Source organism: Ahaetulla prasina, chromosome 1, assembly GCF_028640845.1.
Source record: "Ahaetulla prasina isolate Xishuangbanna chromosome 1, ASM2864084v1, whole genome shotgun sequence".
In the NCBI taxonomy this organism is placed as follows: domain Eukaryota; kingdom Metazoa; phylum Chordata; class Lepidosauria; order Squamata; family Colubridae; genus Ahaetulla; species Ahaetulla prasina.
The window spans coordinates 198,752,453-198,879,768 of NC_080539.1; the positions used below are offsets into that span (position 1 = coordinate 198,752,453).

Genomic DNA, 127,316 nt, shown 5'->3' on the forward strand with positions numbered 1-127,316 from the left:
CAATAAAGAGAAGGGAAAGGAAGGCTCCTTTTTTTTTAAAAAAAAAGCCCATATTTCACTGAGAGACAGCTAGCCCCTTGAAGTACAAGAACAAAGTTCATACCACGATGGATGGGAAGGAAAGGCCTATCCCACTCTGCTCCTTTCTTCCCACTGATTCTGGGCAGAATTGGGGAAGAAAGAAGAGTCTGACAGCTGTCAGAATGGCCAAAGTTGTAATGTATTTTGAACTTTGAGAGGGAATTTTGGGCGGGAAAATTGCACGTTGCTGATTGGTTGAAGCCTCAACCAAAAGAGTATTTAAAGAGGGGTTTTTGCCGGTTGTGTTCGCTGGGGTCACAATAAACTAAAGAGCTGTTGTCACTCACTGGTCTCCTGCCTCTTCATTGCCCGAACTTAACATTGGCGACGAAGGTGGGATATTGAGGCAGTGAGATTGAAAGAAAGAGCTGAAGGAACCAGGAATTCGAAAACCCAGCCAGTTCTCGAAGGCGGAAAATTGCACGTTGCTGATTGGTTGAAGCCTCAACCAAAAGAGTATTTAAAGAGGGGTTTTTGCCGGTTGTGTTCGCTGGGGTCACAATAAACTAAAGAGCTGTTGTCACTCACTGGTCTCCTGCCTCTTCATTGCCCGAACTTAACATTGGCGACGAAGGTGGGATATTGAGGCAGTGAGATTGAAAGAAAGAGCTGAAGGAACCAGGAATTCGAAAACCCAGCCAGTTCTCGAAGGCGGAAAATAGCGATGTCCAGCTACACGCCGCCAGCGCCATTCGACCCAGCAAAGGAGAAATGGGGGTCGTACATGGCTCGCTTCGAGTGTTTCCTCGAAGCAAACGAACTACAGGGAGTCTCGGACAATCAGAAGCGAGCATACTTCCTGAGCCACTGCGGTCCAGAGGTCTTCGATATGGCGGAGTCACTCTCAGAGCCAACGCCGGAACAATCGGTACCGTGGCAGACACTACAAACAACACTTCGAGCGCACTACGCACCGGTACCCTCAAAGTTCGTCCAACATTTCGAATTGAGGCAACGGGTACAGCGAGAAGGCGAATCAATAAGTGTGTACATGGCCACATTGAGGAAAGCCGCAAACCACTGTGAGTACAGAGATTTGGAGGATTCCTTACTCGAACAACTCATTTGTGGGGTCAGGGACATCAGACTACAAAGGCGGCTGCTGTCTAAAAGCAACCTGACTTTAGCGATAGCCCTGGACGAAGCCAGAGCTCATGAGATGTCCACCAAGGCGGCGGAGACCTTGCAAAAGCCAAACGCGCAGGGCGCCGGGACAAAGACTACACCGGTCCACAGTGAGGAAGTCCAGGCCGAATCGGAAGGTGAGGAAGAGGAAGAGGTGTTCCACACCGGGAGGCTGGAGAGAGGTGACCGGGACAAATGTGTGAGTTGTGGGGGGCAATACCAACGGCAAAACTGCAGATTCAAGGACGCGGTTTGTCGGTGGTGTGAAAAAAAAGGACACATAGCTTGGGCCTGCCAAGCCCCCCAACCTTCCCGCCAAAAATTCAAACCGACCAATCAGAGCGCGGGAGCAGCAAAGCGGCCCGGGATTGGTCCATTTAAAAAGGGCGCGAAGTTAAACCAGACCACTGTGAGAGTGGGCCACGCATCGACACGACTAGAGAAGAAAATATTTACCCAAGTCTACATTGAAGGGGTGCAATGCCCCATGGAAGTAGACACTGGGTCGTCAATCACAATTATGTCCTGGGACACCATCATGAGAGACTTGCCAGCGATCGCTAAACGTCAGCTACAAACCCAGAAGCTGAGAGTGCAGGACTACCAGGGGAATCGGATCCCTGTTCGAGGAGCCACATCCGTCCAAGTCAAATATGGACAATTCAAAAAGACCCTGCCGATCACCATAGTAAACGGAACTCTACCGAGTTTGCTAGGGCTGGACTGGTTCCGAGCTTTGGGCATGGGAGTGACCGGGGTCCACAGGAGCGACGTCATCCTCAGAGACGAACTACTGAAGGAGTTCGAGGACGTATTCAAGGATTGCCTGGGCAAGTACGTGGGGACCCCTATTTCTTTCAACCTTGACCCCCAAGTCGCCCCCATCCGGTTAAAGGCTAGGAGGGTTCCATTCGCCCTAAAGCTTAAAATTGACCGAGAATTGGACAAGCTAGTAAGCCAGGGAATACTAGTCCCCGTCGATCATGCAAAATGGGAGACACCCATAGTAACCCCAGTCAAACTGCACGGTTCGGTCCGGATTTGCGCTGACTACAAAGCAACGCTTAACAAAGCATTGCAGAAAAGTGCATACCCCGTTCCAGTGGTGCAACATTTGCTACACTCATTAGGGCAAGGGCAGGTCTTCGCCAAACTCGATTTGGCCCAAGCCTACCAGCAGCTACCTGTAATAGCAGCACAGCTGAGGCGCAGACAATTGTCACGCACCGCGGGGCTTTCAAATGTACGCGACTCCAGTTCGGAGTTAGCGTGGCCCCAGGGCTCTTCCAGAACCTAATGGAGCGATTATTACAGGGCCTGCCAGGAGTGGTACCATACTTCGACGATGTATTGGTATCAGCTGAAAACTTAGAGGAACTCGGGGTAAAACTAAGGAAGGTGTTGGGCATTTTTAGGTCTGCGGGGCTTAAAGTTAAGCTCAACAACTGCCACATTGGGGTGAAATCTGTAGAATTCCTAGGATACCGAATAGACAGGGAAGGGATCCACCCCATGGAGAGCAAGGTACGGGCCATTAGAAAGGCCCCAGCCCCCAAAAATAAAACAGAATTACAGGCATTCTTGGGGCTTGTTAATTTTTATGCGGTATTCTTGAAGAATAAAGCAACAGTAGCCGAGCCGCTACATAAGTTGCTAGCAAAGAAAGCTGTGTGGTCCTGGGGCAGAGAAGAGGCTAGGGCATTTGAGGGGGTAAAAAACCTTTTGTCCAGCGATAGCCTCCTCATCCAGTACAATGGCACGTTGCCACTAGTGCTAGTTTGCGATGCTTCACCATATGGGGTGGGGGCGGTGCTCAGCCATAGGTTACCGAATGGAACAGAAGCCCCTATAGCGTATTATTCCCGGACGATGTCCTCTGCGGAAAGGAACTACAGCCAGTTAGATAGGGAAGCATTGGCCATAGTCTCCGGGGTTAAGAAATTCCACAAATACTTGTTTGGGCGAGATTTCGAGATAGTCATGGACCACAGACCCCTTCTAGGGCTTTTAGCGGGTGACCGCCCAACACCCGTGGCACTTTCTCCCAGGCTGACTCGATGGACTATTTTCCTAGCGGCATACTCCTACAAATTGCTCCACCGCCCAGGAAAAGACTTAGGGCATGCGGATGCTCTGAGCAGATGCCCTTTACCAGAGACAATTGAAGATCCCACCCCGGGGACACCTGTCTTACTAATTGACTCTTTGGACTCTGGCCCAGTCACATCCAAGCAGGTGGCTAGGGCATCTTATAGAGACATTACAATACGGACTGTAATCGGTTGGGTGCAAAGGGGTTGGCCCGCTGCGCCGGGCGAGCGTTTCAAAGACTTTGTGAAAAAACAATCAGAACTGTCTGTTCAAGGGGGGTGTCTGTTATGGGGGGATAGGGAGTTATCCCAGAAAAATTACGCGAAAATGTGTTGGAACTGTTGCATGTGGGCCACCCAGGGATTGTGCGGATGAAGAGTTTAGCGAGGAGTTATGTATGGTGGCCCTTAATGGATAAGGACATCAGCGACAGGGTAGGGAAATGCCAATCCTGCCAAGAGTCGAGGTCGCTACCCCCTACAGCCCCAGTTAGAGAGTGGGAGAAACCCCAGGGGCCTTGGTCCAGGATTCACATAGATTTTGCGGGGCCGTTCCATGGGCAGACCTTTTTAATTGTAGTAGATGCCTACTCAAAATGGTTAGAAATAATCCTCATGAAAAGCACAACGGCCGAAGCAGTAATCACAGTCCTAAGGCATCTATTCGTAACACACAGCCTGCCCGACACCCTAGTCTCTGACAACGGCCCGCAATTCACGGCAAACCAGTTTGAGGGGTATTTAGCGGGAGAGGGCATCAGACATGTCCTCTCGGCGCCTTTCCACCCGGCGACGAACGGACTTGCAGAACATTTCGTTCGGAGCACCAAGGAAGCGCTATCTAGGATAAGTCCAGGCGACTGGCAAACGAAAATAGACACTTTCCTGGCCGTCAACATAGGACCCCTGGCCGCAGCCCAGCGGAACTCTTAATGGGCAGGAAACTCAGGTGCCTGCTAGACCGACTAAACCCAACTTATACCCCAGACGGGTACAAGGGTATTCAAGGAAAAACCAGGGAAATGAAGGTGGGTGACCCAGTATGGGCACACAACTATAGTGAGGGCCCAACATGGTTAAAGGGGGAAATTCTGGGCATAACCAGACCCAAATCATACGTAGTAGACATGGAGGACGGCCGGGTATGGAAACGCCACATAGACCAGTTAAGAAAACGTATACCAAACAACCTAGAAACCAAACAACCAGACCCTGACTACCAATTGTTTGAATCTGCAGCTGACTCAAACCCGAGGCGAGCGGAGGACTTATCTGATTCCGATGAAGTCCAGCGACGCCAACCGGTTCCTCCTGAAGGCAACAGGAACGACTCAGCCAATAATCCAGGGCCGGACGGCCTAGAGGAGGAGCTGGGAGGAACAAACAGTCCCTCCGACCAGCTCGACTCTCTCCCAGAGAATGAACTGCGCAGGTCAGAAAGAGTTAGGAGATGCCCTGTCTACCTGCGTGACTACGTAGAGAAATAGCATGTAAATATTATGTAAATAGAGGTACAAAGCGTTCTGGGAGGGAAGGAGTGTAATGTATTTTGAACTTTGAGAGGGAATTTTGGGCGGGAAAATTGCACGTTGCTGATTGGTTGAAGCCTCAACCAAAAGAGTATTTAAAGAGGGGTTTTTGCCGGTTGTGTTCGCTGGGGTCACAATAAACTAAAGAGCTGTTGTCACTCACTGGTCTCCTGCCTCTTCATTGCCTGAACTTAACAAAAGTAGTCTTCCAGAAATCAAGATTGCAATCTGATGCTACAGAGTGTCAGGATGAGAGAGATCCCACAACTTTGAGGTGAAAGAGAAAAAGCAGTAAGCAGATCTTCTGACAGGTGTTCAAAAATTTCATTTCACAGCAGAGGTGGGTTTCAGTAGGTTCTGACCAGTTCTGGAGAACCAGTAGTGGAAATTTTGAGTAGTTCAGAGAACCGGTAGTAAAAATTCTGACTGACCCCACCCCCCATCTATTCTCTGCCTCCCAAGTCCCAGCTGATCTGGAGGAAATGGGGATTTTGCAGTAACCTTCCCCTGGATTGGGGAGGGAATGGAGATTTTACAGTATTCTTCCCCTGCCACGTCCACTAAGCCACGCCCACAGAACTGGTAGTAAAAAAATTTGAAACCCACCACTGTTTCACAGCATTATTTGAGGGTTGTGTATCCTGATTGGAAGGCTGGAATCCACCTTAGGAGTCAGGACCCAAACCTTAAGTAAACAAATCCATGCCAGTCAAGATGAGATACCCCAAACCAAACATTTTGCTATGGTCTGAATTCATAAAGCAAACTATGTTCTTCTTTGTACGGGTGACTTTTAAAATTGCAGCTGATGTAGAGTGGGCGGCTTTTGTTTGTTTGTTTTAGAAAATATTCACAAAGCTGAATAAAATGAATTTAATTAAGATGTATTCAAACATCTTATTTTGAGTCAGGGACATTTCTAAACTGAAAACATAAATAAGTACATGAAACTTTTTTTGTCTTCTGTTGAATTTATTATATATAACTCTTAAGAAATTGAGAAGCCCTGAGAACTGCCCAATTCAAATAGGTTCAAGAATCAAGATTCAAACCAGCTGTGTGGTATATGCAAATTCCATTTGATAATGAATATGGATCAGGTCCTTCTCTGAACTGATTACAGATTTCCGAAAACATACTGTTGTATGGTCACTTACTGGCTTTTATTGATTTGCAGGTCATGTTCATGTTACATAAAGGATATTGATATGTCTTATTATACATAATTTTCCAGTTTTTAGCTACAACAAATTCACAGCAGAAGCTGGTGGAATTTCGTATTTATCAATATGAATAGACTGTAGTAAAATTATTTTAATTAAAGTTTTAGTCCCTAAAATCAAACAGAAGCAGAGAATGCTCCAATTAAGATATGAATATATCAGGGTACCTTCTACCTGAATAATTTTTAAAGTGAAGCATCCTATCTGTTTACCTCATGAAATGCTGAATATAAGCCCTGTCCATTAATAGATTTCCTTCCACTGTGTATGTAGAATTGGCCAGGGCCTTTTCTGCATGTGTGGCACTAGTGCTAGTTACTAGTAGAGAGAGGATATTATGCAAATATATAAATATAATATATAAATATAAATGTTCGTTGCTCTCAACTAACATCTCAATAAATAGTAAACAATGGGTTAGTTAAAAGGTTAGTTAAATAGCTAAAAGAAGACAGAGGCAGACATGTTTTCTGCTTTCTAAACTGCTTTCTGCAGGGGCTTTTGAATGTTTTATTGATATTGGAGGCAGTTTGATCATTTTCAACACTTATTTGTTTCGTCAAATAATTGTGTATTTATTATTGTTGATTTATAACATTGTGCTGCAAGCTGCTTTGGGGATCTTTGTCAGAACAGCAGTAACTGTATGAAGAGAACAATTGCAACAGGAAGGTCGAAGTATGACAGAAGAGAATGGAGGAGAAAACAACATTTTTATCTTCATTGTATGATTTTTTTTTCTTTTGATGATTCTTTCACCCGTTCTTCTTCATTGGAACTCAGTCATTTCACAGGCACAAAGTGTTTGAATCTTGTGGATTCAAAATCTCCATAATCCTTTTTTCTTGGTATCTGTAATAATCCTGGAACTCTGACTTCGGAGGCCTGGTATTAGCAGTGTCACCTGGAGTTGGGAAATTACCTCGAATATCAGATCTCATCCTTTACATGCTTTTCCCCATTTGCAGCAAATAATGGCACAAACACATGCCTGATCATTTCTATTATGTCCCGTTATCTTGCCTTCACCTTTTCACTGTCCCATAGTTGAGATAGCCTTAAATTGTACTTAGTTGATATTAACTGTACTAGATTACAAGTGACCTGTTGGGTCAATGTTTCAGAGACATTTCCTTACTCAAACAGAGAAACAGAATGATCAAAGACGGGCAAAAAAAGCAATGGAAGCAGGAACTATTTCTGACATCCTGACGACTTGGAGCTCTAGGCAGGATGAGTTTTAGTTTTCTACCCACTTAGGAAGGTGAGGAGCACTTAGTAGTGGAGAATGGAGCTCTCAATCTTTAGAATTCCATTTATTAGAATGAAAGAATTGATTTCTTTGTGTTCTTTTGATAGTTCACTGGACTGGAACTTAATTAAAAAGAAAGAATTGAACAAGATAGTACTGTAAAATCAAAGCTGTATTTTTTTAAAGTCACTTATGTGGACTTCTTTCTACCTGCTATCAGTTTAATTGGCTTAAAAGTTTTGATGAAACAAGCCAAGCATCAAAGGGAATCCCTGATTATTTTACTTTAGTATTTGTGGGATAATTATCAGATATATATTTATGTGCTGAATATAATTTTAAATTTAACACACTGGAATTCAATGTTAAAGTATTTCTTTTAAACAGAAATGCTCTATTTTGCTACATTCAGGAGAGAGTGAGGGAAAGAGACATATAAAGCTAATTATTTTTTTACATATTTTCTCAGATGAAGCTTTATACTCATCACCCAAAACCACTCCAAAAATTCAAAGGTATTACAAAAAATTGAAAACTGGCTGACTTGAAGTATCTCAAAGAGGCTCACTTGCCATCAAAACATGTGTTCATTGGTTTCAGAGAATGTCTATGGAGATTTCAGTCATCCAGATCATGATTGTCTCAAAGCTGCTTTTTCAAATGGCAATTGGACTATGTTTTTTCCTTGAGAAGTGAAATGCCTTCCTTTCAGAGAATGAGAGATTTTTACAAAATTCTGTTTACTTGTAAACCTTATTACTCTTATGTAGCATTACATGAAAGCATATATAGTACTGATACTGCTACAGTATTAAGTTGTTAATTCATAGTGTTCCTATGGTCAAAAGGAATGACTTAATCCAGCATCATGTATAAATTATAGCATGTCATCCTAGGATCAGACCATTTTGTTAAGCAAACATTTACATTTTCTGCTAAAAATAGGTATTGTCACACCTTACAACATTCACAAGGAATCCAGATATAGAAATAAAACTTTCTTTAGAAGAATAAGAGCATCTTGTATATTTTATATGCCATGCCAGGGAGGGCTACTCTCTGGTTCCTCAGCATTGGAACAGATGATCTCCTCCTCCTCCTCGATGTACTCTACTGGTTAATAGTTGTTGAGGGTTTTTTAAAGTGTAATGTTGCACTTTATCCAACAATGGCCCACCAAAACCAATGAATTAAGCCCAGTCCTAGAAGCTCATACTCCATTTAGCCCTGACATCTCCAGTGGGCGCCTTTTCAATTTCTGCCCAGGCTGAATGAAGCATTTTTTCCTTGATTTCCCAATCTTTCCAAAGCTTCCTTTCTTTCATCATCATCATCATCATTTTGCTTTTATGAAGCTGAACCATCAGTTGTTCTTTGTTACAAGTTTCCATGAATCTACAAAGGAATGCAGGAATGAAAGAACAGCCTGTTTGCTGTTGCTTGGACTAAAGTTAGCGTCAGAACAACAATGATGCTATAAGTGGAAAGTGGAAAAAGAAATGGTCTGCTTTAGGGTCAAAGGAGATCTGTGGGAAGTTGGTGGGGGAGTGAAGGCATCTACTGTATGTACGCATATATCAGGGAAAGCAATAGAATGACATAGAGACTAATGAGAAGGAAACAATTCATAAGTATGTTAAACTCCTGGCAACTGCCTGGACAAGTGCCTACAGTTTTCTTGGCAAGGTTATTTGGAAGTGGTCTTCTTCCAAGATCTAAGACAGAGCAAGCCTGACCCAAAGACTTCCAGCTGGCTTCATGACTGTGAGTTCTGGTGGGACCAGAGTTCACAATCTTCCAATTTCTAGCCTGCTGCCTTAACTCCTGGAGCAAGCTGACTTTATTAAAAGATAAAACAACTTCAAACTGATAAGCATAGCATTTTTAAAAAGGGCAATCAAAAGCCTGGAAATTCACTCATGATATAAACAGAACATCTCCCAAAACATTGGCCATGTTGCTTGATAATTGTCTCCTTCCAGATTTGTATATTCATTCTTTTAGCAAGGCCCATGCTCCAAAAGTCAGCAATTCTTGATAGATTCCAAATACAAGGATATTGCCAAGAAGAAAAGCTATGCCTTTAATATGTTGTAAATGACTCAGAGATATTCTAACAGTCCTGCTACTCTCAGTCATAAAAGCCAGCATTTTACTATACTGTACTGTACTGTACTGTCCACTGTATAAAACAGCAGTTAATCATTCTATAATCTAAAAGCTAGCTCCATAGCTCATCATTGGTGATGTTTCTATGATTACATTGCTTTTGCAATAATATTTCTAATGGCTCATCCATAGTTCTCAATCTGCACAGTATCAATGATGTGCCTCAAATGATTCAGATTTCCAAAGGTATAACTCCCCTCCACCACTGCATTGCATACAAAGGCTGGTGCCTTATGACAGCCTTTTCTGGAGGACAGATTTTATTTTATTTATTTATTTATATATTTTGTCACACATTATATATAAGCATAAGCATGAAATAATTATACAATATATAAGCATATATATGAGTATGAGTATGTAATAACTATATTAATTGGATATAACGAAACAATAGGACAGGAACGGTAGGCCCATTTGTGCTCTTATGCACGCCCCTTACGGACTTCTTAGGAATGGGGTGAGGTCAATAGTAGACAGTTTTTGGTTGAAGCTTTGGGGATTTCGGGAAGAGACCACAGAGTCAGGTAGTGTATTCCAAGCATTAACAACTCAGTTACTGAAGTCATATTTTCTGCAATCAAGATTGGAGCAGTTAACATTAAGCTTAAATCTATTGTGTGCTCGTGTATTGTTGCAATTGAAGCTGAAGTAGTCTTCGACAGGAAGGACATTGTAATAGATGATTCTATGAGTTAAACTCAGGTCATTTCGAAGGCGGCGTAGTTCTAAATTTTCTAAACCCAGGATTTCAAGTCTGGTGGGATAAGGTATTTTGTTGTATTCAGAGGAGTGGAGAACTCTTCTTGTAAAATATTTCTGGACACGTTCAATTGTATTGATGTCAGAAATGTGGTATGGGTTCCAAACAGTCGAGCTGTTTTTCCAATATGTAAGACTGAGCATTTGCTGGTTGAGATTTGGAGTTGCCAAATTGTAGACCATTCAGATAAAAAGTCTAGGTCTTTTTGGAGGATAGCTGTATTGCTGGTGGTGTTAAATAGCTTGACATCGTCAGCAAAGAGAACACAGTTACTTGTAATATGGTCACAAGAGATCATTAATGTATAATATGAAGAGTGTTGGTCCAAGAACGCTGCCTTGGGAACGCCACTTTTAACAGGAACAGGATTTGATAGAGCATTGCCAATTTTGACCACTTGTTGTCTGTTTGATAGAAAAGATGTTATCCAATTGTGGAGGGGTCCTGAGATGCCGATGTATGTTGGAATACCAAGAGAGAGTTGGGAACAGGTTCCAGACAATTAACAGTGAAGAACCAGAGAGAAAATGAGATATTGTACAACAAAGTTAGTGTTCTAAGAAGCCCATGCCATTCATCTTATCAATCTTCTCATCTATTTCTGAATATCTGTTATCTTTGAATAGGTAAGGTTTCTTTTGGGCTTGAAATTCTGTCCCAAACAATTAAATCAATCCCAAATATGCTATTATTCTTCAACAAATGTCATCTTATGAAAGCGATAGGAAAATTTTGAGAACTTTTGACACATAGCAAAAGTCATTCAGCAGTACAAACCACCCATGGGCGGAGCCAGAGCTTAAAATTAATGCATCCGCAATAAAACATGAGCTGAGTCAGAGACAAAAGTGGGAAAATATTAGGTATCAGAGAGTTATACATCTTTTAAAAGTATCCCATTCTATTTCTCTAGCATCCAAAGTACTATAGATAAATAATACATTTTAAAGATTAAGAGCAATTTAAGTCAGCTGATAGTTTGTGAAATAGAAGGTGTAACTACATTTATGAGTAAAACCTTATCTTCTGTGCTTTTTCTCTTTGAATTCATTTAAAATATCAAATATTGGCACAAAAATCCAGAAGGGACTACAACTGTTTATGTTCACCTCCTCTATTTGTGGGCTGTCAAAATACAAACATTTCTTAAGGATGAAATTGCAAGCTCCTGGGGAGGGGAGGAAATACAGTTTCTGTAAAATAAAACTGCTGCAGATTTTAGAACAGGATGAAAAATATCTTGCCAGAAGACTTCGATGTAGATGTTAATTTTCTCAATCCTGTATCAACAAATCTGTGGCCAAAACAGAAAAATGCATCAACCAATTTTATTTGAGCTAGGAAGTGGTTGGGAAGAAAAGCCATGGAAGCTGATGCTATTGTCATCATCACTGTCATGGCTTTATTTATCGTCATAGAGACCAAAAAAAAAAAAAAGGAAATCAAATACTGTAATATATATTTTTTTAAAGGCTGCCTATCAAAAAGGAGTTTCATAAAAGAAACAGAATGCCAAATTCAAATAAGTAGTTTTTTGAAAAATATTGCAACTGAAAAGAAAGTTGACTACTTTCAAAGGATGTTCCTCAAACATCTAATTGTGACCTCATGCCTTCCATTATGACAGCTATCCCAGCAACTGAACACTTCCAACACTTGTTTTCGAAAGAAAGAGGGAAACATGTAAGCAAATCTTCTCAGTAATTTCAGCATTTATTTAACAATGCTCACCTTTATCTCTCCCAAAATACTGCTTTCAATTAACAGAAATATTTCAGCAGGAATCTGTGGAACTCCCAATACAGCTTTGTAATAGCAAAGGAAGAATATATATATATATTAACAGAATTAACAGAAATATTTCAGCAGGAATCTGTGGAACTCCCAATACAGCTTTGTAATAGCAAAGGAAGAATATATATATATATATATATATACCCAGTGGTGGGATTCAAATAATTTAACAACCAGTTCTCTCCCCTAATTATTTCTTCCAATAACCAGTTCACCAAACTGCTCAGAAAATTAACAAGCGGTTCTCCCGAAGTGGTGCGAACTGGCTGAATCCCACCACTGTATATACCTTTATATTCTCTGGTTCAACGTGCAGAAGGAATTGAATGTTCAGAGGTTTTCCCAGGTCTGAGCAGACTCACACAGGGAAAAATATTTTTTTTCAATTTCTACCCTCAAAACATAAATGGAACATATATTTTATGTTCAAATTTATAAATTTGAGGGTAGAAGTTGAACATAAATTGTTTCAACTTCTACCCTCAAAACAATGCAATAGGGCACTGCATACCAGAACAACTAGACACAGGGAGTTTTTCCCAAATGCCATCACTCTGCTAAACAACTAATTCGCATAACACTGTCACATTATTTACTAAGACTGTTACTATTATTATTCTCATCCTTCCTATTACCTATCTCCTTCCACTTATGACTATAACCTTGTTGCCTGTAAATCTCTACGATTTATATTGTTTTATTTGTTTCCTAGTATGATTTGATTGCTTATTAGTAAACTATGTTTATCACTAAGTGTTGTACCTTATGATTCATGATGAATGTATTTTTTTTCCTCTTATGTACACTGAAAGCATATGCACCAAAGACTAATTCCTATCACACTTGGCCAATAAAGAATTCTATTCTATTGTATTCTAAAAAGGTTTAAAATAAAGGATACAATTTCTTTCCTTCTTATGCTGTTTTCCTCACTTAAATTATAATTATTTATGTTATACAAAGTATTTTATATAAACAATAAACAGTATCATAAAAATATCTGTAGGTCTTCAACATATAGACTAGAAGATTGAAAACTGTATTTTAATCTTCATCTTTTAATCACAAATTTCTGCAGGTTGTCGAACCTACGAAAAGTGTTGTTGAAGAGGCATTTCAAGGTGGAACCATGGGAAGAAAGAAGCAGCAAGGAAAAGAAAGATTCTACACCTTATCCAAAGATTTGCCAATTGGCAATCCTTGGCAAGAAGACTAACACCTACCCAGGAGAAGAGAGCAGCACCCTGTGTCTTCCTATCTGCATTGGGAAGAATGCTATCTTAGTATTGGATGGGTCTGTCCCTCCAGAAAGCAAATATCGCAAATAATTGGGTAGGTTTTAGATCATAGTTGAGAGCAATACATGGAGCTACTGAAGGAATGACATAGGGGGGAGAGAGAGATCTCTCTTCATGCTATACAGTCTTCGAGAGGGAAATGCATTGCCTCATTGATAATTCAGTTGGGAGGTAAGCAACAGACTCAGAGACACCTGAAATTTTATTAATGTTAAGATCCTTCAGAGGACTACACCCTAAAACAGGAGTCCCAAATCATTACAATATTGAAGAACAATGGAAGTCTGGATGAAGAACAAGAACAGAACAGCTGGACTTCTAAATGTCTTATGGCAATGCATTGTGAAAGATCAATGTATCACCTTTGAATGCAAATTTTGGAGACAAATGTCTACATGTTTAAGCAAAAAATGTAAATATTAACTGCTGCTAATCTCAGAGACAGAGTGTACTTTTGGAAATGAAATAAGGTATCCCACAAATTAGGTAACTTTTTACTTGTTGGGAAATCATTTACAAATTTGCAAATTAAATGAAAAAAAAAGTTAAAAAAGAAACAGGCTAACTCAAACTGAGGAAGTTCTATATTCACAGATGGGAAGCAGTGTTGAATATTAGTTTCAGTAAGAAAATAAAGGGAATTAAAATTCTTAAAGAGTAGGAATAGCTAGTTCAACTTGCATGTAATATTATTTAAGTTTTGCACATTTAGACCAAGTCACAACAAAAAATCAAATATTGTTTGACATAAGCATTTTTTTAAAAATCCTCAATTTCTCCAACTAAATATGCACAAACATATCAGGAAAGGATGTATACAATTGCTTATACTAGTGAAAATAATATATAAAAATATGTACTGTTTGTGACAAACGTACTGCAAAATGTATGTATAACAAAGTTGTAAACAATACAGTTATGTAGTTATATTAAAGAGGAATCTGTATGATTTTTGTATGGTTTTTTTAAACTTATCAAATTAATGTGAAAATGTGGTGCATCAAACTTGACACCGGACAAAATGGAAACTGAAATTTTTGAACTCCCCAATTTGTGTCTGAAAGGATTAAACATATTGCTCTAATAGTTGTGAATTAATACAATATTTTCTTTCTGTCCCACAAAAATGAAAAAGGTTTATGCTTCAAACTTTTTTTAAAAACACCATGCACTTATGGAACATACTGTACCAAGCGAATCTGGGAATCAAGAGATTTAGTTCCATGGCTTCTACAAACAATGGATCTCCTATGAAATTGGGTAAAATCATTTGAACCTTAAATATTACAATACGTCTTGTATTTGAAGGCTCTTCAGCCTTCAAATACTACTGAATCAAATCACCCCTGCAACTCTCTCCTTGCTTTCCAAGAATTGGCGAGTACGGTCTTGGAAATATAATGTGTGAGAGTCATGTTTGGGTGTCTGGAAAAGTATTTCCCTCTACAAAGATAAACCGGCACCTGCATAAGGCTAGGTTACTACTGAATTTTCTGCTACTGATGCTATGGGGCAGTAAGGTAGGAGTTATAGGACTATACCGTAGACAGAAGATTCATGAATGAGGCAATTTAGAAGCAAAGAATTCAGCTAAATGTTAAATCAGCTACCCACAATGCATATTTTAAAAGGCTCCATTAATGTGGAACTGTAAAGGAATAACTCCATTAACAATGGCAGAAGGTCAGCGTAGGATAGTAGTTCTAGACAATTACCCTGTTTCCCCCAAAATAAGACATCCCCTGATAATAAGCCCAATCGGGCTTTTGAGTGCATGGCAATAAGGCCAAAGGCTTATTTCAGGGTTAAAAAAAAATATAAGACAGGCTCTTATTTTCGGGGAAATGCGGTAGAGTCAAACTGATGAAAATAAAACATGCTATGGTACACTGTGTTCCACTCCGCATATTTGGAAAATTTGATATTAAGAGTTGCATTTCCTCTTGGAATTGCAGAAAGAAAAGTTTTGTTTTTGTACTATATCCACATCTCTTCCTCTGCCACCCATCGCTAATCCAATCACTGGGCATATAAGGATTCGTAAAATATGTACATAGTTTATCCCCATTTGTCTTAGCTAGTGATAATAAACAATATGGTTTTATTTGTCTGCCTCTTTTCTCTCTTGGAAAAAAAAGTCCTTCATTTCTTTCACCAAAACTTGCTTGAACTATTTTCCTGATGGCCCTTCTGAGACGAAAAAAAGAGATCACACATTTCTTGTTTGAGCATCACTCCAGGTACTGTGAAGATGGACTGTGCTATGAAGGAAGGAAAAAAAAAACAAAGGTAAGGATACACTGAGGCAAATTTACATGGGACAGTAGCCATCTGCTGCCTTGGAAGACAAGTGCTCTGCCCTTTGGCAGGGAAGAATTTCTTAGTGAGTGCCTTGCCTGCTGCTTGAAAAACCTTCAGTAAAAGCCACCAACATTTCCTCAAGACCTATTGGCTCAATAGTTTCTCAGGTAATATCACAAGAAATGATCGTGGTCTTACTCATTTGCCTTCTGGGAAGTGAATGCTTTATATCTGATTGCAAAATGCTTTAAAGCAGGAGTCTCCAACCTTGGCAACTTTAAGACTTGTGGACTTCAACTCCCAGAGTTCCTCAGCCAGCAAAATCCACAAGTCTTAAAGTTGTCAAGGTTGGAGACCCCTGCTTTAAACATTCCAGAATTACCCAGACCCTTAAAATATTGTCTATTCTTGATCTAATGGCTGAAGAATGTGGTTCTTATAGCCTTTCATGGTTTCTTTCACTGGAGTTTTCTGGCGTGTATTTTTAGTAAACAAGGCATGCCCAAGCTGCATATGCTTGTTTGTGCTTATCTATTTTGATGCTTTTTTTCTCTTTAAAATCTGTTTTATTTGCTGACTACAGGCTGTAATAAAGTTGACCTCACTTATGCATGACTGTGTTTACCTTCCACCAAAAGGTATTGGAATAAATACGATCGTTCTGATATCCTGAGAGTGGATAGGGAACAGGGATTGACATACTATTAGAAAGCTGGCTCAGTTCAGAGGGCAGGGGATTGAAGAACTGATGAAAAAGTGCCTGTTGTGCAGAAATCCTATTTTGTGGATGTACTTTTAGCATTCTTCCTGCCAAGTCTTCAGCCTCAGGCACCTTGATCAGCCTAGAAGACAAAAACAGAGGAAAACTAAATTCTACAAATTCAAACTCTGCTGTTAGCTTTCGAAAAATATTAATTTAATATGTAAGCCAGAATCAGAAGAATCCAAAGAATAAGATAGGAAAGAGAGAAAGAAAAAGAAAAGTTACCCTTACATTAGTAAGGTAAAAGGTAAAGGTTCCCCTCGCATATACGTGCTAGTCGTTGCCAACTCTAGGGGGCGGTGCTCATCTCCGTTTCAAAGCTGAAGAGCCAGCGCTGTCTGAAGACGTCTCCATGGTCATGTGGCCAGCATAACTCAATGCCAAAGGCGCATGGAATGCTGTTACCTTCCCACCAGAGGTGGTCCCTATTTTTTCTACTTGCATTTTTATGTGCTTTCGAAACTGCTAGGTTGGCAGAAGCTGGGACAAGTCACGGGAGCTCACCCCGTTACCCAGCAGCACTAGGGATTTGAACCGCCAAGCTGCCGACCTTTCGATCGACAAGCTCAACGTCCTAGCCCCTGAGCCACCGCATCCCATCTTACATTAGTATAAGTATTCAATTAAATATATATGGATAAATCAAGAAATTTCTAAATTCTTTTAAATTCAAAAGTAATAAATATAACTAGTATGTTAGATACATATCTAGATTTTGTCTCAGTTGAATTTATTTTCAAAATCATCAGTCTGGAAAAGAAATTTGTAAGACCAAAAGCAAAGTAGTGCAATCCATGTTGCTGTTTCATTTAAAATTTGCATGGTTGAATGAGATTAGTTTGACATATCTGGTTTTTTTAAAAAAATGAGTTAATAAAATGTTCAGTTTTATCCACAGAAATGCATACAGGTGGTTAAATAGCTTGGATAAAACTGAATTGATGGTTTTGGGATTTATTGATTTTAAAAGGTATGCTTATGAGAAGACGGAAACCATGATATGTAATTTAGGAGGATGCAGATTGTAATTACTATGTTTATAAATGCTACAAAGAAGATTGGAAACCTCTTCCTTAAATATATTTCTTTTTTCTCTTTATTTCTCTTTTTCTCAACTTTTTTCTTTTATTCTTTCACATCTCCTTTCTTCTACTTTTCCTTTTATGTTTCTGTAGTTTTCAAATCTTATGTTAAAGCTCATTTTAATAAAAAAACTGTATATTAAAATGGCACATCCCTTCAAATTCATCACAAAAGGTAAATCACAGAACCTTCATTGCACCATTAAAATAAAAAAGTAAAGTTTTTAAATCACTATGCCAATCATTGTTAATTAATCAGGAAGAAAGTTCTCCAGAAGTTCACTTGACCAGTAATTACAATGTCTCATTTTGTAAACATACCTGCACAGAAATTCTTATCATTTTAGTAGCCACTAAGAAATATTGTAGTTATTTATTGATTTAAAACAGTTCCTAGGTTCCTTTAAGAGTCAAGGTTTTTAAGGATATAGATATAGGTAATGTATCTATATGTGGCAAAGCCTAATGTCAAATATCTTGGCATCTAGGAAATGAACTAGAAGGAAGGGAGGAACAGTATAGTAAAAGGAATTTATATTTAATAGTACATGTGTTAACAGCGACCAGAATCATGTTTGCACAACACTGGAAGGGCAAGGAGATCCCTACAGAAGAAACTGTCATTTCATAATGTAACACAGCGGCTCAGTGGCTAAGACGCTGAGCTTGTTGATCAGAAAGGTTGGCAGTTCAGCGGTTCGAATCCCTAGTGCCGCCTAAAGGGATGAGCTCCTGTTACTTGCCCCAGCTTTTGCCAAGCTAATGTCAAATATCTTGGTATCTAAGAAGTGAACTAGAAGGAAGGGAGGAAAAATACAGTAAAAGGAATGTATATTTAATAGTATATGTGTTAACAGCAGCCAGAATCATGTTTGCACAACACTGGAAGGGCAAGGAGATCCCTAAAGAAGAAAAGATAATAACAAAAATCTTAGAACGTGCAGAAATGAATAAACTAACACTTGAAAGTAAAGAAAAGGAAGACACTGAATATTTTGAGATATGGGATCTGTTCTATTATGGTTAAATAAGAGAAACAGAAGTTAGAACTTCTAAAATTGCAAGAGAAATATTAATTTCACTATTAGGGTTCGTTATTGTAACTTATTAATTTTGATTAGTATTAATAATGATATGTATTAATATGATGAGGGAAAAGCACTATCATTACGAGATTACTACTAGAGTTTATTATTATTACTATGATGGTTATTACTCAAAAGAATTGTAACCAGATAACGCACTGTTTATACATATGGATATGTTGCTCTTTCTATTTATATTTAAAAAAAATAGAAGGGAGGGAGGAAGCAAGGAAACAAAACATTTGTCTTTTATAACTTTTAACGGGCTTCTTTCTTTCTTCAAAGAATCCAGTGGCTCATGGGAACTCAGCCTGCCAAATTTCTCCTCAATCCATCCCAGCAGGCATTTCACTTCGAAAGAGCTTCACCCTGCCTGGATTGGCTCCCTCTTCTTCTCTCACTACCTTTCCAACAAAAAAATGCATATGGCTCTAACTGCATTTGAAGTCTAAGTGGTGTGTGATTTTTTTTCTGTGTATATACAACTGAGACCAGAATTCAAACTGTAGCTCAATTGCAATTGGAGAGTTAAGTATATAAGTGACACCAAGATACTTTAATATTAGCTCAACCCAAAGAGAAGTGAGTCAATTGCAGTGACTGAGAAATAAAATAGGACAGAATTGGGACAGGAACAGCATATCTCATGCCAGTATATTTTTCTGCCCATCAAGAATAAATGGAGAGCTTGATAGCCCTTTCGCCAGACCTTGAAATTGTCATTTCGTAATGTAACGCGGTGGCTCAGTGGCTAAGACAATGAACTTGTTGATCAGAAAGGTCGGTGGTTCGAATCCCTAGTGCCGCATAACGGGATGAGCTCCCATTACTTGCCCCAGCTTCTGCCAACCTAGCAGTTCAAAAGCATGTAAAAATGCAAGTAGAAAAGTAGGGGCCACCTTGATGGGAAGGTAACTGTGTTCTTTGCGCCTTTGGCATTTAGTCATGTCGGTCACATGACCATGGAATTGTCATCAGACAGCGTTGGCTCTTTGGCTTAGAAACGGAGATGAGCACCACCCCCTAGAGTCAGAAACGACTAGCACGTATGTGCGAGGGGAACCTTTACCTTTACCTTTAATGTCAGAATAATGGAAAAAATATTTATTCTAACACTTGATACAATCGGGGACAACTTAAGCTGATATGCAAAAGGAAGGAAACACCATGTGATTACATTGGCAAGAAAGCGGTTGCCAGGGCATGCTTAATGCTGTGGTTAGGTGCAAGTTTATTTATTTATTTATTTATTTTTCGCATTTTTATACCGCCCTATCTCCCTAGGGACTCAGGGCGGTTTACAGCCGGATAAAACATACATATAAATACAGAATAAAACCACAGTTAAAAAACTTATTAAATAAGGCCGAATATTTAAAATAGAAATACAAATAATAAAACCCTATTAAAAACCAATTTAAAAATTTAAAAATTCTAGTCCAGTCCTGCGCAAATAAATAGATGTGTCTTAAGCTCGCGGCGGAAGGTTCGAAGGTCAGGAAGTTGGCGAAGTCCTGGGAGAAGTTCGTTCCAGAGGGTGGGAGCCCCCACAGAAAAGGCCCTTCCCCTGGGTGTCGCCGGTCGGCACTGCCTGGCCGACGGCACCCTGAGGAGTCCCTCTCTGTGAGAGCGCACGGGTCGGTGAGAGGCAATCGGTGGCAGTAGACAGTCCCGTAAGTAACCCGGCCCTATGCCATGGAGCGCTTTGAAGATAATTACCAAAACCTTGAAGCGCACCCGGAAGGCCACAGGTAGCCAGTGCAGTCTACGCAGGAGAGGTGTCACATGGGAGCCACGAGGGGCTCTCTCTATCACCCGCACAGCCGCATTCTGAACTAACTGGAGTCTCCGGGTGCTCCTCAAGGGGAGCCCCATGTAGAGAGCATTGCAGTAATCCAGACGAGATGTTACGAGAGCATGAGTGACCGTGCATAGGGCATCCCGGTCTAGAAAGGGGCGCAACTGGCGAACCAGGCGAACCTGGTAGAAAGCTCTCCTGGCGACGGCCGTCAAGTGGTCTTCAAAAGACAGCCGTCCATCCAGGAGGACGCCCAAGTTGCGCACCCTCTCCATTGGGGCCAATGACTCGCCCCCAACAGTCAGCCGCGGCTGCAGCTGACTGTACCGGGATGCCGGCATCCACAGCCACTCTGTCTTGGAGGGATTGAGCTTGAGCCTGTTTCTCCCCATCCAGACCAGACTCCCCATTGGGGCATAGCCTAAACTTCAGCTATGAAAAAAGGGCTTCAAAACAATATGGGATATTTTGAAGGAAAGGTATCTGGGATCTGTGTCTATTGCGGGATCTAGTTCCATCCCACAATATTTATCTTTATTCATCAAGCGCTGAGTTTGTTTGTCAAGGTCAAAACCAATGGTGATCTGAAGCCTAGAAGCATCTGTGGGGAATTTGTGTATGGGTATTTGTTTTAGTGGCAGTGCTTTAATCTGACAGAAGGAAGTATATAATCCAGGGATGTCAAACTCAAGGCCCCTGGGCCAGATCCAGCCCATGGGGTGCTTAAATCTGGCCCAGAGGGCCATCCTGAAAACAGCAAAGGACTGGCCTGCAGGCCCTCTGCCAGTGAAAACAAAGCTCGTAAGGGCTGTGTGCAGCCCTCCCAAGTCCCATCTTCACTGGTAGATGGTTGCAAGACGCCGTCGCAGCCAAAAACGGAGCTTGTGAGGAACCATGGGCAGCCTTCCCAAGCTCTGTTTATGCTGGCAGAGGGTTGCAGGAGGCTGTCCCAGTCGAAAACGGAACTCGGGAGCCCGTTTTTGCTGGCAGAATACTCAGGCCACCACAGGTGCCTCCGACACGAGTCACATCGAGCTGGCCATGCCCACCCTGGCCACGCCCACCCCAGCCCCCCAAAGTCAAACACAACCCTGATGTGGCCCTCAATGAAATTGAGTTTGACACCCCTGGTATAGTCAAAGCATTAAAGCATTCTCAGTCTAACTAGCAGGCTTTTCATTTTTAGCTGCCTTCTGACTAGCAGAAGTCTCTTAGAGACTCTAAACAGAGCCACTGTCTTCTCAAACTTGCCTGGAAGGTCCTAGAGGAAGAAAGGACCTCAAAAGAGAGAGGAGGGAGGGAGGGAGGGGGGAGAGAGAGAGAAGTGGGGGAGAGAGAGAATATGAATTCCCAAGAAAATGTATAAAGCATAAAAAGCCCAGCAAGAATTAGAACCAGGAAGTAAATCTGGCAGGGGATATTTGTTTAGTGAAGAGAGGGATCCTATTTTGCTTTCAAGTGTCACATTTGGTTGAATATACTCCAGTTCATCTCGTTTGATCATTGTTTACATATTATTATGCTAGCTTTGGTCTATAATTCTCACCCTCAGGTAACATGAAATTAGTCTCTCATATCCTCACTTTGTTGTTTTCATTAAAATAATATCCCTTTTAGGCAACTCATGGATGTTACCGAATGATAATGATAAGTATCAATGCCTTTCTTAGAAATTGCCACTTTTAATTTTTTTAGGTTGTTGTTGTTAGGTTTGAAGCTTACTACTATTATTTTGGATTTATCTTGGATTAAGCACAAAGAACAGACTGACTTTAACGGAGCATTTGATGATTGTAGATAGCTTACCTGTCACAGATCATCTTGAGCCCCTGAGGCCAACTGCCAAGGAATCTGTCTGGAAAATTAATATGCAATCACAGGGTTAAACACAACCAATTCAAGTCATATATACTTGGAGCTCCTGTTCCTGTCCTTACATTTATCATGGCAGAACTGTTAGCCTGCTTGGTAGAGAACACGCAAACTGGTTTTAACAGAGCAAACATACTGCAATCAAATAGATGAGTGCCTCCAGACAGGAGGCTCCTAGCACAGTTAATCACCAGACATTATGCAGTCTGTTTCTTCCTAACAAAGGTGTCTGCCTAAAGAAAAAGGAAGAAAACGGTGGGAAAACATAGGAGGGTAACAAGTGAAGAATGAGGATGTTTGGAAATCAATCCCCCCCCCCATAAATTTCCATGAAGGAGTCAGGGTAGGCATCTAATAAAAAAGTCCAGTTTGAAAGACTTGCAAATTCTACAAGGTCCCCTCCCACCTTCCCAGGGTCTTCAAGGCAAGAATTTCCAAGGTCAGGCATTCCAGATATTGGAACAATCCCCAAAGGGTGCAGGCGGCAGAGGTTGGGTGGGGCATGTGAAAAGAGATGCTCCTTGCTATGCCTGTAGCAAGCCTAGTAGATAGGACATTTTTAAAAATGCAAAAAATTACCCTCTGTACTCCTCCCAAGGATCCTTGAAAAGGCAGAAATAATGCCACTCTAGTTCATTTTACCCTGATGGTCTGTGGCTAGCAGGAAGTTTGAGATTTGGGTATATTGACCAAATACTAAAACTGTTCGTGTAGCCAATCATTTCGAGTTAATAAAAACGAACCTAAGTTTCTTTTTTATTTCAGAACCCATATCCCTATAACTCTGATTGTGGTGAATCCAAGCAAATGGATTAAACCAATTAAATTAAACCAATTTAGTATTTATTAAGTGAAATCCTCTTCCAGTCAGAAGAGCTGCTAAAACCCTTGCATATCCTCAAACGCAACAGGATTTCTGGCCCTATTGGAACAGTGAGATGAATTTTATATAGCTTGACCGACTCCTGGAATAAAGGAGGAAGTGCTACTTTAAAAGCAATAAAGCTAAAAAAGACTTAATTTTGTTTCATCCAGGGACTGGGGATTTTATTTATTGATTTGATTTGTATGGCCACCAATCTCACCTACTTGACACTGGACTCATGACAAAAACAACAATCCAATAAAAATAAGTTAAAATAGAATAGAATAGAATAGAATAGAATAGAATAGAATAGAATAGAATAGAATAGAATAGAATAGAATAGAATTTTTTATTGGCCAAGTGTGATTGGACACACAAGGAATTTGTCTTGGTGCATATGCTCTCAGTGTGCATAAAAGAAAAGATACGTTCATCAAGGTACAACATTTACAACACAATTGATGGTCAATATATCAATATAAATCATAAGGATTGCCAGCAACAAAGTTACAGTCATACAGTCATAAGTGGAAGGAGATTGGTGATGGGAACGATGAGAAGATTAATAGTAGTGCAGATTTAGTAAATAGTTTGACAGTGTTGAAGGAATTATTTGTTTAGCAGAGTGATGGCCTTTGGGAAAAAACTGTTCTTGTAAAATACCAAGATATAAACATAGTAAAGCATCAATGACCCATGGTCCAGCAAAATCAAACAACACAATCATGTAGAGACGAGATAAATGTGAGGTCAAGGGGTCATAGAGGACAGTACAGAAGGGCATGCTTGTACCCCAGTCATGTGTAAATGCCTTAGGCAAATCTTCTAGTTTGCTTTGTCTCTTCAGAAGACTTACAGTAACTGTTCTACTTTGTGAAAAGTGACATCTGAAATCAGTGAAATAGTTTATCTATAGAGATTGTAAGTTCTCAATCTCTGGAGGTTTTTCCATAAGAGGCTGGAGGGCCACCATCTCAAAAATATTTAATTGGTTTTCCTGTGTATTTCAGAAAGTTGATGATCCTTGGGTTCTCTTTCAATTCCACTGTTCTGAGATTGTTTCCTATGTGTTTTATTCCTCCAATCAAAGACTACATGCTCAACATTACATTAAACAGATATCAATAGATCAATAGGTTGTCCCTCTCTTTGTGACAGCCTGTCAAATATTGAAAGACTGCTATCATATCACCCCTACTCCTTCTTTTCATTATATGGGACATATCCAGTTGCTGCAACCATTCTTCGTGTGTTTCAGCATCCAGCCCCCCCAAAAGCAGATTGTCTTTAAAAATGGATTGTCGGTTTGTGCTATGAAAGATCCAGACATCTTCCATCAGAATTACGTTATTGCCTTTCCATAATGATCGAAATCATATTTTTAACCTGGCATGATAATATTTTAAGTTGATTTGTTTTATTGCTGCTTCAGTGCTATCTTACAATTTAACAGTACAAATTTACTCCCAATACTGTGAAAAATACATTTCAAATAATGGGTATCTACTGACTAGTACAAGTGATTATAATCCATTTCAGATGAAGCACTTTCTCAGTTAGAATTCAGAAAATGTTTTGTGGGCTTTGGGAGTCCAACCAATGTCTTTCATTTATAATGCTACTGTAGTTTTCTCTTTGATTTTCTTCATTGTTTAATTAGAAGCAACATTAAGAAAAAAAGGACAGAATAACTAATAAATGCCTTGAACCCATAGCTTTCAGAGTGCCATTTAAAAACATCAAAAATTAGCAAATAACAATACAATATTTTGCTAAGTTATAAAAAACAGTTGTTAATTAACTAGTATTCCCTTTAGAGTCACATTTTTTAAAAAAGCATATGAGGAGACTTTTTATTAGCATGTCATTGCTTCACTACTGTCCTTCCCACAGCAAGGATTTCTCTGGGGTTGTGATGTTTTTCCTTACAAAAACAGCAGGGAATTGATGAGTGGTTTGAGGCTTTGCCCTCCCCCTGCCCTTCTCCCACTCCCCAGGGAATCTCATTCAAAGCAGTCAACCTAATTCCCCAACCCCCAATTACTATGTCAGGGCAGGCGGGATGGGGCACAAACTGTAGTCTGCTGAGGAAGCCAGCACATTCCCATTTCATGCCACTATGATTAATGAATCTTGGCTAATGGTGTGAAAGTTTCCCTACCATTACAAAACCAGCTAGCCTGTGAAAATGAGGGATGTTTACTTTTCAAGCAGGGGAGGGAAACCAGGGCCTCTGAAGTTCATCTGAGCAACATCCTCCTCTTTGAAGAGACGTTACTATGCTCTGCTAGACCTGAAAAATTTAGATTGAAAGTGCTTCCCCCACTTGCTCTCCTGGCTTTCACACAGACTCTGTCCCTTCTCCCAGGATGCAGAGGCAGGAGTTTGTGTTTCAGGGTTTTTATATTTCTCATTTCTTTGCATTGGCGTTGATCACTGCTTCCCTATAACACAACACTTGGGTTATGCTGTTCTGAAAGACATCTCATGATAAAATATTAAATAGAAAGGAAAGGAAGGCTCCCTTTAAAAAAAAAATGCCCACATCCCACTAAAAGACAACTGGCCCTTTGAAGATCCCTTCTAGAGATAAAGTTTCTCACAGGATGGATGGGAAGGAAAGGCCCATCCCTCTCTGCTTCCTTTCTTCTCACTGATTCTGGGCAGAATTACAGGAAGGGAATGGGGAAGCAAGAAGACTCTCACGACTGAAGGCAAATATACGTATCCCAGGATAATGTTGCAGGATCCAATCAGGATCAGTGTACCCATTCTGGTGAAGAGAAGTTCCCTGAGAATGGGATCCAGAATGAGCCCAAAACCACAGGAGACTAAAACCTCTGGTCCCGGTGACCAACCCAGATTGGATCCTGCAAGAAAACTGTTTCCACAATACACCCAGCAACCTGTTTGCAGACTATTGCATTCCTCATGGAGAAAGACAGCCATTGTGAGCGTGTTCATTGCACATGGAAATGGAGAAAGTAGTCAAATGATAATGAACTTTCACAGCAGCAGCACCAGCAAATAGGCTGAAAATATATAACATTCTTATATACAGGTATGAAATCATACCTGGCTTGTAGTGGCAAAGTTTGGAAACTCCTGGCCACGTTTCTTCAGTTGGGATCCCAAATACCTTTCAAATGAGAAACAAAACTGAATATATTTTCTAAAAACCTTGATCCTGGTTTTCAGTGAGTCATCTGAAAAGAGGCCCAGCAAGCTTTGCTTTCCAAGAAAGGAGGAAATAAGTATTGTACAAAGCTCCCATATTTATCATTGGCTGCAGCTGTCAGAATGGTCAGCCAAAGTGCTCTTCCAGAAATCAAGATTGTGTCTCTACAAGGAAAGGTGTTCAGAAGCTGCAGACTGTCAGGATGAGAGAGATCTCACTGCTTTGAGGTAAAAGGGAAAAAGTCAGTAAGCATATCTTCTGACAGGTGTTCAAAATTTCATTTCTCAGCATTGCTTGAGGACATTGTGGGTCTTAGTACCACTGAAACTTAATTTGAAGGCTCAAGTCCTAGAACTTGTTCATAGAGCAAATAAATCCATGCCAATTAAGATAAAATACCTCAAAGCAAGCATTTAGCTATGGATTGAATTAAGAACCCAAAAGGAGTTCTCCTGCGTAATAGTGGTGTTTAAAATTGCAGTCAATATATGTCTGGTTTTTTACATGCTCAGAAAACAATACAATGAATTTATTTATTATGTATCAAGGCATCTCCTTTTAGCTTTTCGTATTTTGAAGATCAAACACACAAAAAGTGAAACTCATTTTTTCCTCTTTTGTTGAATTTCTTATATTATAACAAATTCATAAGGCAAAGGGAGAGACAGATACTTCTGAGCATCTAACAATGCTACACATCCAGATCTGTATTGATAAGGTAACACTTTGAAGTGCTGATGGTTTTACTATGAATTTCTCATAATATTATTGTACTCACTATCCAGATTTTCTCCAATTGGTCAAAGATATTGCTAACATCTGGAAACAGTGGTTGACCATGAAGCATCTCCACAAATATGCAGCCTGCACTCCTAGAGAAAAATAATATTAAGTCACTTAGCCATCTCGTGCTGTTTTTAAACATATTACAAATATGTCTAACCTAAATCAAAACATAACAATATAAAGTATAATTTTTCATCATGCTTTCTACTAGCAACATATTTTTGAAAATGCTTTCATTTTTCATGACAAAATTTACATATGGTAGCAGATACTTGAAATATTAATTCAAAAAAGAAAAATATTGGGGAATTTGTGTAAGAGACAATGTAAACTAGAATCAAACATAAAATTAAGGCAGTTGCATTAAAGAATATAATAGAGAAAACTAAATATAAAATTCTGCATATTAAAATAAATTGCATACAATTTAATATGGACTTTCCAGAAGGTTTATCTTTCTATCCTAAAAGAAAGAAAGAAGCTATGAGAAGGTATCACTCTGAAACTGGTTTGGATTTACATTGAATCCAACATTCCTAACTAAATGAGCAACATTTAATCTAAATACGTATGTTCATACACTAAAAAATGTATATATTTACGGGACCGCCTGCTGCCGCCAGTTACCTCCCATTGTCTGGTACGTCCAGTGCGCGCTCACAGGGAGGGCCTTCTTAGGGTGCCGTCGGCTAGCCAATGTCGGCTGGCGGCCCCCAGGGGAAGAGCATTCTCTGTGGGGGCCCCGGCTCTATGGAATGAGCTGCCAGTGGGACTCCGTCTCCTCCCTGATCTCCAGACCTTTAAACGCAAGCTCAAGACTTTCTTTTTTCACCAAGCGGGGCTGGCCTGATTGATTTTAATATGGGGGGTTTAGTGGGTTTTTAATAGGGTTTTAGCTTCTGAAAAATTTTAGCTAATATTTTAAGTATACAGCGGTTGAATCAGATTTTTAAACTTATTATAGTATTTTAATTTGTTTAGGATTTCTGTTGTTTTATTGGTTGTACACCGCCCTGAGTCTTCGGAGAAGGGCGGTATAAAAATATGAATGAATGAATGAATGAATAAATAAATAAATAAATAAATAAATAAATAAATAAATAAATAAGGCTAATCTAGCATGCTTGAGTCTGAGTATACGATAAATAACTAATATCAGATCAGGAGTTAAATGGAGCAGAGCTTCTGCAGTCCATCAGATTGTTTCCTTAATTTCTTCAGTTATGAGGTGGCTCTTAAGCTCAGCCTGCAGCTAATGCCCTAGGCTCCATTCTTGATATAACATACAAAAGGTAGCACAATATTGTCACAACTACTACAATATGAGAAACACTAAGATCTGAACTGCATATCAGACTGCCTAAATATCATGATCTCTGATAAAAGAGAAGGAGAAACCAAGTTTAGGAGGAAGAAGGAAGTAAAACTTGCAGTTTTAGCTTTTATTAGGAATAGGCAAAATTATATCTTTCAGATATTTTGCACTCTTGCTATTAACTTAATGACTGTGGCTGACTAGCACTGAAGTTCCTTACACCATAAACTCCTCCAGGCCATAATAAATTGCTCTGCTATAATAATTAGTTTTAATTCTTCCCACATACTTACTTTCCTAAACACATCAGAAGACTTAAGGGTTGTCATACACCATTCATTACATGTTTAACAATCTCTTAAGGGCTGTCATACACTATTCATTTCCCTTCCCTCTTGGCATAGCAACACTGGATTGATCAAATCTGGGTCAGTCACCAGGACCAGAGATTTAATCCGAGCTTCTAATGGGTAGTACTTGATTTCTATCAACATTAGAACACACACACACACACACATACAGTGTGCGAGATATTTGAATTGGGAACGACTCTGCATGTCAGTCATGATCATGATTTAGCTAGAGACATAGAATAGTGATCAGAATGGCTGCAGAACAGGATTTTTTAAACTGATGCTACTAATCTGGGGATTCTACAGGGAATAGTGCTTTTCACCCAGAGGTGGATTCTATTTACTTTTACTACCGATTCACAGCGGGATTGCATGTGCAGAGGCTTCCTGATGATGTGGGAGTCGGTGGGTGGAGCCTCCCCCTGGTTTTACTACCGGTTCACAAGAACCGGTCCGAACCGGGGGCAACCCACCATTGTTTTCACCCCATCAAATAATATGTTTCTTTTCAGTAAAGTTGTAATTTAATGAGATGAAATATTTCAAACTATGACATTTGACTTTATCACTTCATAAAAATCTAGTTCTCTGTCAAATCAATAAAGTTTCTAGGAATTCTGTAACCATTAGGAGATCAGAAGAGCTAATCATAACCAAACTGTATGAAGTAGGAATTATAGAATTGCTTATGGAAAAGGTTGGGTGACCAGAATAAAATCTTTGGATTTAGTTTCATTTTTTTCCTAAAGTGTAGTTACCACTTGGCAAGCAGTCTACTCTATAATTAAAACATGTCATTTCATTTGGGGGACGCAACTGATATTAAATATTTAAATCTTTTAGCAATTGAGGGTTCACAGGGGGGAAAAAGAAAATAAATTTAATTTCCAATTCAAGCCCATATAATTTTTAATAATCAGAGTATGCTGTTCTTCATGGCATTATTCCATATTTTAAAGTGCTCTTATCGTGTGGATGAGTGTGTTGAGCTTCATTTCCTTCCTCTTAATGGTCCATACTTGTTCTCACCAAATATCCACATCTGATGAATAATCAGTGGCTCCAAGCAGAACATCAGGAGGACGATAGGCAAGTGTCACAACCTCAGCAGAGTATGTTTGGTTGGGGAGAGATTTAGCACGAGCAAGACCTGTCAAGGCAGAGGAAAAAAAACTCAGGATTTTTAAATCAATCACTATTATCATGTTGACCCATTGTCTATACCAGGGGTATTAAATTCAAGGCCCAGGGGCCAGATTCAGGCCACGGGATGCTTAGATCTGGCCTGCGGGCCCGCCCTGGAAACAGAAAAGGACCAGCCCACAGAGTCTGCCAGCAAAAAGGGAGCTCGGGAGGGCCGTGTGCAGCCCTCGCGGACTCCATTTTGGGCTGTGACAGTCTCCTGCAACCATCTCTAGTGAAAAGAGCTTGGGGAGGCCACACACGGCCCTCCCAAGCTCTATTTTCACTGGCAGAGGGCTGCAGAAGGCTGTCGCGGCCCAAAATGGAGCCTCAATGAGTGACATCAAGCTGGCCATGCCCACCCCCCAGCCACACACCCCGTCCCACCGAGGTCGAACACAACTCTGATGTGGCCCTCAATAAAATCAAGTCTGACACCCATGGTCTATACAATAAACTACAGGGCACAAATCACAAGAGATATTGTATTACAGTTATCTTCCATCTTTTTGTTGTGAATAATCTAAAGTACTATCCAACTATAGACCAGTAATGCGGTTGATTTTTCATATATTTCTCGGTTTCTAACATAATTACCCCAAATTTCTAAATTGTCATCTTTTTAGCCTGAGCTGAATTAAAGGCAGAAGAGCTTGTTCTTTGGCTCTCAATTTATAGGCCCAAGAACTCATTTACTAAATAACTAACTATCTGATGGGGACCAGGTTATGATGACTCACCAAAATCAGCTAATTTAAGCTCTCCGTAGCAATTTAGGAGCAAATTCTGAGGTTTCAGATCTCGATGAAGGATACGGCACTTATGAATGTGAGCCAATCCTCTCAGAAGCTGGAACATGAAAAGCTGGAAACAAAAGGGAAAACAGAGCCATGGCAGTGTAAAATAGTGTCTTAAACTTGCAGAGCAAAGAAAGGGAATGAAAGAACGAATAAAATGACTCTCCTTATAAGTTGGTTACGTGTTTAAAACCCACAACACATGTTCCTAGCAATTCTTATGCTAGATAACTATTCTCTTGATGGTAGAAGTGCTGGGTGAAGAGATTTATTTGCTTCTATTTTTATTTTCCTCCATAGTCAAACAGAAACCAGAATTCCCCAAGAGAAGAGTCATAAAAGCAATTTAGGGGTGATGGGCAGAATAGAAAATTATGGAAAAACGATCTGGAATAGGATGGGGAGCATGGATAAATGTCAGAATGTCGCAATAAAGCTTTTTGAAAAGTGTGAAAAGTTAAAATGCAAAAAGAAATTGTAAAATTAATTAGTTCAACCTTACGGGAAAAAACTATTATGGACTGTTTTATTTTGTTTATTAGATTTATATCCATCTTTCACTCAAGAGCTAAAGAAAGGTGATGTAAGTTACAACAAACCAACAGAATAGCTTAACTTCGGGGTGTTTGGGGGAGTGATATTAGAAGTGGAAGCAGTTTGCCTAGCAGAGGTCTCTCATGCCTATTTTCATCCTTATATCCCAAGGCCTCAAATGGGGAAAAACAATTCAGAGAAATCTTTCCCAATGATGGCAAGCATCAGTAGATGCCCCAGAATTTGTCTGGAGGCTCCAAGTCCCACCAAAGGGATGCTAGAATAACATGAGGTTTGCTAAAATCATAGAAAGAATTTAGAAGGCTAGATAAGATAGCTAGGAACCATCTGATCAGTTTCCCTCCTGGTAAAGGGATTAGATTATGGTTGCTTATGGCTACTTTGGGAGTTGTTTCAAGATGTAGGACTCCTATATGGCAAATGGCAAAATTCATCCATTTGTGAGCATTCTTTTCATGGTTTAAAAATTCCACCCTCTTTCAAAAGATTTGGCTCTGTTCTTTTGTCTCTGTCTGGTAACTGAATAATGTCTTAGTTTCTTCTATTTCTATATTCAACTCCAAGATAATTTGGGTTGCTAATTACCTGACCACCACAGAATAAAACAAACACTACTTTCCTGATATTAATTCAAGCTATTGAATTCTGCAGGGCTTAAATATGTAGATTTTTGTAAAAAAAAAAAAGGTGAGGGATAGAAGAGAAATGTAAAAAGGGGTATTCTAATGAATGTCAGATGCTAAAGTATATTCATGCAAAACTACAGGATATATTACATGGATAAAATATTTCACAAATACTGTAACTGTTATAAAATAGGAATTGTGGGGATCTGATAACAAGGAGGAAAGAGTTAAAAAAGCCTTTCTCTTTATGAATTGAATTTTCATCCCAATTCAATCTCATGTGGGTTCTGTTTAAGAACAACTAAAGAAGCATATTAAAAGTGATATGAAGGGGTTATGATGCTTTGCTTTATAAGTATATTAGGAAGCCTGGGGATTTTCCCAAATAAATACGAAAGGAAAAAAAGTCTGAGAAATCAGATGCAAAAGAAAAAGCAGTGAGTATAGTTGTCTATTATTCCTGTGGTGGCATAAGGTTAGACAGTTTCTACTTAGGGAGTTCGTTCATCTGACTGATTAGAAACAATGCACTGGATAAAGTTTATAAGAGACTGGAAACCACTGCAGACTTTCTACATGTTAAATACAATAACAGATGGTTAATGGAGGAATTTGAAGATTAGTTTTACCTTTGGGGTTTTAGCTTTGGGGCTAGCTCCCTCCCTGAGAGGGAGAGGGAGAGGGAGGGAGAGAAAAGTTGGGTCAATCCAATTATTAGATAGATTTCAACATCAGGGATACCTTTTTATGTAATATAGTATTTTTGTCAGATATAGAAAAGTGCAATTTTTTGTTTTTTGACCTTTTTGATATATTTGTAAGCATTCAGCGGGTGTGGAATTTTTTTTAATGTTTAATGTTAGTTGTCAATAATGTATTTAATATTTGGGGGGGCGGGTTTATACATGTTTTTTGTTTTCCTTGTTGATATCAAATGTTCATTAGTTTGTTTTTTCTTTCTTTTTCTTTGCTTTGTATTTTATCCTTGAAGCTAAAGAATAAATAATAGAATAAGAAAAGGATGTTTTCCCACCTTTCCCACTATTTTGCCAATTCACCGAAATCAGTTGTGTTTGTACTTAGTAAGAAACATGTAAACATGGAGGTTGTGGAAAAGGCACAGATTACTTGCAGATGTTTGTAGACTCTCGTCTCGTTAGTCAAGTGGAGGGGTGCAGGTGGACTGATGACGAATACTTTGAGCACTGGTGAGGACATAAGTGGCCCCAGAATGTTCCTGATGGATGGGGGGTGAAAATGATGTTTGTACCAAAGTGCTCTATCAAAATGACTTCATGCACTGTAAGACCCTAGAGGACTTCAAATCCCCCCTTTCTGATGCTGTCACTGAAAAAGCCTCCAAAGGATCTTTGTACATGAGATGCAACAACTAACATCACAAAGGGGGGAAATCCACAGTTTCATCCACATACACACAACAGGTGCTTTAAATCAGAGGTCACCAACATTTTGGACCTCAGGGACCACTAAATTCATAACTTTAAATCCCTTGGACCACTAATACGATCTGCCTAATGACCGGCTGGGTGGGCATGGCTAGGTGGTCATGTGACTAGGTGGGTGTGGCCAACTCAATGTCACTCACATTGAGGGGCGCCTCGCCAGCCTCTACTCGCCCCTCCCCTCCTCACTTCCCCACCCGGCTCCTTAGGGCCCCAACAAGAAATAGTTGTTGGAGCTAAGCAGCCACCACAAGAAAGAGTTGGCAAAACAGCTCAGTTCAAATTGGATCTAACCGAGAAGGAGGCTCAGTAGAAGCACTGCATTGAGGACTATGAGCATAGGCTTTCCAAGCAGAGGGAAGACCTGCAGGAGTACAAGGCCAGGTACCGGCACCTGGAGGCTCAGCGGACTGAGATGGTCAGCCAGTTACAGGCCATGATGCAGTCCCACTGGAACAAGGTCCTCTGGCTCTTCACCACCAGCGGCACTTCCTTCCAGCCTTCGCCCAAAGCCCCGCACCAGGAAGCTGAAGCAGACCTCCAAGTCATAATTTCTGCTCCTCTCCGACTCACACAAAAAAACCCTGAAGTGGGAGACTCTGCAGCAACACAAATGCTCACTGCACGGATCCATCCCAGGGGCCGTAGTTTGAGGATCCCTGATTTAGTGCAATATAAAAAATACAAATAGTTTTTCTGCGGATCACCAAAATTTTCTTGCGGACTACCTGTTGGTGACTGCTGCTTTAAATAACTTGAGTTCTTTATAAACTGGATAAAATGTGTTTTCTTTTGAAAACAGATACTGAATTACTTCCTTCTTGAAAATAAAGCAACAACAACAAAGTAACCAGTTAAGCAGAACTTCAGTTGTTTGATCATGATTTAAATTTGGGGATACATTAGTGACTAAATAATAAATCAAAAGCCATCAGAATACAGGTAGTCCTTGACTTGCAAGAATTCATTTAGTGACCATTTGAAGTTATAATGCCATTGAAAAAAATGACCTTTAACCATTGCAGCAACCCCATGGTCATGTGATCAAAAAATCAAACATTTGGCAACTGACTCAGATTTATGATGGCTGCAGTGTCCTGGGGTCATATTTATTTATTTATTTTGTCACAACAGTATATATAAGCATAAGCATGAAAATAACCATATAATATATAAGCATGTATATAAGCATAAGTATGTAATAACTATATTAATTGGATATAATGAAAGGAAACAATAGGACAGGAACGGTAGGCATGTTTGTGCTCTTATGCATGCCCCTTACAGACCTCTTAGGAATGGGGTGAAGTCAATAGGTGAAGCTGTGGGGGCTCCTACCCTCTGGAGCGAACTTCCCCCTGGTTTGCGCCAAATACCTGATCTTCGGACCTTTCGCTGCAAATTGAAAATGTATTTATTTACTCGCGCAGGGCTGGCTTAAGTTTTTGTTAAATTTTTAAATTTTAAATTTTTAAATTTCTAAATTTTATATGAATTTTAGCGGGTTTTTAGATTTTAAATGTTTTAAAGTTTCGGCCAATTGTATAATAAGTTTTTTAATTTTGTTTTTTAATTGTATATTGATTGTGTTTTATTTTGGCTGTAAACTGCCCTGAGTCCTTCGGGAGAAGGGCGGTATAGAAATCTAATAAATAATAATAATAATAATAATAATAATAATAATAATCAGTAGACAGTTTTTGGTTAAAGCTTTGGGGATTTTGAGAAGAGACCACAGAGTCAGGTAGTGTGTTCCAAGTATTAATAACTCTGTTACAGAAGTCATATTTTCTGCAATCAAGACTGAAGTGGTTAACATTAAATTTAAATCTATTATTTGCTCTTGTATTGTTGTGATTGAAGCTGAAGTAGTCTTCAACAGAAAGGACATTGCAATAGATGATTCTATGAGTTAAACACAGGTCCTGTCGAAGGCGGCAGAGTTCTAAGTTTTCTAAACCTAAGATTTCAAGTCTGGTGGCATAAGATATTTTGTTGTTTTCAGAGGAGTGGAGAACTCCTCTTGTAAAGTATTTCTGGACACGTTCAATTGTATTGATGTCTGAAATGTGGTATGGGTTCCAGACAGGCGAGCTGTATTCAAGAATTGGTTTAGCAAATGTTTTATAAGCTCTGGTAAGTAGTGTAGTGTTTCTGAAGAAGAAGCTACGTAAGATTAGGTTTACAACTCTTAAAGCCTTTTTTGCGATGTAGTTGCAGTGGGCAGTCTTATCATTAATTACTGATTGGATTAATTTAACTGAGGAAAGAGTTTTGAATATAGAAGGTTATGGTTTGTTATATGGGTGGCATGCCTATTTATTATATGATAAGAAAGTTGATAAAATATTTTAAAATAATATAATTAGAAATGCATTATTGAGGGTCTGGAGGAAATATCAATATAAATTAGATGGAAAGATTCCAATATGGGCAATCTCGAGACACATGATAGAAAATATAAATATATATCAAAAGATGGAGGTAGTTACCTATAAAGAACTCCTTTGTATGGAAAAGGGGGAATTACAATTAAAATCCAGAGAAAAGATGGGGGAAGAAGGGAAAAATTATACATGGTTCCAATATGGACAATTACAAGCTAGATGGAAATTAGATCAAAAAATAGGTGTTAAGCAAACTGAGGATAATTTGTTAAAACAAATGAGAGATCAAGGTCAACAGCATATTAAGAGGTTGTATAATGTATTAGTAGAAATAGACTCAGAGACTGAATTGGTTAAGGATTGTATGATTAAGTGGGCACAAAATTTTCAGCAACCAATAATGTTGGAAACTTGGGAAAGAATTTGGGTGAGGAATGTTAAATTTACACAAGCGCAAAATATGAGAGAAAATTTTTATAAGATGTTTTATAGATGGCATTTAGACTCCCAAAAGTTGTCATGTATGTATCCTAATGTACAGGCTAAATGTTGGAGATGTGATTGTGAAGATGCCACTTATTACCATATATGGTGGACTTGTAAAAAAGTTAAAATATTTTGGATTAAAGTATGGTGGATCATGCAGAACATTCTGAAAAAGAAGATTAAGTTTACTCCACAGTTCTTTCTACTAGGAATAATTATGGATTGTACAGCTATAGAGACTAAATTGATTTTGAACTTAATAACAGCCGCAAGACTTTTGATTGCTCAATATTGGAAGAAAGAAGAATTACCTACAATTGAAGAATGGACACTCAAAGTATCAAATCTGGCAGAAATGGCAAAAATTTCTGCTTATTTGAAAGACTATACACAAGAAAAATATATTTTAGAATGGAAAATGTGGATTGATTATATTCAAAATAAGTATCAGATAAAAAAATATTGAATAGCATATGAGTAAATTTAGGAAATATTTTGTATTAGATATATTTTTGAAGGAGAGGAGAATTAAGAGTGTGATTATGTGTGGAGTGACTAGAGATTATAATTTAGGATTTATTTTGGATTATGATTGTTAGTTTTGATACCCTGCATATTGTTCTGGGAAGTCGGGGGGTAAGGGGAGGGAATGGGGGTTGAGGGTAGAGGATGGAGTGAGGGTTAATGTACAGGGATTATTGAAGATGTATAAATATAATTAATGTAGGGGCGGGTCTGCCCATCTACCATTTTAGAATGGTGGGGGGGGGGAAAAGAGGAGAGAGTAGGAGGTAGGAAAGAGGAAAGAGGGAGAAGAGGAGAAGTGGAAGGAAGAGGGGTAGAAGAGGGAGAAGGAAGGTATAGGGTGGAGGGAGGAGAGGATGTAGATAAGAGAAGGGGAGGAAGGTCTGGAAAGTAGAAGAAGGTAGAAGAGGGAAGAGAGTTAAAAGGAGGGGGTGGTGACTGGGCAAGCCTGACTAATTGTATATGACTGTACATTGGATGAGTTGTTGGATATGAATGTAAAAATAAAACTTTTTTATAAAAAAAAAAAAGAATTGGTCTAGCAAATGTTTTATAAGCTCTGGTTAATAGTGTAGTGTTTCTGAAGAAGAAGCTACGTAAGATTAGGTTTACAACTCTTAATGGCCGGCAACATAGTGTTAACTTTGTTTGGTGAGTGCTTGAGGAAGGATAAAAGTGTAATACACTTCACAAACATTTTATGCAATCATTTGACATCCTTGGGGCAGGAAGGAGAGAATATAGTCTTGAGAATCAATGGCTAAGGCTATAACATGCAGGGTGGAAGGCTGTATGCATAAAACAGGTTATCCATCCTTCATATTATGAAGGCATTCTGGAGATTAATACAGTCTTTCCTGCTTGCGTACAACTGCAGAAACATGTCTTGGCAACAGGTTTGTTCTGCCTTGTCCTCATCACATTTCCTTAATCTTGTCTGAAACCATAAAGAAAGCAGATTCCCACACCATCCAAAAGCAGCCCTAAGGTTTTTAAATCTGTGAGGCTTTGTCATCCATTTTTTGGAGTGAAATCACGTGATGCAGGATAGGGAACAACGATGGGGGTAGTTGCAATTTTCTGCTGACTGAAAAGAAAGAGCACTTCAATTTAGCAACATGGAAAGAAAATAAATCTTGGTTTCTGTTTCATACTTGTTAATACAAAATAATCACACAGTTGGAACTAGATGCAAGAAAGAGAAAAATATATATTTAAAATAAATATGTAAATCCTAATATGCTAAGCCTGTTAATAATGTTTATTCATAATACATGCCTTTAATATACATGTTTCTTCAAAAACATACCATAACATTATGAGGATGAAGGCCCCCAGGATGCTGAGACATGTACTGGGCCAGGTCTGTGTGCTAAATAGATGCAGAAGAAATAAAACTTAATTACCGAGTCCAGAAATCTTTTGCAGGTTCTTTATCAAAGTATAACTCAACTACATTTGAAAAAAAAATCACTGAATAGAAAGTGACCTCTTCTTAGTCAATCCCATGAAACCCTCTGCTGGGAAAAAACACCACAGACAATACATCTACCATTCAAAAAGACCTTGATCATCTAACCGCTTGGTCTAAAGCTTGGCAACTCCAAATCTCAACCAGCAAATGCTCAGTCTTACATATTGGAAAAAAGAACCCAAACACTAAGTACATACTTGATGGACATTACCTTACAGATGACCCCCACCTTGGAGTTTTCATAGCAAATGATCTAAGTGCCAAAGCCCACTGCAACTACATAGCAAAAAAGGCTCTAAGAGTTGTAAACCTAATCTTGCATAGCTTCTTTTCCAAAACACTACTGTTGTGTCTCGTCCAATCTCACCTCAGCCGGGGTCTTCTTATCTGCTTCCGAACACGGAAGAAGAAATACCTCCAGCCCCCAGCCCTGGCTCCATGCCCAGACAGGCTGAAGAAGAAGAAATACCTCCAGCCCCCAGCTCTGGCTCCATGCCCAGGCAAACAGAGCAACTAGACCCCTCCCCCTCCTCCACAGCATGTGAGTCTGAGGAAGGTTTATTACCAACAGCTGCCGACTGGAGTGACCCTCGTGTCAGAAGACTTGATAGGCGGAGGCAACAGAAGGAAGGGAGGGGCAGGCCTGGATAAGTGCTGAGTCATGGAGCCACACCCCATGGCCTATATAAAGGATCTGCTTTCTGGCATTCTCTGAGTCAGGCAAAGTCTAAACATATCTTGCTGAAGTCACTTTCTGGTCTCCTGCCTGCCTTGAGGACTTTGCTAGGACTTTGGCAGAGCTGCAGAGGCACACCTGATTCGGATTTCCCTGACCCGGCCGTCAGCGGAGGAGTGGGACACGACAACTACACTACTAACCAGAACATATAAAACATTTGCTAGACCAATTCTAGAATACAGCTCGCCTGTCTGGAACCCTCACCACATTTCTGACATCAATACAATTGAACGTGTCCAGAAATATTTTACAAAAAGAGTTCTCCATTCCTCTGAAAACAACAAAATACCTTATCCCACCAGACTTGAAATCCTAGGCTTAGAAAACTTGGAACTCTGTCGCCTTCGGCAAGACTTAAGTTTAACTCATAGAATCATCTATAGTAATGTCCTTCCTGTTAAAGACTACTTCAGCTTTAATTGCAATAATACAAGAGCAACCAATAGATTTAAACTTAATGTTAACCGCTTTAATCTAGATTGTAGAAAATATGACTTCTGTAACAGAATCATCAGTGCTTGGAACACTTTACCTGACTCTGTGTTCTCTTCCCATAATCCCAAAAGCTTTAACCAAAAACTTTCTAATATTGACCTCACCCCATTCCTAAGAGGACCATAAGGGGCGTGCATAAGAGCACAAACGTGCCTACCGTTCCTGTCCTATTTTTTTCCCCTTTTCTTCTTCTTATAGACTGTTGGTCATGGGGGATTTCAATCTGCCATCAACCGGCGCGGCGTCCTCGACGGCTCGGGAGTTCATGGCTTCCATGACAGCCATGGACCTGATTCAACTAATTGACGGCCCTACCCACGTTGGGGGAGGCACCCTAGATTTAATTTTTATCTCTGGCCAGTGGTTGAATGATCTGATTTTAAATGATTTAGTTGTTGAACCTTTGTCATGGTCAGATCATTTTCTCCTTCGCCTGGACTTTCTGACCGCTACCCACCACCGCAGGGAGACGGAACCAGGTGCCTGATGGACCCAGAGAGGTTCCTGACGGAGCTTGGGCGGTTTCCCGAGAATCTGGCCCACGACATGACTGAAGAACTAGTCGCGGCCTGGGAACAGGCTGGAGCTTTGGACCGTGTTGTGCCTTTGCAGCCTCTGACCCGGCGTTGGTCTCAACCAGCTCCTTGGTTCTCCGAGGAGCTGAGGGAGATGAAACGCCGGAGAAGACGCCTAGAGAGTGCCTGGAGATCCAGCCGCTCTGAGGCTGACCGGACACTAGTTAGGTCCTATAGCAGGACCTACCTAGTGGCATTGAGGGATGCGAAACGTTTTTACGTTTCCTCCCTCATTGCGTCGGCAGATAACCGCCTGGCCGCCCTGTTTCGGGTGACCCGCTCTCTCCTTCAACAGGAGGGGCGGGAGGACCCCTTACAAGGGCGTGCCGAGGAGTTTAACGGTTATCTATACGATAAAATCGTTCAGCTTCGGGACGGATTGGATCAAAATTGGGTAGATCCAGGCGAGAGTTCCGAGACCCGTCTTGTTGAGGTGGTTTGGGATAACTTTGACCCTGTGACTCCCGAGGACATGGACAGGTTGCTGGGTAGGTTGAATGCCACCACATGTTTACTGGATCCGTGCCCCTCCTGGTTGGTGCTGGCCACGCAGAAGATGACACGAGGCTGGCTCCGGGGGATTACTAATGCCTCTTTGCGGGAGGGGATCTTTCCCAATGCCTTGAAAGAGGCGGTGGTGAGACCTCTCCTCAAGAAGCCTTCCCTGGACCCAGCTGTTTTAGGGAATTACCGCCCAGTCTCCAATCTTCGCTTCACGGCGAAGGTTGTAGAGAGTGCGGTGGCATGTCAGCTACCCCAGTACCTGGATGAAACTGTCTATCTAGATCCATTCCAGTCCGGCTTTCGGCCCGGTTACAGTACAGAGATGGCTTTGGTCGCGTTGGTGGATGATCTCTGGAGGGCCAGGGACAAGGGTTACTCCTCTGCCCTGGTCCTATTAGACCTCTCAGCGGCTTTTGATACCAACGACCATAGTATCTTGCTGCGCCGGCTGGAGGGGTTGGGAGTGGGAGGCACCGTTTATTGGTGGTTCTCCTCCTACCTCTCTGACCGGATGCAGACGGTGTTGACAGGAGGGCAGAGATCGACTCCGAGGTGCCTCATGTGTGGGGTGCCGCAGGGATCGATTCTCTCACCCCTCCTGTTCAACATCTATATGAAGCCACTGGGTGAGATCATCAGTGGTTTTGGGGTGAGATACCAACTGTACGCTGATGACACTCAGCTGTACTTTTCCACCCCAGGCCACCCCAGCGAAGCTGTTGAAGTGCTGTCCCAGTGTTTGGAAGCCGTACGGGTCTGGATGGGGAGGAACAGGCTCAAACTTAATTTCTCCAAGACGGAGTGGCTGTGGATGCCGGCACCCCAGTACAGTCAGCTGCAGATACGGCTGTCTGTTGGGGGCGAATTGTTGGCCCCAATGGAGAAGGTGCGCAACTTGGGCGTGCTCCTGGATGGGCGGTTGTCCTTTGAAGAACACTTGACGACCGTCTCCAGGAGAGCTTTTTATCAGGTTCGCCTGATCCGCCAGTTGCGTCCCTTCCTGGACCGGGATGCCTTATGCATGGTCACTCATGCACAGTCGTTACCTCTTGCTTGGACTATTGCAATGCTCTCTACATGGGGCTCCCCTTGAAGAGCACTCGGAGACTCCAGCTAGTCCAGAATGCAGCTGCGCGGGTAATTGAGGGAGCGGGTCGGAGCTCCCATGTAACACCGATCCTGCGCAGACTGCACTGGCTACCTGTTGTCTTCCGGGTGCGCTTCAAGGTATTGGTTACCACCTTCAAAGCGTTCCATGGCTTAGGACCGGGTTACTTACAGGACCGTCTACTGCCGTCTTCTATCTCCCAGCGACCAGTGCGTTCCCATAGAGAGGGACTCCTTAGGGTGTTGTCAGCCAAACAATGTCGACTGGCGGCCCCCAGGGGGAGGGCCTTCTCTGTGGGGGCTCCTACCCTGTGGAACGAGCTTCCCCCTGGACTTCGACAATTACCTGACCTTAGGACCTTTCACCGCGAACTTAAAACCTATTTATTTCGTATGGCTGGACTGGCTTGATTTTTAAAATTTTAATTTAATTTAAATGGGTTTTAAATTTTTGTAATTTTATGGGTGTAATTTGTATTTTAAATTTTTTGACAAATTGAATAAGTTTTTTAAGGGTTGTTTTTTAATATTGTATGTGTCTGTGTTTGTATTTTATTTGGTTGTTCACCGCCCTGAGTCCTTTGGGAGAAGGGCGGTATACAAATTAAAATATTATTATTATTATTATTATTATTATTATTATTATTATTATTATTATTATTATTATTATTATTATTATTATTATTATTGATATTATTATTATTATTATTATTGTTATATATGCTTATACCTCCTAATATTTACTCATATATATGTTTATATACTATATAATCTTTTTGTATGATACTTATATATATTGTTGTGACAAAATAAATAAATAAATAAATCTCAAGAACAAAGGTTGAAAGCATGCAGAAAGCAACATTCACTGTGATTGATCCATTCCATACTGCTGTAAAATTCTGTGAAGCACTGAAAAACGACAGGGTTTGCTTCCTTCAATAAGCAAATGAACAAATCTGATGAAAAGCCACTCACCATGTACTCAAAGACTAAAGTCAGGCTCTCTTTGGTCTGGAAGATGTCATGAAAGAGCACAATATTGGCATGTTTCAGGCTCTTGAGGAGGGAAACTAGGACCACAGATAAAACAATCACACTGATGCAGGGACAAAGAAAACAGTTGAACAACCTAGATGATACCAAGGCAGTCATGGGAGGCTGGAATATTTCCTTTTTTTCCACTAGGTTTTAAAACATTTTATTTACATCTTCAAAAAAATGTGCATTCCAATAATTAAAACTGTTTGAACAAAAAATGATACTTGATTGAAATGCATTTTACAGGTCACAGGACCCTGGTACAGTTTTGCATACATATTCATCTGTTATTAGACTATTCCCTCCCAGAATCTTCTTTGAAGAAACATGCAAGCTTTTGTGCTATCAAACCAGAAGGTGGACAGGCAGGTGGAAAGGAAAGTCCCTTCATTCAGCGTTAATAGTTTGTGCTGTTATTTGTGTGTGTGTCTGTGTAAAAAGGGCAGTACAATCATTTAAACCTTATCCAACCAACTCTTTGCATTTTATATAGTTAAAGCAGTAAAAGAAGTAAAATAAGAAATCAATGCTTGTGGCATGTACAGTGCATAATTTAGAAAGGGCCATTTCATTACAATTCATTTGCTTGCTTCGCCTGCTCAGTTGTTTCTTCTGAGCACAGTGGGCTTTTTCTCTTGCATTCCTATCTTCCTAGCTTCTTCAACTTGTCAAATTTCTCAATCTCAGCATATTTGATTTGTCAGACATAGTTCTGATTGATCAGTGAGACTGTCCCAACCTTCCTGTAATCACTCTGAACAGTAATATCCCTGGGATGTTTCCACCCCTGGAATTTGGAACAAGAGATTATCAAATTGGGTCATCCTAATTATAGAACGAATGCTCCAGAATGGTTTAAATGATCATTTCACCCCATAGCCTTGGTGGTTTTCCTCACTGGTAGAACAAAAAGCAAGGTAGGGGTTCTTAACACATTATATCAATTTAGCCATCTGATAAAGTGAGCTACAGCTTATGAAAGTTTAAGCTTTTTCATAAAGTTGGTTAGGTAGAAATGGTGCTACCAGACTCTTGTTATTTTTTTGCCAAGACAAATTAACATGGTTCTTTTCCTACAGCTAACACACTCTTGGAAAAGTGTTGCTATTCTGTTGCTGAAATGCATTATTGTTAAATTAAAATTGCTTAAATGGTGGGGGGGGGGAGAAGGAGGTTTGTTAAATGAAATTTAAGTTTCTTAAAAGCTTCTCTTAGGTTAAATAAACTCTCAACACGCAGTTATGCCACGACAGAGGTCATGATCAGTGGACTTTCAGAAGCTCCTCCCCTTTTTGCACTGGCGAAAGGGTTTGTTGGATGTCTAAAGCTGCGTTTCAGCAATCAAAGGACAAACACAAGTTTACTTATTTGAACTTGCTCCCCCTTTGCCTGTGGATGCTTACAGATGATTAAACCCTCATTGCAACTCCTTTGCAGGTCTGTAGAGCCTTTTTTTGGTGGGGGGAGGGGGATGCTTGTAAATTACTTGGATTGCTTAGGCTGCAGCACAGGAATAAGCAGAATCATACCGGAATAATCACAATGAAATTACTGCATATGGTTAGCTTACTTCTCAGGAGGTTTTCCATCAGATCAGATGTCTCTAGCTTTTATCCTCACAACAGAAACAAACTTCTTCCCCTGTCTCAACCTCCTTCCCTGCTTTTGCCTTCCAGAATTAATCAGTGGTTTCAGGACCTATTTGCTAAAGATTGTCTAGAAGATAAACCTTGATTGAAGCATTGTGGTCTTTGGTTGAAGCAGGAAGTACCAGAATTTATTGTGGAATGTCTCCTGCCTCTTCTTAACCACCAGCTATGGTCTTCAGGACCAAGAAGCCAGAATGATGTTATGGTTAACTTATCCTTCTAGCATTTGTAAACAGAGAAGGAAAGAAAGAGTAATTGCAAAACAGGGGTTATGTAGATATGTACATTCCGTAAGTGACTGTTCACACAAGATGTATAGTGACTGGGCTACACCGTTGGGTTTTTTTTATTTCTTTGCTTGCTTTTAATTTCAATGTTAAAATTTTAAAAAGCAAATATTTAAGCTGCCTCATCCCTGTGTAGGTGGGTGGGACACCGGCCAAGGTTTTGTTTATTCCCAAGCAGGAGTTTGCCTCAGTTTGTAATGATGACTGGCATTAGATCAAATAATTCACCTACAGTTGGCACAAATCTTGGCTGAATATATCATATAAACATGCACTCAGAAGCCTTCCTTTCAACTCAGCAAAAATAAGTCTGTCTCTACCACTGAGTTATAGGGCTCTCTGCCAATTCTTGAATCACCCAAAAAAAAACAACCCCTAAAAGTAGCATTTTCATTAACTGCAATCATTTCAGTGACTTCCTTCCAATGCTAGGGATAACAAAACCTAGCAGATTTTGTGCATCTTGGGGCTGTCCTAGGATAGTGTCAAAATTGGGGTGTGTATGGCAAGGGCAGGGGGAATATTTTGATCTTAACACAATTAAGGACAACTAAAAGCCTGTTTCCTTAATGGGCTGAAATGTGATGAAAGCAACATCATGGGAACATGCCAGAAAAAAAGAAGTTGCCTGGCAGATTTGTTAGGTGCAAGTAGGGACATATAGCCTGGAGCATTTGCAGGTATTTTAGACAGCAGTAGCATAAACTTCTATTCTATCTGATTACAGTATATCTCAGGGGTAATAAACACTATATAAATATTTCTTGTTCACATATGCACACACAGCCCTATTAGCATCTGATTGTAAGTCTGGGATGGGAAGAGCAAAATATTCAGAAATGTAGACAACTTATTCTGTTTGAATCCCAATATAGCCTTCTATTGCTTCTAAGAATAATTAGTTCAATTAATACATTCAAATTCAAAGCCTAATACAAAAGAGACCCAGTTTGGTGTAGTGGTTAAGATAGCAGGTTAGAAACTATGAAACCATGAGTTCTAATCCAGCTAGGTGATCTTGGATCAATCAATGTCTCGTAGCCCCAAGAAAAAGGCAATGGCAAACCATTTCTGAAATCTTGCCTTGAGAGCTGCAGGGATTCATTCAGATTACCAGGAGTCACCACTGAGTCAAAGGCATCAAAATAATGATTCAACACTGCAATAATAATACTTAGTTGAACCTAACAGGTCACAATATTCAGGTCATGATTCATCACACAGACTCAATGCTATATTTATATTTCTTACCTTCTCTTATGGCTGTAAAAGGGATTCCCTCCTCTGTATTTAGGCTGATGACTTTCAAAGCTACCAGCTGATTGTATATTCTATTGGGACAGAATATAATATGTCTCTTCACTATACCTAATAATTGAATTCACAAATCAAATCTATAAATCTGCCACCATTGAAGTAATTCAGTACCATGCAATACACAAACTAAAACGGCTTACTGATATATATAATAATAGCTTCGTTTATGCAGTCAAACAGTCTACCAAATATGTGGAGAGAGGAGGCATGTCTCCAAATGGGGCCTTCAAGGATAAAACATGCTAATATTTGCTTTCTTCAAACTACAAAAGCAAAGTCTTCCTTCCCCTTTCTGCAGTGAAACATGGCCTGGCATATAATCTAGAAACCTACTTTGACTGAAGGTTAAATTCTCATTTCTTCAATCATGCGGATACGGAGTCAAAGCCTTTGAGAAGCATTAGTGTGAAGATCCATTTGAATTAAATACTTGTTGGATGCATTGTGCATCACCCGTGAAACTATTTATCTTCACTTAGTAGTATAACAACTTTCCAAGTAATATTTATGTATTTGCAATAAGTGCAAAGGATGCTCTAATTTTAACAAAGTTACTTTTTATAGCTGAGAAGATCTCATTGTACCTCAGTAATTAGCTTTTCAAATGTTTTCATTCTAGAATGCTTCCTATAAAGCTTTTTATTCATTGCAGAACACTCACCTGCTGATTCCTTTGCATACCACGGAGTGAGGACCTTCACTCAGCGTCTCAAGAGGCAAGTAGGAAGAGAGGTTCCCAAATGGGAGACTTTTTCTTGGCTTAAATATCAGTGGGAGAGAGATAAGAGAACACATACATTCAGTTGTAAGATTTCTTAAACGTTTTCTGACCCAACAGTTCACTATTAATGCAGGAAAGTTTATAATGATTGCAAGAAGTATCCCCTTTACATGTTTTCCAAGTCTGAAAACAGACTTTCAGACTCCCAAGCTCAAAAACAGCTCTCAGATTGAGGTTTCCTGTCTCACTTGAACCTGTGATTGCAGATTACAATTGCTCACTTATAAGACCTGTCATTGTCATTTCTGAGACATGTCTGCACAGATTATGCTTTGCTAATAGTGGAATACGGAATGTTTAATGTGCCAGAAGTATCCTCCCTGGTAGGCCCAGCAAGATTATTCAGTAGAAAAATTAATTAAAATTAATAGGTCTTTCATGAGGTAAGGAAGTTAAAAGCAAGAATCCAAAGGTGATAGATTATCTTTCTGAGCACGTAATTGAAGTTCAAATGAATTGTTTTTTGTTCTGCCTGACAAAGGATCATCTTTCATATACTAATTGAGAAGACCAAAGCTTTCTCCTTGTTTTCTAACTCCAAGATATACATACATACATGTGTGTGTACACACACACACACACCCTGTTTCCCCCAAAATAAGACATCCCCTGATAATAAGCCCAATCAGGCTTTTGAGCGCATGGCAATCAGGCTGAGCGCTTATTTCAGGGTTCAAAAAAATATAAGACAGGGTCTTATTTTCGGGGAAATACGGTGTATATATATATATATTTGTTTTCGTAGGTTTTCCCGGGTATAGGTATGTAGGTCTTGGTATATTCGGGTCTTTTCACATGTAAATTGAAGAAAATTGACATCGGACCCAGGATAACACACAATGCCACCATCAATCATCCTCACCAGACTCAAACCCAAATCCATCCCACAGACGAAACACAACCACCATCCAGAAGCCAGACCATGCTGGCACCACTGGTTGCTGCACCCCCCTTCGATCCCCACACAAAGCAAGCTGACACACGCCAGGAACACATGACAGGACCTTGGACTCGGAGCCAGGCCAGGCCCCAGGATGCTGCATCACAGCCATCTCTCAAGACATCACATCACAGAACTCCAGAGGCCACAACACCAAACCTCAGGAACAAAAGACTAGGACCACACCCACACAGGATGCTGCGAGACAGCCGACCAATCTGCAAAACCCACTCCATCTACCAGTCAAGATGCAACCACACAGCCAACCAACCTGCTCACAGCAACACTCCCCACCTTCCCACCAGTATTTATAGAGAGACGGCAGCTCCGACCACTCTGTGCTCGCGAAGTTCGAAGCCGAAGACACCAGCCTGAAGATGATGAGTGAGACCTCGTCGAAACATCGCCAAGATACTCTCAATTTTACACGGGAAAAGACCCGAAAATGCCAAGACCTACCTACCTACATATATATATATATATATATATATATATATATATATATATATATATATATATATATATATACATACACACACACACACACACACACATACATACACATACACATACACACATATATGTGTATCATGTTATTTGTGACTGAGAGTTAACTGAAATTACTATGGGTATTATCCATTATTTACATTTATTGTAATCCCATCAAACCTAGAATAAATTTAAGCTGCATATTCAAACACAGATTTGATGAACAATGTCTTCTACAGTTCATTTCATGTAAAGCATGACATTCTTTCCCACAAGAATTCATCACCAATATACTTGCTCCGGATGAAACAGAATCGATAGGCTCTTCCAGATTTGATTTCTGAAAATTATGGAGCTATGGTGGATGCAACGCATTCCTTGACTATTTCATTCTTCTTAGACCTCTAAATTGACTGGGTGAATTAGTAACATTTCAATAACAGAAATGTGCTTATTGATAAAATCGTCCCATATTTTTGTGCTATCAGTTCTGGTTTTTTAGCTGATTTGTGACAGAACTGTATTACAGTATGAGAATATAGTAGTTTATACTTCGATATGGTAAAAGTCCAGATGAATTAATTTTCTGTATGTTTTAGCTGCCACCTTATAGCCATTCAGAGTTCTGCAGGCCTGTCCTGCTATCCTACCCTTTAAATGGATAGGTCTTTAAGGATTCAGTACAGATATTCCTTGACTTACAACCACAATTGAGCCTAACATTTCTGATGCTAAGCAAGACAGCTTTTAAGTGGGTTTTGCCCCATTTTACAAACTTTCTTGCCACAGTTGTTAAGTGAACCACTGCAATTATTAAATTATCAATATGGTTGTTAAGTGAATCTGGCCTCCCCAGTGAGTTTGCTTGTCAGAAGGTTACAAAAAGTGATCACATGACCCTGGGACACTGCAATGGTCATAAATATGATTCAGTTGCCAAGCATCCAAATATTAATCATGTGACCACGGGAATGCTACAACGGTTGTAAGTGTGAAAAATGGTCATAAGTCACTTTTTTCAGTGTATTTTTTGAATGGTCACTAAACAAACTGGTGTAAGTCAAGGACTACCTGTATTGCATATGCAAAGACCATGCTCTATAAATGTGCATATGCATCCTGTGTGTTATAAAGACAAGCATCTGGCTAACTTTATATATTAGTCAGTCTAATAAGATATCACCTTATTTTCTCTAATGTTTCTTATTTTGTGAAGCTAACATGCAGCCAATCAAGAAATTTCCTTTACTTCATGAGATTTAGCCCATGCCTCTCCCTGTCATAAGTAAGAAACTGCTTACTTTCAGTTCTCCTTTTGGTTGTATGTTGTCTTGCTGTGATGAATCTTTCTCTTCATAATGGCAGCATAGGCACCTGCGGCTGGAAAAATTTCCACATAAAATGTCGCCCATTTTCTTCAGCCCTCAAACTGCTTGATTTTCTATCTCTCATATTCTTTTCTGTTTACCAAAGATTGGAAATGTATGAATGTTCATATGACTTGCATGAGGTCTCTCGTGACTCATAAAAACTCCCTTTCTTCTACAGTTTTAGCCCAACATTTCAAATGTATTCTTTGTGTAACTCTTTCAGTTTACCAAATATACAGATAATGTGTATATTTCCAAGTGTTCAACTTAATCATAAACTTGAATACAAAATAAAAAATCTAGATCCAAGTCTATATTATGTTAACTCCCAGCACAAATTATCAATGGGAAAAGTATGAATATATAGGAGAATGTAAGTTTCACAATTTGTGGGCTTCCTTTTCACAGCTGTGATACTTATGGAAGAGACTAACTTTGCTACTCCAGAACTTAGCCTGTATCCAGGGGCAGCCCTTCTTTTGCATTATTTGAACCTTTCAGTGGGAGCTGCACAAATCATTTGCCTAGTGACCAGTGGGGACAAGGGATAAGGCTATAATGAAAAGTCAGGGCATTAGGGACTGTCTTGAGGGGAGGTGTGGGAAGTGTTTAAAATGAACATTCAACTATTTGGGGGCTTATGGTAAAATAACAAGATCTGAAACTATGGCATCAGTTTTTTGCCTATTGGTGTACAATAATGGTTGAGACACCAGGCTAAAAACTGGGACACTATGAGTTCTAGTCCTGCTTTAGGCATGAAGTCAACTGGGTGACCCTGAGTCAGTCATTCTTTCTCTGTCTTGGGAAACAGCCAATGGGTGAGGCACTTATGAAACATCTTACCAAATAAATTTCAGGGACTTAGCCAGGTAATCACTGACTTGAAGGCACGCGTACACACACATTACAATTTTTACAATTTTCCCATGTTTTTGTTCTTGAAGTGTTACAGCATGGAACTTCTGTGTTTTATTAAAAAAAAAACCTGAGATATTCCATCCCTTCCAGTTGGTAAATCATGATTAAATGCAGACTGGTCCATGCATGCTGGTCTCATTTTACTGTTTTACTTCCCCTAACACAGCAATAGTTATAATTATGTGTACTTATGATTTACACAGCTGGTAGCACAGCTTGAGGGAGTGCAGACAGACAATTAAGGATTTATTCTGTGTCCTTGCTTTGTCTATCACAGTGCCTGCTTTGTTTTATGTACAAGACGATTAATCTCAAGTCAGTTCCTTCTGCTTTTCTTCCCAGCTTCACATGCTTTGACTCTTTGATTTTCCTTCTGTTAGATGTAGTTATCTAGGTGGTAAGCTTTACTCATGCCTATAACGTATTTCCTGTAACTAAATCTCTTTTCTGTTAGTTACATATCCTGCTTCACTAGTAATTACTCATATCAAATTCCTGCTTTCAGGAAGGCTCACAGCCCCTACAAAATGCTTCAATTCACATTATGAAAGCAAAGAAAACTAAAACTGTAAATTCACTGGGCTTCATTCAGAAATAAATGTATTGGAATGCACTGGCATTCCTGAACAGTGCAAAGCTGAATTTACTTTTTTTAAAAAAACAACAACAACCACCTCTATATTTTAGGTAGCATTGGTCACATGTTCAGGGTTTAAGCACAAATTAGCACCCTGGCACCTTTCCAACTTCCTGCCAATTACTCTTGCAATTATAATGTTCAGCATTGATAACAGTACTAAAGCATGCACAATGGTGTGTATTCATTAACTCCTGCCTACGGGGCATTGACGGTATTTTGAAAACAAACACAAGCTTCTCAAACAAAAAAGGCACCAGCGCTGAGCAGAGCCTACAAAAAAGCGACATTATAGCCAGAGGGCAACAACGAGGGAGAATTGTCTATTCTATTTGATGGCCACTAGAGGTCGCAGTTTCCCAAGCTAGACATGGTCGCTTTATTATTGATTTGGCTCATGATCTCTGAAATAGGGGCAAAAAAGGAGCGCATGCCATTCTAAGAAGATGCCAGTAACGGTCATTTCTTCAGATCATACGAGAATTGTTCTTTTGTTCGCTTCTTTTATGTGTGATTACCCCTTTCTAGCAGCGGTTTAGCTTACGCTTCTGCGTTAGTTTGTCCCATTCAAGATCCCGTCCTCATGTTCTATTCCTGCAAGCTTTCCCACCTAATTCGCTAGGTCAGCTCCGCCCCTTCGGCCCAGCAAAGCCCGCCTCTTTCTCTTTACGTGAATCAGCTGGTTCCAGCGTGCCTGAGAAGCCGCCGGTGATTTGGGCAATTAAAGCGCGGGCGCGAGACTTCAGGTGAGAGGCGCGGTGGGGGGGGGACTGCCGCTTGGTGTGTGAGAAGGCGGGGGGGGTGGAGCGTTCGGGTCGTTACGGCGCGGGAATCCCTTCGCTCCCCCCTTCCCGAAACCTTCGGAACGGGGAGAGAGAGCAAGAGAGAGAGAGCGAGCGCGAGGCGGCTCGCGGGGCAGAGTTTCCACCCGGCTGGACTGTAGAAACTTCAGTCGCGTGTTAGGAAGCGGGAGGGAGGAGCATCTGGAGACCCTTCTCGGCTGTACGGCCTCGCCTCGCCTGTTGCTCACACGAAGCCCCGGCTTTCTGCCCCTTCAGCTTAGCCCCGGAGCCAGTCTCCCCGTTCCCAATAAAGGAGAATGTTTGTACCTCACGGTTGACGTGCTTGGTGCTTTCTGAGCTTGCTTGTTTTCTTGCAGAGGTTTCAATACCCAAACTAGGTAACGTCGTCAGTGTTGCCTACCTTGCAGAAACGTCGGCAAGAAAGTCACCAAGCTTAGAGCGCGCCAAGGAGCCCTCCTCAAATCTCCCTTTCCTGAGCTGAACTTGTACTGGGAAACGCAGGTTTATCCAGCCCTTCGCCAATCCCATGAGTTCTTCGGGGAAGATACGATACTTGTTTGATACTGCGCTCTGTTCTTGACCTATACGTGCTAAAAATCTATAAGCTGCCCTTGACATTGTCTGGAGAATGTTTGTCAGGCCCTGGGTTGATGAGGGGCAGGAAATGGATTTTAAATGCCAAAGGTAAATTGGGGGAAGGTGTTGTAAATGTGATGCCATGGGCCCTTATAAAAATAATAACGGGATTTAAAAAATCTAAAGCTGTGTGTTACATATGTGTGTGTATATACACACACATATATACATACATATACATATACATATACATACACAAGACAGGATAAAATAGGATATAAGTCAAGGTGGTAAATATATTTAATACACTTGCCTCCTGTTTTCCCAACAACTACCTTGGCAAGTGGGTTGGGCTGAAGAGAGAGAGGGACTGGCTTAAAATTATCTAGCCAGTTTATTTTCTCCTGAGTATGGCTTCTTACATAGCCAAAATGGCACCATCCGCCCACATGAGAGTTACTGCCTGTGCTGAGGAATTTCAGTTTTACAGAGGTTCAGACTCTTTGGGGAAAAGAATGCTAAGAAGTCCCAAACTCTTTGAAATAGTCCAGAAGATTTGGCTTGATTCAGTACCTATGGAAAATTGGCCTATGTTTACCAAGGTGCTTGAATGAATGGAAGTATTGGGAACACAGGTGCAGCTGTTTGGAACCACAAAGAAGAGTGATCTGCACTGCAGCTCTTAGTAGAAAAACCAACGACTTCAAGAATCTCCTGTTGTCTGATTTAGCAGTTAAATGCTGACGAGATGGTATGGCCATTGAGTTGGATAACTGGCTGAAGAGCCATTTTCTAAGAGTGCTCATCAAGCTTGAGGGTAGCCTCACATGAGATGAGATAAGGTTCAGTCCTAAGCATTAAATGTGGGTTTCTCAGCCCTGGCAATTTTAAGATGTGTGAATTTTAAAATCCAGAACTCTGGGAATAAACTAACATCTGTATTACTTTGAAAACTGTATTCACTAAAAACCCAAAGATTCAAGTAAGTGCACAGGCTAACAGTAAGAATAATTAAGAACTTAGAAATTGTCCTATGAAAGGAGATTGAAGGAATCAATTTTTTAGGATTCTTATAGAAAAATATATGGCAGGTAAAGCCAAAAACAGCATGTAACAATTCAGCCAAAATTCAGTTCTTTATTTGCTTACACATAGTAGAATCTTGCCAGACTAAATTCCAGTACACTAAGGTTACTTTCACCTGAGTGTACTGGGAGATTCTAGGGAGTTGCTGTCCTCACTCTTTTTCTGTGTTTCCTATTTATCTCTTGGTTGGGCTGCCTCTTGTCTCAACCTCCCCTTTCTGGAATATTATCCCTCCTTCTTGGAAAACTGCTGCTTCATTGTAATCACATCACACTATCTCCCCTTCCATAGGTACCATCTCTCACAATAAGATGAAATTATTCTAAACTAGATATATAGTACTGACATTCTTATTTATACATGTGTAGGATATCCATCATTTTAAAAGTAGGTTGCTATGAAAGGAAGCTAGGCTACTATAATCCTTAATTTTTAAAGAAAGGTGCATTTCCTCTGGTATTTTCCATTAATGCTTTGGTTTCATACAGAAAATTATATTTTTGGATTTCAGTAACTTAGTTGTAATTTGAATGCTTTTTTAAAAAAAAAGTTATTTCTTTGACATAGTTCTGGCACATACTCTACCAAGATATCACGTATCTTGGTAGAGTATAGAGAGTGCCTGCATTCACTCATTGCAATATGCTGTGATTTGAGATTCATGTTTTTACATTCAATTATAGCTTACTTTGATTATATAATTATCTGTGTAGATTTTGTAGAGATAAAATATAATCAGATATGATACAAAGAATGTGATCTGTGTGGTATCAGGGCATGAGTGTTGCAATAAATTACCTAGAATGTAACAATTGTGTATTAAATATTTTTATATTACAAATGCTAATTATACAGGTAGTCCTCAACTTAAAACCATTCATTTAGTAACAATGTTACTTAGTTACTAAGTAACAATTTAGTAACAATGCTAACAAAACTGGCTTACAATCTGTCTTTAAAGTTATAGCATAACTCAAGCAGTCCTGTGATCACAATTTGGATGCTTTGCAACCAGCTCTCATTTATGATGGTTGCAAAGTCCCATAGCCATGTGATCATGATTCAAGACCTTCCCAGCCAGCTTCTGACCAGTAAAATCAATGTGGGAAGGCAAATTTGTTTCATGGCTGTGGTGACTCACTTAACAACCAAAGTAAATGTTGTAAAATAAGATCTGGTCACATGATGACTCACTTAGCAACCAAAATTCTGGTCTCAATTGTGGTTATAAATCAAATACTACCTATACTACAAACCTTTCAGCAACCTGCTGTTGGTTTTATAATTGCTTTTATGATATGATTCTGGCTTTAGGGGAATGTGGCATAGGATAATAGGATGTTTGGGTTCCTATTTGGCATTCCTTGTTTTCCTGGCAGTCTATTTTTACCAAGACTCACACCATGACTATATCATTATAATAGCTAAGCTACTAAGAAATTGTCAGCCATCATCCCTCTCTTTCTTATAGCTAAGTATTTGTTTGTCAGAGAAAATTAACATTATAGTTATTCAGTTTGAGTATTAAATCTCACGGCCTTAATACCGTAACTAAATAATGAAACAGGGAAGACCTGTGCTTCAGCAATGGCAAACAGAGAACCAACATGCACTACAAAAGATCTCTGCCTTACACTCCCTGGGAGAATGCTAGCAATATGGCTCATAGCAGTGCATGCATTCCTAGTGCCAACCTCCAAAACACCAAGGAATTGCTACGTTGGATCCAGCTGCTTTTTTGCCAGCAGGAGAATCCCCTCAGTGACATTTAGCTCAGCACTGCAGCTTGTGGAAAGTGGAATGAATGCTAATGTGCATAGATCTTTACAGTTCTTAGTAGCACCTCCCTCACTGTTCCTGGGCAGATTTAAAGGGGGGGGGAGGTTGTCTTGGAAACTAGAGGAGAAATGGACAAATATCATATTGTCTTCTGCTCCTCCTGTGGAACTCCGCATGGAATCAGAAGCTCTCAGCCTACTGAATCTGATCCATCCTCTTGAGTGAACTCTCAGACTTGGATGGGGAGTGAGGCTGATGTTTGAATAGGCCTTGGAGAATTGAAAAACCATAAACATGATGTCATGGTAGATATTTTATATGTACTAAAAGTGAGTCTACATAATTGTTAAAATATACCATATATTTAACGTGTCACTGATTGGTGATATGTTAGTAAACTCTTAAAAGAATTGTATGCACAGTATAGGGATTAATCTACCTACATTTTTTTACACCTAGCCATTACTGTTACGGCTTGCATACTATCTGTAAGCATTAAGCTTGTTGTAATTAAGAAGACCTGCATCCTGAATTGTAGGGAAGTCATGTTACTTCTGATATGCTAGGCAATTAGAGCTTCTAAATGTAAATATGGGTATATGGTGAGGAATATCGGTATATATGTTAATTGAAATAAAATATGATATTTTCATACTTTTATAAATGCCATGATGTAAATTTGATTCTCTGAGAGTTTCCTTCACCTGTTTTAAATTTTTAGACCATGAAAATATAAATAAGCTGGCGTCACCATTGTATTTAGGGATTGATTCTTGCCAAGCAATGCAGTTTTCTGAATGTTCACAAATTTACTGTTTAATCATCTGTTGCAGAAGGCCAAGTATATTCTTTAACACCTCCTAGCAGTGCTAGTGGGTTTGCTGAAGTTGTCAGCTGTCTTGAAGACAACAGGCTTTGAAGCATTTCTCCTCTAAAAGTAGATGGGATAACTACCAGTATAATGAACCTTTATTTGTAAATTGATTTTTTAACAGAATATCATAGAGTAGATATTTTTATCATTACACTTTTGTGTAGTTCTTTAGTGTTATGTAGCTCCATTCTTCCTGAATTTCACCTGAGCTTGTTTTGTTTTTAATGATTTACCACACAGGCCTGTTGTTATTTCAAAGGAAAATAACTTGGTAATGGAGCATTCTCAGTGACTGATGGACTCAAAAGAAGAAAGGTAATTCTACACTTCACTCATAAATGTCTCATAACTCATAACATGAGCCATGGTTACACAGTGGTTAGAATGCAGTACTGCAGACTACTCCTGCTGGCTGCCAACAGTTCGAATCTCACTGGCTCAAAGTTGACTCAGCCTTCCATCCTTCTGAGGTCGGTAAAATGACCGAGATTGTTGGGGACAATATGCTGACTCTGTAAACCGCTTAGAGGGGGCCGGAAAACACTGTGAAGAGTATATGTCTAAGTGCTTAGTGCTATCACTATTGCTATAACTACCATTGGAATTACCTTCTGTAAATATCTGTTAGCTTATTGGTAAGTTACCTCTAGGAGAGATAGGTAGCAAACCAATTTCATAAATAAGTTGAGGATATAGAAAAGGGCTTGCCTGATCTCATGGGGATATTTAGGGCTGAATAGGGATTTGAGCCTGAAATTCCTCACCTATATCCTCAACATTAACCTACCTTGTGGGACAGCTACCCCCACAAGTTTTCATATTCTATCAGTACAAGTGGCAGAGACCTTAGCAACAAGTATTCTAGATATCTTAATTTTTTTTAAGATTTTATAAATATCCTTAGATTTTCTTAAACTTCTTTCCAATATCAGAAAATTGAGACCCCAACTGCTTTTTGGGGTAGGTTTGCATCTAAGGAAAGAAATTCAAAACACTTATGACATGTACAATACATTACCTGTATCAGTTCTGATGTGCCCGGATTTTAAATGTGTCACTGTTTCATATTTGTGCTAGCTTAGCAGCCCAGGAAGGAGCAAGAGAAAGAGGCCTGGTCTATGTGTGGCAGGCTGGTTCCTGTTGTCCTACCCCCGAAAGACTTCCCGGTTGGACTGGAAAAAGAGTGTTGCAGGCAGCACTTGGAGAAAACCATGGTGTACTTTTGTCTGATGGTATGGACGTTGGGTTTTAAAGAAATGTTTGCTTTTAGAGGAAAATAGCCAGTTTTAAAATTCTACCAAGATAAATTTTCAACTAGCTATATTTAAAAAAGTTTCAATTTGATATTCAAAATGTTAGTTCATTTACATGAGGTTCTAATGTCTGCGCTTGTATCTCTATTCTTAATTGGCAAGAGCAAGTCAGAAATATATTAATACCTTTTTAAAAAAAAAAGATTTAATTTTTATACTGCAATGTTCTCAAGGATTCCTTGTGATATAAAGTGTATAATACTGTGTTGGAACGTGATAAAACACAGCTTCAGTTCTGTGTTTATTTGGTTTACTGATACGATCTTGATTTGTGGGCAGTTTTGTTCCTATAGGTTTGTCTTCTCAAATTTTGAATAGCTATCTCATCATCCAATTATGGAGCTGATGCACCTCTTAATTCTTTTCCCCCCTCAAACTATATGTAATGATTTGAATAACTTTCATTTCTTTCAGATGGCAAAGTCTATAGTTTTGGAAAACTTCCTTGGAGACCTGGGCTAGAAGAGTCTTTTATTAATTGTCCCACACTGGAAAAAGCTTTGAGTGGACAACATGTTGTAATAGTGGCAGCTGGCAGCTTTCACAGTGGAGCAGTAACTGAAGGAGGAGTGGTATATATGTGGGGGGAGAATTCTGCCGGTCAGTGTGCTGTGGCCAATCAGACTTCTGTGCCAGAACCCACTCCTGTCAGCATTTCTGATGGTGAAGCTGGACCTTTCTTGCCAATTCGGATTTTGCAATTGACATGTGGAGAGGAGCACACCTTGGCGCTCTCGCAAAGTAGAGAGATATGGGCATGGGGAAGTGGCTGTCAACTAGGCCTTATAACCAATACTTTTCCAGTGACTAAGCCGCAAAAAGTTGAATACTTGGCAGGGCGTGTGGTGCTTCAGATTGCTTGTGGGACCCATCACAGCTTGGCCCTGGTACAGTGCCTCCCCAGCCAAGATTTAAAATCTCTCCCAGAGAGATGCAATCACTGCAGCCAACTTCTCATTACCATGACTGATAAAGAAGACCACGTCATCATCTCTGATAGCCACTGCTGTCCATTGGGTATTGTACTGACTGAGTCTCAATCTGAGAATCGCATGTCTTGTTCATCACTAGAAACTTTGGGAAGAAAGAGTTTAACAAGCAGCCAAGGTGAGGATTGCCAAAAAACCCTTTCAGAAGATCAGATGTTGCCTGGGGCAGAGTATGATGTAGCAAGTATAATTTCGAACAATGATGGACAGGAAGATAGTGGCATTTCTAGTCCAGGAAAACCTTTGATCACTGACAAAACAGCAGTAAAGCAACACTTGACGAGCCTTTCAGATAATTCATTAAATGCAAGCAGGGAGCAGAAAATCAGCTCTCAACCTGAACAGGTATCCATCTGTATTTATATGGCCATACTTTTCTTCCTTTTTATGTTGTTTTATGTGCATTTGAAAACCTTAAACTTCTCATAAAAGCTCAAGGTCAAAATGGCCTTAAGAAAAGAATTTCATGTAAGGGGTCCTTGGTGCTCTCTGAGTTTGGTTGTTTTCTTGCAGACGTTTCATTACCCAATCTAGTAACATCGGGGAGTGGTGTTTCACATGGAATATCACATGGCCTCTAAAAACATAAATTTCAAGTGAGCTGTGGTGGATAGCACATTAATAATTACCATGCTTCCCCAGCTTTGGGTAAAACTTTATCGGAAAATTCCTAGCCATGTTTGAGTAGGTTATTGGAATAATCTCAACACTGTCTTTATAATTCTTTTATTACAATCTAAGTATGTACAATTAACAAGAACGTTTCATAGGTTTATATTAGTTTACTATAGTTTTGTTGTAAAACATTGACTGGGCTGTTAATAGCTTAGTTGAAGCTTTCTAAGTTATAAGCAAAACCTAGTTTTAGAACTGTAGATGGAATCTTCCCTCTCTCCACTCTAGAGTGACAGCTTTATCTTGGAAATTAAGGTATAATGGGACATAACTTTTATGCTTCAGATTTTGAAAACTGTAATGCGTACAACTGAACTGTGATCTCAGCTTATCAGGAGCCAACATTATTGAATGTGTGCTTTTTGCTATTAGCCAAGCTCTGTTCAGATGGATGGTTTATGCGGAGACATGCTTGTTACAGATATTTCACTTTTCTCTTAAAATTAACAAAACCGTATAGCAGTGCAGTGGAAGAATCAGTAAAGGACATCAGATTCCCCCCCCCCCCAGTTTTTGTAACCTTTTTTGGAATTTCTGATCAACATTGTAATTCTCTGTTGCTTCATCATTATGATAGAAGCATTTAATGGCAATGGGGTATGGAGTGGATTATATAAACGTAAAATGGCCCATATCATATGCTTGCTCATCTGAATTCATTGTCCTTTTTGTAAGGTTGCTACTGCTTGATAACTGCCCTTGATTGTCAGGGTAAGTCAGAATTATTTAGACATTGGGATGAATGAGTTTGGTGTAGTTGCATCAACTATTCTTTCACATGGGAGCCTCTGAAGTTCAGGATGGTTCTCTTCATGACTTGTTTAGCTTTATGCAGGCAGGAAATTGGTTTCTTCCACATCCAACAAAACTTCTTATTGAATAAACATTAAGTAAAATAACTTATTTACTCACATCTGCTAGTAGAAGCCAAGTGTTACGTATCAGCAGGCTATTCATTCACCGTAAAACCAGAATTCTGAAAGAACCAGATTTTGAAAAGAATTCTAACTGCAATATATGGATGCAGCCACTAGAACATGTTTTTTTAAAAAACATGGTTAGTACATAATTTATATTTTGTGATAAAAATTCAAAAATCAAACACTTCAATACTGTTTGAAAAAACTTATTGTTTATGTTGCTAACTTCAAAATTAGGAACTAAATTAATTTTGGGGAGGTTTTTCTGTGATTAAGAGACTAGCTTGTCAGGATAGCATGGAGATCACTTGCTCAATAATAGTTGATAAGAGTCAGACACAACTAAAACAACAACAAAAGGCTAGCATTACAGTGTACACCTATGTTAATAATATGAAATCCATCAACTAATTCATAAAATCAAAGTGATTCTTCCAATGATAATGTGTTCAGAACTGCACCATTTTATGAAAGATACCCTATTTATTGCTTTATCTTGTAAAATCTTGATTTTTTTCCCCCTAGCATCAGCTGCGTATGTACAATTAGACAATGTAGGGCCAAGTGGGCAGGACAAACCATGATTTGAATTGGCTTAGGAAAACACAAATAAAAGGATGCAGATCTAAAATTTAAAATGGCCATTTTATTTGCATATACCTTATTATACATGTTGTATGGTTTATTGTTTGGGTAAAGAGACAGGTACAGTGCTTTTGATGGAAAGCAGCATGTGTTGGTTACTTCATAAGTGACCATTTTGTTATTGAAATAAACAAAAGTAGAAAGCAGTTAATTGGGAGGATGACCACTTTAGGCTATTTATCCAGACTTAGCTTTTATTCAAGTCTGACACGTAGACTAAGAGTGGCAGTTATGGAAATAATAGCAAGCTTTTAATACATATTTCAATGCTGTTGGTTAATTTTTTTTGAATATGAGTGAACAGAGTTTTCTGCTATCTCTTAAAAAAATCTGGTTATAGGTCACTTTTCTTAAACAAAGCTAAGATGCTTAAATAACTCATCTTCAGTGTCAGTTATATGTACCGTATATACTCGAGTATAAGCCGAGTTTTTCAGCACGTTTTTTGTGCTGAAAAACGTCCCCTCGGCTTATACTTGAGTATATACGGCTTATACTCGAGTTTTTTTTTTCTTCTTTTTTTCACATTATACCGGATGGTGCAAACTTGGCGGGCTTTTGCATTAGCGCGGGGAAGCCCTGCCGGTGCAGTGAGAGGGCGGGGCGGGGGAGCCGCCAGCCTTCTCGGCTGAGGGAGGGAGGGTTTCCCTGACCGGTAGCTGCCTCATTTCCCTCCCTCGGCTTATACTCGAGTCCCCAGTTTACCCCAGTTTTTTGGGGTAAAATTGGGGACCTCGGCTTATACTCGGATCGGCTTATATTCGAGTATATACGGTATTTGTAATAAAACAACTGTCTTGAAATATCTAAAGTTAGTATCTATGCTGTAATAGATTTCTTGGATTTGCTTACTGTATTTCTAGCAGTCTCAAGAAGAGGATCATCTCGTTTGTCTCCCCGGTCCACCTCTCCCAGGTACATCTGCCCTTAATAGCCTAGTGGTTTCTTGTGCATCTGCAGTTGGTGTAAGAGTAGCTGCTACTTATGAAGCCGGAGCCTCGTCTCTGAAGAAGGTAATGAACTTCTATGGCCCGGTTCCAGGTTGCACAGCATCCCCACCTAGTGGAAGTTCTCCAATCCTTGATGGAATGAACAGCCGAGAAGAGCAGGTCAAGCTGGAATCAATGCAAGGCAAAAAAAGTTCCAGCTTGGTAGATATTAGAGAAGAGGAATCTGAAGGAATCTGTCGAAGACTTTCCTTGCCTGGTTTGCTCTCCCAAGGTGAGATGCTCAGTTGATCTCCAGGATTTTCATTCCTGGATGTTATCATCTAATTTCACCGAAGTGTAAACAATGTACAGATTGGCAGATTGTACAGTATTAAATGTCAGCCCTTCAGTGTAACACCTTGTTTTAGAAGCAGATCCTAAGATTAGAAGATTTGGAAAACTCTAAAAGATGCTATTATCTCTTTGTATGTGATTTTGAAGATAGGCTATTAGGAGCATTGTTAATAAAAATACATTTTAGACCTCTTATTTTGTAAATGTTTTTGAAGCACATATGTAGCAAAAAATTTATTTTTAAGCAGAGTAAATATTTTCAAAATGTTTAAATTTATATTTTAAAAAGTCAGTTTCTCAAAATACTTTTTCTATTCCTTATATGTACATGCTTACCAATCTGCAGGGATCCTTCCCGTGTAAAAATGAGATCTCTCTTAAATCTCTCTTTTTAATTCATCAGTGGTACAATCACAGCTATGTCCTTTACAGTCAAAGAGAACATGAATGTTTTTTATCATCCAATATGGTAGCCCTGCCACTTCATAGTTGCCTCTTATGTAATGCTAGAATGCTTGATTGTGATTTCTAGAAAAGTATTGTTTGCCCTGGTGACTGTTTTTTCTAGAAATTGATGTACTGTAGCCCTAAAGCGGAGAGGCAAACAATCATTTACAATGTTTTGTACAGTATTTTTCACTTGTAGGGCTATCAAAAATATGTGCCCAACTATGTTTTAATTAAAAATTGGTCAGGTCCAGATTCAATTAAGTAGTGCCTCTGAACATGAATATTCTGATACTCACAGCAAGATATTTTTTGATAAAATATGTTCATTATACTACATTCCCTAAGGTTTTCCAATATTCTCAAGTATATTTTGTTACAATTTAGTAAACGTGGGCAGACATTTTAATAAATCATTCAACCAGTAATTTTTACCACTTGGCACAGGTTTCCTTTCTTTTAGCAAAAAGGGATTTTCAAAAACAAGCCATAATTAGGCAAATTGACCAGTAGATATCAGCGTGCATGTAGGCATCGTCTGTCAGACTCTAACCGTATTATATTCTATATTGTAAATATTTTAATTAAAAGAATTATTATAGAAAATTGGTGTACTAATCTCCAGCGTAATTTTTCAAAAATAGTTGGGCTTATTAAAAAAATTAAAATGGATTGCTGTAGCTGCTTTTGTAAGGATTGTGTCCAGCTGCTCTAAAGAAACAGACGTACCTTGAGGTGATAGGGAGAATTTAGAGGGCTAGAACAAATGTCAAGGAACTAACTCATCAGTTTGTCATCTGGTAAATAGGTGTCTTGTAACTGGCCACTCCTACCAGTGAATGGGCAAACTCCTCCCAGTTATACTACACATTCCAAAATACTGCCTGAGTGGAAATAAAGCTGTTGATATAGCTACAGTTTGTCTTTCAGCAGTTACCAGATCTTAGCTGCAAAGTTCTAGATAGCAAGAAAGAGTTTTCTATATCTTTTTGCTGCCATCTAGTCATATTTTTACAGCTCAAACCTCATAGTCCTAAACTTGTATGTAGACACCTAATGAAAACATCCACCATTCCTTTTTGTGTGTGTGTGTGGGGGGGTTACTTTTGTTTTTAGTCTAGCTAACTGGATTCCAGTTTAGAGTCAAATGTGTATAAGTTGCAGACTAATTGCAAAAATTCTCTCTTTATGAATGCTTCTTAGAAAGGAATATGATGTCTTCTTTGTGAGATAAGAATTTTGTTCTTCAAAAAAGCAATAGCAATTTTATAGGAAATAGCTACCTGATGTACTCTGAATGACTGATATGACTAGCACTACAAATTTTAAGAATTTTTTATAATGGGAATTAATTAACATCATGAAGGTATGGCATTCCTCTTTTATTTCAAAGTCAATTGAAAAGATACATCATGCTTATAACAAATTGCCTAGTTGACGTTCTCAGTTTAATACTTAGCATTTAGACCTGCTAAGAAGACCGTATGAATCTGCCTTTTAAGGATTAGCAAATAATATATTTAGCTGAACTAAAGATACAGATAATCGCTATGCTCTAAAAGTTTATTCTTGCTTCCCTTGTTCCTAAAGTTTCTCCGAGGCTTTTGAGGAAGGTAGGACGAGCCAAAATGAGGACAGTTGCCCTGACACCTACGTACAGTGGTGAAGCTGATGCACTTCTTCCGTCTCTGCGAACTGAGGTGTGGAGCTGGGGGAAAGGAAAAGATGGGCAACTGGGACATGGTGATATCTTGCCAAGGTAAAAGTATAGAGAGAAAAGTTTTCCTTGGTTAGGAAACAGTAATTCCCTCTTATAGTCCTCTGTGTTCATCTGTGATGGAATATGATTTGTGGGGCTTATTGGAGATGCTACAGGGAGAAAAGCAGGGGAACTCTCTCTCTCTCTATCCATGCTTAATGTTTGCTCACACAGTGTTAACTATAACCTACTTGGAATTGTCTCCATATCTTTTCATTCTGTAATGACTGGTTCAATATACGTGGGCCATCTTGATCATAACGAAACAATTTGTCTTCCGTATTGGCATTGTAAAAATTGATCATTGCATTCCTATGAAAAGTACTCTGTGCAAATTTCTTCTGTAAGTTGAGGATCTTGATTTCATTTTGTGGGTTTGCAGGCTCCAACCATTGTGTGTAAAAAGTCTTGATGGTAAGGAAGTCATTCATTTGTCTGCTGGTGGCCATCATTCCTTGGCACTCACAGCTAAATCGCAGGTAGGAAAATAAATGCTGCTTGCTTATCTCACATCTGGAGCTTCACTCATTAGATCAAACTGTGTTTTCTGTGTCTCACTCCATATTCAGATTTCCTTTCAACGTTATGTTTTCAGCATTGATATACTTTTGTATAGATACATATATAAATGTTTATTTGAACTGAAACTGAAAGCATGCCTTTTGATGGCCAGAATCTGAACGAACAGGTGCTTCTCATTCTAGTTTGTCCTTTCCAGCTATAGTAACTTCTAGCTGGCTGGGCTGGTTATGGTTTAATTCTTCTTGTCTGGATGATTAATTATTGATGGGGTGGGGACTATAAGAGTGAAATTATGTATTTATTTCTGTATTTATAGCCTTCCTTTTATTCAGGAGCACAGCTATTGCCTTATACACTGTAAGCCGCCCTGAGTCTTCGGAGAAGGGCGGGGTATAAATGTAAACAAAAAAAAAAATGGCACAGATTTTTTGCCACAATAATATGAGAGACCCTTGGGCTGAGAGAGGGACTTTACTTGTAAAGTTTTGAACAACACCTTAAAACAGGTTAATCTGCCTCTTAATTCCCCAGAGGGACAGGTCATCCTGAACAGAATCATGGCAGCATAGCAAAATCACAAAGATAGTGATGATTAATTGGCCTTATCATAATGGTATAGGTTGAACATGAGCTTATATTCATGTCCAGGCAAATTTATTCATTTTTTTCCCTTTTTTGGCCATCATTATGCTGGGCATTTCTTCTGCCATTTTCTGTAAATCAAAGAGCATTTCTGGATTAGTTAGTAGGAAGAGACAATTCTGGAATAATCATATCTAGCAACTTTGCTACTTGGGATTTCAATATTTAACAAAATTTATCTGATTGTTGGGTAATTCCTCAAACATATCAGATTCATCACGAGTGTGGGCCTACTACATTGTGGAAATTCGAGGTGCTCATGCCTCAGTGACTAAAAAGTGATCATATTTTGACAAAGGATTTCTAGAAATTTTCTCCAGATAAGGAGCAACCTGGTTAACGCACCAAGCTAGAAAACAGGAGAACTTGAGTTCAAATTCTGCCTTAGCCATGAAAACCAGCTGAGTGACTTTTGGCCAGTTACTCTCTCTCAGTCCAACTTACCTCACAGGGTTATTGTTATTCTGGGAAAAATAGGAGGAAGGTATGTTGGATGTGTATACTGCCTTGAGTTATTTGTAAAAATAATTATATAAATGAATAATAAATTATGAGAGTAATGTAGATCCAATTTATGTCCACCATTTTATGAGTTAGACTAGCTGTGGCATGGGAAAAGTCTATGCTAACCCTGAATTGCTGGGCTACTGTCAGCCACACCACAGGGACAAGAAGGTTGAAATCCCCCAAGAGCAGAAACTACAACCAAAATCCCAGATATAAGATTGAGAAGCCCAGAGAGAGACATTGTAATACAACACATCTGAAAGTTGCCACTGTGGAAGGCTATTTTAGATCGACTTTTTCTTATTTTATATACTCTTATTTTATTTTACTTTGGCATAGGTTACATTAAAATGGCTTTTCTCTCTACTTTTCTGCAGGTATATGCATGGGGCAGTAATATTTACGGACAGCTAAGTCATTTGAATTCTCCAACCACAATCCCTCGTCTGGCAAAGGTAATTTTTATTGTCACTAACTTGTTTTCAGAATAATTATTTGTAATTTCAATTTACATCACCACATTTGCTTTTTTAAAAAATTGCCAATACCTTGATTAAAAGAAGACAATTATGAAGATGTTTCAGCTGGGCTTTCCATGATTTCAAAAATCCTGTTGCTCCCCCAAATATAGAAATCTTGACAAGAGAATCTGCCTGGTATCTTAGGTTTTTCTTAACATGGCGCAAGGTGAAAACAGTCCAAAGCTATACTTCCCCTCTGCAGCTCAGGATGGTGATGTGCGATTTACCTTGTAATTTTTTTTCTTGTGGTCTGTATGATCCAGAGTGATCATACAGAACCAGGGTGATCAAACACTTTGTAGGGAGAAAAGGACAAAATGATTGCAACTCTGGCTTAAAAAATGATTGAAGGGCTATGATTGTTTTGCAGACAACACAATGGTGCTGGGTCTCATAACTGGAGGGGATGAATCAGTGTACAGGGAAGAAGTCCAGAAGGTATCCGCATGGTGCTCAAAAAACAACTGACATCTAAATATTAGTAAGACAAAGGAGATGGTGCTAGATTTCCGGAAGCACAGAGAGGAACCTGCCCAACTATATATCAAGGAGGGCTGTGTGGAAAGGGTTTCCTCTTTTAAATTCTTGGGAGTGCTTATTAGTCAAGAACTCATCTGGAAAAACAACACATCCCTGGTAATTGGCAAAGCCCAACAGAGACTTCATTTTTTTAGAGTCCTGCGAAAAAATCAGGTGGAACAATGGCCGATGACCTCTTTCTATCGGTCCACGATAGAAAGTGTCCTCACATACTGCATTACATTATGGTACGCTGGTTTAACAGCTGCGGACAGGAAGGCACTATAGAGAGTGATCAATTCAGCACAAGAAACCATTGGTTGCCCTCTAACCACTGGATGACATCGCCAAGTCTAGCTGTTTCAGCAGAGTAAGGAAGATACTCAGAGATGATTCACACCATAGCCAGTGTCTCTTTGCATTTCTACCATTGGGCAGAAGACATTGAAGCATAGCCAGCCGAACAAATAGGTTTTATGTTTCTATCCTTGGGCTGTCAGACTCTTAAACACAACCACAATCACTTCACGCACACGCGGAAACGTATGACTAGTTTTTCTTTTTCTTTCTTTTTTCTTCCCCCCCCCCTGCCCAATTACTTGCATAGGGATTATTTTTTATACTATATATGTTGTTTGTATTTTTGGTAATGGATTGCACCAGTGAGGCTAAAACCAATTTTGTTGTATACATGATGTACAATAACAATAAAGGCTATACTACAAAAATGATTGATGTACGCAAAAGCTAAAATGGGGATAACAGTGAAACAGATTGGAAGGAGATCTGAAATAGATGAAAGAAGACAATGTTCATTCTAAGCATAATTTTACATTGTGTTCATTACCTTAGTATGTGGCAATGGCAATTAATTTGAATGGGTTTAAAGAGAAAATTGGTTAAAGGGAAAATTTATTAAGTACAATTGAAAACTAAAATGTTGATTTTAGGTTGAGAGTGGCATTTTTCCAAATGCCAGTTGTAGGGATGAAACTACCAGTTAAACAGTTTAATGCAAGAGATATCTATCTGGATCTTGCTGTAGATTAAAAGTGCTCTTGCCCTGATTTAGCAGAGTTGTTCTTATATTCCTAAATTATGTTTTTATATGTTTAGATATGTGATGACAACAGAATTTGGAATATAGCAGCAGGTCCAGATTATTCCCTATTCCTAGCAGATGGAGAAGATTTTCAGCCTTCGTTATATTATAGTGGCCGAGAAGAAAAAGAAGAGGATGATGTTTCATCTGAAAATAACTGCCTAAAGAGTCCAACATTGCTGATAAACTGTAGTAAGGTATGTATTACCTTCTGGTTGATTTCCTAAAAAACTTTAGAACATAGGTATGTGATACGTAGTCTCAGGAATATGATGTGTAATCTCTTGTTCCATTGACCATGGAAAATGATTTCCAGTGAAACCCAGCCCCAGGAAGAATCAGACCTGTACTGTAATTACAAAATAATCATCTGTGCCACAGCTGCATCCTTCTACTTCATGTTCAATTTTTGTCAGCTAGAAGAAACATTACATTTTCCATTATTGTTTTCAGCCGAGATGCTATAGTGTTAAGAAATACTGTCAATAAAATATAACATTAACAGTGAAGTCACTGTTACTATGCACTGTTTTCTGTGACTCTTAATTTTCTCATCCTAATTTAAAAATTTAAATTAAAAAAAAATAAAAAAATAAAATATATTCTAACAAAAAGCCAATATACATTCATGTTTTGTAAGGCATTTGTTTCAGTTTACTGGTATACTATATAAAGAAAAAGCCAGTAAATTAAATCTGTAGTTTCAAGGCATTACTACAGATAGTCCTCCAATTATGTCAGTTCATTTAGTGACTGTTCAGTATTATGGCTATGCTGAAAACATGGGTGTATAACCAGCTCCCACTGCGCTGCAGTTCTAGTCATTATAGCCATCCCGTTGTAATGTGATCGCAATCCAGGTGCTTTGGCGCCTGGCTTGTGATTACAACATCACAAGAAAGCTTTAGTCTGCACTGGGCCTCCCCAGCAGCCCCACCCTCCCTCAGCCTCCCTTGATCTGTGCTTTGGCTGCGCTGAGCCTCCAAACCCTCCCTGTCCTCTATCGTGTGTCTGTACCAGGCCTGCCCCAGCTTCCACCACTCCCTCTGCAGGATCCTTGTGTTCCTTACCTGGGGCTCTTGTCTCTTCCTGTCTAAAAACCTATACATTTTGGAATTATGCTACAGCCATGATTGCCATCGCTAAGCAATGTAGTCACATAATGTTGCACTTTAAACTTCATCACGTGGTTCAAATCATCATCTCAGTCTTAATTGCCATCGTAACCTGTAAATCATAAACTAGTGAACATCCTTTTCCACTTCTTTGTTTTCGTCTTACACCTAAGTTTGGTGTAAATCTTGCGTTTTGTGAAACAGTGGGTTTCATATAACATTCAATGAGGGAACGTGCCCATCATTGCTTTATAGCAGTGATGGCTAACTTTTTCCGAACTGAGTGGCCAAACGCATGTGTGCGCGCCTGAACCCCCAACATGCAATGCAAGTACGGGCCCCATGCATGCACCCCACCCCCGTGCATGTGTGTGTGGGCCCCTGCATGTGCCCTGCCCCTGCACATGCGTGTGCGGTCCCACCAAACGTTCCCCACACATTCGCAGCAAAGATCCGAAGACCAGCTGGATGGCGGGAGGCGCGCGCGCACACATGCACAGCAAAACTGAACTGGGGTGACTGCTCGTGGGCCATCAAAGAGGCCACTGCGTGCCACAGGTTCGCCATCACAACTTTATAGAGTACATACTGTAAAACAGACTGACTAAATTGGATATCAGATAGAGACAAGAGCTTTGTTACAAGCTTAGTTGTAGTATGGCACATGAAGTAGGATGTGGAGCCAAAAACTTTCTGAAAAAGGATGGTTTTGGAATGAAATTAGAGAAAGTGAGAGGCAAAAGTAACCAGGAACATGAGTTTAGTTCAAAGCACTTCAGGTTTATTACATGCTACCTATATGTTGTGACCTAGGCTTAGTGAGTCATTAAAGCATAAGAGTAGTCCCAAAAATCTCTTTTATTGCAACAGCTGTGAATTACTTTCATTCACAGCTGAGTCCCAATTAATTGCAAAAGATCCTTCGGGAAAAGTGCTTCGGGAGAATCACCAACCTTTATCTACCGTAACATGCTGCCAAAGACCTATTTGGCAAAGCCACACGGAGTCCAGAATCAAACAGATATGCTGATTGGGAACAGAATTAATAATGTTGCTTTCCTGCAAAGAGTCCTCTTTTAAGCCTTATGGGAGGGGCCAATCATCTCCAGGCCTTACTCCTGAGTCGTCCCTTTTGTTTTAACTGTTCTTGCCTTCTGGCAGTTCTGTGCATACATGCACTAGGAACATGCTCCTCCTGTTCCTCTGCCTCTCTGATCTCTGACTCTGGAGGCTCCGGAGTCCGCGCATAACTCCCAAATGACCCTGGCCCCATCTCTGCCTCTGACGCAGAGCTCTCGTCCGAGCCTTCCCCAGACTCCAGGACTGGCCTATTTTCCTCCCCAGCCTCCTCACTGTTCGACTCCACTGCCAGCTCTGCAGGTTGCTGGCGGACCACAACACTGTACACAAGAACCTGATCTATCAATAATCAAAGCAAATTGGTGCTAGATAAGAACAGAATTCAAGGAGAACTGGACTTAGGTCTCTTGTGAGAGCAGAGCAACTCCAAATTGATTTCGTGTTTGACCCTGCCCCAACCCTTCTCAGCCTGGTCATCTCCTATAGAAAGGAAATGAGGGTCCTTGGTGCTATCTGAGCTTGACAGTTTTCTTGCAGATGTTTCAATACCTAAATTGGGTAACATCATGAAAGCACCAAGGACTCCTCATTTCAACCCTTAGCTACAAATATTCTCTGTTATTGGTAATAAGTAAAAGAATATGGAAAGTAGGTTCAAGAGCAACAGTAAAAAAGCAGAAGGAGTAAAATCTTCTGAAAGAGCTTACCGTATATACTCGAATATAAGCCGATCCGAGTATAAGCCGAGGTCCCCAATTTTACCCCAAAAAACTGGGGTAAACTGGGGACTCGAGTATAAGCCGAGGGAGGGAAATGAGGCAGCTACCGGTCAGGGAAAGCCTCCCTCCCTCAGCCGAGAAGGCTGGCGGCTCCCCCGCCCCGCCCTCTCACTGCACCGGCAGGGCTTCCCCGCGCTAATGCAAAAGCCCGCCAAGTTTGCACCATCCGGTATAATGTGAAGAAAAGAAGAAAAAAAAAAAACTCGAGTATAAGCCGTATATACTCGAGTATAAGCCGAGGGGACGTTTTTCAGCACAAAAAACATGCTGAAAAACTCGGCTTATACTCGAGTATATACGGTAATTGATATCAGAACAGAATAAGAACAGAACAGAATAACAGAGTTGGAAGGGACCTTGTAGGTCATCTAATTCAACCCTCTGCCCAAGCAGGAGACCCTACACCATTTCTGACAGATGGCAGTCCAGTCTCTTCTTGAAAGCTTCCAGTGATAAAGCTCCCACAACTTCTGAATGCAAGCTGTTCCATTGGTTGATTGTTCTCACTGTAAGGAGAAAATTTCTCCTTATTACCAGGTTGAATCTCTCCTTGATCAATTTCCATCCATTATTCCTTGTCTGGCCTTCATGTGTTTTAAAAAATAGATTGACCCCTTCCTCTCTGTGACAGCCCCTCAAATATTGGAACACTGCTATCATGTCTCTCCTGGTCCTTCTCTTCACTAGACTAACCATGTCCAGTTCGTGTAACCGTTCTTCATATGTTTTAGCCTCCAGTCCCCTAATCATCTTTCTTGCTCTTCTCTGCACTTTTTCTAGAGTCTCAACATCTTTTCTATAATGTGGTGACCAAAACTGGATGTAGTATTCTAGGGTTGTGGTTTTATAAGGCTTTATAGAGTGTTATTAGTACCTCATGTGATCTTGATTGAATCCCTCTGTTAATGCAATTTAGGATTGCATTGGCCTTTTTTGCTGCCACCGCACACTCTTGGCTCATATTTAATTGGTTGCCCACTAATACTACTGTCACATTTACTGCTACCTGGTATTAAGCCTGGTTTCTTTCAGTCTATAAGTGTAGTTTTGATTTTTCTTGCCTAAGTGCAAGATTTTACTTTTCTCTACTTTTCTCTACTTTACTTTTCTCTTGAATTTCATTTTATTAGTTAGGGCCCACTGTTCAAGTCTGTCAAGATCCATCTGGATCTTGAGCCTATCATCTAGGGTATTGGCTATTCCTGCCAACATTTATATTCATATTCAAGGATATTCATATCCTCGAACATCACTGGAATCTGATTTCAAGAGCCACACTATCTATGCCAAACCTAGGTATTTAAAGACATGATCAAAGAAAAAGAATACAGTTACAGTTTACTGGATCTAAGACTATTATTGCTGAATCTGATCAAGTAAATGCTTCAAGTATTAATATTGTATATAGTACACATACCATGGTTTTTTTAAAAGGCTATACATAGTAAGTCATATTAATGTTATGTGTGTACTTTGAAGAGTTTATTTCACTAGGTCAAGTGGTAAAATAGAAGAGGTAAATGTCTACCAGAACATCAAGTAAGGATAACCTTGAGTCTTGTCTTGAGAGATTTCTCAAAATAATGTCTTCCTTCCAGCTAGGGTATATTAGCCATGTGACAACAGGTGGAAATAAGTGTTTGGCTTTAGTGGACAAGAACATTATGGGATACATCGCAAGTCTTCATGAGTTGGCTTCGACAGAGAGACAGTTCTACTGTAAACTGAGTTCTATAAAATCCCAAGTTCTCCGACCACTCTTGGGATTTGGTAAGAGGTGTTTTTATTTCACTGTCTTCAGTTTTTGACTTCTAAAAATCACTAGGAAGTAATTTTTTGTTTTTGTTTCTTTACTTGGACAGGAGTATTATTGTGTTTTGTCTTCCGTTTTGCTCTGTATTTAAACCACACACCTCAGTCGTATATTGTGCTAGATGAAAGACTGTCTGCCTTTGAGCAGGAAACCAAAGGTACAAGGAGTACAGAAATGCCACATTGTTGTTCCAGGATGTAATAATTTAAACTTGAAAGCTTGCTGAGTTGCCCCTTACACCAAGCAGAAGTGAGACGGGACTATTTTGAGTTTCCTTTTCACATTTTTCTCTTTCCCAGCTGTTGGAAAATTTGGAGTGTTCATGATAGAGTCCCATGTACAGCATTTTTGAATGCTAAAGTCCCATAATTCCTCACAGTCTCGCCTTATTTATTTATTTATTTATTTATTTATTTATTTAATCATATTTATATACCGCCCTATCTCCCAAGGGACTCAGGGCGGTTTACAGGCACTAAAAACAGATAAATAGAATATAAATACAATATAAAACATTTAAAAAACTTATTCTAAAGCCCGTCCAATTAAAAATAGAAATAAAACCCAATTTAAAACCCAAAATTTAAAATCTAGCTCAGTCCTGCACAATTAAATAAGTATGTTTTAAGCCCGCGGCGGAAGGTCCGAAGGTCCGAAAGCTGACGAAGTCCGGGGGGTAGATCGTTCCAGAGGGTGGGAGCCCCCACAGAGAAGGCCCTTCCCCTGGGCGTCGCCAGACGACATTGCCTCGCTGACGGCACCCTGAGGAGACCCTGCCTGTGAGAGCGCACGGGACGGTGGGAGGTATTCGGTCGCAGTAGGCGGTCCCGTAAATAACCCGGCCCAATGCCATGGAGCGCTTTAAAGGTGGTCACCAAAACCTTGAAGCGCACCCGGAAGGCCACAGGAAGCCAGTGCAGTCTGCGGAGGATAGGTGTCATATGGGAGCCACGAGGGCTCCATCTATCACCAGCGCAGCTGCATTCTGACTAACTGTAGCCTCCGGATGCCCCTCAAGGGGAGCCCCATGTAGAGAGCATTGCAGTAATCCAGGCGAGACGTCACGAGTGCGTGAGTAACCGTGGATAGGGCATCCCGGTCCAGAAAGGGGCGCAACTGGCGTACCAGGCGAACCTGGTAGAACGCTCTCCTGGAGACGGCCGTCAAATGCTCTTCTAGAGACAGCCGTTCATCCAGGAGGACGCCTAAGTTGCGGACCCTCTCCATCGGGGCCAATGACTCGCCGCCGATGTTCAGCCGCGGATTTAGCCGATGCATCCACAGCCACTCTGTCTTGGCGGGATTGAGCTTGAGCCTGTTTCTCCCCATCCAGACCCGTACGGCCTCCAGACACCGGGACAGCACTTCGATAGCTTCGTTGGGGTGGTTCGGTGTAGAAAAGTACAGCTGAGTATCATCCGCATACAGCTGATACTTCACACCGAAACCACTGATGATCTCACCCAGCGGTTTCATGTAGATGTTAAACAGAAGGGGCGAGAGAACCGCCCCCTGCGGCACCCCACAAGTGAGGCGCCTCGGGGACGACCTCTGCCCCCCTGTCAACACCGACTGCGACCGGTCGGAGAGATAGGAGGAGAACCACCGATAAACGGTGCCTCCCACTCCCAATCCCCCCAACCGGCGCAGCAGGATACCATGGTCGATGGTATCGAAAGCCGCTGAGAGATCTAATAGGACCAGGGCAGAGGAACAACCCCTATCCCTGGCCCTCCAGAGATCATCTACCAACGCGACCAAAGCCGTCTCCGTGCTGTAACCGGGTCGGAAACCGGACTGGAACGGGTCTAGATAGACAGTTTCATCCAGGTGCAAGGGAAGCTGATATGCCACCATACTCTCTACAACCTTCGCCGCAAAGCGAAGGTTGGAGACCGGACGATAATTACCTAAAACAGCCGGGTCCAGGGAAGGCTTCTTAAGGAGGGGCCTCACCACCGCCTCTTTCAAGGCGGCCGGGAAGACACCCTCCACCAAAGAAGCGATCGTAATCGCCTGGAGCCAGCCTCGTGTCACCTCCCGAGTGGCCAGCACCAGCCAGGAGGGGCACGGGTCCAGTAAACACGTGGTGGCATTCAACCTACCCAGCAACCTGTCCATGTCCTCGGGAGCCACAGGGTCAAACTCATCCCAAATAATGTCGCCAAGACCACCCTCGAGCGTCTCACCCGCATCACCGCAATCTTGGTCCAGACCATCCCGATTTTATCGTACAGATAACCGTTAAACTCCTCAGCCCGTCCCTGCAACGGGTCATCCCGCCCCCCCTGATGAAGGAGGGAGCGAGTCACCCGAAACAGGGCGGCCGGGCGGTTATCTGCCGATGCAATGAGGGAGGAGGCGTAGCTACGCCTCGCTTCCCTCAATGCCACTAGGTAAGTCCTAGTATAGGACTTCACTAGTGTCCGATCAGCTTCGAACGGCCAGACCTCCAGGAACTCTCTAGGCGTCTTCTCCGGCGCTTCATCCCCTCAGCTCCTCGGAGAACCAAGGAGCCGGTTGGGCCCTGCGCCGGGTCAGAGGCCGCAAAGGCACGACTCGGTCTAAGGCCCCGCCGCGCCCGTTCCCAGGCCGCAACAAGTTCCTCGGCCGAGCCGTGAGCCAGACCCTCAGGAAATGGCCCAAGCTCCGTCCGAACCCATCCGGGTCCATCAGGCGCCTGGGACGGAACCAACGATCGGCTCCGTCTCCCTGCGGTGGTGAATGGCGGTCAGAAAGTCCAGGCGAAGAAGAGAGTGATCTGACCATGACAAAGGTTCAGTGACTATTTCCTTTAAGTCCAGATCTCTCAACCACTGACCAGAGAGAAAATCAGGTCCAGAGTGCCACCCCCAATGTGAGTAGGGCCATCAATTACCTGGGTCAGGTCCAAGGCCGTCATGGAAGCCGTGAACTCCCGAGCCGCTGTCGATGACGGGCCGGAAGATGGCAAGTTAAAGTCCCCCATGACTAAAAGTCTGGGGGTCTCAACTGCCACCCCGGCCAGCACCTCCAGGAGCTCGGGCAGGGCAGCTGTCACGTAGCAAGGAGCCAGGTACGCGATCAGCAAACCCATCTGACACCTATGACCCCATCTCACAAAGAGGGATTCGCACCCGGCAATCTGAGGCACAGTGGTCTCCCTCGGCTCTAGACTCTCTCTAATCACAACCGCCACCCCCCCACCCCTACCCTGGGCCCTCGGTTGATGGAATGCACGGAAACCCGGCGGGCACATCTCCACGAGGGGTACACCCCCTTCCGTGCCCAACCAGGTCTCCGTAATGCCTATAAGGTCCGCGGAACCGCAGCCTTCCTCATTTTCCATCACACAACCTGACCAATGTTTCCATTTTCCAAATTAATATACTAAACTATGGAAAGTATACAAGTCTTACCCTGATGGTCAAGGGTGCAGTCCCTCAGAGGCTCACCTTGCATCTGTGGGACTCAAGAGTGGCATATCCACCACTGATACACACAAATATGCAAGGCAGCAGTTTCCCTCAGAGGCATTTCTTGACCTCATCTTCTCAAGGACCGTGAGGTGGTAATCTTCTTCAGAGGTATCTTTCAGCCACCCAGGGTCACAGTCAAGATGCAGGGTATTCTGTGCACCTCCTGCATACACTCACATGGGAGGAATGTCCTTGGATAATCATTCTTGCTACTAGGGTCTTCTGGAGTAGCATCCAAAATATTTGCACAAACCCAAAAGAAAAGGGTAACAATCTTGTCAGTTAAACTCTTCAATGTGAGGTATTTGGTTTTTGCTGCAAAAGCCCAAATCTAGCTTCTATATATCTGGAATATCTTGGTTCTTTTGCCAATTTGTAGCAATATTTGATGCTGATATTTCCTTTGTTGGTACTAGAGATTAAAACACATTGTACTGGAAGTACACATTGGCGTATTCACAGTACTAGAAACAAATAATATCTATTAAATTTATTTATCATCTAGTTCTTAGAAACTGAACAAGATAAGTCTAAAAAGGGGTGGGGTTACAGTTTAAGCAAATTAAAATATGAATTGATTGGATGTAGCAGCCAGAAATGTTATTGACTATAGCACATTATGTGTTTAGTGAGTTCAGTAAGGCTATTAGGATGTCTATGACAATGAGGCAAAACTAAAAAGACAATAGGGTTTTGAAATAACCAAAGGTGCAGAGTCCATTAACATAATTTCCTTCTGAGGAATTCCTTCTTCTTTTCTTTCCCAGAGCCCTGTTTACTGGGAGATTTTCAGAATCTTTTTCTCAGTTTATTATAATGAGTTGGGCTTTCTAAATGTTCTTGTGGCTGAACTATCTTTTTAGATACCTTGAAAAAATGTTGTAGTGTGGCTAGGTGCTCATTTTGGCATGAAACAGCTGAACCAATGCTTCCTTTTCCATAGGAAGATGTATTGGGTTAGGGGAATTTTTAGTCTTCATAGGTCAAAGTTGTCATATCTCTTCTCTTAACAGCTCCTGCTATCTTCATCAAAGTTACCCCTACATTGCTCTCCATAGAAAAGGAAAACAGCCTGAATTTCCCATTGCAGTAAATAAGTCATAGTCTATGAATTATTTAAAATGTTCAGTTCTTTCAGCTGAGCTTTGTTGTCCAGCTGACATTCTTATTTTTCCCGTCTCTCCATAGCTAGCTTCAGTCCTCAGATTCTTGTGGCCACATTCATGACCAACCTTCTTTCAAAATGCTCTTTCCAAATTTTGCCTCCTATCCTTATTCCCAGCAAATTATTTGTGTCCTGACTTGTATGCATGAGGAGCTAAATGCCTGTGATGTGAAGTAAAAGGTCCTTGATTATTAAGAGTTCATAACTGTAATTAAATAAAGATGGATTTACTAATGACTAGTTCATGAGAATCTTTGAATACATTTTTAAATATATAGTTTTGAGAGCTTAGACTAATTCTTCTTTCTGATATATTAAATTGGCAATATTTCCACCATGCATTTCAACTACATGTGCACTTGTTGGGTTACAGATAATTTAGGTACAGCATCTACCATCCAATTGCTGCAGGAAATGGCAAGCACATTCAGCAAACTGTGTTACCTGATTGGTCAGCATGGAGCCTCTTTGACCAGCTTTCTTCAAGGATTAAAAGAAGCAAAGAATCTGGTGATTCTGAAGCATTCAAATCTGTTTTGGGAAAGTTATACTGAGTAAGGATTTTTTTAAAATTAAAGTTTTAATTTGTGGGTATTTTTTACACTGGGTAAAGCTGCATCTGAAAACAGAATGAATTCTAAAGAAAAAGATTCTAAAGAAAAATAAAAACTCTTTCTGACATACAGAACGAGCTCCCTCTGGGGCTTCGTCAACTCCCCGATCTCAAGTCCTTCCGCCGCGAACTGAAGACGTTGCTGTTTCGAAGAGCAGGACTAGCTTGAATGTAGTTTTAAATTGGGATTTTTAAAAAAGGGGTTTAAATGAGGTTTTAAGTTTGTGTTTGGAGGTTGGAGCATCAATTGAATTTGGCTGTCTATTCTTTTGGCTGTTTTTTATGTATTATATGTTTTCTGCTGTTTTTTTTGACTGTGAACCGCCCTGAGTCCTTCGGGAGATGGGCGGTATACAAATGTAATAAATAATAATAATAATAATAATAATACAGAAAGAATTTTCAAACATTATGCTTACTGTTTTCTGAACTGCTGACTTGCACTGTAAGATTAAGTTGAAGAATAATTGGAAAACCACCAGCCACTCCTTTAGATTGGCAGGCAAGAAGCAGAATTCTTGAAACTGTCCTCAATTGATTACTTTCATGACCGTATTAGTACTGAATATTAATATTAAATTAATATTAAATATTAAATCTGTTAGTCAATAACCTTTAAGAATACAGTTCATAGATTCATGCTGTGATATATCTTTCATTTTAATATGACGTACAAATTGCTACTATGCTATCCTCTTGACATATGCCTCAGACAGAAAAGCTACTAGGAAAAAATATGTCTTTATTACCCGTCCCATTACTTTGGGTATTTTCATATAAATCTTGTATGGCAGGAACCAATGCTGCTTTGCTTTCTAATCACAGCGCTTATGATGTGGGATACTCCAGGCCAGATGGGAGAGTTTGAGTTTGAATAGTAATGTTGTACTGCTGTATTGGGGCAGGGGAGAGAACAACATATAGAGGTATCAGAATTTGGGCATGGAGTTCCTTGTTACCAAAGCAAAGTGAGAGGAACTCTATTACCAGAATCTAGTGATATAAACGTATTGAAATGCTAAAGATTGGAGGGTCAGGGATTAGGCAGAAATTTATTTCATTTCTTACATTTTCTATTAGATTCATAATGATATCCACAAGAATATTCATTTTTCTTCCAATGTTCTGTTTTAGGTACTGTGCTTCCTTGACAAACTTTTTGGTAATGGGAGGATTTTCAGTACTCTCCAAGCCAGCAATGTAAGTGTGCATTTTCATGTGCAGCGTTGTTTGATTTATTGTTGCACTAATGAATGATTAAAATCATGGTAAAGGTCAAGCTTGTACACTGTAGGGTATTTCTTTGATTACTCAGATGATGCCATACTTATGTATATTTTGTGCTAATAGGAAACTATGGTTAAATAAAATACACATATTTTACCTTTCTGCCTAAAATATTTGTAAAGCAACTTAAAAATAATAAAAATACCATTTTAAAAAGTTAGGAAAACTAATATGTACATATTTAACCTTCACTTACCAGTATAGATAAAATCAGTATATCCTTCAAGAAGGTTCCTGGCTGCAATTAGGAGAACATTAGCCTAGTCCAGAAAATCGGGAAATGTTGAGGCAGAAAGTCAGGATTGCCTCACCTTGACTTTCTTGGGTTGTATGAAAGGGAGGGAGAGAGAGAAAAATCGACCAGGCTTTCAAGATTCTATAATAATCTATAAAAATAGAGCTCCAGTCATTCTTGTGATGTCTTTCCATTATTTTTGGTGAATACCGCATCAACACATAACCTATTCCTTTGAATTAATTCATTTTAAAAATGTCATTCAAAATTTAATAGGCTTCTTCCATTTATGGGAAATGGGGAGGCTTGATCATATGGATTCCTGTGAAAATCTCTCTTGAAAAATAGTAGAATATATGCATCTTTATATTAATTGACAATGTTATTTGAAATTAAAAAGCAGTTAAGCTATGCATTTTATTTCTAGTGTAATTGAGCTACTCCTAAATTTGGTCTGAATTGTATGGGAATCATTTCTTTGTTGGTAAATGTAAGCTTTTCTTTTTCGTTCTAGCTTTTTAAAAATTATTTCAATGAAATGCTATGAAACTTTTATGTGTCATATTTTTCTATTAATCATGTTTGCAAATATATATATGAATGTGTGTGTGTGTGTGTGTGTGTGTGTGTGTGTGTGTGTGTGCAAGTCTTGGCGTATTCGGGTCTTTTCCTATGTAAGGTTGAGAGTATCTTGGCGACGTTTCGATGAGATCTCCCACTCATTATCTTCAGGCTGGTGCTTACGGCTTCATGCTTGTGCAAGCAAAGCGTGGTCGGAGCTGTCGTCTCTCTAAATACTGGTGTGGAGTGCTGGCTTTGTTGCTGTAAGCGGGTTGGTTGGCTGCATTGTTACATCTTGATTGGTTGATGACACAACATGAATAAATGTGACGATACCTCCCGCCTACCAGACATCTGGAAACTAGCCCTAGTCAACAAACGAGTCCCAGTCATGAAAATTGATACCGGACCCAGGATAATACATGACGCCACCACCAATCATCCTCACCAGATGCAAACCCAAACCCATCTCATAGATGAAATACAACCACCATCCAGAAGCCAGACCACAGAGGCATCACCAGCTGCTGCACCCCCTCCGATCCCCACGCAAAGCAAGCTGACACACGCCATGAACACATGACGGGACCCCAGACTCGGAGCCAGGCCAGAGCCCGGGGTGCTGCATCACAGCCATCTGCTCAGGATGTTGCAGCACAGTACTCAGGATGTCACAGCACTAGAGCTCAGGATGTTGCAGCACAGCCCATTACCCAGGTCGTTAAGACTAATAGGCACACAGCTAGGACCACACCCACACAGGATGCTTAAAACCACAGGACATGAAATTGATTTTGAAGGAACCAAATTAATCTCCAAAACTGAACACTATAACAAGAGAATAATTATGGAAGCCATCAAAATAGAGAAACCCCACAACATGAACAAATGGGATGACACCACCTGCCTACCAGACATCTGGAAACTGGCCTTCATCAACAAACGAGTCCCAGCCACTGACACCGGACCCAGGATAATATATGCCATCACTGATCATCCTCACCAGATTCAAACCCAAACCCATCCCACAGACGAAACACAACCACCATCCAGAAGCCAGACCATGCTGGCACCACTGGCTGGTGCCCCCCCCTCCGATCCCCACGCAAAGCAAGCTGACACACGCCAGGAACACATGACAGGACCTCAGACTTGGAGCCAGGCCAGGCCCCAGGATGCTGCATCACAGCCATCTGCTCAAGACATCACATCACAGAACTCCAGAGGCCACAACACCAAAGCTCAGGAACAAAAGACTAGGACCACACCTACACAGGATGCTGCAAGGCAGCCGACCAATCTGCAAACACCCACTCCATCTACCAGTCAAGATGCAACCACACAGCCAACCAACCCGCTCACAGCAACACTCCCCACCTCCCCACCAGTATTTATAGAGAGACGGCAGCTCCGACCATGCTTTGCCCACAGAAGCTCGAAGCCGAAAGCACCAGCCTGAAGATGATGAGTGAGACATCATCGAAACGTCACCAAGGAACTCTCAACCTTACACGGAAAAAGACCCAAATATGCCAAGACCTACCTACCTACCTACCTACCTACATACATACATAAAATATTTCCCTAAATAATCAATTTCATTCCTTTTTTTAAAATACTGAGTAGTGTTGAGACGTAATACATGTTTTCCTTTATCTGTAGGGATTCCTTAGGCAAAAACCAAGCATTACTTCAAGATCTGTCAGAGACAAACGAGATTTATCCATTGATGGAGATACTAAATGCTCTGTTTTTCTTGCCAATCAGACGACTTCATAATTATGCTAGAGTTTTATTAAAGCTTGCTACCTGTTTTGAAGTGGTAAGTTGTTCAGTTTGAAAGTTTTTTTAAATAGTAGGTTATCATTTACTATTTGTTTTTAATTCTGTAATCTGTCTAACGATAGCTAAATCATGCATTTAAATACACCCTTTCTAATTTAATTGTTTATCTTTTACTGTGTGTTTTTGAATGTGCATAGTATCGAATGTTAAAATAAACAAGTAGTAAAACTGCATTATATTTTAGCAGCAATGTTTTAGCTTTTATAGTATTCTATCAGAGGGTAAGAAAAGTTTTCTGATGTTAGAATATTTAAAACATATTCTTGCATGGCAACTTTAAGATGCATGGATTTCAACTTCTAGAATTCCTTAGCCAGCATTCTGACTAGGGATTTCTGGTAATTGAAGGTCACATATGTATTAAAGTTAGGGTTAGGCTCAAATCCAGTAAAAATTAAGTTTAGCAGACCACGGTTAGTGAACTTATGGTAAAGTAGACAAATTCTTATGTGGATAAATTCTGAATGAATTCACCAGTTATTTGGGAAAGGGATCCAAACAGGGGTTAAGGTTAGGGATTAAATTTCTTCAGATGTGTTGAATTCTGGATGCAGAAGAGATGGCAGTGGGACAGTTGAATGGCCATTGGTATATGTGCACTCTTCATCTTTGAGTTTCTCATAAAAGGAAGGAACAGGAAAACAAGGCCCTGGGAAGATGAAGGTGAAAGGAAGATGTTGCAAAGACTGATCAGAGTAATGGAATATGCACTGGTGTTGTAAGCCATCTTTCCTTTCCACTACTGGCTCTTAACCCCCAACAAATCTTTCCTGTTGACCGAACAATTCAGCATCCTAATAGTGGTAATAACATTCCTGAGAGATCTGCCTTCCTCAGTGCATTTGATTTCCTAAAGAAATGTTTCTGTTTGCGGTGGATTTCCTGGAGGAGGGGAAATTTTGGGAATTTAGAAGAACTGTATGTTTCACCGGCACTCTACAGGTTGCATGTGAATTTGCTACCTGGAACTTGAAACAAGGGCTGCAATGTTTAGGTTACTCTTAAGCTTCTTTAGAAATTAGAGGATCTTCTTAGGTGGCAGTTTAAAAATTACTTTGCTACAAATCATGCTGAAACCAGCAGACTCTATGAGCCCCAAGGCTGTTTCCAGAATATTACAAATAGTAATTATAAAATCAACCCCTGGTGATTTCACAGATATATTATGTGGTTTTCTTGGCAGCTCTAAAAAAATGGCTTGCCACTGCCTACCTTCCCCCCTCCTGAAATTGCAGTCTTGTTTACATCTCTATGATTCCTAGAAATCTCCCTTCCAAGTACTAGCTGGCTGCTCTGCTGTTTTCTTCTGATTCCAGAGAAGACTGCTAGATGCTGCCACCTGCTGGGGCAAAAGTTGTGCAATGTATAAACCTTTTAAGTGTAAAGACTGCTAACATCCTGGCTTTAGTACATTGAAAGCCTTTCATTAATTTATCTATTATGTCACTATAATTCCAGTACTATGGAAGGTAAATTTATTTATCCAGCTGTTCTAACTTCACTGATATATTAAATATGGGTTTTTCTAATATTGCAATATAAAGTACTGTATTTTTTGCACTTAAGGCACACTTTCTCTTCCCCCCCGCCCCCCCCCCCCAAAAGTGGGTGGAAATGTCTTTACATCTTATGGAGCGAATATTGCCTATCACCACTGCTGCCTGTCACTTGTTGGCAATACCGGCATCTATTGGCAGTTGGATCGGCCTCCCAGAATACTGCCAATCAGCTGTTCCAGGTGGCAGGGACGCCACAGGCGGTGGTGGCGATAGGCAGCAACGATCCCCGCCATCTGGAACAGCTGATCAGTGGTATTCCAGGAGGCTGATTCAACCACCGATAGGCGGCAGCGGCGATAGCCAGGGAATGCTGCGAAGGCTCCAGCATTCCCCAGTGCAGGCAACAGACACAGAAGAGGCAGCAGTAGCACCATTTCTGGTCAGCCAGCCGGCTGATTGGCAGAGCTACAGGAGGCCGGAATCCAGCTGTCGCTCAGCTGACCAGTAGTGGGTACAACGGAGTGGAGCCCTGATGAGCCACATGCTGGGACTGGGAGGCAGAGGCAGATTTTTTTTTCTTGTTTTCCTCCCCGAAAACTAGGTGCGTCTTATGTTCTGGAGCATCATATAGAAATACAGTAATTTATATCAAAATATTGGGATGGTCTTGTGGAACATTAATCAATCTCCATTCTTTCTCTGTAGACATCTCCAGAATATCAAAGCCTTCAGGATTCCAGTTCTTCTTATGAATCTCTGGCTGTCCATCTCAGTAGGAAAAGAAAAGATGCTGAATATACACTGGGTTTTTGGAAAACATTTCCTGGGAAAATGACAGTACGTGTGTGTGTGTGTGTGTATTAGGAGCTGATATTATTTACTACCACAAATTGTAATACTTTCATGAAGATAATTCTAGTTTTAGAAAATTGTATCTTATAATATAATAATAATAATATTTTAATTTGTATACCGCCCTTCTCCCGAAGGACTCAGGGCGGTTTACAGCCAAGATAAAATACAGCAACAACACATACAATACTAAAAACAGACATTAAAAAACTTATTCAATTTGACCCCATTTTAAAATACTATCAGCCCTATAAAATTAATAAAAATTTCAAACCCATAAAATCAGCTAAAAGATTTAAAAATTCAAGCCAGTCCGGCAAGACTGAATAGATAAGTCTTAAGTTCGCAGCGAAAGGTCCGAAGATCAGGTAGTTGTCGAAGTCCAGGGGGAAGTTCATTCCACAGGGTAGGAGCCCCCACAGAGAAGGCCCTTCCCCTGGGAGCCGCCAGTCGACATTGCTTGGCTGACGGCACCCTAAGGAGTCCCTCTCTGTGAGAACGCACAGGTCGCTGGGAGGTAGAAGACGGCAGTAGACGGTCCCGTAAGTACTTGTCCCGTAAATCTTGTTAATTATGATTTATCATTCCATTCCATTCCATTCCAATGTTTCAATGCAAATAAATTCAAACTCCACCAGCACTGCATTACAAATTCCTACCGTGAATTGCCTTACCTGTTGTTAAATTGCCTTGTATTTCTTTTCAATTATAGGATTCCTTGAGGAAACCTGAACGGCGACTAATCTGTGAAAGCAGCAATCGAGGATTGTCGCTGCAACATGCTGGGAGATTTTCAGTGAATTGGTTTATCCTCTTCAATGATGCCTTAGTCCATGCTCAGGTCTGTACCTGAAGGATGGGGCAGTCATCTCTTCCTAGGACAAGGAATCCTTCAAATTGAAAGCGTGTTTATTTTTTTACTTATTTCATCTATACTGTATAGCTACTCATCTTGCTTATCTGACTCCAGGCAGTGCACATAGTTATAATAACAAAAACTCAACAATCAAAATAACAAAACTATTAAAACACAATTAAAGCAATTAAGAGTATAATAAAACAAAACCACGGAAGACTGCATTTCAAAACTTTCACATCCACAGGCCTGATGTCACAACCAGGTTTTAAGGGCCTTCCAGAAGGTCAGTAAGGTCGGCCAACTTCACTTTGTTCCAAAGGATGGGGGCATAGCAGAAAAAGCTCTCTAAGCTGTGAGATGAAGCTCCTTAGCAGGTGGGACCCACAACATGCTCCTCCTGGCAAACTTAATGTATCTGTATCCCCAATAGAGAAAAACTCAATATCTGTAGAAGAACATATGGGAAACTAATTGGGCAGTCTTCTGTGTTGTTGCTAAAATTATTCTGCCTGGCATATGGTAAAGATTTTTCTATTTTCTGAAATAATATAAAAGGAATATAGGCTGGTTCATTAGTTTGTAGGTTTCCAAACTCAGTTCAAAAATAGATTTTGTTTTCCTTCCCTCCCTTTCTTCCTTCTGAATTCTTTTTTATTATCATCCAGTCCAGTTATTCAGATCTTCTAAATTGTGAGTAATTTATCACAAAAGAGAAACCAAATGTTGCTACTCCTTTCCCCCCCCCCCCGCCCCCGTCTTTGTCAATTGCTGCTAATCAGGCGTGTTAAGAATAGAGGACATCACTGAATTATGGATCAGAGGTTTTTTGGGGTTTTTTTGTACAGATATGGTAACACGCAGGTTGCAATGCAACTTGAATGTTGCAGTCAGACTAGAGTTCGTTTGTTTAATATGGCTGTCCCTTTCATCTGAGGAATTCTGGGCAACAACAAATTAACAATTAAAAATATTTCAGAAACAATCCCCCAAATAATCTTAAACCAGGAAAAGACAGCTGAGAATAAAACCTCAAAGCAGTTACTAATCATCCAATGCCTGAGTAATGAACCAGGTCTTGACTGCTTTTCAAAAGGCTAGTGGTGTGGGGAATCTTAGTGGGGAAGATGTTCCAGTGGTCAGGTGGCAGAACTTTTTGGGTCCCATAAGATGGTATTTCTTTATCAAAGGGACCCAGAGCATGCTCTCTTCCTACACATGTAGGAGGGCTGGTAGAGAGAAGTATCCTGATCCCATACCACAAAAGGTTTTTATAGGTAGTAACAACCAGCATCTTGAATTGTAACCAGAAGCTTTTTGAAAGCTAGGGCTCAAGCAAAGACCATGGACCTTACGTTATGGCCATAACCATAATATGAAGATTGATATTTTCCTTTTTTCTCCTATAGTTCTCAACTCACCATATTTTTTCCTTGTCTACCCTGTGGGTAGAACCTGTTTCAGAAGAGTCTGGTAATATGTAAGTATTTTTCAGCTGCTTTATATTAAGTTTGAACTAATTAACAAATTATTGATTCATTTAAAACTTATTTTGCAGCCTATCCCTATTTACTCTTGAACCTGCTTTCATACTCATAATAGAATTTAAATTGTTATAATTATGGATCTGGCTCTTTTTAGGCGTGCATCAATTGACACAACAACTGTTAATATGGGCTTTTAAGTGTAAATATGCTGAATCTATGAAACAGTCTAATGTACACTTCAGATGTAAAAGTATTTAGTTTTATACAGTTTGTTTAGTGACTGCTGAAAGTTACAAGGGCACTGAAAAAAATGACTTATGACTGTTTTTCACACTTATGGCCATTGCAGCATCCACATGGTCATGTGATCAAAATTCAGATGCTTAGCAACTAACTCATACTTATGAGAATTGCAGTGTCCTGGATTCATGTGATCTCCTTTTGCGACCTTCTGACAAGCAAAGTCAATGGGAAAGACAGATTCACTTAACACCTGTGTTACTAACTTAACAATTACAGTGATTCATTTAGCAACTGTTGCAAGAAAGGTCGTAAAATGGAGCAAAACTCACTTAACAACTGTCTTGCTTAGAAAAAGTGGTTGTAAGTCAATGACTACCTGTATTTGCAGATTGCATACATTCTTCATTAACAATTGCTCATGCAATCGTTTAAGAAGAAAAATATTTATTTACTGCATCTTGTTTTTCAGGATTCAAATCCTGTCAATCAAAATAAGCAATCATGTAGACAGTACATTTTTTTAATGACTATAGTAGAAGTCATAGATTCTTCCCACAGAACACATCATGTTGATAGTCCTGTGGAGCAGGTGTGGGATGGAGAAGAAGGAGTCCAGCTGCAGTAGCTTTGCCTGTCTTCTTCTAGGACAAGGGTTTCAAACACGATTTCATTGAGGGCTGCATCAGGGTTGTGTTTGACCTTGGGGGGGGGGATGGGATGGGTGTGGCCAAGGTGGGCCTAACTAGCTTGACATCTGTTTTCGGCTGCGACAGCCTCCTGTAAATCTCTGTCAGTGAAAATAGAGCTCTGTTTTCGCTGGCAGTCACTGCAAACTGGTCCTTTGCTGTTTCCAGGGTGGCCCCATGGACCAGGTCTAAGCACTCTGAGGGCCGAATCCAGCCCACGGGCCTTGAGTTTGATACCCCTGCTCTAGGAATTCTGAAGTGGAGTGGAATAGGGTTAGCTATGTCATTTTTCACTATTGCAGAATTATTCTCCATCTTGTGTCCTCCTGGAATAAAAATCCCATAGTAAAACCAGAAGTCTGAATGCTATATTTAGTCAATACTAGAGAGAAGATGACAAAGTTTATTCCTTGGATAATGTAAGATGCATTAATTATGGTGAAGTGAAGAAAGGGAGAACAAATGAATCTTGGATTTTTTTTATATGAAAAGAATGTGATGTAATCATTTTTCTGATTAACATTTAGAACACTCTTTGTTTATTTTCTTTGCTCTAGGAATGGTTTGAGAATCACTACACCTGAAGAACAGTTTATTCTCATTTCATCAACTCCACAAGAAAAGGTAGAGCTTTTTTGCCCCTTCCCTCCATTCAGCTCATCAGATGAATTAATGATTTTTCAATTTTCTAGCATGGCTTGCTTTCTAGAGCCTATTCTATATTTTTTCTGTTTCATTCTTTGAAATTGGTATGAAGCATGTTTTTATGATCTGTGATGATTTCAGATCAACCTTATAAAATCATTATATTGTGTAAATTTCCTCTAGAATCGGTGTACAGTCTAAATATCCAGCATCCCATCTTTGGAAAATAGTTGATAAGATCAGGAGAGGTAACTGCTTAGCAAACAGGGATCTCACCATTCCAGCATTTTTTTAGGTGGGATTCCCAATAGTTGATAGAATAATAATAATAGTAGTAGTAGTAGTAGTAGTAGTAGTAGTAGTAGTAATAATAATAATAATAATTATTATTATTATTATTATTATTATTATTATTATTATTATTATTATTATTATTATTTAATTTGTATACCGCCCTTCTCCCGAAGGACTCAGGGCGGTTCACAGCCAAATAAAAGCGACAATAAATAGGTACAATACAAGTAAAAACAGTAATAAAAAACTTATTAAATTTGGCCCATAATTAAAATAAAACCATAAAACCCCAATTAAAATACAAATAATAAAACTAAATCTATGCCAGTCCTGCGCGGAAGAATAGATACGTCTTCAGCTCGTGGCGAAAGGTCCGGAGATCAGGAAGTTGATGAAGTCCTGGGGGAAGCTCGTTCCAGAGGGTAGGGGCCCCCACAGAGAAGGCCCTCCCCCTGGGGGCCGCCAGCTGACATTGTTTGGCTGACGGCACCCTGAGGAGGCCCTCCCACGGGTCGGTGGGAGGCAAATGGTGGCAGAAGGCGATCCCGTAATTTTAGAGATAAAATTATATCTTCAGAGGGTCCTCATAACTGTTTTTTAGTGGTGGTTAAAGACTAAACAACTGTGTTAAGCCTGTTACGTATTAAGCATGTCTATTTTATCCTTTAATTTTTAAAACAAAGGGACAGTAAATAAGTTATTGAACATTGACATTTTTAGTGGTGTGAATCTATGTACTTCCAGAACTGCTAACATTAAATAAGCATATGTTGCCTATCTTTCACCATTTATTTTAAAATGGTAACCCACAACTCATAGCTGGACTGAACTCTTTACCATATAGGCTAGGAGCTTCACAAATTACATTACAATTTATTAATGATTAGCTAACTTATTTAGGAAGAAATGTCTGTGATACCATTTTATATTGGGCTTATGTAACTGGTAATGTTAAAATTCAATTCTGATTTTTTTAAAGGAGTAAAAGTACTGGAATGGTTATACTGTATTCTACAATCCACTATTATTATTATGTATGAATTCCATGACCTCAGTAGATGTGTCATACCAATTCCATGGAATTCCTGCAAGAGATGTAGAATGAAAGAAGGAAGAGGAATGTAGGCATCACAAAGCCTTTGACTATTTTTCACTCTGTTTCAGACTAAGTGGCTGAAATCTATAAGCCAAGCTATAGATCAGGCCTTAAAAGGGACATCTGATTTGCCTCCCTATGGTGGTAGTGGAAGCCTTCAGAGGCAGGAGCCTCCCATTTCAAGGAATGCAAGATATACCTTCTATAAAGACCCTCGGCTTAAGGATGCTACTTACAATGGTCGATGGCTTTCTGGGAAGCCACATGGAAGGTGAAACTTAATTTTTTTCAGATTATATGAGAAGTCATTTACCTAAATATTAACAGTAGATCACAAGAGGTTGATGTAAAAAGCTATATTTACCCTGAAATAGATGCAGTAATATATATTGAAAGTCCCTTAGCTTACATTGTCATAACTCTGAGAATTAAAAGTTAATCTGGCATAGCTCAGTTGCTTTTGGAAATTATAAAAATTCTGCATAACCTGTATTGTGATACTTTAAATATAGAATCAATATAATTATAGTATTCCATATATTTCAGAGGAGTCTTGAAATGGACAGATGGAAAGATGTATTCTGGCATGTTCAGAAATGGCCTGGAGGATGGGTAGGTATAATAAACTAAGCCGAGGGGATGGTGGTGGCAACCTGCTGTTCACAAATAATCTTTTTTTAAAAAAGTACTGTCAAATTAGGATTAGTAGGGCTGGGCAGGCTCAATCATTATTTAGAAGCAGGGGGTTGGACTCCATAAGCATAGCAATTCTTTCCTTCTTGGTAGAGAAGCCCAACTTTTCACAAAAGCAGAAACATTTTAGGAGAATACCTTAAAGCAGAAGAATCTTGTTTAAGGCTCATGAGAAACTTCAATTGCCTATTGAATAGAAGATAATACTATGCTTACATAGTATAGGCATCCAAAGTATGTCTTCCAAACCTTTCTTGAAGCATGCATGGTTTAGCAAATTAGTATTTAGATGTATTGTAAAATGCTGTGATTTTTTTAATATTGGCAGATATGGTGAATATAAACTACCAAATAAAACAATGAAGAAGAGTGACCATTATATTGGATTTTGGAAAGAAGGCAAAATGTGTGGACATGGTATCTACAGGTAATAGAGAAAGACAGAGTGCATATATAGTGTAGTGGTTATGTTTTGGACTAAGAATAGGAAGATCCAGGTTTTAAACCACACCTTTATACTCTACCTGCCAGTTCCACATTGTTTTAGAAAGGGGAGCAGGGAGCACTCAGACTTTTACACTTTTGATATAGAATTACTAGCCGTAACAAAACAGACCAGATTTTAATAAGTGCCACGATGGTGGGAACATACATTACCAGAAACATTTTCCTTAACCTCATAATCTAATTTTCCACATTCCTATCAAAATGGTATTGGCCACATAATAATCATTCATTATTGCATGCGCAAGATGGCGCGGCGCTGAAGATTTACCTTCGGCGATCGGGCGGTTCTCCGAGGATGGCGACGCCTGGACCGCCTGCTTAGCTGCCTGCCTTTCCCAGCCCGGTGCATCATCTCTCTGGCAGCCGCGGGAGAGGTCTTCGGATCTTTTATACCGCGGTTGCGAGCGAGGCGGGGACGGCGGAGCGGTGGACTGCGGCGGCCATGTTTTCCAGGCTTAAGGAGGTGGGGCGATGAGTCAGCTTGTCAGTCTGTCGGCTTTTCGGCCTGGAGTTTCGGCCTGGAGTTTCGGCCTGGAGTTTCAGCCTGGAGTTCCAGTTCTGCCGGATTTTTAGCCGGGCCGTTGGCTTCCTCTCAAGCAGGGAGGTTTGGTCACGATCTGGGACGACCTGGATTTTCCATCCTCCACGATGTTGGAGTTTTTCCGGCTTTTCCGGTTTTCCCGGCCTTTCCCCTGTTGCCAGTTTGCGAACTTGGCCCCTTCACATCCTCCGGCCTCCTGGGGAGGCTCAGCCATTTGGACAGGCTTGGCCTCCTGGAAGGAGAAGTTTCGGAGAGATCTGGCTTCCGGGATGGTTGGATCTACTAGGGGGGTGTTAGAGATGGAGATGGAGGTAACCCCCTGGACGGTAGTTTTCTGGCCATTTTTGGAAGCAGATGTTGGAGGACTTTGGGGGAGGCGGAGATATCTTTGATCTTTGATTTGTCCCTGCGAAACCATCTCGTGACTGCTGTAATTCCAGCTATGCCTCCCCCCTTGCCATTTGAGATCTTTATGGCTGGGACTGGCCCTATTTGGGCTATTGGGGGGAGGCGTGAGACTTGCTTGGGGACAGAGGAGGACATGTGCCACGACCGATGTACCCCCACCCCCGTTCCAGGATGTTTGGATGAGGCTTGGGCAGACTGCCATCTAGACTGTCCTCTTTGCTTTGTTTTTCCATCTGAAGCCCATCCTCATTTTGGATTACCATCATATCATGACACTTTTGCCACTCGGAGATGGACCCTTTGTATTGCCGATTTTATATTTTATCTGTCTATCTTCAGTTGTTATGCGCTACTCAGCTTGTGAACTCTTGCGCCTGCGAGGTGCCCCCGCCTCGCAGGAATGGCCCTCCTCGTTATCAAGGGCCGGCCTCCATGACGGGTCTTGGGACCCACAGAGGTGGCATGCGAAAAAGAAGAGCCTGTGGGGTTTTTTAGAGAGGGAATTTTTAAGGGGTGGGAGGGTAAGGGCGGGTAATGGGGGTAACCCGTCGGGTGGGGGGCCAGTTCCTGCACATGCTCGCGGCGGTTTTTCTCTACCAGGTTCGGAGGTTAGGGGAGGTGTGTTCCTATCTGTGAGGGTGGTTCTATTGACACGGTAAGTGGGAGAGGCAGGTATGGCGGGCGAGGGGTCATATCAAGTTCCGGGAGCGTGCTCGATGTCTGAAAGCGATCACGCGCTCCGACCCTTGGACTTTTCCGTTCCCGGATGGTCAGGATCCTCAGAGCTCGGGCCTTGGTTGATGTTGTGCAATGCCGGTCCGTGGTGAACAAAGCCCCTTGTCTGTGATCTTATACAGGGGTTCCGCGGACCTTATGGGCATTACGGAGACCTGGTTGGGCACTGAAGGCGTGCCTTATTGAGATGTGCCCACGGGTTTCCGTCGTTCCATCAGCCGAGGCCCAGGGTAGAGGTGGGGGTGGCGGTTGTGATTAGAGAGTCTAGAGCCGAGGAGACCACTGTACCTCAGATTGCGGGTGCGAATCCCTCTTTGTGAGATGGGGTCGTGGGTGTCAGATGGGTTTGCTGATCACGTACCTGGCTCCTTGCTGCGTGACAGCCGCCCTGCCCGAGCTTCTGGAGATGCTGGCTGGGGTGGCAGTTGAGACCCCAGACTTTTAGTCATGGGGACTTTAACTGCCATCTTCCGGCTCGTCATCGACGGCAGCTCGGGAGTTCATGGCTTCCATGACCTTGGACCTGACTCAAGTAGTTGATGGCCCTACTCACATTGGGGTGGCACTCTGGATTTGATTTTCTCTCTAGTCAGTGGTTGAGAGATCTGGACTTAAAGGAAATAGTCATTGAACCTTTGTCATGGTCAGATCACTCTCTTCTTCGCCTGGACTTTCTGACCGCCATTCACCACCGCGGGAGGCGGAGCCGACACGTTGGTTCCGCCCCAGGCGCCTGATGGACCGGATGGGTTCGGACGGAGCTTGGGCCATTTCCTGAGGTCTGGCTCACGGCTCGGCTGAGGAACTTGTTGCGGCCTGGGAGCGGGCGCGGCGGGGCCTTAGACCGTGTCGTGCCTTTGCGGCCTCTGACCCGGCGCAGGTCCCAACCGGCTCCTTGGTTCTCCGAGGAGCTGAGAGGATGAAGCGCGGAGAAGGCGCCTAGAGAGTTCCTGGAGGTCTAGCCGTTCGAAGCTGATCGGACACTAGTGAAGTCCTATACTAGGACTTACCTAGTGGCATTGAGGAAGCGGTAGCTCGCCTCCTCCCTCATTGCATCGGCAGATAACCGCCCAGCCGCCCTGTTTGGGTGACTCGCTCCCTCCTACACCAGGGGAGCGGGATGACCCGTTGCAGGGCGTGCTGAGGAGTTTAACGGTTATCTATCGATAAAATCGTTCAACCGGGATGGTCTGGACCAAGATTGCGGTGATGCGGGTGAGATGCTCGAGGCGGTCTTGGTGACATTGTTTGGGATGAGTTTGACCCTGTGGCTCCGAGGACATGGACAGGTTGTTGGGTAGGTTGAATGCCACCACGTGTTTACTGGACCCGTGCCCCTCTTGGCTGGTGCTGGCCACTCGAGAGGTGACACGAGGCTGGCTCAGGCGATTCGACCGCTTCTTTGGTGGAGGTGTCTTCCGCCTGCCTTGAAAGAGGCGGTGGTGAGGCCCTCCTTAAGCCGTCCCTGGACCCGGCTGTTTTAGGTAATTATCGTCCGGTCTCCAACCCGCCGCGGCGAAGGTTGTAGAAATATGGTGGCATATCAATTTCCTTGCACCTGGATGAAACTGTCTATCTAGACCCGTTCCAGTCCGGTTTCGGCCCGGCTACAGCACGGAGACGGCTTTGGTCGCGTTGGTGGATGATCTCTGGAGGGCCAGGGATAGGGGTTGCTCCTCTGCCCTGGTCCTATTAGACCTCTCAGCGGCTTTCGATACCATCGACCATGGTATCCTGCTGCGCGGTTGGAGGGATTGGGAGTGGGAGGCACCGTTTATCGGTGGTTCTCCTCCTATCTCCGACCGGTCGCAGTCGGTGTTGACGGGGGCAGAGGTCGGCCCGGGCGCCTCACTTGTGGGGTGCTGCGGGGTCGATCCTCTCGCCCCTCCTGTTCAACATCTACATGAAGCCGCTGGGTGAGATCATCAGTGGTTTCGGTGTGAAGTACCAGCTGTATGCGGATGACACCCAGCTGTACTTTTCTACACCGGACCACCCCAACGAAGCTTTCGAAGTGCTGTCCCGGTGCCTGGAGGCCGTGCGGGTCTGGATGGGGAGAAATAGGCTCAAGCTCAATCCCTCCAAGACAGAGTGGCTGTGGATGCCGGCATCCCGGTACAGTCAGCTAAATCCGCGGCTGACCATCGGTGGCGAGTCATTGGCCCCGATGGAAAGGGTCCGCAACAGGTGTCCTCCTGGATGAGCGGCTGTCTCTAGAAGATCATTTGTGGCCGTCTCCAGGGGAGCGTTCTACCAGGTTCGCCTGGTACGCCAGTTCGCCTTTCTGGACCGGGATGCCCTATGCACGGTCACTCACGCACTCGTGACGTCGCGCCTGGATTACTGCAATGCTCTCTACATGGGGCTCCCTTGAAGGGCATCCGGAGGCTGCAGTTAGTCCAGAATGCGGCTGCGCGGGTGATAGATGGAGCCCTCGTGGCTCCCGTATAACACCATCCTCGCAGGCTGCACTGGCTACCTGTGGCTTTCGGGTGCGCTTCAAGGTGCTGGTGACCACCTTTAAAGCGCTCCATGGCATTGGGCGGGTTACCTACGGGACCGCCTACTGCTACCGAATATCTCTCACCGACCCGTGCGCTCTCACAGAGAGGGTCTCCTCAGGGTGCCGTCAGCGCGGCAATGTCGTCTGGCGACGCCCAGGGGAAGAGCCTTCTCTGTGGGGGCCCCCACCCTCTGGAATGAACTACCCCCCGGTCTTCGTCAGCTTTCGGACCTCCGGACCTTCCGCCGCGGGCTTAAAACATATTTATTTAATTGTGCAGGGCTGAGCTAAATTTTAAATTTTAAATTACTGGTTTTTAAATTGGCTTTTATTTTATATTTTTAATTTTAAATTAATAGGCGTTTAGAATAAGTTTTTTAACTGTTTTTATATTTCTTACATTGTATTTATGTGTTTTAAATGCCTGTACACCGCCCTGAGTCCTTCGGGAGATAGGGCGGTATATAAATTTGATAAATAAATAAAATAAATAAATAAATCTCTCTTCGTTAGAGAGAGAGAAAAAAATTATGATGGAGAAATATCTTGGAGCAAAATCCTCAACTTCTTTGTAGTAAGGTGAATTTATTTTTCCTTCTAGGTATGCAACTGGGGAGGTTTACGAAGGAAGCTTCCAGGATAATATGCGTCATGGCCATGGCCTTCTACGCAGTGGGAAACTGACTTCTTCTTCCCCTAGCATGTTCATTGGCCAATGGGTGCTGGATAAGAAGGCTGGATATGGAGTATTTGATGATATTACAAGGTAAATAGATCTGAACATTTGAATTACTTCATTAATAATATAGTGTTACTGTATTGTAACAGGAAAAAGAATTGCTAAGAAATGTTTATTCTTAAGCAGAGAACCTAAATAATCCTTGAAATGAGATATACAGTAATACTAGTTCTAATTCTAATTCATTGAAATAAAATTTCAGTGGCATGATTACTTTTAGTGTCCATTAGACACCTAATCACCAGTCTTGTATTTAAGAGTGAGAAATTCACAAAAGTCTGTGTCTGCTAGTACAAGTTTTTTAAATCTGAAAGGATGGTAATAGATTTTTGATGTGATCTTAGTAGTTGTTGAAACAATTGCTCAACTATAATAAGCTGTTACTTAAATTAGAATGTCACGTAATCCAATTGACCTCATTTCTCAATTTTTCAAATTTTAGAGACAGTAATGTGTTTCTGTATCTTTAGGGGAGAAAAATATATGGGAATGTGGCAAGATGATTTTTGCCAAGGCAATGGTGTTGTGGTCACACAGTTTGGATTGTATTATGAAGGATCCTTTAACAACAATAAAATGATGGTGAGTTTCATATAAATAAATGTTGTATAATGGGGAAACATTTTTACCTATGTCCAGTTTTGCTTTGCTCTTTAAAAGACAATATATGTTTATAGGATGATATTATTGCACTTATTTTTTAAAGGTAGTATTTTAGTTTGAAGACCTATTTCTAATCAGCAGTGTTCTATTCCTGAATAGTTCTACTTTAGAGTAAGAAATTGTTTCCATATGCTGCAGTGAAACTTTTGTGTTTCAAATGACCCAGGTTATGTATAGATGGAAGATTTTATGGACCAGATGGAAAGAAAAATAGGGGAAATTTTAGTCTTTCCCCATCCCTAGACCAGTTGTTTTGCTGGAGTTTTCAATACTGTTAAGGCAGGGGTGAAATCTAAAAATTTTTGCTACCTGTTCTGTGGGTGTGGCTTGGTGGGTGGGTATGTCCTGTGACTGAGTGGGTGTGGCCAACTCAATGTCACTCACAGCCATGCCCACTCAGTCACAACCCCCCCCAAGCCACGTCCACAGAACCCAGTAGGGAAAAAATAATAATTTCTATTCTGCCTTCCCTCGCCCCCTGTTCTCCCTTCAACCTAGGCCCCGGAGCCGCCACCTGCCTCAACAGGGTCGGGGAATGCACCATTCCCCAACTCCGGCCTTTCTCCGGAGCTGCCGCCCACTCACCGCCCACTCGCTGCCTGCTCGCCCTTCGCCTTTGGTCAGGGCCCAGGGACGCCCCATTCCCTGAGGCCCCAGAGTCACCCCCTGCTCGCCGCTTCCTCAACCAGGTCGGGGAATGCACCATTCCCTGACACCAGCCTTGTCCTGGAGCCGCCGCCCGCTCTTCCTTCATCACGCGGCATATACTTACTTTCCTCCAGTGGCTGGCTGCCAGGAAAGGCAAGCATCCAAAAGTTACCGAAGTTGCTCTCCTTGAATATGCCACCCTGTTCTACGCACCGGCTGCGCAAGTGCACACCCAACCTGCCACTGATAAATAAGTGAAATAAACGGTGTGTGCTTGCGTAGCCGGTGCATGGAACAAGCAGCAATGGCGGCGGCATATTCAAGGAGAGGGACTCCAGTAACTTTTGGACGCTTGCTTTTCCTGACAGCCAGCCGCTGGAAGAAAGTAAGTATACACTGCGTGGCGAAGAAAAAGCGGGCGGCGGCTCCGGGACAAGGCTGGTGTCGGGGAATGGTGCATTCCCCGACCTGGTTGAGGCAGGCGGCGAGCAGGGGGTGGTTCCGGCATCTCAGGGGAATGAGGTATCCCTGGACCCTGACCAAAGGCGAAGGGCGAACAGGCAGTGAGCGGGCAGCAAGTGGGCGAAGGAAGAGCGGGCGGCAGCTCCGGGGAAAGGCCGGAGTCGGGGAATGGTGCATTCTCTGACCCGGTTGGGGCAGGCGGTGGCTCTGGGGCCTCGGGGAATGGGCCCCGGCCCCTGACCTAAGGGCGAGCAGGTGGCGAGCTGCCTTCCCGGTGTTCCGGTGTCCAGCTTGCGAAGGCTGGACTGCGGGCCATGGACTGATTCGGGGGCATGGCCAGCCCATGATTGCTACCGGATCGGCGAACCAGAACCAAACTCCACTACCTACTCGTCCAATCCGGTAGCATTTCACCCCTGTGTTAAGGGACTCTTTTTCTCTGCAGAAAGTTAATTGAATATGTTGATTTATTTTTGGAACTTTATAAAATGCCATCTCTAAAAACAATAGCCATTTTTTTATTCAGAGAAATTTAAGTAAATTTAAGATGTTGCAAAAACTGTTTATATTAAATGGAATCTAGGGATAAATAGCGTACTTAACATACCATTTAACATTTTTAAAAAAATGCTTTTATCTAAAATATCTGGAAAAAAAGATATAAATTTTAAGTAATGGACAATGATAATATGAGAATCATTCCAAACATGTCTTGCACTGATTGCAGTACTATATTCTCTGTAGGGGACTGGTGTATTGCTTTCTGAAGATGACACGGTATACGAAGGAGAATTTTCAGATAATTGGACCCTTAATGGAAAGGTAATTTGAAACACCTGCTTTCCCTAAGCAGAACAGCTCATTAAAAATAAGTTCATTATATATTTTTTCCTCTTTCCCCTTTTCCTTCTAAGGGAACACTTACTTTGCCAAATGGAGACACTATTGAAGGCACTTTCAGTGGTGAATGGGGATCTGGAATAAAGATTACAGGAAACTACTTCAAACCCACTTTATACGATCATGAGAAAGATCGGCCTAAAACACTGTGAGTGGATGGGAGCTAGCTTCTCATCAGATGGTTCTATCATTGTAGGTAATTAATGGTTAAAATTGAACACTGGCATTAACTCGATGCCAGATGCTTTTCCAATCAAACTAGTTTACCTAATTAACTAAGACAATTGGACCAGAGAATGAGGTGGACAATTTGGGACAAGTTTTCTACCTAATGACTTTTGAAAACAGGTCATGAATAGGACTGAAAGAGACTTTTATTAGCTCTATATAGTCTTACTCAAATTTCCTATGTGTTTAAAATTTTCAAGATTGTTTCCTGCAAGACCCCTAACTGAAATGTCTCTTAAAGAGACATTTTAAATTCCAATAGAAAATATCCTGTAACTGTGGCATGGTAATATCATATAGGGCCCAATGCTGGAGAAATTGCACTGATTAGCATCTGGTTATTGCCATTTAGCAGTAACTTAAAGACATAAGCAGCCTGGGATCTTTATTTATTTAGAGAACCCCTTTGTGGATGTAAGGCTGCCTTTCTATTCCATGATTCTGAGGAAGCTTCTATTCCTACATCCTCAGTTTGGTTGCAGCACCAGCAGAATCAAAGCTGCTGTCTTCTCCTTGTGCAGCATTCAGGAAAAAATGAATTTTCAGGAATGTTAATTCAATTAAATAACAAAAAATATGCAGCTATCTGTAGTACTCTTGAATCAGATGATTATTTGAAATACTTAGGAAGCCTATTTACATTATGGTTGGCAGGTTTTCAGTAATAATAGAAACTGCTGAAATTGATCCATGAAAACTTATATAACAAAAAATTGAGTTTTTTGCAATATGACTACTCATCTTGAAATGGGGAATTAAATTGTTACGGTTCTTAATACAAGCTGTATATAGAAAGAGCTTAAACACTTTCATTAGTACCATAGAACTAGTCAAACCTCAAACGCTGGGATTGGGGAAGAAGGGATTGGAGTGAGGAAGACTGTCTTGCCTGGTGCAAAATAAGATATGCTGATTCATTCATTCTTTCTGTGCAAATGTGTTTAAAGATTTTTCGTGTAGATTGAGAGTTACTTTTGTTCATGATATCAAAAAGTCTGCTTTGGGGAGGAACTTTTCAGAAGTGGACTCTCATTTTCTTTTGTTTTGTTAAACCTGTAGTTACTGTTGTTAAATGTTGTCAAATGTAGGCGGAAGTTAGGAAACCTTGCTGTCTCAGCGGATGAGAAGTGGAGGGCGGTGTTTGAGGACTGCTGGCACCAGCTCGGCTGTGAACAGCCAGGCCAAGGGGATAGGTGGAAAGCTTGGGATAACATTGCTGTTGCCCTGACAACCAATCGAAGGCAACACAAAGACAGGTGAGTAGGTGGGGCAGATGAATTTTGTTCAGTACAACAGTTCTAATACAAAGTCCAGTTGCCATTTATTTTCTTGTAAAGATGAAAACATTCTAAAGCAGGGGTGTCAAACTCGCATTGTCATGTGACGTATCATGACTTTTTTTCCCTTCACTAAACCGGGCATGGCCAGCACATGATGCATACTGGTCATGGGCCGCGAGTTTGACAGACCTGCTCTAAAGGGAAGTTAATTTGCAAATACCCTGGAATATAAACAACTTGTATTTATGGATAACTTACATGAAAAGTGTTTCTTAATTCCTTTTTTAATCGTTAATACAAAATCCTTCAGTCTGGCATGTTCTAAATTCTTTTGGTATTGACAGAGTAAATACATTAGTGAGAGGCTCTGTAGTGGATTTTTTCACATATTTTTCACATATTTGTTGCTTTCTATTCATAATTACCTATTAAAAGAGTTTAGGGTAAAAAAAAATTCTTGCCAGTGATACAGGAAAGAAATATAACTTGTGCACTTAAAATCAGTAATAATGGAATTTAAAAAATAATAATCCGTTTAAGGATGTGAAACTGGGATGAACGTGACAAATCTTGATTCATGCTGTGAAATTGCAAGACAGTAAGCCGAAATGTTTAACATTAACAGTTGATTATGCTGATGTGTCTCTGGTTTCCCCCCACATTTTTAGTTTTAAAGGTTCATAGTTAATTTGTAGAGAGGAAAAAGAATCATGTGTTGTGAAAGAAAAACAGTTTTTAATAGCTACCAGATTTTACCAGTTGAAAAATGGTTGTGTTTATTGGTTCCCAACCCTTTTTCTGTATTGGTTCTAACAATAACCATCTATTCTTGCAGTCCAGAACTCTTGAGCAGGTCACACGCACAAACCCTGGAAAGCTTGGAGTTCATTCCACAACATGTCGGTGCCTTCTCATTGGAAAAATACGACAACATTAAAAAATATCTCATAAAGGTATATGCAAGCCAACATCTATATAATTTGTATTTACAGCTTGCTGATGTTAACTAATCTCTTAAGCAGAGTAAAATAAAGGCTGCTATCTGTTATTATATCTATAATATACTTTTCTAATTAACAAATACATAGAAAATGTTCCCATGATTATTTGGGCTTCCTTGGAAAAGAAGCTTGGTTGCACAGGGACGGACAACGTATGGGATATGGCAATTGGGTGGATGACAGTATAAAGTGGATGGGATTTGGCATTTTCTTAGGATTTTAGAGTTTTGAGTTTGTACATCACCAAGTTAAGGCCACCACTTATTAGCAGTTCCAGCCAGAAGAATTCTAGTGACTACAGAAAAAGATATTAAGGTCCCATCTTTAAGACAGGATACATACAAAGCAACTTTGAGAATCATATGCTTACTAAAAACGTGAATTTGGATTAAATAATTTTCTAAGAAAACTGTTTCTTCCCGAACTCTATCTGCAAGTATTTCATATGAATTTTGGGTAATATTGCACAAATATTAATTCTGAATTTAGGACCTATTTGTGTGAGATACACAGGTCATACTTTTTAGATTTTAATTTATTTATTCTTATATTGTTTAAAATATTTTACATTTGAGCCCTTTAGTTCTGCTGTTTTATGTAGCTTTCTGATTTTTTTCAACTCCATCTTTCTAAGGCATGTGATACTCCTCTGCACCCTTTGGGAAAACTTGTTGAAACCCTGGTAGCTGTATACCGCATGACGTATGTGGGAGTGGGAGCCAATCGGCGACTTTTGAAGGAGGCAGTGAAGGAGATTAAATCCTATTTGAAACGCATCTTCCAGTTGATCAGGTAAGAAGAAGCTGCTACTAGGCAACTTTGGAATTGTTGATTCATTTTGCAGAAAGAGTAGATAAAGAACATTTTGTTTCAAAATTTATTGATACTTTTCAGTTAGACTACACATTTTGATGGTAATGTCTTTATATTACTTTTAAGATTCCTGTTCCCTGATCTGCCTGAAGAGGGCAGTGTAATTCCCTCGCTGATGACTGAGATGAAAGGAACCAGGTCTTTCTGTACTGGAAAAAAGGACTCGGAACCTGACTCTCCAGAGCCAGGGTAATTTGATCACAAGAAAACATTAAGGTTTTTAGGAAATAAATCTAGAAAACAAGAGCTAGCATTAAATCTGATCAAAAGAAGCTTCAGGCTTCATTTTCTTTTTCTTTTGATTGGAATATAGGTGATGTCATTTAGCATACAATACCTTTTTTTTAAATCCTTCATTTAATCCAAACAAAAAGCTAAATACAAATGCATAATGCTAAAACATTGTTATAGATTGTATGCTGTGAATTTCAGCTATTTAATATTTATGTTTGAGGGGGTTCTATTTCAAATGGAGAAGTTCTGATTCAGTAGATTTTTCAATATTTTACCTTTTTGATGACATGCCAGGTTACCTAACTAATGAATAGACTGAGATTGATTTGCCTCTGTTACTCTTTGTTACACTGCTTCAAGACAGGAATATTCACCACAGAAGTATAATCTTCTTTATTTCTGCCAGAGGAGCCTTTTGTTGTGCCACTGGTTATTAGCATGCAACATGCCCTCAATGCATAGAAATCTTTGTACTTTCTGGCTCATTCTGTATAGTTTAAATGTTAAAGAATTTCTGTGCTGGAATGCCTTGCAGTATGTGCAAATATTCAAACTTTGCAGGAATAACTGAGAAAAAGGACTTAAGAAGTAATTGTTCTTGGTTGAAAGAGAATTGAAGTAGGTAGGAGAAAGTGAAATTCAGATCTTACATTCCCTTTTGCTTCTTTCTATTTTCTTGATTAAGAAAAGATTAGTTGGTCTGAATCAAATAAATTCCACTAATGTTCATAAAACAGTAGTTCCTCAAAATAATACCACAAATGTTTGGTTTTCTGTTTTTATGTGTTTAAGCTATGTGGTTACAAGCTCTGGTTTATTACTTCCTGTGCTGCTCCCGCGACTTTACCCTCCCCTATTTATGCTGTATGCCTTGGACAATGAACGAGAGGAAGATGTTTACTGGGAATGTGTTCTGCGTTTGAACAAACAAGCAGACAAAGCACTATTGAGCTTTTTGGGAGTGCAAAAGTAAGCATGCTTCTACATGTTGAAAAAGAATTTAAAGCTTTTTGGGGGGGTGTGATATGTATGTATTCATTATTGCTTTAAGCAGGAGAAAAAAGATTTACTGCATTTTTTGGAGTATAAGATACACTCCCCCCCCCAAAGGGGGTGAAAATTTGGGTGCATCTTATATATCTAATGTAGCTCCGCCCACCCACTGGCCCCCACTCTTTGGCTTCTGCCTCCCAACAATTTACCTCCTTGCAGCAGGCAGCAAGAAGAAACAGCCCATCTCAGCTTCAGCACAGCCTAATTAGCACAAGTTGATTGTCCATTGGATTGGCCTCCTGACTCTCAGCTGTTTCAGGCTGCAGGGATTGCCATTGCCTATTGCTGCGCAGGCCTCTGCTGCTTGCTGCAAGGAGATAAATTGCTGGGAGCAGATTTTTTTTCTTGCACTAATCAAGCTATGCTGAAAACGAAAATGAAAATAAAGCAGGCTATTTGCTGTTTGCTGTGTGAGGCAAAATTGCTGGGAGGCAGAGGCAGAGCCAGATTTCTTTTTCTTGTTTTCCTCACCAAAAAAGGTAGGTGCATCTTATACTCTGAAAAATACGGTAATTCCCTTTTTGTCCCTTCCAGATAGATAAAGTTTTACTTGACTAAGCACCTTCAATCCTCAAAGGATTTCTAGTAGGAAACAAATAATTATCATGATCTTAAGAAGTTCCTGTATGTCATATTAATTATTTGAATTTCTTGGCATTCAAATAGGCTTATTTTAAGTACCAAAAAAAACTTTGAAAGACCACCTCATGCACTTCCACTATCAAAAATATCTAGATAATATAATGTGGTCTAAACTAGAAGTGCTTAAAATTTTATAGGTAAATCCACTATATATTCTCTTTCATTGGATACTCTTTACGGTGAGAAGAATATTTATGTACCCAGAAATTGGATCTCAGTGATAATTAGGGCTGTATTGAACTGGGAGATCTTTGTATCTGTAAATAATGCAGATGCCTCTGATGCCTCTAAAATTCTAGGCCTGCATCTTTCACATTAGTGGTTTGGACTCAGTTTCTAAATGACTCTTCTATATTTACGAATCTTTCTTCTATCACATATTTATTTTATGGTACTACTTACAGGAAATTTTGGCCAACAACAGCATCTGCCCTTGGTGAAAATAAAAAGGTATGTTTTATTTACAGGAATTTTACTTGTACATTTCATGTTTGTTGTTCCTCTGAATTTCTGGTTGAAAGAGAATTGGAGAATATACTGTCAGTATCTTTCAGTTAATATTTAAAATATCAAATCATGTATCTTTTTTACACTTAGTAGTTCTTCTACAACGTTTACGTCTTCCAGAAACAATTCATATTTCCTGCTGCAACAACATTGTAATATTTACAGGAAATGTTTCTCACTTACATATTTTCTATCATTATTAAATAATTTCTAAATTTTTGGTTTATTAGAATATTTAATTATTTTAGCAGCGAGCTTACTATTCCCAAGATGTTCAGATTATCTGTTGGTTGAAGGATGTTTTCTTTTAGAAACGGCATTTTGTGATTTTTATAAAGTACGAATATCCTATGAATGATGTGACAGTGAGATGTCACTTGCGTCACTATACCTTGTAACAGTTATGTTAAACCAGCAGCTAAATAATATTTAGGTCAAAATCGTATGTTTTTTATGAAATGAACATATTAGATGTGGGGTCCTTGATGCTTTCTGAGCTTGGTTGTTTTCTAGTAGACATTTCATTGCCTAGATTAAGTAACATTGTCAGTGCAAGTAAGGAGTGGGACTTGCTCTCAGTTTATATTTTAGTGGCTGGCCCTGTCATTATTGGTGGGGGTGGTCTTAGAGGTTTTTTGGTTGGGCTGTTTACTGTTGACTTCTTTGGCAGTTCCTTGATTGGTATACTGTTCACTTGATTTTTGGTCCGATGCAATACATCTATTGTGGAAATCATTGTGTTGCTTTGTTTATATTTGGAAACTACCATATGATTTGCTTGCTTGAAACTGAAAGAAATGAAAGAAATCACTTGGGTTTGATGCTTAGACATATTTATAATGATAGAAGTACTAGTTGCTATGGTTTATTCTAATTCAAAGGGTCATTAACCTTTATGCTTTTATCTGTACCAAACAAAGTTGGAAGTTACTTTTTTCTATGGCTTTTTTCCGTTTTGGTCTGCATTTCCTAGTTTTACTTTTTTCCATACTGATCCCTCCTTTATTTAACTCTTTTTTCTTTTCTTTTTTGCATTTCATATTTTTCTGATATTTAATAAAGTTTTGGGGGGGGGAAATCAATATGCTAAATTATTTATTCCAGTCCAGTTTAATTCTTAAGGCTAAAGCTAGCCATAATTTTATTTTTTATTCTTATGCCTAGGTATTACCAAATACAAAAGATGCCTGTTTTGCTTCTGCTGTGGAATGCCTACAACAGATCAGGTAATTTCAAAGTTAGCATACTTACCTTCCCACTTTTCAGTGGGAAATAAGTTGACTTGTCTTGTGAGTAATGTTTTCGCGTCATATACTCAAGCTGTCTCATTCACAGTTTTAATAAATTTATCTCACATTGTTTCATCACTTACACATTTTTGTTTTGATATCTGTTATCAATTCTAAATAAGGATTTGAGGAACTTTGAATTAATTGTTAATATAGAAAAAATTTATAGGCTAAACAGAGTTTGCCACATTATCTTTTTAAAAAAAATTTTTTATGATGGATGGATGGATGGATGGATGGATGGATAGTTAAATTTCCAGCCTTCATCACAAGAAAAATAAACAATTTTAATAACTTTTCACCTCCTCTTAATTTACAACAAATGATCTCTTCAACCCATCTCTTGTCAATACATCAATCCAAAAACATAATCATTTCAATTCTGGTCTCAGCAAGAGTTATTTAGGGTGCCAGAAATAACATATATTTTAATCTTGATTAAATAAATCAACTTTATATGCCTTCCTTTACTTATAACAATATTAATCTTTAATCCATTCAAATAATATCATAGAGGGGACTGCAGTGGCTCACGTGGTAAGACGCTGGGCCTGCGCATCTCTGAAGTCGGCAGCCTGATTCCCGGGAGTGAATAAACCGCGTAGAGCAGTGGTGGGATTCAAGTAATTTAACAACCGGTTCTCTGCCCTAATGATTTCTTCCAACAACCAGTTTACCAAACTGCTCAGAAAGTTAACAACCGGTTCTCCCGAAGTGGTGCGAACTGGCTGAATCCCACCACTGGCGTAGAGACAAGAAAGGAACTCCCCCCGATTGACTACTGGCATTCAGGCATCCTGTGGCTAAAGATAACACCACCCAAAAAAAATTCCTTTCACAGAGGCAGCCAGCCACCTCAGTGATCCCTGGCTTACAAATGCCATATGCTTAAAAAAAAAATGTCATAGAACTTTATTTCTTTTCATCTCTTTTTTACCCTTTCTCACAAGATTCAGCCAAGCTTTAACCAACCTGTTTTGTTAATCTGGTGTAAAAGAATTATCCAGGCCATTCTCTTGGGTTAATTATTTGTAATTCCCTTTTGATTTTTAAAGCATTAACCAATTACTTTTGTATGTCCAATGAGTCATCTTCTTTCCATGTCATTCGGTAGCTGTCATTTATAAATCTATTTTTAATGTCAATTCTGTCTTAACATAACATAACATAACATAACATAACATCAGAGTTGGAAGGGACCTTGGAGGCCTTCTAGTCCAACCCCCTGCCCAGGCAGGAAACCCTACACCATCTCAGTCAGATGGTTATCCAACATTTTCTTAAAAATTTCCAGTGTTGGAGCATTCACAACTTCTGAAGGCAAGTCGTTCCACTTATTAATTGTTCTAACTGTCAGGAAATTTCTCCTTAGTTCTAAGTTGCTTCTTTCTTTGATCAGTTTCCACCCATTGCTTCTTGTTCTACCCTCAGGTGCTTTGGAGAACAGCCCGACTCCCTCTTCTTTGTGGCAGCCCCTGAGATATTGGAACACAGCTATCATGTCTCCCCTAGTCCTTCTTTTTGTTAAACTAGACATACCCAGTTCCTGCAACCGTTCTTCATATGTTTTATCCTCCAGTCCCCTAATCATCTTTGTTGCTCTTCTCTGCACTCTTTCTAGAGTCTCAACATCTTTTTTACATCATGGCGACCAAAACTGGATGCAATATTCCAAGTGTGGCCTTACCAGAGCATTATAAAGTGGTACTAACACTTCACGTGATCTTGATTCTATCCCTCTGTTTATGCAGCCCAGAACTGTCTTGTCAGATAACACTTATTCCTATTCTGCCATTTTTTCCAAAACAAATTTTGGGCACAGTCTATCCATAGAACAAACATTTTTTTAAAAATATTTTTTATTAAAGTTTACAATTACAAAGGTAAAAAAAACTCATACAAACTAAGAAAAATATAAAAAGTAAAAGAAAATTGTAAAGAAAAAGAAAAATAATAAAGAAAAGAGATATATATAAACAAATTACTTATCTCTTTATCCAGATACGTACCAATAATTTTAGTAAGTTATCTTCTTTTCTGGTATTAGCAACAAAAAAAACCTTCATTCTATATCTTATTCCTTATCTATAAGTGTTAACATCTTTTCATTCAATCCTAAGGAGAAGTCAATTAAGAATTGCCAGGAATAGCAGCATATATATTTTAACCTCAATAAATAAGCTAACTTTATATTCCTTCCTTTTGCTTTTAAGAATATTGATCTTTAATCTCTTTAGTGTCACAAAAGTTGTTTCTTTTCATTTTCTCTTTATTTATTCTCAGAAACCCCTTCCTAAATTTAGCACGTTTCTTTAATAATCTGAAATAAAAAAGTTATCCAATCCACTTTTCTGATTTGTTATTTGTATGTCCCTTTTAATTATTAAGATAACAGCCATTTCATTTGAAAATCCAATGTTACATCTTTTTCCATATAGTTCTTGTAATGCGTCCTTTTTAATTGCACATTCACAGCAGCCTCAATATCTGTGTTATCCTCTTCTATCATCTCTTTTAAATCCATTTTTATGATAGCAGTAAGTCTGAAAAATAATTTCTGTGTGCATTGTTCCCAAATATCCTGAATTTTTCCAGTTAGAATATTTTTATGGTAGCAGACCATCTTAAATCTAATTCCATCCTAAATATCCTTGAATTCTTCCAAAGTTAAAGTATTCTATATTAGTGGGTCTCTTCTTCTTTAATTATTAGCATAGTTAAATATCTATGGAGATTCTTAGTCATCCAGGTCATAATTGTCCCAAAGGTCCTTTTACAAGAGGTAACTGGACTTTCTTGTTTTTCTTTGAAGACATTTTGCTTCTTATCCAAAAAGCTTCTTCAGCTCTGACTGGATGGTGGGGAATGGAAAGATTTACACTCCTTGCAGACAGTGATCATTTGCATTCTTTTGAATTATTAAAGTTATTACTATAGTTATTTCCTCTTTCCTGTAATGTCCAACTTTCAATGTTCCCTTGTCATCATGTTTCTTTTTCTAATCAACATTTTCCCACAAAAAGATTTCTGACATTTAGTTTTAAAATCAAAAAGATATATGGTCTTTCTGTAAAATTTTAAAAACCTTCAGATTGATTCTTGTAACTAAAATCATACTTCTAATCTAACTGGTGCCTTAGTCCTTTTATAACTTTCCAAAACTCAATGTTCTAACCATTCTTTTGCTATTTATTCCAAAATAAGAATGTTTAAGTCCTAAAACTTCTTTCAAGAAGAAGGAAACTCACCCAGTACAAATGAAATTTTCCTTTCTGATGTCTATATGTCTAGAACTTGGGATCTTTCTTGAATTTCATTGATATTGTAGTCTCAATGTAGTATCATTTCATTGATATTGTAGTCCATCTGAAATAATCAGAGGAGAGGTTCAATTTAATATTGAGAGATTGAACAAAATTTTCATTTTTGCACTCAACACTCAAAATAATCTTCCTAATAGCACAACGTTTACACCTACTGACAAGTTGAAGGTGATCCAGCAGACATTTGAGGAGATCTCGCAGAGTGTTCTTGAATCTCTCCATGAAGATTTCCTTTGGTCCATGGATGATTTGTTTCCCGTTTTTCTGTATGTGGTGCTACGAGCCCGGTAGGTAAAATTCTGAACTAAATTCTTTAATTCTAACTATAATTATTTCATCACTCATCTAACTGATACAAACCATGGGACTCAATTGTGTTTTATTAATTAATTTTGATCTGTTGGAATTCTAGCATAACATATTTTAATTGATCCTCTTCTGAATGGACTAGTTTGAAAATATAATTATTTAAATATGGTAATTGTATTTTCTAAAAAGAAGTCACAGGACTCTGGCACTGAAACTATTCAATAAAACTTAAAGCTGTATCTTTTCTTTTGAGAAGAAATGTGATGCTTTTCCCACACATAGAATAAAACATAGTTATTATTATTGAACACCTGTGATAATCTTCCAACAGAAAGTCAGTTTCAGTAAAAGACTCTTAGGCTAAAAAAAATGCAATTATTGTAAAATGGGTTAGGAAGAAATAGAATCACAATAAATAACTTTATGTGATTATAATATTGATGTTTAGGTATTCATGGGAGTTATTCCTGAAAATTTGCTTTGTGGTTGATTCCACAAGAGATGTACAAGAATATATTTGCATAAAAAAAAAGGAATAGAATGTGCAATGGTGTGCAAATATTTTGAATTTGAAACATTTTGGGTTAAAATGGGCCATTTCACATTCCAAGCATCCTATTTTGAGCTGAGAATTGTTCCAAACTTAGTGGAAGTTCAAAACAACATTCTGGAATAGGCAAAATAGTGTTGGAAAATTGCTTGTAAAATCAGTATAACACATTTCAAACTCAAAACATCTGTTTTCAGCGTGCTCCTTTTTTTGTCACACTCACAGTAATGCATTTGCTGATTGATAAATACCAATTAGTATAACTCTTTTTCCATTTTGTGGCAGGATAAGAAATTTGGGGTCTGAAGTGCACTTGATTGAGGACCTCATGGATCCCTATCTCCAACATGGGGAGCAAGGCATTATGTTCACTACTCTGAAGGCATGTCTTAGTTGTGTTGATTATTTAAAGTCATCTTGAAATGTCCACTGCATCATTTTCTTTTGATATTATAAGAATCATATTTAGTTGGTACTAAATTCACCTAATCTGACCTGGATCAAATATAGACAAAATGTTTTTTCATGTCCAATTATTATTTGCCTGTCTTGGCTCATTGCTACTAACAAGGAAAGAATAGCTGGTTATAATTATTATTATTGTTAAGTTAAAGAGGCCTCTTTGAACCAGCAGTAATTAGGCTAATCGTAATTGAGCCTCTGGTGGCTCAACAGACTAATGCAGTCTGTTATTAACAGCAGCTGCTTGCAATCACTGCAGGTTCTAGTCCCACCAGGCCCAAGGTTGACTCAGCCTTCCATCCTTTATAAAGTAGGTAAAATGAGGACCCAGATTGTTGGGGACAATAAGTTGACTTTGTATATAATATACAAATGGATGAAGACTATTGCTTGACATAGTGTAAGCCTCCCTGAGTCTTTGGAGAAGGGCGGGATATAAATGCAAATTTAAAAAAAAAACTGAATGTAACCTGAATAATTACCTTGATGAAGAAATGTTACTAGCTATGGTAGTAATATTTACTTCCTGATAAAAATGGATCTGAAAGTATTTCCTGACAAACTCTTGTATACATCTGGATAAAGTTTATTCTCTAAATTTACTTCGGTCCAGCTTTATTTCTTTTTTTTTTTCTTTTAAGAAATGGCCATGGCAATAAGCTTTGCCTAAGAAGATAGCAGAAAGTGCATCCAGATCATTCACTTCTTAGATCTTGGCAGTCTCATAGTAGACTGGCTAAATTGTAGATTATGCCTTATGCAGAGCCCTTATCAGGGCATTCCTTGGAGGGGGTGGTGTTATCTTATCCTCTCTTGTTAACATCTATCTGAAACCACGGCAAAGGTGAGGGCTGAGCTGCTATCACTCCCCTTCTCTTTTTCATTTAGCTCATTTGAAGGAAGTACATATCCTGAATATGTACTTGAGCATTATAATGAATTGGATGAAGACCAAGAAAGAATTTAGTGCAGATTAGGCATCTGCTGGTTCATGGGAAAATTATCTATCCAGGTTACGATGTTCAATCTCTGTTGGAGAGGGTTAGTTTGTTAAAGATCAGACTCCTAATGGAATGGTGCTCCTGGACTCATTATTGTCACTGGAGCCATTGGTGGCCACACTGATATCTTTTTATTAGTTTGGTTGCTATTTCACCTGAAATCCACTGTATAGGAATAGGTCTGCAGATAAACACACACATACATGTACACACAGATACACATGCTTTGGTGATGATTAGATTGCTGCAGTGTATTGGATATGAAGTGGTCTTTGAAGTCTGCTTCAAATGTCAGTTAATCCAAAATAGAATACATTAATTGGAAGTTATTAATAGGACAGTTATATAATGTTAGTGTTTTATCAACTATTCTGGGTCCCACGTGATATTATTTTTTAAGTCCTGAACAGCATGAAGCTTGAATATCTGCATTTAAGGGAGCTATTTTTTTAATTTAAAAGAACAAAAGTATTCTGCTAGAGGATCTTTTCTGAGAACTTTGCATAGCCTTTAGAGGATAAATAAAAAGTAGAGCCGCCCCCCTCCCCCCCCCCCCCCCGCATTTTAATTGTTGAACGCCTCTGAGTCCTTCCTTTATGTCCGGCATGCGTGACTGCTATTATGTATTCCTTTTAATAGTAAGTTAAGTTATTCCTTTCCTGCTGAATAGTTTTGGGTTTGGGTTTGTTTACTTGTATTTAGATGCCTAAAGATGTTTTGGGGAATCTCTTTTTGTTTTGTTTTCTATTAGTCATATTTAGAATTTTATTTCATTTTACTTTTTATTGTTGTTGGAAAATTGAAGTATGTTTAATGAATCAGATGCATTCACTTCTTAGATCTTGGCAGTCTCATAGTAGACTGGCTAAATTGTAGATTATGCCTTATGCAGAGCCCTTATCAGGGCATTCCTTGGAGGGGGTGGTGTTATCTTATCCTCTCTTGTTAACATCTATCTGAAACCACGGCAAAGGTGAGGGCTGAGCTGCTATCACTCCCCTTCTCTTTTTCATTTAGCTCATTTGAAGGAAGTACATATCCTGAATATGTACTTGAGCATTATAATGAATTGGATGAAGACCAAGAAAGAATTTAGTGCAGATTAGGCATCTGCTGGTTCATGGGAAAATTATCTATCCAGGTTACGATGTTCAATCTCTGTTGGAGAGGGTTAGTTTGTTAAAGATCAGACTCCTAATGGAATGGTGCTCCTGGACTCATTATTGTCACTGGAGCCATTGGTGGCCACACTGATATCTTTTTATTAGTTTGGTTGCTATTTCACCTGAAATCCACTGTATAGGAATAGGTCTGCAGATAAACACACACATACATGTACACACAGATACACATGCTTTGGTGATGATTAGATTGCTGCAGTGTATTGGATATGAAGTGGTCTTTGAAGTCTGCTTCAAATGTCAGTTAATCCAAAATAGAATACATTAATTGGAAGTTATTAATAGGACAGTTATATAATGTTAGTGTTTTATCAACTATTCTGGGTCCCACGTGATATTATTTTTTAAGTCCTGAACAGCATGAAGCTTGAATATCTGCATTTAAGGGAGCTATTTTTTTAATTTAAAAGAACAAAAGTATTCTGCTAGAGGATCTTTTCTGAGAACTTTGCATAGCCTTTAGAGGATAAATAAAAAGTAGAGCCGCCCCCCTCCCCCCCCCCCCCCCGCATTTTAATTGTTGAACGCCTCTGAGTCCTTCCTTTATGTCCGGCATGCGTGACTGCTATTATGTATTCCTTTTAATAGTAAGTTAAGTTATTCCTTTCCTGCTGAATAGTTTTGGGTTTGGGTTTGTTTACTTGTATTTAGATGCCTAAAGATGTTTTGGGGAATCTCTTTTTGTTTTGTTTTCTATTAGTCATATTTAGAATTTTATTTCATTTTACTTTTTATTGTTGTTGGAAAATTGAAGTATGTTTAATGAATCAGATGCATTTACTTATTATTTTTCAAAACTTTATTTTTAGGCATGCTACTACCAGATTCAGCATGAAAAGCTTACCTAACACATTTGCCTTATGTGGAAGACTCGCCTGAATTTTTATGCATCCTCCCTGAAATACTTAAAATGAAAACAGAGTCGTCATCCTGTGGATGTAATTTCTAAAGCTTTAAAGTCAGAAAAAAGCAAATATGTCAGATCAAAGAAAAAGATAAGATTCAGAAAGCAATTATTTTTTGAAGAAAACATTAGACTTGCATAGATCTTAAGAAAGAAAAAGATCATCCAGGAACGTGCTGCTTTTGACACTGTAGAAGTTGAAAACGTTGTGATTTTGAAGGACTGAAATGCACTATGGAACTACTGTATTATTTTTAAATGAAGCTGCCTAGGTTTGTGTGTTACTGGGGGAAAAAAGTTGACACAAAAATCCTTACTAAAAAAATAGTTTGTGAAAAAATCCTCTCTGTAAAGTTATAAATAGAAGTACAGGTGCTTGCGTGAAATCAAGATCTGTTGAATTTATTAATTCAAAGTGTTAAATTTATGGGAGCTGATATTTGTTTATTTTTTTGGAGGGAGGTGTTAAGGGGAATTTAGTATTTAACATCAAGGAACATTGGTCATTGTAAATGTCAGCACTAAATTTAATATTAAAAATGTTTACAGAACTCTTATTTCTTCTAAGCTTTGATGAACAAAAGTTTATAAGCTACAGTTGGAATGGTTTACTTGACAATGGTGGACTTCGTGTTACAGAATGATAAAACTGCAATCTTATTAAAGATGTGCTCTCAGGATTGAAGTATTATCATTATGCGATTTTAAACTGCTATATCTGCAATGCCATTTGACAGAAGGAAACCTTATTACCAGCAACTCTATGTCATTGTTACTTTTTATTTGCCTTATATAGGCAGCTCTCGTTCTGGATAAAACAGGTGCTGTTCTTTACTATATCAGAAATACTCCCCTGGTTAAATTCAGTTAATAATATTCAATACAAATAACCTCTGGACATCAGAATCATGCTTGTGTGTTAACTTCTTTTATTAAAAATACATTTTTGTTGAACTGTAATTATAAATGAAGCAATTTTCATAATAAAAATACTACTAATTCTGTCATTCTTTTGTTGTAATATATAAATTGCTTTTGGAAAATGTTTTATAATCATTTCAACGTGAGTTTTCTGCATTAACAGCATAGTTTGCTATCCAATCACTAAAGTAAATAAAATCAATCATAAAGGATTGTTTTCTGTTTTGAGGCTCTTTGGGGTGTAAAGCTTCTTTTTTCAGGAGCAGTGCCACAACCTATTTTGATATATCCCCATGATAGGATCTCCTAAAGCCTCAAAAAGTGTCTACTAGTTGCCCATTATAGCACTATCAGATATACTGTGAACTTTAAAAATCAATATATGTAGCCACTGACCACAAAACTTACACCCAATGTAAAGATAAACTTGGTGCTAAAGGTAATTTATCCAGTTGCCAAGGTTTTTTTTATCTCCTTTATCCTTTTCAATATGTTTGGTCAATAATGCAAAAATCTAGCTCCTTGTTGTTGTTGTTGACAATAGGACACTTAAGCCTTTGGACCCTGCTATATTTTTATGGCCCTGGAAGGCCATTTAAAAAATTAAAATTGAGACATCAGCTTCTAAGAAAGTTTAACATTCTGCTGTGGAGTTTAACATTCTGAACTTGCATTCACCAAAACATGGTGAATAGATATGATCTCTCGTAGGCATAAGAACACATAGTTTCAAAGAACTAGTCTCTCTCCAGAAATCAGATATTTATATCTATTTGCAACTATGTTTTGGGGAGCATTCAAGTCAGAGGATCTTAAGGTTACCAATTCAAAAAGATCCCATTTTTAGTGGAATGAAGCTTTAATTATATATTAAATGTGTTCAGAAATCTGGTAACTGGTAAATAATATTGGTAGTAAATTACTGCATTCGGGAACTCGAATGCATATATTTTGCTGAAATACAAACCTGTCTAGAACCTCATTTAGATTGACATTTCTTTCTGCAACTAATATTTGCATAAGTATTTTCCCCATACCAACTAGGAAACAAAACAAAATTGGCCAGGCTCTTGCATAGTTGGAGATGTCTCTCTATCCCTTTGACTATAATTGGGTAGAAGAATGAATAATCAAGATGACCCAGTACTACCTCCAAGCTATGCACCCTCTTCATTGAAAACATAATCCTGCAAATGAAGGCGAATATATTTGTTCCGGGATACTGCAGGATCCAATCTGGGTTGGATTCTGCAGAACAATCCTGGTCCAGAATGAGCTGTCTTCCAATTCGTCAGACGCTTACCAGTGATGGCACCTCTGTTTGGTTAATTTCAGTTTCTTGATTGTTGTCCTGCTTCCAGACATGAGTCAAATGCCTTCACTGTTTCATCAAATACAGATACAATGGAAAGGGAGAACTGGATATCTTTTGCATCCTGATTATTCATTGCTCTAATTTCTGAAAGCTCCTCTGTTGCAGAGAGCCCAAGAGAAACTTACAGCATTCCACAACTAAATATCAGGTGGACAAAGCAGATGTTCCTAATGCTGCTCTCTAGGACACAAGGACCATCCTACTCAACAGCCCTGAGAAATCAACAGGAATGCCCGTTTCTAGTACAGATCATTTCTCAGGGGAACCAGTGTAGTTTTGGTGATGAAGCTAGGTATGAAACTAGAAGTAAATGATCCTGGAAAGCTGTTTCATTTCAGTACATCTGAAATTTATTGGGTGCAATGCTATCTACTCTTATCATTTTGAGTAAACAAGGAATCTTAGGAATTGGTAACAATGTATGGGCCAAGGAAGGAATCAAGGAGGGGATGCTGCACTACCAAGTTCAGAGTTGTGTTTCTCCTAATGGTCACAGCTATTTTAGCTATGTTGAGCCTTGTTTAGATTGAATAACATGTACACTAGTAAATACATAGTTGACTACATTGATCTCATTATGATGTACAGTACATAATATTGTTAAATAATATGCCAATTTTGCCGATATAATCTTACAGGAAGGAAGCATTTTAAAGTACAAATAGAAAATATCCTCCACACGTCATGCTTCTAGGGACTAATGGGAATTTGTCTAACATCAGAAATGCCCCTTTCCTACTAAATTTTGAACTTTAGACTATATCTAACAGATACATCTAAAAATGTATGTCGTTCTCCCTTGTTGGTAAAAAAATATTTTCACTTGAAAGACTCCTCTCCCTTCCTGTATTCTTTAGGGAAGCAAGGTTAGGGGCCGACTGCTAGTAATCTGAGTTACATAATTTCTATACTTAAATCCTTGTACTTCCTTTCGGCTTCAGGCATTCAAATTGCTCCTCTGTCTCTGTCAGATGGTCCCCTTCACTGATCTTCTTTCGGTAATGATTTCTCATCTTATGGTATTAGCTCTTAGACACTGGACAGCTAGTCTTAATCAGGCACACCTAGTACATTTCCTCCACTCTATTTTTCTCAGCTACCTCTTCCATGGTAGCATCCAATTCAACAAGAAAAGAAAGGAAGAGTGTTCTAAATAAAGGTTCAAAAAAGGGACAGTAAAAATGATCATACTTCCTTCCTTTCTTGTAAGAAGATTAATATATATCCTGCTCTACTCCTAAAGTTTTCCATCAGCAGAACAATCGAGGGGAAAGAGTTGCTACCTTGATTTGGAAAATCTGAGGACAAGGGACAGCGAATGTTATTCCAGGTTGGCATTATTTTTTGCTGATTGGGTACTGTTTTCTGGGATGTTCTAGCACAGTTGGATATCTTTCCTACTATTGGCTGCTTAGTTAGAATGATATCTTGTTTACATCACAATTAATTTATTCAGCGAGAGTTTTGTGTTTTATTTGATGAAAGAATTTTAGACCAAAGGCTCATTTAATTGCTGGCAGCTTCTAATTAGAAACAAATCCATTTTAGCAAAATTAAGCACCAAGAAATTAGCTAAACTTTTCTCCAAAGACTATGATTTTCCCCCTGCAAAATATTAATTTTGGAACTATCATATGATGAATGAAAGAATCCCATTAGAGTATTTTATCTTGTTCTTTTGTTCTGTATGAGTTTTGATTTGTAGGATTTACAAACTGAATCTCAAATGTTCTTTTACAACTTTCCACATCTGATTTAGGTAGGGAAATTTTACATATATAGCATTTGAAAGAAATATCTGGAATTCGTATAGACAAAGAAAAGAGAATAGAAAAGAAAGACTATGTGGCTGAGTTTTTCTTGGTGCAATAAATTGTGTCATACCTTTTGAGATAATATTGATGTAGCCTTTTGTTTGCTGCTCTTTATTTCCAAATATTACACACGCAAACATGGATTCATGTATACACATTTTATTCAGAAATGTAGAGGCATAGAAATTATTTTTTTTCTAAATATCTAGACAATGTAAGATATGTGTGACTAAAACAGCAAATCCTCGTTTTCTTTTTTAATGCAATTGCTCAGCTGATGGTTTTTATGCTTGCAGAAGACTCCAGAAGGCAGAGGTTGTGTTCAAGACATATTTACATTATGCCAGAATGGAAAACATCAGCTTTTTTCCTTTTGAAAATGCAATCCCTTCTTTTGATATACAGTACCTGTTGTAATTTTTGATTTGTAATTTTACTTTGAAAATTCGGCTTCTATTGCATAATATATGGAAATTCACTATTGTAAATTCACACAATTATCCATTTGATTGGTACATCTGCCATTTTCTGGCATAATTCAACAGAGAAAGCTTTCATCTTATGGCAAAGGCATGCAAGATTAAGGTTAATACAAGTATAACACAAGGGAAATCAGGTTCCATGTAAACTCACTTCCAGATTTTTAAAAACAGTCTTCTTAAATGCAGAATTGTTTAATGTAGAAACGCATAACATCAACCATTTTTAATCAAGGTTATTTTAAAGGTATCTATGAAAAGTTGCATATGCATAGCTATATACTGAATTTCACTTAAAACATTACATTAAATGGTTCAGTACTTAAGATATAAAACATTTGAAAGAAATATCTGGAATTCGTATAGACAAAGAAAAGAGAATAGAAAAGAAAGACTATGTGGCTGAGTTTTTCTTGGTGCAATAAATTGTGTCATACCTTTTGAGATAATATTGATGTAGCCTTTTGTTTGCTGCTCTTTATTTCCAAATATTACACACGCAAACATGGATTCATGTATACACATTTTATTCAGAAATGTAGAGGCATAGAAATTATTTTTTTTCTAAATATCTAGACAATGTAAGATATGTGTGACTAAAACAGCAAATCCTCGTTTTCTTTTTTAATGCAATTGCTCAGCTGATGGTTTTTATGCTTGCAGAAGACTCCAGAAGGCAGAGGTTGTGTTCAAGACATATTTACATTATGCCAGAATGGAAAACATCAGCTTTTTTCCTTTTGAAAATGCAATCCCTTCTTTTGATATACAGTACCTGTTGTAATTTTTGATTTGTAATTTTACTTTGAAAATTCGGCTTCTATTGCATAATATATGGAAATTCACTATTGTAAATTCACACAATTATCCATTTGATTGGTACATCTGCCATTTTCTGGCATAATTCAACAGAGAAAGCTTTCATCTTATGGCAAAGGCATGCAAGATTAAGGTTAATACAAGTATAACACAAGGGAAATCAGGTTCCATGTAAACTCACTTCCAGATTTTTAAAAACAGTCTTCTTAAATGCAGAATTGTTTAATGTAGAAACGCATAACATCAACCATTTTTAATCAAGGTTATTTTAAAGGTATCTATGAAAAGTTGCATATGCATAGCTATATACTGAATTTCACTTAAAACATTACATTAAATGGTTCAGTACTTAAGATATAAAACATTAAGAATTATATTAGATTATTAGATAGCCTTTAGTTCTCTTCTGATTATAGTCCATGAAATTAAATGTTCACTAATTACAATCAGATGTTCACTAATTACAATCAGAAGAGAACTAAAGGCTATCTAATAATCTAAAATATTTCTCCACCTTTTATATCTTAAATATTAGCAATTCCTATAGAAAAGAGCCTCTATCTTGCCAAGAAAAAAAATACATTTACTTTTATCTTTCTTGAGCTAAGCAGGCTAAAAAGCTGCTCTGATTCTGAGCTTTAAGAAATACTGCTGAGATGCTTAGTTCCCTTTGCATATTTGACTGAACTGTTCAGCCAAGAAGTCGACAGAGGGAAGCCAAAAAAGGCAAGATGACAACTGTGCGGTCAAACTTCCTCCCCTTTTTATGGATGTCTAAGTATGTGTAAAAAGTCTTTGGATCACACAGTCATGGCAGTCATTTTGGGGATCCCCCGTGGATACTTTTATAAACTATCTCCCCACCCCACTTTGTCTTGCCTTTTCTCTTGTTGGCTCTTTCCCAATTAGAAGAGGGGAGCTGCCTATGGCGGAAATAGTATAGCACTGGTTGAGAAACAATGATCTGATTAGCGCTGCTGGCAGACTGCTGGATTATCTCAGTCATCTGCGAAATGATGTTCCAAATAAGTGTAGTGAGATTAGGGGAAGAAATGAGATACATGGGAACGAAAGGCATTTCACATTCTCAGCAGGCTTCACCTCAGGAAAAGAATGCTACCTTGTTATTTATCAATATTGTCGGCCATTTAAACCCCACTAGGACTTTGTTCATTTGAATAGTTATATCTTGGAGAAAGTTTTATGCATTTATGCTTTAAATTAATTTCCAAAACTATTGTTCTGCTTCTTTTTCTATTGTTTTATTTTCCAATGTTTTATTTATTTTGTTTTATTTATGATTGTCTATTTTATTCACTACAGAACACTGCATGCGAAAGCAATTAGACACAAAAAGTTTTTTCCCTTATGCCATCACTTTGCTGAACACCTAATACCCAAGTGTGTCCAATCACACTTGGCCAATAAAGAACTATTCTATTCTATTCTATTCTATTCTATTCTATTCCTTTCATACAGATATGTATTCACATAGAAATATTTATTTTAATAATTATTTGAAGTCCTCCAAGTGATATTTTCTTTCCTTTCTAATTAGGCTTCTAAAAATTACATAGCAGATGACCCATCCAGAGAAACTAGCAGAATTTCCAAGAATGAATGAAATGCACAGAGCTGAAGCATTGCACAGCAAGGAAAAAGGTACATTTCACTCAGTTATTCCATTTTTTAAAATAAATGCCTTTTTTTAGAAAGAGAGAGAGAGAAATGTTTCTAGAAATGCCATTAAATTAGGACATTTCTAATCCAAAACTCAAATAAATTATAACAAAAAACCATTTATGGTTTTTTATAGGAATGAGGAATTCTCTGTCATGCTATAATATTTTATTTACCTTTTGTCCAAAAAAATAAAAGATGTTTGTATAAGTACCTGTATTTAGAAGAGTGCAACAATGAGCCATATCACTGATGTGTCTTTTGGGGTTAGGTTTATGACACATTCTGTCTTTGGTCCAGCACGAAATGAGCTTTTTTGACAAGAAGGATATTGATGGTGTATTATATGAGCTGCTCAGATCTCCATGGCTGCAGGCTCTCCTAAAGGTAAAAATGTTTTGCAATAAGCAGCAACTGCAAATTTTGTGTCTTCCCTTGTTTAACTATTTAATCATTAAATGGGCTGTAAAGACAAATGATAGAGAGCTTTTTCTATTCTTAGTTTCAGAAACCAATAATTATTACAATTCCATACTATAAACCAGTAGTGGGTTCCACTTACCTTCGCTACTGGTTTGGGACCAGGAGAGCATGTGCGCGCTCACTTCACTTGCATAGGGCCCTTCTGCACATGTGCAGAGCATCCATGTTGACGTCCAGGTGGGTGGACAGAGCCTCCCGTCGCCATCACTACCGGCTTACCCAAACTGGTGAGAACTGGTAGAAACCCACCACTGCTATAAACCCATTTTAATTTTTCTGTAACTCAAATTTTAGAACTAAACTACCTATGGATGGTTTGGTAGTAAACCAGTCAAAACCAATTTCTTTTGCATTTCTTAAACCCATATGTTTCCATGGTTTTACATGGAACAGTATTAAAATAAGTCAACCCAATTCTCTGGTTTTCACTTCGTTTCCAACCGTTTACATTTATAAGGTTCGGTACCATAAATGTTTCTTAGTGGCCATTGTACTTATCATCTTATAATTAAAAAAAGCCTTTCTACTTTGCTTTACAAGTGATGCATGAAGCATACTATGGTAGCAGTTCAGGACAGAGAACAGAACTCATTTAAGTCACTTCAGTGCTCAATGCCAGTATATGTCACAGAAGTTTATTGTCAAACTTTATGAGATAGTCCAGATAACAGGCAAATCCAGAATTACTAACTCTGACTTTATTATAAGGTTACCTTAACTGAAAATTGCATGTCTGAAAGTACATTTCTTCTTCCACCACAACTTTTACAGTCTAATAAACTAGGAAAGATCCCGTCTTAGACCTTTACTATATCCCATTTCTTCTGCAGGCTAAGCTTTTCTTATCTGACCATTATCTACTCTGTGTTTCTTTCTCGAAAGTTCAATCTCATATATCATTACACATACAAATCTTGTAGAATTTGAACTGAAGACAATTGGCCTTGATTCCTGGCCCATTCATGTTGCTTTGTATGAGGAGAGAGCCAGGCTTTTGTATTATGTACCAAGTTTGTAATATATTGTGACATTGCATAGTGGCATCAACATCTTAACTTCATCTGTTTCTAGGTATATGAATGCCTTCATCAGTATATCAAGAGAAAACCAGTTCCGTTCCTATCCCAGGCACAAGAATTGATGCATGAGGTAAGATTGCTGGAGTTGAGATTAAGTGCAGTTTCCCCAATATCTAGTTTTTGCTTTCAGTATTACAAGTTCCACAGAAATAAAATTGCTTTGAATCGATTTTTACTCCTTCTAACTACTTGGACTACTCCTTGCAGTTTTTGTTAAGTTCGGGCAATGAAGAGGCAGGAGACCAATGAGTGGCAACAGCTCTTTAGTTTATTGTGACCCAGCAAAAGACAACCGGCAAAAACCCCTCTTTAAATACTCTTTTGGCTGAGGCTTCAACCAATCAGCAACGTGCAATTTTCCTTAAAATTCCCTCTCGAAGTTCAAAATACATTACACTCCTTCCCTCCCAGAACACTTTGTACCTCTATTTACATAATATTTACATGCTATCTCTCTACGTAGTCACGCAGGTAGACAGGGCGTCTCCTAACTCTTTCTGACCTGCGCAGTTCATTTTCTGGGAGAGAGTCGAGCTGGTCGGAGGGACTGTTTGTTCCTCCCCGCTCCTCCTCTAGGCCGTCCGGCCCTGGATTATTGGCTGAATCGTTCCTGTTGCCTTCGGGAGGAACCGGTTGGCGTCGCTGGACTTCATTGGAATCAGATAAGTCCTCCGCTCGCCTCAGTTTTGAGTCAGCTGCAGATTCAAACAATTGGTAGTCAGGGCCTGGTTGTTTCGTTTCTAGTTTGTTTGGTATACGTTTTCTTAGCTGGTCTATGCGGCGTTTCCATACCCGGCCGTCCTCCATGTCTACTACGTATGATTTGGGTCCGGTTATGCCCAGAATTTCCCTGTTGTGTCTTGTCCGCTCTCACCGCAGCCGGGGTCTGCTTATCTGCTCCCGAACACGGAGGAATGTATGCCTCCCGGCCCCAGTTCTGGCTCCATGCCCAGACAAGCTGCAGAGGAGGGAGCATCCCCCGGCCCCAGCCCTGGCTCCATGCCCAGGCAAACGGAGCAGCTAGACCCCTCCCCCTCCTCCACAGCATGTGAGCCTGAGGAAAGTTTACTTCCAATAACAGCTGATTGGAGTGACCCTCGCATCAGAAGATTGGATAGGCGGAGGCAACAGAAGGAAGGGAGGGGCAGGCCTTAATGAGTGCTGAGTCATGGAGCCACACCCCATGGCCTATATAAAGGATCTGCTTTCTGGCAGTCTCTGAGTCAGGCAAAGTCAAACTTATCTTGCTGAAGTCACTTACTGGTCTCCTGCCTGCTCTGAGGACTTTGCTAGGACTTTGGCCAGAGCTGCAGAGACAAGCCTGATTCGGATTTCCCTGACCCGGCCGTCAGCGGAGGAGTGGGACACGACATTCCCCTTTTAACCATGTTGGGCCCTCGCTATAGTTGTGTGCCCATACTAGGTCACCCACTGTCATTTCCCTGGTTTTTCCTTGAATACCCTTGTACCCGTCTGGGGTATAAGTTGGGTTTAGTCGGTCTAGCGGGCACCTGAGTTTCCTGCCCATTAAAAGTTCTGCTGGGCTGCGGCCAGTTGTTACACAAGGGGTCCTATGTTGGACGGCCAGGAAAGTGTCTATTTTCGTTTGCCAGTCGCCTAGACTTATCCTAGATAGCGCTTCCTTGGTGCTCCGAACGAAACGTTCTGCAAGTCCGTTCGTCGCCGGGTGGAAGGGCGCCGAGAGGACATGTCTGATACCCTCTCCCGCTAGATACCCCTCAAACTGATTTGCCGTGTCAGAGACTAGGGTGTCGGGCAGGCCGTGTGTTACGAATAGATGCCTTAGGACTGTGATTACTGCTTCGGCCGTTGTGCTTTTCATGAGGATTATTTCCAACCATTTTGAGTAGGCATCTACCACAATTAAAAAGGTCTGCCCATGGAACGGCCCCGCAAAATCTATGTGAATCCTGGACCAAGGCCCCTGGGGTTTCTCCCACTCTCTAACTGGGGCTGTAGGGGGTAGCGACCTCGACTCTTGGCAGGATTGGCATTTCCCTACCCTGTCGCTGATGTCCTTATCCATTAAGGGCCACCATACATAACTCCTCGCTAAACTCTTCATCCGCACAATCCCTGGGTGGCCCACATGCAACAGTTCCAACACATTTTCGCGTAATTTTTCTGGGATAACTACCCTATCCCCCCATAACAGACACCCCCCTTGAACAGACAGTTCTGATTGTTTTTTCGCAAAGTCTTTGAAACGCTGCCGCGCAGCGGGCCAACCCCTTTGCACCCAACCGATCACAGTCCGAATTGTAATGTCTCTATACGATGCCCTAGCCACCTGCTTGGATGTGACTGGGCCAGAGTCCAAAGAGTCAATTAGTAAGACGGGTGTCCCCGGGGTGGAGTCCTCAATTGTCTCTGGTAGAGGGCATCTGCTCAGAGCATCCGCATGCCCTAAGTCTTTTCCTGGGCGGTAGAGCAATTTGTAGGAGTATGCTGCTAGGAAAATAGTCCATCGGGTCAGCCTGGGAGAAAGTGCCACGGGCGTTGGGCGGTCACCCGCTAAAAGCCCTAGAAGGGGTCTGTGGTCCGTGACTATCTCGAAATTTCGTCTGAACAAGTATTCGTGAAATTTCTTAACCCCGGAGACTATGGCCAACGCTTCCCTATCTAACTGGCTGTAGTTCCTTTCCGCAGAGGACATAGTCCGGGAATAATACGCTATAGGGGCTTCTGTTCCATTCGGTAACCTGTGGCTGAGCACTGCCCCCACCCCATATGGTGAAGCGTCGCAAACTAGTACTATTGGCAACGTGCCATTGTACTGGATGAGGAGGCTATCGCTGGACAAAAGGTTTTTTACCCCCTCAAATGCCCTAGCCTCTTCTTTTCCCCAGGACCACACAGCTTTCTTTGCTAGCAACTTATGTAGCGGCTACTGTTGCTTTATTCTTCAAGAATACCGCATAGAAATTAACAAGCCCCAAGAATGCCTGTAATTCTGTTTTATTTTTGGGGGCTGGGGCCTTTCTAATGGCCCGTACCTTGCTCTCCGTGGGGTGGATCCCTTCCCTGTCTATCCTGTATCCTAGGAATTCTACAGATTTCACCCCAATATGGCATTTGTTGAGCTTAACCTTAAGCCCCGCAGACCTAAAAATGCCCAACACCTTCCTTAGTTTTACCCCGAGTTCCTCTAAGTTTTCAGCTGATACCAATACATCGTCGAAGTATGGTACCACTCCTGGCAGGCCCTGTAATAATCGCTCCATTAGGTTCTGGAAGAGCCCTGGGGCCACGCTAACTCCGAACTGGAGTCGCGTACATTTGAAAGCCCCACGGTGCGTGACGATTGTCTGCGCCTCAGCTGTGCTGCTATCTACAGGTAGCTGCTGGTAGGCTTGGGCCAAATCGAGTTTGGCGAAGACCTGCCCTTGCCCTAATGAGTGTAGCAAATGTTGCACCACTGGAACGGGGTATGCACTTTTCTGCAATGCTTTGTTAAGCGTTGCTTTGTAGTCAGCGCAAATTCGGAACGAACCGTCCGGTTTGACTGGGGTTACTATGGGTGTCTCCCATTTTGCATGGTCGACGGGGACTAATATTCCCTGGCTTACTAACTTGTCCAATTCTCGGTCAATTTTAGGCTTTAGGGCGAATGGGACCCTCCTAGCCTTTAACCGGATAGGGACGACTTGGGGGTCGAGGTTGAAAGAAATAGGGGTCCCCACGTACTTGCCCAGGCAATCCTTGAATACGTCCTCGAACTCCTTCAGTAGTTCGTCTCTGAGGATGACGTCGCTCCTGTGGACCCCGGTCACTCCCATACCCAAAGCTCGGAACCAGTCCAACCCTAGCAAACTCGGTAGAGTTCCGTTTACTATGGTGATCGGCAGGGTCTTTGTGAATTGTCCATATTTGACTTGGACGGCTGTAGCTCCTCGAACAGGGATCCAATTCCCCTGGTAGTCCTGCACTCTCAGCTTCTGGGTTTGTAGCTGACGTTTAGCGATCGCTGGCAAGTCTCTCACGATGGTGTCCCAGGACATAATTGTGATTGACGACCCAGTGTCTACTTCCATGGGGCACGGCACCCCTTCAACGTAGACTTGGGTAAATATTTTCTTCTCTAGTCGTGTCGATGCGTGGCCCACTCTCACAGTGGTCTGGTTTAACTTCGCGCCCTTTTTAAATGGACCAATCCCTGGCCGCTTCACTGCTCCCGCGCTCTGATTGGTCGGTTTGAATTTTTGGCAGGAAGGTTGGGGGGCTCGGCAGGCCCGAGCTATGTGTCCTTTTTTTTCACACCGCCGACAAACCGCATCCTTGAATCTGCAGTTTTGCCGTTGGTGTTGCCCCCCACAACTCACACATTCGTCCCGGTCACCTCTCTCCAGCCTCCCGGTGTGGAACACCTCTTCCTCTTCCTCACCTTCCGATTCGGCCTGGACTTCCTAACTGTGGACCGGTGTAGTCTTTGTCCCGGCACCCTGCGCGTTTGGCTTTTGCAAGGTCTCCGCCGCCTTGGTGGACATCTCATGAGCTCTGGCTTCGTCCAGGGCTATCGCTAGAGTCAGGTTGCTTTTAGACAGCAGCCGCCTTTGTAGTCTGATGTCTCTGACCCCACAAATGAGCTGTTCGAGTAAGGAGTCCTCCAAATCTCTGTACTCGCAGTGGTTTGCGGCTTTCCTCAATGCGGCCATGTACACACTTATTGATTCGCCTTCTCGCTGTACCCGTTGCCTCAATTCGAAACGTTGGACGAACTTTGAGGGTACCGGTGCGTAGTGCGCTCGAAGTGTTGTTTGTAGTGTCTGCCACGGTACCGATTGTACCGGCGTTGGTTCTGAGAGTGACTCCGCCGTATTGAAGACCTCTGGACCGCAGTGGCTCAGGAAGTATGCTCGCTTCCGATTGTCCGAGACTCCCTGTAGTTCGTTCGCTTCGAGGAAACACTCGAAACGAGCCATGTACGACCCCCATTTCTCCTTGGCTGGGTCGAATGGCGCTGGCGGCGTGTAGCTGGACATCGCTATTTTCCGCCTTCGCAAACTGGCTGGGTTTAGGAATTCCTGGTTCCTTCAGCTCTTTCTTTTGATCTCACTGCCTCAACATCCCACCTTCGTCGCCAATGTTAAGTTCGGGCAATGAAGAGGCAGGAGACCAATGAGTGGCAACAGCTCTTTAGTTTATTGTGACCCAGCAAAAGACAACCGGCAAAAACCCCTCTTTAAATACTCTTTTGGCTGAGGCTTCAACCAATCAGCAACGTGCAATTTTCCCGCCCAAAATTCCCTCTCGAAGTTCAAAATACATTACAGTTTTCTTGGCAAAATACTTTTTCAGAAATGAGTTGCCCTTTCTACTTCTTAGAACTAAAAGAAAGTTTACTGACCTGTGGTCTCCCAACTGGTTTT

At 40.2% G+C, this 127,316-nt stretch overlaps 2 protein-coding genes across 13 annotated transcripts; one reads left to right on the forward strand and one right to left on the reverse strand.

The window, feature by feature from the left end:
- Nucleotides 1–9,725: 9,725 nt before the first annotated feature.
- Nucleotides 9,726–49,608, reverse strand: CDK15 (cyclin dependent kinase 15). 8 transcript variants are annotated; one of them, XR_009155641.1, is made up of 14 exons: nt 49,443–49,608; nt 46,593–46,690; nt 45,866–45,945; nt 42,616–42,710; nt 38,053–38,115; nt 30,645–30,768; nt 29,752–29,872; nt 27,047–27,140; nt 26,166–26,229; nt 22,160–22,208; nt 16,328–16,467; nt 12,928–15,585; nt 11,964–12,037; nt 9,726–10,676 (listed from the first exon to the last, which is right to left on the reverse strand). XR_009155641.1 is itself a non-coding variant. In XM_058187418.1 (12 exons), the coding sequence occupies exons 1-12, from the start codon at nt 49,551–49,553 to the stop codon at nt 15,556–15,558; spliced, it is 978 nt and encodes a 325-aa protein (XP_058043401.1). In that variant the 5' UTR covers nt 49,554–49,608; the 3' UTR covers nt 9,726–15,555. The 8 variants fall into 8 exon arrangements, 4 of the variants coding, with proteins under 4 accessions (XP_058043401.1, XP_058043393.1, XP_058043361.1 ...); XR_009155640.1 differs by lacking the exon at nt 11,964–12,037 and having other exon boundaries at nt 9,726–10,941; XR_009155639.1 differs by having other exon boundaries at nt 9,726–12,037.
- Nucleotides 49,609–51,642: 2,034 nt separating this feature from the next.
- ALS2 (alsin Rho guanine nucleotide exchange factor ALS2) lies at nt 51,643–114,283 on the forward strand. 5 transcript variants are annotated; one of them, XM_058187075.1, is made up of 35 exons: nt 51,643–51,815; nt 56,428–56,502; nt 57,265–57,419; nt 57,915–58,834; nt 61,593–61,644; nt 61,771–61,950; nt 64,050–64,218; nt 64,601–64,697; nt 66,267–66,344; nt 68,046–68,228; nt 72,604–72,775; nt 77,815–77,995; nt 79,189–79,254; nt 81,800–81,959; nt 84,187–84,318; nt 85,046–85,174; nt 86,599–86,669; nt 88,163–88,229; nt 89,709–89,911; nt 90,187–90,252; nt 90,662–90,760; nt 95,629–95,793; nt 96,237–96,348; nt 98,284–98,361; nt 98,454–98,587; nt 99,756–99,923; nt 100,783–100,900; nt 101,583–101,740; nt 101,888–102,010; nt 102,848–103,024; nt 104,155–104,200; nt 105,422–105,483; nt 109,007–109,156; nt 110,014–110,110; nt 113,182–114,283. In XM_058187075.1, exons 2-35 carry the CDS (start codon nt 56,483–56,485, stop codon nt 113,218–113,220), a joined length of 4,827 nt encoding a protein of 1,608 aa, XP_058043058.1. In that variant the 5' UTR covers nt 51,643–51,815; nt 56,428–56,482; the 3' UTR covers nt 113,221–114,283. The 5 variants fall into 5 exon arrangements, with proteins under 5 accessions (XP_058043058.1, XP_058043034.1, XP_058043068.1 ...); XM_058187051.1 differs by having other exon boundaries at nt 51,644–51,815; nt 61,593–61,950; XM_058187085.1 differs by lacking the exon at nt 61,771–61,950 and having other exon boundaries at nt 51,645–51,815.
- The last annotated feature ends 13,033 nt before the right edge of the window (nt 114,284–127,316 follow it).

Excerpts from the sequence above, each read along its gene's own strand:
- CDK15 (XM_058187378.1), bottom strand. The coding sequence starts at position 49,553 with ATGGGCGACATTTTATGTGGAAATTTTTCCAGCCGCAGGTGCCTATGC. Across the intron at positions 29,873-30,644 it reads GCTTAAATTAGCTGATTTTG|GTCTTGCTCGTGCTAAATCT; the intron begins GTGAGTCATCAT and ends CTGCCTTGACAG. Across the intron at positions 26,230-27,046 it reads AATTGGAGAAAATCTGGATA|GTATTTGGGATCCCAACTGA; the intron begins GTGAGTACAATA and ends CTCATTTGAAAG.
- ALS2 (XM_058187051.1), top strand. The coding sequence starts at position 56,483 with ATGGACTCAAAAGAAGAAAG. Across the intron at positions 61,951-64,049 it reads GCCTGGTTTGCTCTCCCAAG|TTTCTCCGAGGCTTTTGAGG; the intron begins GTGAGATGCTCA and ends TTGTTCCTAAAG. Across the intron at positions 100,901-101,582 it reads TTAAAAAATATCTCATAAAG|GCATGTGATACTCCTCTGCA; the intron begins GTATATGCAAGC and ends CATCTTTCTAAG.